The sequence below is a fragment of the Labrus bergylta genome, chromosome 15 (genome assembly GCF_963930695.1).
Source record: "Labrus bergylta chromosome 15, fLabBer1.1, whole genome shotgun sequence".
Classification (NCBI taxonomy): domain Eukaryota; kingdom Metazoa; phylum Chordata; class Actinopteri; order Labriformes; family Labridae; genus Labrus; species Labrus bergylta.
The window spans coordinates 8,948,230-9,092,408 of record NC_089209.1 but is presented as its reverse complement, the minus strand read 5'-3'; the positions used below and the strand labels follow the sequence as shown (position 1 = coordinate 9,092,408).

At 40.5% G+C, this 144,179-nt stretch overlaps 2 protein-coding genes across 3 annotated transcripts; one reads left to right on the top strand and one right to left on the bottom strand.

Annotated features, from left to right (window-relative positions):
• Positions 1-43,455: 43,455 nt before the first annotated feature.
• tmem121ab (transmembrane protein 121Ab) lies at positions 43,456-91,398 on the top strand. The gene is made up of 2 exons (XM_020628369.3): positions 43,456-43,866; positions 85,943-91,398. The coding sequence occupies exon 2, from the start codon at positions 86,740-86,742 to the stop codon at positions 87,682-87,684; it is 945 nt and encodes a 314-aa protein (XP_020484025.1). The 5' UTR covers positions 43,456-43,866; positions 85,943-86,739; the 3' UTR covers positions 87,685-91,398.
• Positions 91,399-100,907: 9,509 nt separating this feature from the next.
• slc24a4b (solute carrier family 24 member 4b) lies at positions 100,908-143,385 on the bottom strand. Of its 2 annotated transcripts, none has more exons than XM_065963703.1 (17): positions 142,515-143,385; positions 134,442-134,549; positions 121,967-122,043; positions 118,003-118,077; positions 117,835-117,919; positions 117,646-117,749; positions 117,079-117,153; positions 116,943-116,968; positions 116,621-116,674; positions 112,608-112,702; positions 108,761-108,930; positions 108,393-108,528; positions 107,661-107,827; positions 106,624-106,738; positions 105,894-106,006; positions 105,673-105,738; positions 100,908-104,348 (listed from the first exon to the last, which is right to left on the bottom strand). In XM_065963703.1, exons 1-17 carry the CDS (start codon positions 142,675-142,677, stop codon positions 104,199-104,201), a joined length of 1,779 nt encoding a protein of 592 aa, XP_065819775.1. In that variant the 5' UTR covers positions 142,678-143,385; the 3' UTR covers positions 100,908-104,198. The 2 variants fall into 2 exon arrangements, with proteins under 2 accessions (XP_065819775.1, XP_020483863.2); XM_020628207.3 differs by having other exon boundaries at positions 108,393-108,534; positions 142,515-143,382.
• Positions 143,386-144,179: the final 794 nt, after the last annotated feature.

Below are 144,179 nucleotides of genomic sequence, written 5' to 3'. Positions count from 1 at the left end.
GGACTGGCTTGGATGACAAGGATTCATTCTTTGATAAGTTGAGTTAAAGGTAGCATTCTTTCATCCATTTGGAGAGATCAGCAAGGCATGAGGAAATCCTGAACGAGACTGGCGGGAATGACAGGAAGAGCAACGGTATGAGAAACCATGGAAACAGATGATTGCACGAAGTGAGGTGGTTTCTTTTGCACTGACCCTTGAGGACCCTTGTGGATGAGTGGTGCACTTTGGGCACTTCTCTCTTTCATGATACTCTAACATATCTCCATTAAAGGTAGGACATGAACCAGTGGAGGGCAGATCCTGAGATACCAAGCTAAGAGAGGATGGAGAGGAAGATTAGGTGATTCACTGTGTCAAATGCAGCTGACCAATTAAGGAGCAATAGAACTGAGGCCTGACCAGTAACTCAAGCCAAACACAGTGATTCTGGCACGACAGCAGTCTCAGTAGAGTGGCCCTGCTTAATGCCAGACTGCTTCTGGGTCAAAAGGATTGTTCTTGGACTGGAATTCAGACACTTGATTAAAGACTGTGTACTCAAGTATTTTTTTGACAGACTGGGTAGATTTTAAACTGGTCTATAGTTTTCAACCAGGGTTTGGTTGAGGGTGGGTTTTTTTGAGCAGCAGGATAACTGGCGCTTTTGTGAATGCAGTGGGAAACATACCCATTGACAGCAACGGGTTGCATGGATTAGGTGTAGGCAATAGGGGTCTAGGAGGTTTGATCTCTTGGGTCCAGGGTAAATAGCAGGTCTAGAGGCAAGCAGAAGCCTAGAGACCTTGTTCTAAGTCTAGAGGGGAAAATCAGGTGAGTAAGGACCTATTAGTTGTTGTCTAGGCTGAGTTGGTCGGGCTCAGAAACAAAGTTACTGATGGGTGAAACCTTATCAGTAATGCACGACACAAACACATTAATATTTGGTAAATTCTCTGTCTTGATATTTATTGCAACTTAAGGACTATTTAAATTCAAGTTCAATTATAATGTATTATTGCTATGCCCCTTGCTCAACAGAAGGCGAAATGTTCTTTATAACATTTAGACTCTTAAGCACACCATGTAAGTTGAAAACTTGCGACCTAGCATCAGCAGCTCTCAGATGCAAGCGAAGAGCTTTATGTTGTCAGTCCATGAAACCTACAGAGTAGTAAAAATTCGACCTCTGCTTGAAACAATTTGTTTGAGCTGCTGTCTCTTTAAGGGCCCCCTCCCCATGTGTCCACTTTCCTCTATATGGCCAGCTCTTCCAGGAAGGCAGAAGGCTGCAGGGTTGCGAGGAGAGGGCTGCACATGTGCTGGTAAAACAGCCGATGAAAACGGCTCCACATATGTAGAGTCTTGAAGCTATCTGGTGAAAGTCTCCTGGGACTCTTAACAAGCCGTTAACGCACTCTGCAGACCGTGGATAACGCCAACATGATCTGAGGGTTTGCTCATTTAATATGGCCATCCAGCATTGTAACACTATTGGTGAGTTTTAAAACGGGAATCAGCATAATAAGTCAACTTTAAAGTGAACGTTTTTTTCTGAAGTGAAGAAAGTTTAACTCTCAGTCCAACTTTAATGGGTGAACACTGATTTCCTGTTGTTGAAGCTGCAGTAGGCGGTGTTAAAATGGATCCATGCTGTGTCTGAATCACACTGTTCAAACAAAATTGTGTACTTGTACTAAAATGACCTTATATATAGAAAAAAAGATACAACTGTCTTTGTGTAATTCTTTCAGTTCTTTCATGATTCATAAGATATGCATTTACTTGAATTTTAAAATTCACACCTTAGTGACACCTTAGAAAGAAACTCATAAGGATGCGGGGTCCAGGAAGGCATCGTAGAGAACGTACTCCCTTCAAACACAAAATGAGTTTATTGGCAGGTTGCTGTCATTCAGCAGGAGGGAGAGCAGTTTTAACACACTGCTGGAGGGTTACTGCAGTGTCAGAGTCACTCACAATCTGATTCATGAGTCCTGCTACAGCATCCAATTGGGAATCCCTTATGAAGTGTCTGCTGATAACAAGCGAGGCTTTAGCTTCTATCAGGAGCAGACGGATTCAAGCTTGTAGCTGCAGTCCTATTGAAAACACTTCACTTAGAAGGAAGGACTGAGGCCAAGCTACTAGCAGTGTAGAGTATAAGAGTTTCCTTACGTTTGTGTGAGACAGAAAGGGGAAACACAGGAAATCATTTAAAGGGGAAAGAGATTGACAATAAGAAAAACATGTCTAGAACCAGGAGAACATCATTATGTGCCCAAGGCACGTTCTGATACAAATAGAGAACAATCTGTAAAAATGTTAAGGTATAGAAATTGAGGGAATTTTGAGTCCATAAATTGAGGTATTTTGCAGCACAGATATACAACAGTAAAGTCAGAAAACAATTCAATGTCTTTGCATCCTTTCCTTTGAAAGAAAATACATCAAAATAAAGAGACTGGATTTTTCTTATCGTGACAAAGTGTTTTGACCCTGGCTCAGGGGAAGCAGCATAAGGGAGTCTCAAACAATCTATCAGCAAAACACTCTTTTTTTAGCATAACAATGTAAAACAAATTCTCAAAGGAAAGAAAGACGTGCATGAAGCCACACTTCTGATCCTGGTTGCAGTTTGAGATAGAAGGGTGAGGCGCTTGACTCTGGCCTTTTTAGTCAGCCCACAGGTGCAGAGGATCAGAGGTTGATGGGAGTATAGAGGTCAGGTAGTGCCTCAATAAAAAAAATGTTTCCACATAGCAAAACAAGGTCTTGAACCAGGACAAAATCTTTATGAGCCCAAGGCGCATTCCGAAACAAATTGAGAAAAATCTGCAAAAATGTAGAGTTAAGAAATTGAGGGAATTTTCTGTCCAAAAATGACACTGTCAAATGTTTGCACCACTGATATACAACAGCAAAGTCATAATCCAATAGAATGTCTTCTTTTCCTTTCCTTTCAAAGAAAATACAAGCAAAAGGAAGTTACAGTATGTAACTGTATGCTGTAGATCTGGTCTATAAACAACATTATATGAATCCCAGAAATAAGTTATTTTATGTCATCTATTCTCTGTGCAAAGTTAAACCTCAAAGGAAACCTTAAACACAACACAGAATGGGATACGATGGTGTTTATAGACTGGTGAATGGAAACAGATGTCAACAGAATTTGACAGTGACGAGGCAGAAAACCTAATTAGATGTCCTTCATGGTTAGATAAGATCCCTCCACTTAGCTTCAGGATCCTGCATCACCCCGTCGAGTTTATTCCATTGTAAAAACCCACTAACTGAACATAATCCTTTACACAACATTTCTTCTTAAGGTTACACAACATCTAATTGAAAGCATCACTCCATGTTGCTACAGTACAACAGGTGACTCAATTGGAGGTCTTATTGAGAAGAAAAACAAGGCGACCATTTTTTTGGTAACCAAGATTACGCTGAATTTATATTGTTAGGTCTCAGCATATTGGTTTACATACTGCTAAGTTTTAAATATTGAAGGGGAATGAAAAGTCTCCCAAACAAACATGCTAATTTACAAGATAATTTTGCTGATAAATCTTTAAGAAAAAGGCCAATAACTACTTGTATTTGTCAACAGCAGTCACCTCAGGGGCTGAGAAATTAAGCCAATGCAGAGGGACCAAAAAACTGCAGTTCCACAAATGGCCACCTGGGACTGTTTCCAAAGTATGTCATTTCTCCATTTCTGAATTCTTGCACAACTTATTGAATTACATTTTAACCAAAGCTTAAAGTTATGCATAATTTAGAGCCTCATTGCATTATGGGACAAGTTATTGACTTCAACTGTTTGGGGTTAAAATTGGTGTTTTTATTGGTCTGTCCATAGCCTACTGTTCACTCACAGCCCATCCCCCTGGAATAGGGTAGTAAGAGAGACAATATGCCCAGACTTGTTCACCTCTACTGTGGGTTGCAGCAGTTTCCTTCGGAATTGTGCGTCCATGAGAAACATAAGTTGATAACTCTTGGATGTGTGTATTTTTGTATTGCTAATGTCGGCTTTGCCAGTTCATTTCGGTGTTTGAAATAGTTTTCACTCTGAAAACGTATGTGAGCTGAGGTAATTGCTATCTTATTAACAGTATCATAGTCTCTTTTAGTTAGAATACTGCATGTTTTAGTGTTACCTCAAATTAAGACGGCAATGGACATCAGCCAAATTACAAGTCAACAAAACAAAAAGTAACAGAAACAAAAAACAAAACAAAAAAAACCCACTTAATGTTGGTTGGAAATGGAGAGTGGACCAGTTTTCCATTATATGTTTAATTAAATAAACATTAAATGTTTAATGAGCCAGTCACACTGACCTTATTTCTGTTTTACATGTTCTTGTTCATTGTGGACATACAGCAGGTTGTTTTAGGCAACCTAAAGAAACAACTGACGTGGGTCTTCTTGGAAGGACTGTCTCCAGTAACCACAAGCACACAGATTATGGTTGCCCACCTCTTACTGCTGTTTTGCCTGAAACACAGTCATTGTGCATGTAGAAATCTTTCATGTTTGAAGGAATTGAATCAAATCTCATTTGCTGGAAAGGTGAAGGTGTTTTATTTCATGTTGTTTGTGGGAAGATGAATAATCCTGGCTCGTAATAAAAACAATCTTTGCTTGGGAAAATACAGATAAACTGTGTTTTTTGTGAAAACAAAATCTTTCATTTTGCCGTTTTTTTTTTTTTTGCTTGTTTCCTTTTTTTACTTCAGAGAATGTGTGATTTGAGGACAAATGCCACTTCAAAATCTGACTATTACATCAAAAATGATGCCTCTGAGACTCCTCAAATGTATATCATTACTTGCTTTTCTAATCCTCTGCAATGTATAGACATATTTTAAGATATTACATATTGATATTGATTTAACTGCATTGGTTTTAAGAATGTTTTTCCATAAAGACTCCAAAAAAAGTCCAAAAAATATCTCCAGTTTATGTGTCAAGCACTCCAAGTAAGGACTACCCTCAGGTCTATCATAAAAATGCCATCATACATCCATTCTCTACTCATTCAAAGATGCCATCATAGATATGTTTGATGGTCACATGTCTGCCTGAGCTGAATTTACCATGTAGGAGCCGTGGGAGATACAAGACAAAGAATGGCAAATAAACCGATGGATGGGAGACAGAGAGCGATGGGGAGATGTGACTGAATTGTTGATCCAAGCACATCACATAGAGAGAGAGAGAGATGTAAAGAAGGGAGAAAGGAGGAGGGTGGCGATGCAAGAAGAAATGCCAGTCTTGGAAAGTCTTGCATCACAGCTGGAATTCCATCAGAGCAAAATAGATGAGGCATTTTTTTGAAACGATCCCAAGGGAGTCAGCGGAGGGAGTGAGCCAAGATGAGTTGTAAGATGAGGTGAGGTCAAGGGGATGAGCATGACAGGAATGCACAACGAAGAAAAGTTGTGTTTGGCATCTTGCAGAGTTGTTTAGTCAGCTCTTACTGAGACGTTTATCTGAAAACTGTCATTCCAGGAGAAGAACGGCACTCAAAGAGAACTCTCTAAACACCAAAAAACACTCCTCTCCAAAGGGAATACGCAGTGAGAGAGCTACAGATTCAGTCCTTTGCCTCTTTGCTCAAACACTCAAATGTGAGTTCACACCATACAGAAACAGCGTGCACAATTTTCCAAAGCAAAAAACAAGTAGTCCTGCAGTCCGGATACAACTGAACACCACTTATCCTGACTTAACGGCACGCTGAGTCTTGTCAAGCACCTCTAGTCCTCGTCTGAGTGTCTCCGGGGCCGAGATTGGAGTGTCAGGCCGAAGCACAGCACAGCGTAAGTGGCTATCTGGTGCTTCACTTGGGAACACTTAAGAGTCTCCCTGCGCTAATTACGTAGCTCTAATTAGCTTACGGGTAGTATCCAGTGAATGCCTAATTGTCTATTGACATTATGCAATGAGCTGCAACAAAACCCTCTATCTCAGTTAGCGTATCGCCACGACAGCAAAAAATACAAGCCGCTGAAAAAGGGTCTGTCGCAGGGTAGTGCAGCGGCGAACACAAGCACACAGTGGAGAGAGAGAGAGAGAGAGAGAATGAGAATATTCATATTCCAATCATGACTTTTCAAAGTCAGAGGAAGATGTGAAAGACTCCAAGTCTGACAGAGTTTGGTGGAATTGTCTCCGTCTCCTTTTTACTGGCTCCCTCTGGCTCTGTTTCTCTCTTTGTTCCTTTATCAAATCCAAATTAAATGAGCTGTAATCAGGTTAAATACTTGTGTCTGGGCAGCAGAAGCAACAATATGTTGCTAATGAACAATACTTAATTGTCACAAGAGGAAGGCACAACAAGACATACAAATGATCAGTGATAACACTCGCTCACACAGCTTCTTGAGTACCAGCAGATCCCATGAGCATCCAGGAACCTCAAAAAATATTTTCTGCACAGACAAAGTTTGATGTGAAGATGTAAGCATCTTTCACAATCTGCTTTTCTAGCTCTGGGACCAAATGCACATTGAGTAACTACGTGTGTATACTTGAAAACTCAAGGCTTTGGATATAATAAGAATTAGCACACCAACAGCATTAATTGAGGCGTGTTATTTATGCTTTTAATCCAGTGCCTTTGCTTTGCAGGTGGAACATTTGAAGCATCAGCAGCAGCTCAGGTCAGCTTTCAAAGTAACACTCGCAGGTAATCTTCATTTTTGTTCTGTTTTGATGCTAAAAAACAATCCAAGGACAAAGCAAAATGTATCAAGGTGGATTGATCTTGCACTTGAGGCTTTAAGTGTGCTTATGAAAAGAAAAACGCCACATTTGAGAGTTTTTGCATAATTTCTTATTTCTGAATATGACTGAAAATTATTTTCAGGAGTTATTCCTACTGAACCAGTGAATAAATGCTTTTCAGATAGGTTCCTTCAAGGTCCTTTTAATCAGGCTGAGATAAAAAAAAAAAAAAGATGAGACTAATCTAGTGAGGTAATTAAACAAATCATACAAATTGTCTATATTAAATATGTCTTTATGTTCTCATTGGAGGAACCTTTGGCGACACCTGGTAATTGCAGGTTTTGTTTTGTGTCTATGCCATCGGCTTTAAATGCGCTCACAACAGTAGGGAATGGAAAAAATTGTAGTGCTTCAGCACTTCTTACATAATAACTTTAATAGGCTTCATAATAACTTTATTTATAGAGCACCTTTCAAGAATAGAGAGTCACAAAGTGCTTTACAAAAGGATGAGAAAAAAATGAAAAAACAATATATAAAAAACATATTAATCAAAAGCAAGTCTCAACATATAGGTCTTAAGTTGATTTTTATAAGAGTCCACAGTGCCCACAAATGTTAGACCCAGAGGCAGAGCACTCCAAAGTGTCGGCACTACGACCTCAAAAGCACAATCTCCCTTGGTCTTCAGTCTGGAGTGAGGGACTACCAGCAAACCCTGATCAGAAGACCTAAGAGATCTGCTGGGACTGTAAGGCCGTAAAAGTTCTGTGATATATGCCGGAGCCTGTCCATGCAGGGCTTTAAAAGTAATAACAAGAATCTTAAATTGTATTCTAAAATTGATGGGAAGCCAGTGAAAATAAAAGAAAACAGAATTGGAGTGATATGTAAGGTTTTTGGAGGACCTGATTTATAGTCTGGTTGCAGTATTTTGTTCTTATTGTAAACGATAAAGAGATGTTTTGTTAAGAAAGGTACAAAGTGAGTTACAGTAATCCAAAAGGGAAGAGATTAAGACATGTGTAATCATCTCCATCTGAGCTGTGGGAACTACGGGCTAAAGTTTGACAATATTTCTCAGCTGATAAGAACAAGAGGGAACTATAGACTAGAATTCATATGATGGTCAGGGCACAGTGACTGACAAAGAGAAATGCCTAGATTGCACAGAACAGGCTTACATGATTGGGTTGAAGAGCAAAACGGCTGCGTTAGCACCATTTAGCCTCTGGCCTCTGCTGGCTGATGAAAAACATTTCAGTTACTTCAATGTTTGAAATTTGGAAGAGTCAAGTTGACTTGACACATGGTGTTAGTTATTTAGGTCACTGTATTAACTCACTAAGCGATAAATTATGACTTGACTGACATTCATCAACTAGAAATATTGGACATTATTTCATGCATTTATGTGTTTACTTTCACACAGAGAGCTAGGGAGGGACTTATCATATTGATTTGAAAAATTCAAACACAGAAACTGGTGACATGTGACGTAACTGCTAGCGAGCACTTAGCGTCTGTGCTTTATGGGGGGAGGAAAGGGGATACCATTTTTATAAAATGTCTCAATGAACAGCCTTCAGATGGTGGGTGAGTCATCCACATTGTTCTCTGTTATCCAGATGGAATAGAAACATCTGAAATATAGGACTACAAAACAACTGTTGGGCATTGCTGAGTAAGACTAGCATAAAGGTGAGACTCAGCGCATGACATACTTGTGCTTCATTTACGCTATGCGCCTCTAAAAGTGATGGTGAAATGTTGCTTAAATATTGAAGAACATGTCCCGGTTATGTGTCAATGATTATTGCTTATACTGTATGCTGTGGAAAAATGTGGTTAATACTGCAGTCTCAGTTGTGGTCTTGGCAGCTGTTGTCTCAGAAAATCCTTCCTGCTCTCAAGTTGACGTTTATTTCATAGTAACAGAAACAGTTTCTGAATCAAATTCAAGAAGAGAAGAAGAGGAGCAGATTCAGGCAATAACATGCTGAGTCGACTGTTGGCTGACTGGTGCTAACTTTAGCTCATAAACCTGTATTTTCACACGTACTTTCTGTCAGACTGGCTGCAGTATGGTTACAACCCTCCCACAAGCGTTCTGTCGTGTGGGACCAAACTGGCAGATTCTGACAAAACTACAGAAAAGCAACATACCTTACAAAACTATTCAGCTGAAAACTCCTGATGCTGCTGTCATATGATTGCAGTTGCCTATTTTAAGCTTAAACAAAGAATGTTTATATTTAAGTCCGTCGCTGGGAATATTACCCTTTACCAATTTTAATTGACAACCTCAGCTTTACTCATAATAATTACCAAAAGAGTACGCTAACATGCCAAGAAAATACACAAGTGTGTTAACTGTCCACATACCACATATGCCAATACTCAAAATTACTTTCTGCACTTGTACAATGGAACATTTTATTATAAATTTGAAAGTTATGATGACATTTTAAAAGACAATAGGCCTACCTATTGATAAAAAGTGAATTGAATAAAAATGTCAAAAAATAAATGATGTATTGATTAGAATTTCCATGGGTTTAATAACAAAATGATTCAATTTACCTTGGATAATTTATAAAACTGTAGGTTAAAACGAAATGTTCAAAGTGAAATTTGATATCCCAGCACGCCTCGCATATTCAACAGTAAAGCCTTTAGAACATGTAATACTAATGAACTCACCACGCACAACACAGTTGCTTAAAAAAATGATAAAAAGCAAGCTACAGTAAATACATTAACTTTGTAAATAATAATATAATAATATTACTTAATATAATTATAAAGATCTTTTGTATAGTATAGTCATAGTCTGTGAAAAAAAATACTAAAAGAAGGACAATACAGACCTGCTCTGCCTGAAAAGTGCCATGAGATCATTTCTGTTGAGTTCTCAAAATTCTCTTTTGACTTAGCTAACACGGACATTTTAAGTACCGGTAGTTCTTTTCCCCTGTGAAACATTTATTTTTCACTAGGAAATCATTTCACTTATCATTATTTATTCAATCAGACACAAATAATGCAGAAGGCTCATACCTGTCTCAAAGGAAGTGTCAGCATGCAGCTTTGATTGTAGATCCTGTAGTTCCTGAAAAATTAAAGTACAGAAAGTTTTGCTTCACGACTCTAATGATTTGAAATAACTTTTTCTCTCTAAAGAATTTCAAGTCAAGCTACCCTGATAAATCTTTAACATTCTTTTCAAAGCCGATCATCCGCTGACTTTCAAAAGTTCCCTTCTCCCATCACATCTCTGTGAGCTTTAGCATGACATCCACGTCTTAAACTATGGGTATTAAATTTAGTTAGACATTCCTTCATAGATGTGACACCTGCCACTGATCTGAGATGGCTTTACATAAGATTTAAAAGTGTAGCTGTTTTTATTCTCACCCATTCAAAAGAATGCCAAGCTGTTATGTCAGACACTGGTGTTTGGCCTTTCCAAAACTGTTCCCATTTGGATGTGGCCAGTTGACTTGAACAGCACTAACAGCATTCTGGGTTAAAAATAGTTCAACCTTTGGAACAGAGCAGCGTTCTTCAATGTCATTTCTCCCTCACCGACCAATCAAAATCAAGAAGGGGCGGGGATTTTAATATTAACTTTGTCAACTACAATGGCGGAGGAGAAACTAATCTGACACGTCTTCTCTAAGGAAGAATGTCAAGGTCTAGAGCGGCTGCTAATGTCAGGACATGATTCCTTTACATTGTTTTTATATTTTCTTGGCGATATATCATTGAATAAAAGCTTATATTAAGCATATAGACATCTGGCAAAAAGCGCTGCCAATGGACACAAGTACCAAGTCCCAGCCCCATTATCCCTACAACACCACATCTTACTGGCACTTTGGGTTTTAGCAAGTAACACTCTTCTGGCAAATAGACGGTAAAAAGGAATGTGACTTAGCAATTGTAAAGTCATTTATTGGTTTTTGGACCTCCCTTTTTCAAAGGTAGTCACACTCTAAAGTCGTGAATCCCAATAGGCTGCCAGCAAAAAGCCAATTATCTGACCCCCCGACAAACACTGGTCATAGCATTAAATACACACCTCAACATGTGACACAAAGGGAGCAGTGGAGATAATATACCATATGCGTTTGGCCCTTTACTTGATATTCTAGACATACTTTGGCTCGCAGGAAAAACGAATCAAGAACATTTCTCTTAAACATCCCCTGCTTTACTGCCAATTTTAATCCAAATATGACCCTAAATTACAAAATGGACATCATGCTGTATTGAAGACAACTTAAAACTAGCAACTAAGACCATAAACTGATTAGGAAAATGTTCAATGTCGTCAATGAAAAACAATAATGAAGAAGTCGACGCATTTTCTTATTTGCTTTAATGAATGAAACCAAAAGCCCACCTACACCTCTTATCTATGTTCTGGCAACCTCATTGTCAACCATGTTGCTAGAGGGGTTAAACATGATCCATGGTCATTATCCCAAAGAACAGGTTCCCAAAGCCCCAGAGTTCAGTTGTGGCATACTTTATATAACTAGGTGTACATTATAATGGTAAAGCTAATCAAAGGAAGCTCAGCTAAAAAAAGAAGTTATATTAAGTCTCATTACTTAGTTGTAAGTGGAAACTGGTATTTGCTAGAGGCGGTGTGTAAATGATAACGTGTCTGAATGTGTGAAATTATTGTTCCCCATGTCTAAATCATTCAAACAATATTTTTGCTGGACAGTCTTCTGAAGGGTGGGCAGATTTGACTTTTGAATTTTGTTTGTTTTTCAGTATAAAGGAAAGAATGAACACAAACGAACCGTGACTGTTGCAAAAATGCTTAATTAAAGAAGAATTTAAACTTTAACTTTCTGGGGCATAATTCACTGCCAAAGAAACAGCTCTTGCCTTATGGGTACTTTCTCATTTCCATTCATCATAAAACTGGTAGGTGATAAACTAAAGTCAAGTTCACATACCAGTTTTTACTTGTAAAATTACTGAAGTCTGACATGAGTTCTTGGAAACGACTATTTTATCCACTCTTCCATCTGTCGTTCCCTCCTGCATGTGCCATCAAAGGTTATTTAAATGAGAAGATGTAAATCTGGGAGATGAGAAGCTCTAAAACAGAGGCACTAATTAGCGCTAATTATCCTACATACGTTTATAAGACAAAGGATTAGATGCTGGTAAACACACAGCTACTCTTACAGCCCTATTTTACATTTCACTCCTGTTATGCCCCTGAGGGGAATCAAGCGTTTTCATGCTGTACACATGGTAAGTACAAAAGAAAATTGGTTTTTCTTTCCCCCTCAAACCCTATTCCAATTCATTTCGTGTTGCATTCAGTGTCCTCCCTGGACTCAGATTATTCACTGTGGCAACACACTTAAAGAAGACTTTTGTCTGGAATTATTGACATTTCAATTCAACTTGTCTGGTTCGCCTAAGGGGAAAGAAAGATAAAAGAAAGTGCAACTTTACTCATTGCTCTGCATGAATAACTATGCCTCAATCCCTGTGTGAAGAGACCGATAGGAAGGTAGATAAGCATGTGAATGGAGAGTTTCTATTGGCAAGACTATTATAAATGAATCGGCGTGTATATGAATCTTATTGCAGGTTTTTTTTTTAAAGCTCAAAATCCTTCAGTGTTTAAGTACTTTTGAATGTCCATGTATGGGTTTGGCCTTGTGCGTGTGTGTGTGTGTGTGTGTGTGTGTGTGTGTGTGTGTGTGTGTGTGTGTGTGTGTGTATGTGTGTGTGTGTGTGTGTGTGTGTGTGTGTGCATGTGTATGTTCTGGCTTGCTGGTATCTCTTGGGGCCAAAAAACAACACCTCTACTAAAATACAAACACAGCAGCTCAGAACCCAGAGGAGAATGACATCGCTGCAGGTTATTTTTAAGGCGTTGACACCCTGCTGAGTGCTCTTAAATCTGTGTGCATGTATGTGTGTGTGTTTGTCTACATGCACCTATTTGTGGGCATGTTTATGCAGGTGAAAGCTGTCCCGTGTGTTTTTATATATTTTTGCATTTTACATCTATCTGTATCACTGCAAACTTAGCAATGATGATCATTTTTCCTACAGTGCATGTGTGTGTTTGTCTTTAAAGTCGCAGGTGTTTTGTCACCCGTTATCAACCTGTACAGATGTCACCAACCCTCGGGCAGAACCAAATGGTCATCTGAAAAACTGACACAGTGTCTTTGACATCAAATATCAACTCCTTAGCACTGAGAACCAAAACACTGGGGATTTTTGCGGGGTGTTTTTGGTTCAGAAATCTGCCCCGAGGCCTTTCCTTCTCTTTGAAGGATGCACACCATGAAACACTCACAAAAAAAACACACACCTGCATACACCATGCAGGGCCCCTCAGTTTAAAGTATGGTAATAAGTCAAAGTAATTACCAGATAGAGGTGTCGGAAAACTCCCTTTAAAGCAGCCTTTTCTGCCAAACACCAGCTTACAGACATAATTACTGCAGGCACTCAAGATGCATTAATAGTGGCAGGCTGAAAAGATTCACACACTCATGCAGACTATGAATACGTATTCAATAAACATGCTTTTTTTGGTTTTGGATGTGACTGTATCTTTTTAAAGACACAAAGTAAATGCGTGTGTAAAGCTCCAATATTGGCAGCAGGTATGGCAGCTGCATGTCAAAAGGGTTGCCATGGTGACTGGGCACAGTCAGCTCAGCCCCCTCCCTCCGTCTCTGTGAGACTGTCTCCCACTTTATCGCTTTCATTTAGTTGTTTCACTCCTCTTTGTTTTGTCTTATTCAAGTGGAAAGCTTTATATTACCTCAGTGGCAAAAGAAAAAAAAACACTGTTAGACCTAAACAAAGTGCCATCATCAACATATAGTGACACAAAATGCCTGTCCATTTCCCAGGGAGAGGAAAGCGTTGCTGGCTCTGGCAACACGCCTTCCTGTCTTGATGGATTTTTCTTTCAGAGCACCATAATTTGAGGGGAAAGAAGACCAGAACGAGCCCAGAGCAGATAATCACATCCTGACAGGAGAAATTATCACGTTCGACAGCAGAGCAGGGCAGTTGCGCGTCTCAGACACAAATGTCACACTGCTTTTCTGCTCTTGTGCCTTACATTCAGCTCAGGTCATCAAGTGCCTCTGTGTTAATTGCTTTGCCACAGACTTTGTGACTCTGACATGGTAGCAGCAGCCCTTTAAAACCCCATGAGATCATGGTCGGCAGAGCTCTATATCCTCAGAGAGTTTACAAAGCCCCCAGGTTTCCTGGTTTCACCCGCTACCTAAATATGAGCTAGCCTTAACCAGCTACACATATGCAACCTTCCTTTTCCTTCACTGTATTCACATGCCTGTCATTAATGCCTTTTAGCATGGTCTTTAACCGACTTGTTAACACAGTTGATTAGCGCAGAGGAGCTAGGACATGCTAAGACGGTGGCAGAGCATAATGGCTAAATGTCAGCCATATTCTGTCTGCAGTGTGAGAGTGTAATGAGAGCGAGGGTGCTCTGGAAATAGGAGCTATTGCTTGTAATGAGAGTCTCACGCAATGACTCAATGGGTTCTTTGTCTTGCTGAGCTCTCATACAGGAGCACAGTGACACACATGCACACACAGGGCGACTAACATTTAGATAGATGGACACATGGGGGCACACACAAAGCTTTCATTTCCATTCTCGCTCAACCCTATCGCTGGGATGCACATCGAAAACAGAAATGACACACACAGGGGCATAATGCATATACTTTCAGTGTATGAATCATATTAAGCACAGATTCCTTGCAACTTCAAATGAAGCCAGCTCACATAATCTGTTTTTCTTCTTCGAAAAGAAGGGCACAGCGTGCTAAGGGAGGTCTTTCTTCTTTCACAAATGAGTCTGTGGCTTACATAGGACAGCAGGAAGGAAGAGAAAGGTACAGAGAACCACTATAGAGAGTATTTTGGAACACTTTCTGGTACAGCCAGCCAGAATTTGCCATCACTCCCATGTTGCAGGTGTCTTCAGACAGCAGGGTGAGTTCCAAAACAGTCCTCAGAGCTTGGGGATGTAATTTGCGCCTTGAGGGCCCAATACATAAAATGTTTGGGAATGTGATGTGATGCTTCCAGGCTTCAACAAAATCAAAATCAGCCCCTTTGAGAAGCAGCCCAGAGGATAAACGTCAGATCTAGCAGACTATGGCCTCGTGGTGGGCGGCTATCTACCAACATCCTGCAGTATTTTTAGCATCATTGGCCGACCACCCTCTATCCCAACTAGACCACTGATAAATAGCATGTGGCACATTTTCCCCATGACTGCTTTTAAAGGTTTTCATTATCTCCGGCTACAAGCATTTCCTCGTCTTCAGACTGACTGAGAGAAATGTTTAAGAAGAGGGTTGAATATCCTTTTCAATTACTTTTGTGTTTGGATGTCTAAAATGTGTTTTTGAAAAACAGGACAATGAGGTGAACTCATTTGTGTGAAACAAGTATTTACAACCAATCTGTGATGCCAACATTCCAGCACAACTAAGTTCCCTTGCTAGAGGGCTGAAGCAGAGGAACATGTCCAGGTTTTAAACATCAACACAGCCAACACAAAACTTGGAAAATACTGCCTCGATCAACACAGAATCAGAATCGGCTTTATTGGCCAGTGGGTTTACCCATTCTGTTCAAGGAATTTGACATGTAAGTACACAATAAATATGAAACAATAAACTGATACATACAAGCCTACATTAGACACTGCTGCAGTGATGAGGAGGAGAAAGGATGCTGTGATAGTTGATTAGAATGACAGCCGTAGGGAGGAAACTGTTCCTGTGTTAGGTTGTTTTGGTTTGCAGCTATTGAGGATTGGGGGTTGGTTTGCAGCTATTGAGGATTGGGGGTTGGTTTGCAGCTATTGAGGATTGGGGGTTGGTTTGCAGCTATTGAGGATTGGGGGTTGGTTTGCAGCGCTCTGTATCGCCTAAAGGAGGGAAAGAGTTTTAATATATTGTGTCTGGGGTGTGTGGGGTCTGCATTGATGTTACCAGCCACTTTCCTTAACCCTGGATCAGTATAAGTCCTGGATTGAGGGCAAGTCAGCATCGATGCTTTTTCCAGCGGTCCTGATTGTCTGTTGCAGGCTGTAAAATCAAAGAGTAATAGGAAACATTATCGAGTGATGTGGCTTCTCCTGAAGTTTCTGAACCATTCCACCATCTAGACTTATGGTGCAGTAATCTAGGCGCCAGCTTGCTTCTCTTGATCAAGTCTGTGAAAGTTGGGCGTATGGCCAACAGGCATAATCATGACTTGTTTGTTATTTGTGAGACAAGAACATTTGGAGATGCCATTCTGTTTCTGTGTCCAATTTTTTGTATTCCAAATATTGGCCCATGCCTTCCAATAAAGTTGATCTCTGAACACATGCTGGATGCCAACAAAGTTTGCAGGCTTGTGTGTTTTTGAGCTCATTGCAAATCCACATTAGAATCCTTCTTTGGCTGAGACCTTCCCACACAGTATGAATGCCTCTGAGAGCTTCTGACCAAATGGCTTAAACTTTGACAGGAGTAATCCCTCAGGGTTTTGGACTGAATATTTCTGCATTGTTTCACAGGTTTTATGGCCTTCATTGTTTTATTCGTGTGACTTGCTCTTAGTAAGGGCAGCAGGAGGCAAATGAAACTAACTAGTTGGGCAGCTGCTGGAGACTTATCTTTTCTGCATTAGATGGTGGAATGATAGATTTGATGCCATTGGTGCAAGTTATTGTTTGGATAGAAATAAAGTTGGCTCGCTACAGTTGCCTCAAGTCCAGACAGCCTATTCTCACCATCCAGTTGTCAAATACAGCAGCTTGATCGGTTGCCAATCCTGAAAAGATATACTGTAAGCCTTTAAGGGTCACATGAGTCATTTCTGGATGCTGATTTACAAATTCATGAAAGGCACCAAAGTTTGCATGGGGTAGTTGTCCCGGGCAATGGGCGGATCACATCCTGCCGCCTTTCATCCGGGAGACTTTCATAAAAAATGTCAGAGTTAACTTCTTTTAAGAGGTAGACTTCTATATAGTTAGGATTTAACCTTTTCTATGAAACTTCATTTCATTAGTTATATCAAATACAGCTGTTGAGTTAAATGTTGAGATAAATGCATAACTTTTATATTTACTGGACTTATATAGCAATTAATTTACCCATAACATGTGTTTCATATCTCACTGCACCCCTGTGATAGAGTACACCCATTACCTAAAAGGATTAATGCAGGTACAATATATACATATTTTACAGATGACAGAATTTTTCGCTGGTCATTTAACACCACCGCTGCTGCTAGCCCATGGATGGAGCATAACTTCCTCCTTCCCTAGAACCATGTGGAACATTTCCAGCTCAAAATGCTTGTCCATGGGAAGCATCCACACAGGAGGAGGAATTTGCCAAATTCATTGTTCAGCTGTGGGAAGCCATGACAGGTAAGGAGGACAACCGGGAGTCGGAAGAAAAACGAGAAGGAGTTGCAGCAAAAGGATAAATTTGCAAGGAAATAATCCAGAATAATAACCAGGTTTCTTGGCCACAACCCCTGGTTCATCCCTCTTTATGCTCAGAGGGACATATTTTCAAAGATCAGCCAGCCCACCTGCTCGGACAGATGCTATGCTGGGAGAACATGAGGCAGCAACTTCCTCTCTCCTTGGGGCCTCGACATCAGTCTACCTCCCATGCAGGAATGGGTTGTTTTGCTTTATATCTGAGCCATTTAGCCATGACACACTTGACACCGGATCCCTGAAGGTGCTCTCACATTATTTACAGTGTGTGCAAATGGGGGGAAGACAGCATTATTGAGCAGCAAGGGTTAAAAACCATGCATTATACATTAAACGATACATATTTCCTTCTGACTTCTGCTACTATTTCCTGTGCCAGGCTGTGTGCTGCAACTTTAAGCAGGCTTTGATTGTCAGATGGGTTGATAACACTTCCGCCACCCTCCCCAGCAGCTGTCAATCACAATGGAGCCTGTGCGCCACAAGGAGTATAAGAAGCCACACAGCCAGAAGGGAAGTGGCACACAGAAAGAGAATTTAAGACAGAAACACACACACACACACACACACACACACACACACACACACACACACACACACACACACACACACACACACACACACACATTCTGAGACACAGAAGTACAAACCTACTTTGGAGCCATTAGAGGTCCAGCAGGCAAAGCATTGGCTGAACTAAATCGAAGTCTGTTTCAGCATTTCTGATCATTAAACTAATGCCCAGAGTTAAGGATGGAACTCTGTCCCCCCTGTTGTCTACATTAATCTATTAGTATTTATTGGCTGGTCTAGTTTCCTGCTTCGAGATAATCATGTTTCCCTCTTGACTCTTCCTTCCTTTCCTGATTTGACAGAGTTGCTAGTTGCTGAAAAAGGCTAACATGCACAAACTGTCACACACTGTGTGTTCATGCTCTACTGGGGCTAGGGCTGTGCCCTCCACACGTTGCAGTCCTAATACCATTGATGAGCATGTGTACTGAGGCCTGTCTGAGCTGCTTAGCAAAAACGATTAAACAAGTACAGCGAGTTATAATAGAGAGGGGTGAAAAGGTTATCAAATTGTGTGAAAACAAAGCACAAATGTTTCATTTCTTTTGTATTTCTTCTTCTTAACCCTTCTGTAATACGAAAGTGGCTCTACCAAGACGCAAAAATATCCCCCAGCCTGCACTTCCATCAGCTTTATTTAGCCTTTAGCCCCTTTTTAGCATTGATTTGTTTGTTGGTGCTCTCCCTGCTCTCATCAATTAAGTTTTTTTTAATTAACAAGGGAGCTAAGAAATAGTATGTATCATAGAAAGATGCACATTCTCTATCAAACAGCAAATAAACAGGATTGTGTAATGGGCAGTTAGCTGTATGGAAAGCTATTCTTGAACTATATTGTTGATATTTGAAGTCAGCAACAGCAAAGTATAAACCGCTCCCGTCAGTGCTCCCTCAGAAACTTCAGGGGAATAACTCTACCAACTCACTTCCGTCTGGCGGAATTCACGACATCTGCTGCCTGAGAGTAAACACGTGAGCCTCTGAGTGGGAAAACAAATTTCATTGCTTTCAATTTGTAGCTTGGTGGATGAGGACATAGAAGACAAAAAGTGGCTGGTAGAAGAAGATGCTGAAGGGAAATCATGGACCGTATAAGACATGAACATAGTCTTAGTGATGTCACTGATTGGTTCTGAAGTGGAGTTTTGAAGTCCAACGATGGCAGTCCCCATGTTGGAAATGCTGTCTCAAACTAACTTTCCATCAGCCTAGAAACCGGCGAAAAGGTGGATATTCACAGTCGAACAGCTAAAACTCTTAGCCTTAATAAACCAAATCCCGTGAATTATAAAAATTCACCCCCTACAGTAGGAAATTAGCTATTCAGACAAAACCCGCTTTAGAAAGATAACATGTATTTCCTACTGTTAAATGGCCATTTTAACATGGGTGATAATGAGACTTGTGGGGCATTGGAACTGGTATCAATTGGACACTGGAGGAACTGCAATTTTAGCAATTCAGCGTTGAAACCGAAGGTTGCTGCTTGAGTAAGATGTGCGCTACTTGATGCTAACGGTTAGTAATGTGTGGTTTGAGCCCCTTTATGTTTCTTACAAATGGAAACAGGGTTTGGTAAAAGCACAATATGGTTGGGTACCAGTTTGTATTACAATTTTACACACAATCAGATTTTTTTAAGGAATAAATGAGATTTAAAAAGCAAACTAAACCTTGAATAGAATCAGTGGATTTGCTTACAGGGTAACTGGAAACTGTATCTGGACACTCGACAGCGTTGTAACCTTTTAGGCAACGGAGCTAAGTGGACGATCCAGAATGGAGGAAGTGGTCATATCAGCTCCCACCATCAGGTTTTATGTAACCCTCCTCTGCAGAGTAAAAGGTAATGCCAGTAGAGTATCCCTGTTCCTATCCATTTGAATACCTTTGAAACAGGCAGTGAAAGCAAGCCACTACCTTGTTGTATCATCACAGTGCTGTGCGTTTTTCTGTTTTAACTAATAAAGTAAATTTGCACAGATTTAAACTACTTTTTTAAGGCTAAGATTCAACAATCAAGAGACTATTTTCCTCTTTTTATTTTATTAATATTTATCAAAGGAACTGGGGGTTGGAATCTGTTTATTGTAATAAATATGCAGCTTTCTTGTCAAGAGATTAATGAAACATTTTAAAAGCAATGCTACCTGCCAACACAAATTCTGAACAGGATGCTTTTTCCTGCAGCAGCAGTGGGTGATTTCAGCAAATTAATGGTTGCACGCTGACTTCATGCCGCCTGCCCCCTTTATCAAAATCTAATGGCAGGACTGTGAAAAACCCAGACAGGATTATACACACAAAGAGTGGAGGTGTGATGAGATGTCAGAGCAGAAAGAAATAATTGTCAGCATGTGTCAAGGCGACCACCCGTAATTATGTATGCGTCTAAATATGTATGGAAAATTAAATCCATGCATATAATGCATGCCTTTGCTTTAATTGATGTATACGTCTCTTTTGGAGAGCATTTGAGGGCATCAGTGCATGTGGGGGAACGCGTACGCCTCTGAGCGTGTATGTGTGCGTCTGACAGTAATAAATGTGGCGAGAGGAAGGCGGCAGCGGAGAGTGATGGATCGTCCATGTGCTGCAGGCTGAGTCTCGGGGGAGGGACAATGCTACATCCTACCAGGGAGGCACAACTTAGAGTAATTGGGTCACTGGTACTGGGATGAGAGTTTCCACCCAGCCATGCTTTTAAGTAAGAGAGTGGCACCGGAGGTATGGAGACAGGAAGAAGAGGGTGAGGACAAGCAGGGAGGTGGGAAGAGTGATAAATTACGAGAACGTGGTCCATGTGAAAGAGGCAAAGCTGAGGCAGGAAAATAGAAATGGGAGCAATAAAACCAGGTAGAAGAAGCACAGTTGGCAAGAAATAAGCTGCTATTTTGTTTTTTTTTATACCTCATAGAAAAGCTGCTGTGATTACAGGCCACCATTGATTTTTCTCCTCATTTCCCTCTTGCAGACTAGCTTTTGCATGGATTTCAGCTTGCATAGAGTCCTATCAGGAAGTCCACAATCCGCAAAATTACCAGCTAAGCTTACTCTTACATGCATCCAGCCCTTCAGTCCGTCTTCCAGTGGGTTTCAGTGGTTAAATCAGATCAAACTCCTCTTTAATGAACACAAAGTGGTGCAACACGCCGCTTATAGCTTCTGAAAGGGAGACTAATAAGGGCGAGAAGAGAGATGAAGAGATAGAGGGAAGAGATGTGAAGAGAGAGAGAGAGAGAGAGAAATGTGGGCGTACTCTGCTGCTTTGGCAAGACTGAAAGGTCAGAGATTGAGTATTGTGTAAATCTATCACTACAACGCCGGAAGGCTGATACACTGAAGCTGGCTGCCACCCTGATGTTTCTGGCCTCGTCTCCTGTACAGTACTTCAGCCTGACCAGGTCAACTGTCTCTTCTTGAAGTCTTATGGAGATTTACTGTACATGTTAATCTCTAATTCTTCTTGAATTAGCATCTTTGTGAACGGATGCACATGTTTCATCTTCAGCTGCATCTGTCTCTATCACAGTATTAAACAGGCTGGCTCAATTTGTTTCTCCTGTTTGAGAGATGTCTGGTCGATTCTGGAGTCCAGGGAATTCCGGGACAGGCTACAGCCCACTATTTCCCATATTAAGGATTCTCAATGCCAAAAGATGTGCTCTGATTTTTGGTATCAGCCAGTTCTTACTTGCCAGATATATGTGGCAGGTTGGTAAGTAGCCCAAAGCTTCAAAATATGAAGCTGTGGGAAACCTTACATTGTCACTTCTGGAAGCTTGTAGATGACATGATGGAGAATGGAAACGTTTTGCTTTGGGGTTGTGGTAATGAGTGATGATTGGGTCAAAAAGGCATTGGCACGGAGCGTTCTGAGAGAGCTGGTTTATACAGGGTCACAAACCTTCTCTGGTGCTTGATTCATGTTATATTTTGACCAAAGCACAGCACAGTTGTTTTCATTTAACTCTTACTGCACATCAACTACTCAAAGCATGGTAAACTATTGTCAGCTAGCTTCATTTTTACAGTTGGTCTGGATTTCACTTTGTTATCGTCATTTACTTGACTGCTTTATTTTGAGAAATCTAACTAGATATTAAATTTTTGTTGCAATGAAAATGACAGAGGAGCCCTGCAGATGCAAAAACCAACACTAGAGTGGAGCCTAGACTTTCATACTTGAAGCTTAGGGTCCAATAGGTCCTCATCAATATTGTGTACGCACAGATCTGTGTAATGAATCTATGCGTACTGTAAGAACATACCCACGCGGAGTGTGGAATTTGTCTTGTACTGATATTTAGGACTGAGTGTAAATACAAGCACAGCTCTGACCATGCGTACACATGAAATCTAGTGGTAGAATAGTGATAGAAAGTGTCATAGCATGCATTAAGCGATTTCAACATCAACGTATACACTCAGGGTTTCCTTGAATATAAAAATGTAATTGGTTGTCTAATTGACGTCAAAACTGACAAAAGACGGCTGTGACACGTTTGAGATGTAGCGCCATGGCTCCAACTTACTTCAGATTCAGTCTCTCAGGTGTCAGCGTCCTCACGTCTCCCTCGTGGCGTTTCTTCCATTCAAAACCAATTTCCGCCGGCTACTCCGCAGGTGCTGCTAATGAAGATTACAGAGACAGAGCCACCACACCCCCCTCAGGTGTGTCATCAGTACTGACCCTGCTTCTCCTCCTACCAACCACGCCTACCGCTAAAGACACTGAAGTGAATGCTCCTAACGCATTATCACAACAACAAGTAAATGTTGACCCTGGTAGGTCTATTTGTGATAGTTATATTTAAATTGTTAAAATAGCTCAACATACATGAGCATCATTTTATATTGAAGAACAGAGAATTCTGAATGTAACATTCTGAGAGTGCATTAATAAATGATGCATTAGCATTATAATCTTCAGATTGTGTCCTTGAGAAATAATTTTTATTATTGGTGTATACATTGTCCAAAACAGCCCATCATAATTTAATCAAACCAGGGGCCAGGTCATCTTTACCTTTGTTTTTGCATATTCAGGTCCATGCCCTATATCCAAGAAAGCAGCACTTCTGTGAGTTGGGTTAGTTGGGAAGCTGGAAAAGTTGGCATTTGTGTTTGAAAAATGACTATTATTTAAATAGACTCCAACAACTTAGCCAACAATTTGATCATAAAAGTTGTTAAATCGTTACCCCGTTTAGGAGAGTGAGTTCTTCTCCACACATTCATGTTTTCTCTGGGTGCTGACAGTAATAACCACCTTGGAATAACAGACAGTCAAAACAGCCCTTCAATTTAACCAATAACAAAAGGCCTGACAGCAGACACAGTAACATGTAATATCTGGGAATCAGAGTAAAACTACCACTGCAGCAAAGACAATAACAGTCATTAAAGTATAATCAGAGATTTTCTGCATCACCACTTTAACAACTGTCACACATGGAGGATATGTCACTTTGCACAATAAATGTTGACTTTGATTTTTACATTTTAGGCATTATTGCACGAGTTACCCCGGCAACTCTGTGTGAGAAATGCGGAAGTGAGAGGAGACGTGACATAAAGGTCAAAATCCTGTTTCAGACCAGTGATGAAGCAAATATGACATACAAAAACCTCTTCACGCTTTCACTTTCACATCACTGTGTCTGTAGCTCCCATTTTCTCATTTTTGTACCTTATCTCTCTTCCCTGTCCTTCACCTCTTCTTCTGTTTTCTTTATCTTTCCCTCACATCTCTGCTCCTCTTCTCTCTCTCCTCTAATTATTTCACCTGCACTCCTTTACCTCCTGAAAAACCATCCATCATCGCTTTAATCCATCCTCAGACCTTTTGCACATTTTTTTATCGCCAACATTTATTGTTAAGAGCTTGTGTTTTTCTAAATCTGATCCAGTTATTATATTTGCATAATGAGTAAAAGAAACACATATTGCTCTGACTAGAGGTTGGAATTCAAACACGCCATTAAATCTGCTTAAAACCGCAAATTAGATTGGGCACAAGGATTCATAATTGGGCTGAGAGCCAGAATTTCTTAACATTTAATTATTTGAAACTTACAGAAGAAAAAAAAACAAGGGTCTTCTGCGGGAAAATGCCCGTATAAATTGGCTGCTAACACTTAAAGCTGCATAAACAACAAACACAAAGTGGCATTTGGCTTCTTTTGCTGCTATAAAACTGAATGATTGATCTGAGCTCAAATCATTAACCCGTGACGTGGAGACATGAATCGACTTTGTGTCTAGAATTAAAACAGGCTGTCAAATTTAAAAAGGCTTCTGCGTCTGGAAAATTCACAAATGAAGGGAGAAATCCGATAAAAAAAAAATACATTCATTAGCTTGTTGTTCTTCAACAGAAGGCAGTCAGTCTCTGATGACTTGTCATTTTTTTAAATTCATCGATCTACATGATTGCAATACTCTGAAGCATCACAAGAAGCCATCTGAAGTTTAATCTCCCACTGAAGGTATTTATAAATAAGGAACAAACTGGGATGCTTGTCTTTGTATTACTTAAAGACAGGAATTATTAATAATAATCCCTCCCTTTTATCAAAAGAGTTCAGGGACAAAATGGGGCGACAGAAATTAGCTGACCAGTCGCCTGAGAATCAAGAGCTGTAAAGGAAAAATAATTTCCTGTGATTCACCCCCCTGCAGAATTAGTGTTAATAGTATCATTTGAGAAAGATGGGTGCACTGTGGGTTTAAAAGTTCATTATTTATCTCTTTCCTCTGCTATATTTCACTCTCTGATAATAACCGAGTTAGTCAGCAGCAGACAGAGCGCTCTTTTTAGAGACTCCTCTCATGCAACTCTCAAGCTGTTTGGGGAAATTTGATGGCTCTTTATGTTGTTTTGAAAATGATGCTTACTGTCATTTAAACTGCTGAAGAGCAGCCGGAGATGAGGCTGAGACACCGTGCATATGGTTTTTAGCCACTCAAGTGGCATCACAGCAGGAATAGCAATGACAGCCAGTCAGACAGTGCACCAACTTCAGTCCTGACAGGAATATCTCATCAACAGTTCGGTGGATTGCGTTGAAAGTTTGCTCTCGTGTTCGTGTTCCCTAGACGATAAAACTCAGCATTTTTGTTGATCCTCTGACTTTTCCTGTAGTCTATGACCACAAAGTTACAGAGTGGATTTTATTATAATATCTAGATAACTATCAGATAAATTAGTGACTTTTTGTGCACAAACAGTCCCCAGAGGATGAAGCCTGCAGACTTTCTGGTGATACCCTCCCTTGTCTTGTAACACAACATATGGAAGTTTACATATCAGTTTCATTCCAATATGGCAATAACAGGCAGCTAGGTTATTTTTAATTTTTTTGCAGACATTCATGAATGGTCCCCAATGGAAAAGGCCTACTCATTTTGTGGGGATTCACACACGTCTTGTAGAACCAACATGAGGTTTACGAAACGTGGTTTAATTTGAATAGATAAATAAATCAGTTCTGGCCTATCAGGAAGAACACAATCCGATTTTGTGTAACTTCAGACTTGGCGTCAACACATTCATGTTCCCCCTAGGATAACTTATAATCATTTGAATGTGGTGAGTCTTTCCATGCACTTACAGTCTTATGTAGACATTTTAACTTGGTCAGTACTTTTTTTTTTAGACCTCAGACCTATGCAATAAGGACCTTCCTATCATCCTCTGCTATACTTTGTGTTTATATAACCTAGCATGCTAACACAAAATGTTGATTATTAACATTTTAAATGCTATACATCGGCATGCTAGCTTGGTAATTGGGAGCATTTTGGCATAGAAGAGTTAAGCACAACAGCTTTCACTTGAATCCTAATAGCTAAACTGCTGGCATGGCTGTAGAGTCTTGGTTAAACTTTCTTCTTTCATGTTTTGTACCCAAAACAGTAAAACAAAGGGTTTACTGATGGTTTCCACATAAATGCCCACCGGCAGCAGAAATGTGTCATTCCTCTTGAGTCTCTGAAGCAACCTGTTGTAAACCTTAAACAACTTGGGGTTTAGTGCTGTGCTGGAGAGTCCCTCAGCAGTCATAACGGAGAACACACTAATTACATCCAGACACAAGCTATTAATCAGCCTCTCTACCTCCAGGCAACTCTGCAATCTGAGAGTGTCAATCTAAAGAAGCAGCATCAATCCAACTGAGATGAAAGCCTGCTGGAAAAGCTAATTAGTATTAGTAATGGTGGGAGAACAGTGTGTTTGAGCAGCGTTGCAGCGGATTTCGTCACTGCACAGATATCATGGTCTATTCCAAAAGGGACAATCATATCAGGTCTCATGCCCGCCTTCTGCTCAGGCTGGTCTTAGCTGGCTGCACCTTCACACCGCTGGAGGCTGATCAAACAGGTGGTCTGAGACTGTGTGTGGAGCGCCAGAGAATATGAAGTAAAGGAATCCTATTAAAGAGATGGAGACAAAAAACCTCCAGACAGTTCTCAGAAGGCAGTGTGAATTAATGGGTTGTTTTTTTTCTGCTGTGAAAATCACTTTAATCCTAAGTAAAGAAAACATTAAATCACACCGATGTTCGCAGTTATGAATAATGTAAAATCTTTTCGATAAGATGTTTTCATCTGCTGGCCTTGCCTGAATATAAAGCAACATACAGGGTGATTCTGTTCTCATAGCAGTCAAGGCCAAGTTTTCGTAGGCCAAGTGTACGTAGGCTATATGTTGAAAAGTCTTCATACTGGTGCACAATATAATGTGTTTTCATGAAGGTCTTTCTGCAAAAATTCTCATGAACATATTGTCATTCACTTTTTCACCTTTTCAGATTACAAAAACCGAGGTCTTTACTGCTCTTTAAAAATGTGTAAATGTAATCATTATTGACAGATTCTGTATAAGAATACGCAAGATTACATTCTCTTTGTAGAAAGTTTTAATGTTAGAGCGACCCTGAGCAGTGAGCAGGAAAAACAGTCCCCATGAAGAGCAGAAGAGGTGAAACGCTTCTGCTGTGATCTGATACCAAAACCCATCAGCAGCCATCTAGCAAGGACTTAGCTTTCACTTATCCTTACGAACAGATATCTGTATCAAAGTTCAGTAAAAAAATCGAGTCCTACATGTGGCCTCTCATCTCCAAATCCATTCTCTCTTAGTTCAAATCGCTTAGCCAGCACACAGAAAAGGAAGTCATGATCAGAAGCCCTTTATAGCTTGTTATACTTAATTCTGTCCTGACGAAGACTCTGTTGAGTCGAAATGAGTACACACATCCCTGTTTAACAAAGGATTTTTATACTACATCAGAGTGCCTCAGACTTTCAGTTGAGACTGCCTTTCCACACTACGAACTTTGCTTGTTATCAGGACAGTCAACTCTTAGCTATTTGACTCCTCTGTTCTTGAAGAGCACCTGATTCCTTTACATTTTTGATGACTCAGAGCGACACTCGCTTCAATCTTGTTTTCTAATATTTTCAAATATTTTTTTATACGGAGATTCAACAGGTTTCAATGTTGTTGCTCCTGTAAGTGACCAACTGGTTATGTAGTAGGCAATATGTGAGAAGAATATGTGCAAATACATCAGGGCAGTACTTCCAGTCAGACATGTCCTAATTTGCTTAAAATTACACAGGTTGAATTGATGATGTTTAACACCTTTTTAATGTGGCTCTTGAAAGAAAATGAATCATCAAGGATGACCCCCAGATACTTAAACTCAATGACAAGCAGAAGTCTTTCCCTCCCAATAATACATGTGAGTGTAAGGTATTTTGTGGACATTTTTAGAACACCATGTTCACTGTTTTTTTGTTATCATTTAGTAGGAGAACAGATTTGGTAAGCCAGTCCTGGACATGAGTAAGAGCTGATGTAATAATTTGGGCAGTGTCTTTGATATTATTTGCGGGTGTATAAATGACTGAATCATCAGCATTCATTTGAACATTGACATTTGGACATATATTGGGAAGATCATTTATATATAAAGAGAATATAATTGGTCCAAGTGAGGAGCCTTGTGGGACCCCTACTAAATTGACACGGAATGACCCTGATCTAAAAAGGCTTCAAATAAGCAGTAAGTATGTTATTCTTCTCTTCTTTAGTACTTTACCAAAACAGCTTTAATACGCAAGGGGAAGAGCCGGCCCTCCCAGCCACTTAAAAGTGATGTAAACAACAACTCAGCCAGCGGGACTAGACAGTCATGACTCAGAGAGACATTTACATAGGATGTGAATGTCATATCACTTGATAAGTGAAAGCGTCACAAAATATTAGAAAATGTGCATACTTCATTCATAACAGTTGATACTAAGTGTTTAAAAGATACACTGAAAGCTCCTGTGAGAATCTTTTAACTTGTGTGCTTGTGTGTGATTGTGTGCCCCCTGCTGAGAAAAGGGAAACACTTATCTTTGTGCTGATTTTTTTCCTGTCAATGGGGTATGTCATGTCTTTTTTATAACCAAACAATCTCATCCTACTTTCTTTTAACAGTTAAGTGAATAACTCATTGAGTTCTTAGTCGGGAAAAATGTGGAACAAAAGATTGTCTTGGCAGCATGCAGCGTAACACTTAATCTGACAAGAATTAAAAAATAACTATGTAGAGATAATTAGCCTTTATTTCTGACACTCTTGTTTACTTTTGTAGCTCATGAGAGACATCGGTATTCATTACAGTTTGTTTCATTACCGGCAAAAAACTCGACAAACAGAAGCTTGAATGTTTTGATAACAGCACCAACATTTTATGTGTACGTATCAATTAAGAGAACTTAATGAATATAACTTGAATGTGTTGAAGTAAGATTTACTTAATATCTTAATGAATGGGGTGCCGATAACCTAGCGTTTATGTCATGCGCCCCATGTACAGACGCTATAGTCCTTATTGCAGCGTCCATAGGTTCAAGTCCCACCCCGGCCCCTTCCTTCATGTCATCCCCCCACTCGCTCCACCTATCAGTTCCTTTCCCTCTAGTTGCACGCTCTATCTAATAAAGGCAAAAAGAGCCAAAAATGAACTTTAAAGCAATATCTTCATGAATGTTAAGTGTAGTGTTTCATATTTGAACTCGTTAGTGATCAGTATGTAGTACTTGATATTAGAGCAGTAATATGTGTTTAAAAGTCCTCGTAAATTTGTTAAAAGATGAATATTTTAAATTCTGCAGGGCTTTTTTTCCCAGTGTACACATAAACAAGATCGAGAGAATGTTGTTTAAACAAGATTTAGTTTTTGTCAATGGTATCAAATTAAGATAAATAATATAAGACAGAATGCTATTAACCCTGAGGATATTCTAGCTCAAAATGTGCAGTCTAGAGTATGAGTAATACAAAATATCATCAAAAATATGTAATATGTAAATCATAGAGTGTTTATGAAAGTAGGAAGTTTATGAGGGTTTCAAAGAAAGAGTGCCAGCAATAAGAGAACGGTAAGTAAAGTTAACAGATAAAAGTAATGGCATGTGAATAGTTTTGGCTTGCAATCCAGGTAACTGCAGCGTTTTGATTTAAAAAGGAGAATTTAGCTATTCGATGGCTTTTTAAAGCCAAACACGAACAGTGGTCACAGAGTCAAACTAACCTGCAGGGATAAGATAAAATAAACACAACATGCTGTATGCGGTCGACACTGTTAATTGGCATGCAGCAAAACCTTTGTAGCAGTGTGTGCAAAAGTGATTGTGTTTCTCAAAGATTAAAGGATAAGTGTATTATAACAGACTGAAAAAACAACATATTTCCTAATAACAAGCCTCATGTGCAGTCAAACCCTGATCTGAAAGCAATGTTTTCCTCTTTGGCATCGAGTTCTATGGTCTGAAAACTATTCAACAATCGACAGTGAGCCAAAACTGCCACATGTCCCTTCTCTACAATAAACACATGTACTCAGGTTTATTTTCAGTCAAACCCTCCAACATCGCCCTGGTGCAGGAAATGCTCAGAGGCCATTATGTCAGAAGCTGAAAATAGTTCACGACAAGTGCGCTATTGACTCCCTGAGTTATGTTTAAAAACATGAAAATGTCTAAAAGCAACAGTGGCCAGCCCCTCTTTAAAAAATTAAAGAATACACTCACAATCCATTTTTAAAATCCCCCCCCCCCTCCCCTCCAGCCACAAATGTATTTTTCTTGTTGTTACTTTAACTGGATGATTGAGCTTCTCTGTGCACAATGATGCTCAGAGTCTGACACTTAAGGGATGTTTTCACGTTCATCTGCTGGACTATTCCTATTCCTCTCAAATACTGGTCTTAGACTTGAAATATCACATTTTGTGACACTTAACCTTGGTTGATGTTTGCAGATGCCCTAAGCAGAAATATTGGCTCCAATTTTCCTGCGATGACGAGTAATAGATCTGGTTGTTTTTACAAGATCTGGGCATATTTATTGCGTATCCCAACATGGTCAAGCATGGTATTGTTTCGTTAATTAAATGGAGTCAATGAAATGTACAGATGCATGTTGGCTTAAGGTATTCCATTGGTAAATCTATTCTTTGTTTGTATTTTTTGTTCCTTTGTTGGAATGTAAGACAAGTGAACCATTATGTCACTGACAAAGAGCCATAAATCACTGATTGTACTGTTGGTGAAGTTTCTAGTGGTGAAAGAAAAAAGGTGGTTGTACTTCTTTGTATGTATGTATTTGTACGTTTATCTTACTAAAGATCTGGGAGACGATGTAACTGGGACAGAAATGAAAATAATGAGGCTAAGCATCTTTGTTTAATGTGTGTGGTTAAACAGGGATGTACTGTTTCAACATTCAGTATCTGGTACATTTGTTTTTTGTCTTCCAATCTCAATTATGTCATTGTCAATATTTTCAGTCTTTGTGTTGTTGTAGCTTAATGGGTGTGGTTTGGTTTAGTTCTTTATATTTAGAAAAGTTATTGAAAACCTTCAGGTCGAAATTGGAAGACAATATTGGTCCAGTATGAATTTAAAAATGTGTGTTCATTCTTTTTGTATTCATGTAGCTTCTTTTCTTATTGAGATAAAAGTTGCAGATGTCTTTAAACAACTGTTTCAAGTCTTTTATGGGAAAATCACACCAGATACAAATAAGTAGTCCAAGTGAGTACTTTCCTACTTAATGTCCAGAGGGGATCTTTGAAGATTAAACACTTCAGATGGAAAAGGGGAGCTTAAGTCTGAGTGTCACAGAGAGGGCAGGGAAGTCAGAAAGTATCTTAAAGCTCCTGTGAGGAACTTTGGTTTGTGACCATTTTGGTGCACCCTGTAGGTAAAGCACTTACTCTTATATCTTTGCTAATCTCCTCCTGTACATGCATATGAAGAGTTTCTGACAAAATAAATCCCAGCTTTCTTTCAACTGTCCATTCACTGACTGTGATCCTTGCCATGGAAAATGTAAACAAAGTCTGTTTTTGCATTGTGCCGTTAATCGCCGTATACACCACCTTTGCAAGACAAACACAGAAAATAACTTAAATAGAAATATTTAATCTATTCGCTGATGCCCTTGTTTTTGCTTTGGAGCTCATGTAGTATTCATTTTAGTCTGTTTCATCACCAAGTAAATATTCCTCATGGGAGCTTTAAGTATGTAAAAAAAGATACAGAAAATACCGATATCTCTTATCTTTGAATCCTCCTTTAAACATAAAAAAAATCTTAAATATAAAAAGATGCAATGCTTAGTTCACCCCCTGTATACGATGCTATAAAAAATAGCATAATAACTTTGTTTAGTTGGTTTACATTCTTTAAAACTTCATCCAAGGTGACAAAAATCCAATAAAGGGTTTGTGAGATCATTCTCTTTTTAACAAAAAGTCAAATCAGCGTCTGCTTTCAGTCTGAAAAGATACTCTACTCCTCCATCTTTTTTTTTATCCACCCTCCTCATACTCCCCCACTTAATCCCGCTCCGTCCCCCTTCCATCAACACTCATCAAGCATCCCGTCCAATCAACAGCCGCTGCCCACTCTCCTCAGCAGCTTGTTTCTCGGACATGCTGATCTAGGACCAGGTAATGAGGCGCAAACTGACAACAGGTCACCACGGTGATGGAGCCTGCGGGAGGTGAAAAAGCCTCCTGGAGTTTCTAACAATGTTTCACCCATATTGACCTGTGGCCCTGTGTGTTATAATCTCTGAAAGCTTGTGCTCACCTCACAGCTCACCTGGTGGAGCAATACTCTCTCTCTCTCTCTCTCTTTCACCCTGCCCTCTACTAATCCTTCTCCTCTCCTCCCCTCTAATCTCACTCCCTCCTTTTTTCCCTCACTCTCATCCTACACAGCCGTTCATTTCATCCTCGCAATTCAATTTCATTTGCTATAGAAGTACAGGACAGGAAATGCTTATCTTGCCACAACATGTATATGAGAAATAAATGGGAAAACATAAAACAACAAGGCGTAAATATGAGACAGGATTAAAGTTGGTAAGCCATCAAATTTGTTCCCAGCCAATAAGTACGGTTTGCAACAAAGGATTCATATTCATATGTGCCACGAGAGCTCAATATGAGTCCCTCGACTCAAGTAAACAATGTTACTTTTTACATTCAGCTTTATCAGACGCACAATCAAGATGCAAATGACTCTTTTAAAGGAGCTAATTCTGCCAAAAAAGCTCAACATGCTGATCTAAGTCTAGTTTTATCTTGGAGCAGGTCTCCCCGTCTCTCCACAGAGAGTGCCAGGCAGCCTTTTTTAATGCACTTCACCGCCTACACTCTCTCTCACACACACACACACACACACACACACACACACACACACACACACACACACACACACACAATATGCTTCAAAGGACCCCAGAGTCAGCTTCCAAATGCCAAATGGCTTCTTAATAAATACAAACACAAATGCATTAACACACAAATAATTACATGCAGCCCGCTTCTTTGAATATTTTTGTTGGAGTCCTCCCACGTTTACGCATTCATTGACTCTAAACAAGCAAAGGATACATGTGTCAGACTGCACACTCCATCAAATCAGCCTCATTGTTAACCTGCCATGCTGTGTGGAGAACAATCCTTTATACTCCTCACTCTGGCTGCCTCTCTGCTGCTTTTTCTGTCTCTTTATCGTCCTTCAAATCCATCTGCTACTATGTCCAATGGAAGTGAACACACTGCAACGGCCAAAACACATTCCCTTATGTTGGGTTCATGATTGATTGATTGATTATATTTCATTTACATGTCATGCCCAACCCTCACTCATTAACACGGTAACAGAAATACAGTTGCAGTGGTCTTAACACTTCATTACAAGTCACTATAAAGTTACATGTTTTTTTTTTTTTTACAGCCCAATCTTAAACGTTGTATTCTCCAGATTCTCTTGCAGATAAAACCTGCTCTGAAAATGGTTCTTCTTCTTAAGCACAGCTCAGGGTTTTCATGATGATCTAACCAGAAGAGATCAGCTTTTATGGAAGACAATTTAGCAAAAAGGTACATGCCTGATGTCATTCTAGGTGGGCGGCTGTGACTCAGACCAGAAGGTCAGGGGGTCGATCCCTGAGCTCTACCAGCTGACTGAGTCATCACACTCACATTCTTCTGATGTTTGTCTAACATGGGAGTTAGTTTGTCTAACATCAAAACAAGATATCTATAGGGGTCAGAATATGATTGCACTTTACCGTTAAAAACAACTGAACTTCTCACCAATGATCTTTGTCTTAAATTTACTATCTGTGCTTTGCCTTGATTTACCACTTGCCTTCATTTCCAGCACCATTCTGAAACAATGTTCAGCACAATCCAAATACAGTAATTACCCTACAATCTGTTAGACTCTGGCTTTATTTTGAAGAGCTAAATCATGAATATAAACGGAAAACGAGATAGAAGACAAAACATCTGCTTGCTTCACACCAAACCGTTTGGAAAACCATCCAGTTGTGTTGTCATGAATCTGAACACAAGGCAGCAGGTGCTTGATAACGAGTCTTAAAGAGGTAATACAAAAAAAGAAAAGTAAAGCCAACTTGTTGCTAAAGTTGAACTTTTTGAACAAAATGAAATTTAATTGATTTGTTTTTTTCGCTACAATTGTGCATTACCTGTTGCAAATTCCAATCTTCCCTTGATGTTAATTTGCAATTTTAAAAAAAAGGAACTTTTGCTTTTTTGGTGTAAACACATCAGTGAAAACAGAGTGAAAGTCAGAAATCACTCAAATTGAAAAGTGTGTGCCAAAGTAAAATAAAAATAAAAGCCAGGAATGCGCTGCAAATGAAAAATGAAGTTGCAAAATACAAAAAAAGAAGTAATTTACTCATACACAGATACACTGCTTTTACAAAAACAATGGTAAGAAAGAAACACACAAACCCAGAAGTACAAAGCAGACAGCATCACCTCACATCACAGCAGTAGTGCTCCATGCCTGTAGGGGCCCCCTAACTTGAGTTCTGTGTTTTTGAATTGTTGAATTGTTTCAGAATTTTCAGCATGTTTATTTTTACTAAACGCATTCAGGTAGTTGCAGCGCTTTTGCCATGTCAGTCATCACAATTCTCCCCTAGCCAATCCCCACCACCTCTAATCTATGTTCCGGTGCCGCTGTTTCTTGCGGATGTGTCGCCCAGCCCTCATCCCTCACAGTGCCCAAGGCCTGGCCTGCGTCTGATGAGGATGGTAGGCCAGAAAGAGTGAGCATTACTCTACAGGTACTCGCTTTGAAATGGAAAGAAGCTCTGTTTATAGTGCAGAACAGATGAAAGAGAGCCGCAAGGAGATGCATAAGGCTGAGGGGGAGGAAGGAGGACATGAGCGTGGAAAGGGGGGGATTGGAGGATAATGCGGGGGAGCGAACTTGTTTTTGGCTGCCTATACACCTCACCTTCACTTCTGCCACTGTTACCTGAAAAGATTTACTCCCTTTATCTCTCTGCCTCCTTCCTCTTATCTTTTGTTCCTGATCGCTGCTTTGATAGAGGATAAAACATACGAAAGAGGTTCATGTAGAGGTGAAAATCAAAGGAGGAAAATGCCTGGACATCCGAGCAAGAATCTGTACAATGGCATGGATCTAAAATCGGCACATTTTTGACTCTTATTATGCAGGTTTTTATATGCATTATGGATGTTAGAATAAAGAAGCCGAGCCTTCTTCTTAACCAACGCTGCATTGCTACATTTTGTTACTCTGCACTGCCCAATCTCCCCATGGGGATGATTAACGTTTAATTTTGCTGTGCCTTATTAGGTATCCACAATCACATTACTCTGTAATGATGTTTGGTTTTTAAAGAGACAAAAAGTAGGGCTTATTATATTCAATGTTTCCTTGTCACGTCTCTATTTGGTTAAGAATCAGAGAGGATTTAAGTTGTGTGTGTATGTCAAGTCATTGCAATGGAGAGTATTTAAGTTCAAGTGATTTAAAGTACTTTAAACTGTTATTAAGAATCTTAGAATAAATCCCAGCTCACCTGGTTGAGACAGCTGGGCCGGGCTGCGGCGTTACATCAAAGCGATGCTCACAGCCGTCACAGAAGGGAAGCTGTGGGGGAAAATAAAAGCTTAACATGAGGAGGGGGGAGAGAAAAAAAAAGCCTAAAAGCGAGAAGAAGCAAGTTGTGTGCGGAGAAAACATGAATAATGGATCGCAAGTACAAAAACCATGCAGATGAGCAGACACCCCAATAAGAGCTGCATTACAACAGACAGTACGACATACAGAAAAACAAAGGAGAAATTTGTGGATGCTTGGGCACGTGCACACGCGTTAGTGCACACCAAAAGTGAGGAAGTGTCTCCTGATGTGTCTGACAGTAATGAGGCAGAGTGCTGGATTGGAGATGCTGCAACGCCTGCGAGCAACAGACAGGCAAGCAGAGCATGTCAAATCAGCCTTATGTGGGACAAAATCATTATGTCACCACACACTAATCTGGCAGTCACAAACCACACTTGGTCTTTTGGCAAAACGCTGGTTAGTGGCAGATGGGTGAAGGCTGGATCTGTGGGAGAAGCTGCTGGCCACACAAACTAAGTATCTGAAGCGCTAACCTCATTTAAAACCGGTTTCTGTTCGGCTCCCGAGGGCACAACCCGAGTTCTGAGCCTGAGTAAATCCAGGCCAGGCCAGAGGAGACCAAGGCTTCTGCAACGGTGGTCACTTGGGGGGGTGTTTGCAGATGTCGCAGCATGCGTGTCAAGCGTTAAAAATGCACATTTTCTGCAGAACTCAAGAATTTCCAAAGAATGTAAGTGCACAACAAAATAAAAGCACAGCCTGCAGGACTCAGGCAGCTCTTTGGTGCAGTGACTGAAACGGAGGCAAAGAAAACAACCTGAAGGCTAAATCCTGCGCTATAAGGAGCCTCGCTCTCATTCTCTGCGTCTATACTCAACTTGTCATAATCTTTTTAAAATATTTCGCCCAGTGAACTTTGCAATTCTTCAAGCACTTAAATACTTTCCTCACTTCTTTCTGTGGTATAACTTTGGCTGAAGAAAAAGAAAACATTCGCCACTGAGCCGTGATGAGTCACAACAAATCTTACACTTCAGAACAAGACAACTGTTCGGTAAAAACAGACTTTAAGGAGCAACTTGTCTTCTCAATTTTGTGGAGTGTGATGAAGTGCAGCTGAAGTGGCTTTAGTTTAAAGAAAAACGCACGTCTGCTGCTGAAATTCTGAACCACAAGTTAACATACCAATTTATTTCACACCTGGTTTAAGTTAATGTTAAATACCTTTCAGTGCTACATAGATCCAATAAAGGATTAATGCAGCAAATAAATAGAAAACTGAAATCAATGAATGTGCTACAATTTGGATCTGCTCGGCTGGGCTCCATTTTTACTCCTTAAGAATAAGAAGGGCAAATTGATATTGGGGTTGTTAAATACATTTGAGTTTTTAAGTCTTTGAGTTTAAATTATCAACATGAGGACACATAGGACTTGAAAAGTTTTTTATGTTCCAGACTTCAAGGTAGGGGAACAAAAACACCAAAATCAACAACCCAACTCGTGACTCTTTTACTAAACTTGCCAAGGACGACCTCATGAAAAACAAAGTTTCTTTATTTCCATTCACTCCAACACTGTGCTGCTTTGTATTAATGAATGATGATGATTATGCTTAAAGGTCACATATTATTCAGAGTACACTTCACCATGTTTTTCTAACACTAATATGTGTCCTTAGTCTGTCTAAAAAAAAAAAACCAATTATGAGAAAAAGTCCATCCTTGCCATCTTTTGCTTGCTCCACTTTTTAGAAAATGTGTGCTCAAACAGGCCGTTTGGAGATTTGTGACATCACAAAGGGCAGTAACCCCTCCCCCAGTTGGGTGACACTCCCACAGCTAGGTGTTTGTTCTGCCCTCTAAGCCTGAATTCTCACCGTAAACAATAGGGCATGGAGCAACAAAGTCTGAGCCAGCCAAGCCCCTCAGAGGGGCGTGGTCAGACACAGCTCATTTACATATTTAAAGGTACAGACACAGAAACAGCCTGTTCTGAGCAGGGCTGAAATAGAGGGGTTTATAGACATAATCAAATACAGGATCAGAGTGGATTCATAACATGAAACTTCAAAGACATGTTTGGGGGAGCTCTGAGACTTATTTAAACTGGTTTAAAAGGAGGACAATATGTAACTTTTAAAATTGTGTTTTACATCTCAGAAGCAATTATTTAGCTTTTTTTTTTTTACATTTATTTGAATGTTGAAGTCACAAGTTCCTTTCCAAATTAATTTTTTTTTAAGAGTTTAAATTACATGTCTAATATCGGATTTGAATTAGATCATTTTAGTTGAAAGGATTAAATTACCCACCTTAGTGAGCTACAACAGAGTAATGCAGGTATCTGTAAAGCCTGAACAGGTACTGTATGAGAAGTACTTTAAACTTCAATTTAGCTACAAGCACATTTTTTGACCATCAGGGAAAAGCTTAAGCAAGATTGGAATCATAAACAATCAGTATCAACATATTTTCAACTAAATAGGCAAACGTGTTTGAAAGCTGTTACCTATTCACACATCAAGCCATTATGGTGCATTTTTCTTTGTTTGAGTATCCTGCTTCTTTACACCATATTTAATATGATGCAATATTACACAGCTGTGTTCATTTCCCATTGGTCAGTTTGCATTCAGGAATCTGCTTTCTCTTTTTAAGCAGAACATTGCTGTAAAGACACTTCTTTTCTCCCTGTTGCCATTGAAAGCTAAATGTGTATCTGTTGTGTCTTGATGCCTGCTGCAGATCTAATTTCCTTTGGGATAATAATAAAGTTAAGTTTGCTGGGGACGCAGCTGTAATCACAGACTCGGGAGGATTAACTGTAATCACATCAATGCGCAGAAAGTAGACAGGTAAATTTGATGGTGGTGCTGCTTTCTGTGTTTGAAACAAGAAAAGAGAAACATGCAAAAGCTGTAGGCTACGACAGAGACATTTTCAAAATCAAAGATGGCAGATGAAACGACGCTAACTGGAACACAGTATGGGACATGGCAGTGTTTAAAGACTGGTGAGAGGTAATGAAAATGTCATCAGACTTGTCACAAGCAGAAAAAACTCCATCATGTGCAGGGATGATTTGTGTGGTCCAGTTCACAGCTGTCACTTAGTTTAATGATTTAATGAGTAGTAACAGCCAGGTGAGCTCATTTTGAGAAGGCTACAGAGTTTAACCATTACCCCGATGAATATCAACACAACCATTATCAACCATAATCTAAAACAATGGCAATCATTTTGGTCTCAGCCAATACCACTCGAGCAGCTGTATACTCCAAAAGATTCCCTAGCTTGTCTCCAGCCCATGTCTCTGTGGTTTGGTGATGCGCAGCGTTCAGATGCTGACAAAAAAGTACACCAGAGAGCAGACTAGGTGAACTTTGACAGAGGGCTAAAAGACAGGAACTTTCCACTTGTGATTCATATAAAGCTCTTTATCAAGCTGTTTGTCACCAGCTTCACAGTTTAACATTGTTTTCATATCATCATCATCAAGTGTAGAATCAGTCCATCTTTATTTGTATAGCGCTGAGTCATAACAAATGTTATCTCAAGACATTGCTACGAGAAGAGAAGGGAGAAGACCTTGCTCTTTGTTATGTTACAAAGACCCAGCGTTAATCCATTATGAGCACATCACCAAGCAATGTGGCAAAGTGAGGATGGCAAGACAAAAACTTCCTTTTAAGAAGCAGAAATCTTGATGGACTTTGCTAGGTTTTTAAAAATGGGATAGAGGGAGAAGCAGGAAGAAGGATAGGGATCGAAAAATAACGTTTCAAAATGCTAAATGAACAAGATGTAAAGTGAAAAGCTACAAGTCTCTCATATCTAAAGACGGATGAGAGACTTAGTTGGAGGATGTTGTGAAGTAGTGTGGGATCATTGGAGTCGTAGTCTGCTGCCCTGGAGATATACATGATGTTCCTCAGGCAAAAATAAATCTTCTTTGTGGGTTGGGGAATGTTCCAAGCTTTATTCACGTTTGTGTGGCACTGGCGTCCAAGACAAAATTCCCTCAGGGGACAATAAAGTTTATCCTCATCCAGACATTAGCATGTTAGCTAATTTGGGCAAAAAGTTCCTTTCTAACTGCCCCTAATTAGCATTAAACCATTTAATTGATCAAATGGATCAAAAAGTAAGATACATGTAAGTAAAATATTAATCAAACTTTAGTACTTCTAATTGTTATTGAGTGGTTTGGCAAATGGATATAATGATTACGAGAAACCTGTTCTGTTGTTATGCTTGTAAAAATGCAACAAAGATGTAATCTGACGGCCAATAGCTCTTTGAAAAGAGTCACAAAATAATCCACTATATTCTTATAAAATGCAGAGGAATAAAAACTTGAATTACCTAAGACTTTACACCTGTAAACATGCTTTTTTGGGCCCCGAGTTTGGCATTAGATGTTGTAATCTTAATCCTGTTCTTATCTTATTTGAAATAAATATCTCATGTTACGTTATTTGTCAATTTTCTTCTTTTATGTAAAACATCACAAATGATTTGTTTTATACTGACAGAAGTCTGTCTCCAGGAGTCCTAAAGTAAAACTCTGCCTCACTCATGTTGAGTTATGTAGAAAACAAATAAAAGGTTTCTGATAGGATCTTCCACCCTGTGATGTCGAAAATTAATTTGTATCATAGAACAGAAAGATGGATTTTCAAAGAAAAATGTGCAATACAATTACTGCTTTCTTTTATTGAATTTTGGGAATGGGGGGGGGGGGGGGGGGGGCAGCATGATTTGAATCAAGACACTTTAAATTCTGATCCAGTCCCACAGGTAGCCAGCTACCATAGACTGTTGTGCCTCCCCTGCTGTTGTGCCTCCCCTAGCCAGGAAGACAATCTTTCCCACACCCCGAAAACATTCAGAAAAACGTTACATAACCGAGAAGCTCGAGATCGAAACAGGGGAGTGAGGAGGGGGGAGGGACCTCAATATTTAACACCTCTCATCTTACATTCAGTTTGACTCAGACCGATGTATAACCTTCTGATCTCACCCATGAAAGCTCCATCAGAGAGTCACCTCACATCTACCTTCATCACCCGAATCAAATCGCCACTGATTGGCTTATGAAAACCCTAATCATTGAGGATTGCTTTTAACGTGATGACGGTATGTGTGGCTTCTGAATAACTTGAAAAAAATGATGAGCGGGGGCAGGAGGGGTTCTTCTGTGCCTACTTGATTTGAAGGAGCTGAGCGCAGTCACTTCATATAGACGTGGTTTTGAAAGCTAATGAGAGTGAGCAGACTGCTCTCCTCTACGGGGAAGGGGACAGCCAAATCCCCATTGAAAATCACTTCAATATTCCCATTATAACCCTATAGGGACATAGCAAGCCTATAGACTGTGCATGGGGCTTCAGCTGTGATTGTGCAGAGTGCTTGAATGTATTTGACTTCTTCTGTGCTATCATGTAATATGGCGCAGTCCCACACTGACCTATACAGTGTCTTAGTGACCTTTTTTTCTTATTCTGTGTCATCTAATATTCCGATTCTATTGCTCTTTGATAATCACTTATAATCCATCCGTGCAATCAACCTTGACTTTAGGACCTTTTGCTAACATGATGGCATTTTAATGTTTTCTAATAGCAGGTAAAAGAGATCAAAGTATCGACATCCTGTGCTCTTTGTCGGCTAGTTAATGGTGACAGAAGGTAGTTCATCGTCACATTTTTAGTCGCCCTCCTGACATGGCTTTTAGGACGATGAGTCTGTCAGTTTGATGGTTTTTGAGATATCTCAAGATATATTACGTTGATTTCTGTGAACATTTGGAGAGACATGCATGCTCCCCAGAGGATGAATCCCGAGGACTTTACTGATCTCAGCTCATTTCATGCCAACATGGAGGGATTTTGATTAAAATGATTCCTTTCGTTCTGGATGGATTTCTATGTGAATTTGATATAGACTGTCATGGTTACCAGAGGATCATTCTTATTGACTGTTATGATTATTGGGCTCCACATGAAGGTCAAAGTTTCACATAGACAGACTTACATTCATAGCTTATATAAGGATAAATCCTTATGACTTTGGTGATCCCCTGGCTTTTCCTCTGGTATCGTAACTGTTGGGGGTTTGAGAGGAAATCAGCAGCACACATTGGATCTTAAGTGTTGAACAGAGGCGCTGTTTGTCAACAGGTAAGGCAGGCAACTGCTTGGGGCTCCTGGCCAGTAGGGGGCACCTAAAGGCTGATAAACGACAGCTGTGGCTCGAAGTATGCAAAGTTTGCAATGACAGGAAACCTTCCTAAGGGGGCCCCATTTGACAGCACTCACGCATATAACAGTGAACGACTGAACGATGCTTGTCTAGCCCTGAATATGTGAGGGAGACACTTTAATAACAAAAGTGTTCTTGTTGGTGTCAGATATAACATAATGGGGATGAACGCTGTTTAGAGTGTGGATTTCTGCTTTGGGCGCCAGCTGACTCAAGAATCGCCACTGGTGATGAACTAAGATAACTTCTGTAGCCCTTTGACTTTACATCTATAACAATCATAAGGTCAACACTTCAATCCGTCCAATACTTTCATAACCAAAACAAGAGCAGTAAACTAACGACAATCCCATCAGCCTCAGCAATATTTTGCATTTACTGCTTTTAGAATTGCACTTTTAGCAGCTTGAAAAATACATAATATGAGAAGTGTAATATGAATTGTAATTAAGTCATACGTTCATGAACTGCTATTAAATGTTAAGTAGGGGCAGTTAAAGGAACGTAATGCCCAAATTAGCTAACATGCAAATGTCAGGATAACGATAAACTTTATTGTCCCCTGGGGGAATTTTGTCTTGTGCCACACAAAGCTGCAATCATAACTGGTAATGTGGAAAGCTAAGATGATGAACATGGTTAAAGGGGCACTTTTTAGATTTGGTAGGGAAATTTGAAAGTTGGAGAAGTGAAACAATTCTATGCTATAATTTCTTGAACTAAATACACAAACTTTATTAAAAGAAAAAAATGGGTCCCTGTAACACTGTTCAGAGCTTAAAAGCATAACATTTTATCTTCAAACAGCGTTCCAGGGACAAAATGTTCCTCTGAGGACACTTTGTGTATGGCGGTATGAACATATAACACAGAATCTGTATTTTTCTCCAACTATCACATTTCTCTACCAAAACTCCACAGAGCACCTTTAACATTGACCTGCAAAATTTAAGCATGTTAGCATACATCTTTCTGTAATATTGCATCCACGGTACTCATTTTTTAAAACCTTTTGTCCTTCGTCCATGGCAGCTTTTTAAGTTGTTGGATATTTCTTATGTCAGTAAGATAGATAATACTAATACTGTCTTTTTCCTAGTCCTTGACAGTGTTTTTTTTTTTTGCAACTTTATCACACTTAATATTCAATAGAATACCTTGAATTTCTGAGGGTGAGAATAACAATGCATTTATTTAAACTCTCCTTTATAGCGAAGAGGCTTTGCTGCTGTACGTTGGTGAGTTTATAAAGATCTGACCCCTCCATTAAAGGGCTTTTTCTCCCATAATGCCACTCAATTTATTTTAATTAAGCACCTTTCAAAAATAATAAATCATTTAGTTTCATAAAGTCACAAAATACTCAGTGTGAAAGTTTTGCTCTGTTAAAACAAAACTCAGTCAGATAAAAAATAAAGGGGCAGTAGGTGGCTGTTCATAGTAAATCGAACATAAATGCAATCTTTTCCCCTGTGTGTGTGTGTGTGTGTGTGTGTGTGTGTGTGTGTGTGTGTGTGTGTGTGTGTGTGTGTGTGTGTGTGTGTGTGTGTGTGTGAGTGAGTGCTAGAGAAAGAGAAAATGTTTTTCTTTGTTCATAACCTTCACTTTGGACTAAGTCAAATTGAATTCTCTGAATCACATCACAGCCAATAAAAGCTAATGCCACATGATTTCTGTTTAAATAGGGCACTCATTAGCTCATGTCTATTGTAGCTTATAGGACACCAGAGGCGATTGGTGCCCCTCCTGTCACTCCAACATATTTGAATTGAATAGTGATTGATAGAACGAGGAGGATGGGAGAGGGAGAGGGGGGGAGAGAGAGAGAGAGAGAGAGAGAGCGATGGTTGAGCTTATCCGGAGGAAGAAGCAACTAGCAAAGAAGCCTCAGCAGTTGCCCAAGCGGCTTCACTTCAAACAGCCAGCAGGCTACACTCCTAAAGATTTACATTTGACATCATCGTTTTTGAAACACATTATTAGAGCCTTGTGACGCGGCTGGGATTTTCTTGAATGTAACTTAACGGCACCATCAGTTGTTGGACCGGCGTTTTTTCTTTTTTTTTTTTTTTTTCCTGCGCCTCCTTGCAGCGGATTTACAAAAGCGTCTTCGGAGCCTGCGATGATATTCAGCACTCTGGACAGAGACTAAGCGTTTCAGGACCCTGGACAGAGACAATTTCAGCACCTTGGACAGCGGGAAAGCGTCTCAACACCGTGGACAGAGCCTGAACGTGCACTGGAGGTAAGCCAGCGGAGTTTAACAGCAGCTTATTTTTTGCTTATGTTAAATGAAATGATCACTCTCTCCTGCAATTTGTTGAACGTACGACTTGTATCCAAGAGACAGGGCGAATATAAGAACAAGACACTGGAAACAACAATTCGGGGTGAATTTCGATTAGTTTTCGGAGGAGTTATTTGCGTTCAGGTGGATTCATTACCTTCAATGCTTCTACTTTCCCCGATCAAGTTCGCGACCGGGTTTTGGTTCTTTGCAGCCTACAGTTCATTCTTTAAGTCAAATTTAGCAAAGGAGGCTTAAGTAATGGACAAACGATGTAATTGGTTGTTTTAATAGCCCAAATGTTTGTTTGTGATGTGCTTTCGTGGTCTGTCAGTTTAATTTAAGGCAGCTGTTTATTTTTGAAGAGTCAGCGCGTGTCCGGGCAGCAGCGGCTCGTGCCTCCGGTCCGCGCGGAAAATCAGCCCATCCGTGATATGAGGCCCCACCACCATCACCACTATCCAATACACACACACACTAACACACACACACACACACACACACTGACGCCCACACCACCCCCATGGCATGCAGCCAGCAGTCACTAAAATAAAATATAACCCTCGCGACCCCCGCGTGCTTCCCACAGCACCATTTTTACGGACTGACTATCTGATAATGAGCACGAGACGGCCGCTCCTCCCAATGTAACCTATAGGCCTACAGTTACGTTATGTAACCTAACAGTTTTTTTGCTATTAGAAACGAGATTTACTATGAGTAGGCAAGACGGGGCCTCAGTTTTTTATTGCTCAATGGCACTTAAACAGAAAACATGGCTGCTCCCTGAACCCTCTTAATGGGTTTTTGTGGCACGTGCCACATGTGTTTGACCAAAGTTGAGTGAGCCTTGTAGTTAAAACCATAATGTGTGACAGTGTTGGTTTGATGCATATCTACAGGTGTTTGTTAAGATACTTTATCGACCAAATATGAATATCTTAGCATCCATCTCTCTTTATTTCCAGCTCATCAGTTGTGTCTGTTTTCTGCTTAAATCGCTGACTGGGACTGAAGAGTTACATGTATTTAGAATTTTTGAAAAGATATCTTGTATTTTGCCACTATTTTCCAATGCTAACAGATTAATCAAGAAACTAATCAGCATGCTAATTGCTAATGGGAATAATCATTGAGTGGAGCCAAAGTCATAACCCTAATGTCTCAAGTGTTGGTAAATACTGTCACATTTCAAGGACTCATTTATTTTTACATCCTTGTAATCCGGGCTGAACATTCGCTGGTGCTGGGATTAAACGTGTGACCTTTTGGCTAGCAGAGGGGGGGAAACTTGAAATTGATGTGGCCACCCAGCCTCTGTGTTCCCGCTCGCTCAGCCCCATGAATCACTTGATCTGTCTGCTGAGGCTCTTTTGCACGGAGGAATTAACTCTCAGAATGTAAAGGAAGAAAAATGCTCGTGTCAGACTTGCTATGAATAAGAGGTGACCCTCGTGCTTATTTGCCTCTGGCGCTCTAACAAACTCTAATATCCCTGAACACACAGATTCACACACACATCCTGACTGTGCAAATTCTCAGTGATTCAGGATTTTTCCATTTTTCTTAAAAGGTGTTCATTAGGATTTTGATTACAATGAATGTGTGATAACTCTCGCCTCTGTGTTAAGTGTGTCTGATATGTCGGCTCCTGACTGAGAGTGACAAGAATTAATCAAGGAGGAAGCCAGAAATGTGAATCACAGCAGTGGGACTAGCACAGGGCTTCACTCCAGTGTCCTTAAAAGAAAGGGAACACATTTTCATAAGCCTTTTTACCTCTGGGTTATTAGGCTCTGGACACTACAGTAAAGAAATTGTGGCTCTATATCATGGGGATGATGAAATAAATGCAAATTAATCTTTCATGGTCAATTTATTATCCAATAAACACACTGAGGATTTGAATCTGAATAGTAGCCCTGCAGAGGGCAGGCCACACAATTGCCAGTTACCTCTCTCTCTCTAAACGGCCTTTGTCTTGTTAGAAATGAAATCCCAGGGTGTGGAGAGGCTGCAAGACACTGAATTCAGTGCTTTTATTTTGAGGAAGCACTCGTACCACAAAAGCAAAGCCGGTTTAACAGTGGCTTTCCTCCCTTGGGGGTTATGGCTTAACTGGTCCCTCTGTCTCAAACTGAGCCTCATTGAGAAACACGGCACAGCATCGCGTACAACCTTGGGGTCAGCAGTTACAAGCCCTCATTGGCATCCAGGACAAAGCAGCTAGATGGACTCTGCTGTGGAATTTTTTTTGCATCAAACTGACTGCAAACTGGGCTTTTTTTTTTCCACGAGTGTGCACTTCACATGCTCACTGCATCAGTAGCTTGTGTGTCTGCGTGCCCGGAATTCCATTTATGGGTCTCTTAAAATTCAGAAACCCCTGCTAGAAATGCAATTAGATTCAATATTGCTCTAACAATATGACGGTCCGGTTTGAATGCCAGAAAGAACGCCCACTTGCCCTCCACGCTCAACCACCCCCCCCCTTTCCTTTTTCCAAATCAGCTTCTGAAAGCCCCGTCCCTTCCCCCCAGCCGCAGAGTGAATTGTGGTCAATTTGAATGATCAACTGAAGACAATCTGGGAGCCAATGGATGTCACAGGGAATATCAGGCTGTAATGAGCTGCACCAATAAAACATCGACTATATGTGCGGGATAGTCGATTTGATTTTCACTTCTGTTTGCTTCTATCGTTCCCTGTGGCACCCAGAAACCAGAGAAATTAAAGTGTTCTGTCTTTGCTTTGCTAGGCTCCACTCTGGGAAAGGTTGTACCCTGCTACGCTAAGCTAAACGCTTCTGTTCAGCTCCGTGCTGTGCTTGGCTCTGTGTCATTAGCTGCTGTTGCATCCGATGCAGTATAAGCACTGAGCTCATCTCATCGGTTCTCAGCCACTGGTTTTCCACTTCAGAATGCTTCCGAAGGGGCTATAATCTCGCTGACATAATGGCATCCACTCGGATCAATAGCCAAATGGCAGAGCAGATCAATAGCTACCATACTGTAAAATAACGTGGCCTGAGAGAGGCAGGAGTGGAGAGATTGCAGCAATTGCATGTGTGACTCTGGAAACTCTTTGAAAATATACTCCTTAATTATGGATCAAAAATGCCAACCTTGTTAACGGGCTATGTATTATAGATTGCTGCATGATCTATGCTAATGTAAGCACAGCAGTGGGAAAGAAAAAAACTGGCAACACTTTGCCTGCTGGCTTGCTTGCGCTCTATAATCTCTGCACATAGAAATGCACACTCACACAGGGTAGATGCAGAGTAAAAGTATTGATGATAAAAGGTGTAAAAGTTCATTTAAAGCTCCTGTGAGGAACTTCTGCTTTGAATTGATTATTGCTGCCCCCTGCGAACATCGACGTATGTCTCATCATGTCCTTGCTAATCTCGTTCAATTCATGCATAGGTAATGTTGTTTGAGGAAAAAATGTCACCCTGCTTCTTTGCAACGGTTAATTGTATCACTCACTGAGAATATTTGCTGTTGAAACTGTAAAAACTCAGTTTCTAAAGAATGCTGTCCACAGCCTTATCATGACAACTCCCCAGCTGAAGCAGTTACAGGAATTGAAAATAACTGATAAGAAATTATCAATCTTGTCGCTGATGGTCTGGTTTTGCTTCTGTAGGTCATCAAGAGGCATCCAAATTAATATCAGTCTGTTTTAAAACCAGCCAAACACTTTTCACAGGAGCTTTAAATATAGAAAAACGTAATTTGTCAAAGAAAGTTTTCACTCTTTGAACGTGAGAATGACATTTGCAAACATTTTAAAGCCTAAAATCCTTGTCGCCTTCTCCTTGATACATAAACCAGAGTTGTTGTTTTGTTTTTTTTCACAATGTAAGGAAGAAAGAACATCCACATACCACATCTAACCTATTTAATAACCAGTCTGTTTGCTTCCCCTTAGGAGCTAGAAAATTCATTAGTCAACCTTTTATCCAGGCCGAGCCAAGAGAAGTCTGAGATAAAACGTTCATTCTCAATTTAGGAAGGCAGCAAAGGAAACTTTTCTGCAGTGTTATCGGGTAGAAAACAGCCAGAGTTTTTCACTTTCTACATTAAAGGCCCCTGAAATTATCCACCTATTTGAAATGTTTTTCTCTGCAGCTTCCTCAGAGATGATATTATGCACCGAAAAACAGCATCATGGTTTTGGCAGAAGAAAAAAAAACAAATTGAAGAGGTAACTAGGTAAGGGTCACAGCTAGAGCTCGGTGACTGCTGCTATTTCCAACAGAGAAGCAAATTACCCAGAATGGAAAATAAGAAGTTTATCTTTCTGTCGGTACAACACGGAGAGAGCCGATGCGTGATTAGATCCAGCTTTAATAGAATCACTGCCACCCTCAATGGCAGTTTCCCTGTCGGAGGGCAATTTGGCAAACTGCTCAGCATCTCATAAAGCAGAGATGCAATAGCATCACTGGACATTGATAAATCAAAGGCTTCAAAAGCAAGAGAGTTGCTGGAGGAGAAAACAAAATTGCAGATGAGAATTCTGACCAATCACTGCCGGCGCTGATTAAGACGAGTAGGTGTTACGGTGTCGTAAAATTCTTCTGCGCGGCGGTTCAAGATTTTCCCTTATCATTGTTTTGACCGAAGCTATTTTTTAGCCCTTGGCTTTGCTAATTTGCATCTATGGAGGACTGTTGACAAGAAAGAAAAGAAAGAAGGGTTGTAGCAGGAGCAGAATGCAAAGATTCTCCCGTGCACCTGTGAAATGTTTGGTATGTTATTACTGCGCATGTCACCATAGGTCTCTCAAAATACAAACGAGAACACCCAAAGCTTTACAAACAGTCACCTACACAGTTACAGCAACCCACACACACACACACACACACACACACACACACACACACACACACACACACACACACACACACACACTTCCACACAATGAAGACCTTGCTTTAAAAAGCGCGTGGCTGTGCGAGTATATGGCGGTGAAATATTGGAGTCATTGCAGGCCTGCAGGCATGCAGTTATCAGGGATACAGAACTGATGGGAAATCAATCAGCTCAAGTGGAGTGGCCTGGCCTGTGGTAAGGAGACGAGCCTTGTCTTCTCCAGCCGCTCGCCTTGAACTCAGCAGCTTCCTGTTCTAAGCACTGAACTGAAACATACACCCATTTACTGCACGCATGTATGAACATGTGTACCTTATATCTATCTATCTGTCCTTCCATCTATCCATCCATCAACCTGGTGTGCTTGATTTCAAGACTCTTCATCTGAAATATGTCCCTGCACATTGCCTAGTGTGACCTGTGTGTGTTTTCTTGACATGCTGCAGTCATGTTAGGAGTGATGATCTTGTCATGTGGGGGCATGTTAAGGGTCGGACAAGTTATTGCAGTTATAAACCACGGCCATGACCTTTCTTCAACTCTAACACAGTATTAACTGTAGACACAGAGCTACACAGACCCTACATCTCCCAGCGATCAAAGAAAGAACCAAAAATGTGTTGTTTGCACATTATCAACTGTATTTAACTGTAAACAACACATTTGTACTTATTTGTACATATGTCCAAAAAATATGTCGAAAATCTAAGAAAATATTCATACTTTGCTTTAACATTTCTAAAATATTTCCTTAAATTCAGTAAGTACTTTTCCCAAGAGCCTGCTGCAGTATCTAGAGACACGTATTTCTCTTGCCAATGTAACTTAATTAATGATTGTTGTTTATTTTTACATCACTGTGCAATTTTTACAATCAAACACTTCTATGTCCTGCTTTCTAACAGTTGCTTTTTACATCAAAAGAGTGTAAAGTGGTATTAATGGAAGTTGTAAGGGGGGTTCATACGATAATGATGACTTGTGGATCTATCCATCTACAGTATGTACATTCATCTCTGTTCTATCCAAACATCTATCTACTTGCCAACCTTTGTCTGTGTACATTTAGTTTTGTGTTTGCTCAGCTCGGTGTAAAGTGGGCGATGCAGTGAGAACACAAACAGCAAACAGATCTGTTACATCTTTGTGTCAGCCTCATATCTAATTCATGCACTTATGGTCGCTCACCAGCTGTGTATATGCGCTATGAGTGCTATGAGGTGCAGTGGTAGCAGCTTGGCCCAAGCTGAATCACACACAACAAAAAACACAAACAGGGTAAAGGTAATGCAGTGTAGCTAGAGGCTGTGGAGGATTAAAGTGTCCATAAACATTACTGTGCCACATTATACTACAGAGACCGTTTCCTTTATAATGATTCTAAGTAGGAATGTAAACCCATTTTCATGCAGAGCGCTCAATGACTTCATCCTAACGGGAGGCAGATACATGAGGTGTGTGTGTGTGTGCGTGTGTGTGTGTGTGTGTACAATCCATTTACATTTTCACATTTTACAGAAGCTGTTACAGGAAACAGCTTATACAACAAGTGTAACTTCACCAGCTTAAGCAAGCGGGCTGTTGCCGTACAAGCAGCCACATTAATCTATCAGAATGTGTGTGTGTGTTTGGATGTGTGGTTGTGAATTCGTTTGTGCGTACATGCTATCATGCATAGCAGGGGTGTCAAAGTAGTGCTCCTGTTCCTGCTATGAGATACTGCTACATTCGATGAGAAATCAACCGTTCTGCTTGTTTTGTGCTCCTGTTTGCATGTGTTTCCCTCACATATCCATTTTCTCTCATCATAACTGCAGGTGTGTGCACCTGTCCAGATGGTAACTGTATGTATTGTTGCTTGTGTGAGTGCATCATGTATGCATGTATACGACCTTTGAGCGTTTTCTTCTTCTTGTCTGGGAGAATACGGTATTTGTGCATTTGTGTAGGAATCTGTGATTTGTATGTGTGTGTGTGTGTGTGTGTGTGTGTGTGTGTGTGTGTGTGTGTGTGTGTGTGTGTGTGTGTGTTTATCAGACATGCTCTTTTAAGCTGGAAAGTGTTTGTGCATTTCTGAGTGGGTAGGAAGCACCCTTCTCCTGACAGCTGTGCAGTAAATAACTTCTAAAAGGAGAAGAAAATCATCAGATCATTTCAGAGTAAATTTTTTTACTATATTTGTTTTTAACCTCTCTGAAGTTCTATGAGTCAGCCGTAGTGAAAGCTGCAGATGTTGGTGACATATTAAAGGAAAAGTCAATAAGGAAACATAACAAACACAGATGCTTCTGTGCAGCACATGAGGTCACTGCAAAACATTTGAGCATGAAAATAATGTGGAAAAAGCCTTTGTAATGATGCATTTCTCATAATGAAACTGCCTATGAAATGGTTTGTTTAGACTTTAGAACATCTCTTCCACCCACTTAGTCCTACAGTTCTGAAAATGTCAAAATCACTAAAATTGGAGCTGCATTAAGTAAAACCAGCGAGCGAGAGAAGGCAGCCGGCACGAATCTGTCGCTTCACTTACATGGCTCACTCTGCTCGCTGAGGAATATATCCAAATGTAACCGTTCAACCATGACGCTGAACTTAAGCTGACAGAGCTCTGCCAAACTGCTCACCTGAAAGTTACGATGTCACTCGTTGCCACTGCTGCTGTCACTACTGCTGTCACTACTTCTGCTCAGATATTCTTTACAAAATGCCTCCACACAGCCGAGCATCCACCTGTGGAGTCTCGAACTATTTCAGCGTAGAGGAGGGGCACGGTCGGTCTAATAATAGTCACCCCTATCCTGGCGGTGCTGTACAGAGTGACAAGTTTGAAGCCTAGTTGCCAAACATATTCATGGGAAAGATTCCATATAAATTAATCATCAGTGTTAGGGAGGTTATTTTAAATGAACTGCTTTGAAAACTTCCATTTCCAGAACTACAGCAGAGCTACCAGGAGGAGAAAAGTTCAGTAATCTAAAGCAAATGAGCAGCAGAAGTTCAAACTCAAACTCTGCAAGAAATCAACGATGCACATGTGGTACAAAAGTATAACTTTGGTGTAATGCAGAAAAACAGTTCAGTTCATGTGAAAGTGTGAGGAATGTCAAGCCCTTCTATTCTATGAAGTTTTCGTCGATAGGTCAACTGGGTGTCCATTCAGCAGTAGTTCTGAGTAAGACAGGTTCATTCCAATTATGACATTTAACAGCTTCTCTGGACATTTTGTTAATGAATGAAAAAAAGGTTTGCCAAACTGTTTCCTGGAACATACCCGAGACGCTTACCAGATCTAAATCAAGAATGAACATCTTGGCTTTTGACCTGACTGGTCCACATGTAAAATGTGATGACAGTTTACAGCTTTTGAGCTTGCAAACCAGAGGATGTGGAACATCAAAATTTGATAAATGACAGGAGCTATGACATTTTCTATTCTGCCTTTTCCCGTCACTGCTCTGTCAGATTGTAAGTGACAGCTAGGTTTAAATCAGGATCCCCGGTGACAGGAGGTTCTTGGCCTTCAGGTGGCCCTGCCTTAAAACTGCAGGCTGGCTTTAAAGCAAGGCCAATGGGGGAAACAAGCCGGTGTGTAAATCATCCCGACATATCTGGATGCAAAGTGTTCAGCCTGTTTTGTGTGTGTGTGTGTGTGTGTGTAAATGCAATCATTTCTCACCATATGTCCGTCTAAGCAGCTGCATGCTGCTCAGACTGATTATGGCATGGTCCAGTAAATAGAATAACAATATATATGTGTGCACATATGTGAGAAATTCAGCCCAGCTGGAGGACATAAAAATATGATCATAATTTCTAGAACATATTGTGCTGACCGTAACCCCCCGTACTGTTTATCTATTTACTAATGGACAAAAAGTAGCCACAGTGAAGGTTATATGAGCTAAAGCACTGTCCAGGCTGAATGCATTCAGTAGATAATAAGGGGACGTCATTGAGCTCGTCCTCTAAACATGCCTATTAATGCAGATTAAGGGTGTTTCTTTAGAAAATATATTGTTTAGACAACCTTTGGGGAAAGTGCTTGCAGTGCTGTGCAGGTATAGCTGTGTGTAATTACAGTATATGTGTTCCCTTGTAATTAAGTAAGGCCCACAGAGGCAGCACCCGAGCTTGTCTAGGCTACATGTGCGGTGCTCAAAAGCACAGGCTCTCATGATTTAATTACCGTACAAGCACATCCACACAAACACACAGAACAGTGAGCCAATAGAGCATGTCTCACACTCTCTTGTGTCGCTCTCTGTATTCCCCTCTCGTTTGTCACTTTCCGGCCTTTGCCAGCCCTCCGCAGATTCACTGGCTTTGTGAGGTGCAGAAGAAGGTGGCCACCGTGGCAGAGAATTAACCTTGCTGTATAGGGCCATCTGACCCATCTGTAGGACATTATTGCCTGTGTGTTGTACGTTTCAGCCCAGTGAGCCCAGTAACTATTGCATCAGCATCGATACAGATCAAGCTTGACATGGGGGGAGGGGTCAGACTCCCTCGGCCAGGACTGGTGGACTGGTAGTTGTTGCTTCAGTGAGTTAGCATTGGTTTGTGCGGCTGAAACTCTGGCTGTGATAGGCAGAAGCAGATGCTGCTGTGTCACTGCCCTGTAGCTGTGGAGGAAGGGGGGGGGGGGGTCTGCAGAGGATACAGCTCCATCCACCTCGTCCCTTTTTTTGTTTTTTGTTTTTTTACCAGTACTATTCCCATTGAGATACAAATCATATATACATTTCTTTCCAATGAGAGTCCAAGCCAAGACAGCAATAACAACAGCTTCACATGAAAGAACAGAAAACTTAACTTCATAAAGAAACATTTATTAAATATTAAATAAGCAGCCTTCAGCAACGAGAACAGTGCATTCACTGGTCAAAAAAATATGATTGGATCTGATACCAGCACCAGAAATGCCTCAGAGGTGTCAGTGAGAACTCCAGTCCACGCACTGATCTGATCCTTAACCGCATACGCCGGAAATAATATGAATTATTTTCGACGGGAATTATTTATTTTTAGTTGCTTCAAAACAAGAAGCCTACACAACAAGCTGCGCTGTGCTTCCAGTATTGATGTTTAATGGCTGACACGGATAATCTGACTTTTCAGAGCAGCAAAGAAAAACTGATTATTAGTCATTCATCACGTAATGTTAAAGAACAATCGTGCAGGGCAAGCAGAAAGTGTCACTTAAAGAAATGGAGAGTTTCACCTACCCTTTGTCGGACGCAGCAGATCTAGGGAGGCCGGCAGCCAAGCTGTCGTTATCATTATCTCAGCATGGTTTTAGCTGCTCTGTAGCGTTGGCTCAGAATTAAGTATTTCTAAGGTTTAACATGAGCTAATTATCAGAATGTTTCTCTTCTTTTGAATAAAGCAGTCCTCAGGTTAAAAGTGTACTCAACACTCTTAAGCAGACTCAAGTTGAAGAGATGTGTCAAACAAAAGAAATCTTCCGCAGACTATTTATGTATTTATCCACGTTTTAAAACACCAAATAAAACTTTCTTTTGGTCTGTACTTTCTCTTTGCCAGGCAATTCAAAACCCGAAGCAAAAAATCATCAATCATCAATGTTACCCTTGTATGGATGTGATATGATTAAGTCTCGTCTTGGTTTCAGATTTGTATTTGATGTTGAATGATTTGTTAATTCAAGTTTGCAGAATTCCTTTACGTAAGGAGGGAAATGGTATAGGTCCTTCTACGCATGATCTCCCATCCTAAAAAAAGTAATCTAGTTTAAGGTGACTCAGAGCAGGATGATGAGGGAGTATGACGTTCAAGGTAATTTTCAAAGACGGCAGTTTCAAAGAAAAATATACATGAAGTGTCCACGTGAGTGAAGGTTGCAGCTCCTGAAAGTTTTACGAGTTAAAAGGGAACAAAAAGAACGAGGAAGTCCATGTAGTCTGGTCTCAAAAGGAAAGATGTTCCTTTCTTTCATTCCTAACATTGTCAGCCCTGCCTCTCTCGTGTCTCTCTTTTTTTCTTCCTTTCTTTCTGGGAAGCACTCAAACACAAGCACCAACAGGCAGAAGATAATGCAAGGACACACACTCACCCAGCAGTGATGTACTCTCACATGTTTCGCTCCATTTTTTCTGTGTGTGGGCTTGAATACAAAAGGCTTGTCCTTCTTATCTTTGCCTGTTGTCTTTTTACCTTGTGTGTGTGTGTGTGTGTGTGTGTGTGTGTGTGTGTGTGCGTGCGTGCGTGCGTGCGTGCGTGCGTGTGCGCGCGTGGAGAATCAAGTAGAAAGAATTCTCCTACTTTCAGATGTGTGTGTAAACGCTTTGGGTTTTTCTTGTTTTCAGTGAGGAGCCATTCTTTTTTTCTCCACCGGCCTGTCTCTCAACACAGCACGGCTCTAATAGGCATTCTGCAAAGCCGGTCTTCTCTGCAATTAGCCGAAAACCGCAGCAAAAACATTGATAAACAAAGATGAAACAATTCACACTTTGCCCCGCGCGAAGCCCTCAGTTAAAGTCAAACGCTATTATCATCCCCTCGATGCATTCAGGCAGGTGGAGGCCCGGTCTGCCAAACAGACACTATTATGCCCTTGAAACACATGAAACAAAAGCAGATGCAAGTGCTTGTTTGTTCAAACACTTATTAAAAGCCCATACAGGCCGTTTATGTGGGTGTTGTTTCTGGAACTAAAGCTAAAAGTGGTGGTGGGTGCTTCATCCTCGTCCACACAGCGCTCTGGCAGTGTCAGCCCGGGGCTGCTGCCCATAGTTTCATGTCAGAGCCAGAGAAAGGGACTGCAGCCACATCCACCAACCAGGGCTGAAGAGCTCCATCTTCCAGCAAACACACTCATCTATCCTGAGCTGGCTGCAGAGTAAAAGAGATGGCTCCAGGAATTAGAAAGAAAAAAAACGCACAAATTGTTCCCTCTGTCTTTCTGTTCCCCTCTCATCGTCCTCTCATTTCAAGCTTCTTTTTTATGAAAAATGTTTACGCCTAATGAAAGCCGACTAGCACACTCCCAGAAGTGTGACGCCTTTGAATGTTATTCTTAGCCTCAGCAGATCAATATCACTACAGTCCTGTCCGTCTGTTTGCAACTCCCAAAACTTTGTAGTAATGATTTTTTTTTTTTATCTCAATAACTCTGCAGTCGTCTGATGAAACCAGCAGAATCTGGGTCCTCTGGTGGGTTTTCTCGTCTGAATGTTGTCAGCCACAATAATACTCCTTGTATCTCAAATCTGGCTTGTAATCTCTTGACGATAATTGAAGTGGAACAATAAGGAAATGCTCAAAATCTAATCACAGCAGTCAATCGGGGGATGCAGTTTGATGGAAAATGTGTAACGTGAGTTTCATCCATGCACTATATAGATCATGGACGTTTTACCAATCCATTCTTGACTGGCTAATGAAGCCAAGTTCAGCATAGTAGCTTCTGCCATGTTGAATTTCATATGCCAGAATTGACTATAATTGGATGAGCTGGTATTGTTAGAGAGCAAGAGGGAATGGCAAATGCCAAATTATCATATCTAAAATGTCAACACCTGTGGCTAATTCATTAGCTGGTAAATGAGCTAGCTAGTCAGAGTTTTTCAAAGCAAGTATACATCTGTGGTAAGAGCTGACTGGCGTTGTTTATTCTTTTACCTAAAGTAACTAAAGGTGCTCGTTGAATGAATTGAATTTGAGCTTACTAGCCCAAATCCTGCATTCATTTTACAAAGTGCTAAAATATAAATGAAAAAACACTAGATTAGAACTTATGGTAAACGTTTGTGTGCAGACTTCTTGATCTGCCAGTGAGACCACTAAACCCCAAAGAGAGAAATGTCATATTTCAGATTTTTGACATAAAATAATCGGCAAAAGCTACCATGGCAGAGGGGTTAAGTTCAGTAACTGAATTAGTAATATGCACCTCAAACATTCCCTTATCATACACAAACTTTTAAGACACAATAGGTACTTAAAAAAAAAACAAAAAAAAACTTACAAAGTTGTCATGAATAGAACAATAAGCTATAGAGATCTAAACTGTTGTTTGTAACAGGGTTTAAACATGTTGAATTCTGCTGTAAAGTTTGGCATTTTAAAATGGGCCCTAATGGGGATTAGCTAACTTTTGGAGCCAGCCTCAAGTGGCCACTCGGGGAACTGCAGTCTTTGGCACACAAGGATTGGCTCAGTTTTTTTTTTTAGTCCCAGAGGTTGCCGTTTGGTTGCATCACAGCAGCTGTCAGGCGGCATGTTTTTCTGGTCAAACAAGCGCTCTGCTGGCTCTCTGTTTACAGGAGAGCCGGTCAACAGGAGTCAAGGAGGTGAATCGGAGGTTGACTGGCGCCTTGCTTCACTGGACAGACTCAGTTTAACAAGGTCTCTGTCAATAGCCATGACAAGCTACAAGCGACGTTTCTGCACTCATGACTGCACCGGGGAAGCCGTATACTGAAGCTCATTGGCCAGGGCATAACACTTACAATTCCCACTGGGCCTACACAGGAGGTTACAGTATGTCATAAAATACAGACGTAAAAAATAAGAGGAATGAGGTGAAGGTAAGAGAGGAAATGCATCAATAATGATGGATAAGGGTAAGACAGAGTCAAACAGCTTGACACGCCTCTGAAATAAACAAACTAGCAGCCTTTATGCACTCTGAAAATGATAAAAGCATGCATCAAACAGGATTTCAGTCATTTCAACTGAAGCCCACACAACACGATTCATCACTGTCACATACTGGAGAAAAACAGCAGTAAGCTATTCCCTTCAAATGTGCCCATCCCTGTTGTGAGTGCTTACTGTGTCAAGATTGATGTGAGAAAATTGAATTTAAAAGAATCAATATGCATTTTGGAGCAGAAACAATTAGTCAGTTAGACCATTAGAGAGTCAACAGGAGGAATAATTGGCAGATATTTTGATTATTAATTAATCTTAAATTCATTTTACGAGCCAAATGTCATACATCCCCTGGTTATAGCTTCACAGTTGTTTTCTGTGTCTTATTTAAAACATAATGGAATACTTCGAGTGAAATAAAACGGTGATTTTTCAATCGCTCAATTATAATAATGCAGTTTAAATAATTATATTGAGCTCTTAAACTTAGTGAATAAATGTTTTGCCTAGAGGGACTGCCATTGATTTAATGTATCCGAGTTTTCCTTTGTGCAGATATGGGAGTCTGTAATTGAAACTACACCTGTCATACTTGTCTGGACAATGTGGCATATATATGAGACTCAAGAGGTGGATAAATGTTGTTTGGTGTAAAATTCACGTTGACCTTTATGAAGCATGAGTCTTTCTTTTGGCTTTCATTGGTTTCATTTTTTATTTGTAGAATAAATAGGCACAAGACACCAGTGGGTACATTTTGAACGCCTTCAAATATAAAACAGTTCGCCATGATAGAGATTCTTCCCTAACTGTGACATTGGTTTGCATTCTCTGTGTCTGGAACAAAAGCCAGTTTGCACGGATAACGATCCCATTCTTCATCTTAAAGCAGACTTATGATTCAGAAATATTGCCTGACAACAGCCTGCATTATGGTCCCTCCCTCCCTCTAGCAACGTCTCTTCAGCTGTGGTTTCTGTCTGATCAATGTGTGATCTTAGCGACTCCATCTCTTTCTAATTAAGATATTTTACTGTGTTCTCCTCATGGATTTTTACAGAAAGGTCACGCTGACTGTTTTCCCATTTAGGGGAACCCCGAGGCATTCAAACAGAGCTTGTTAGTCAAGACGGTGACTATCCGCCCAGTGTCTCTCTATTACATAAAATGTCAACGACTGATGACATCAGGGGTTTGGAGATTTGGAGATTTTGGCGTTGGCCGCACTCAACCCTGCTCCAACTCCATCAGACTCACTTACCAGCTTAATCACCTCATGTTTCATCAGAGCTTTCAGACGGGACAAATGGTCGCCATAAAACACAGGGAAACAAATTAACCACTGGTGTCAAGATTTTAATGGTTCCAATTAGTCAACACTTTGGGGACTGTGCATTATTAAGAGCGATCGCGTCCCGCTTCCAATCGCTAAATTCCACCTAGTTTGAAGTTGTTGAAACAAATGTGTCAGACAGTTTTTACACCTGTCCTCCAGGTTTAGCTTCACTGTAACCAGTGTTGATGAAGTACACGATACATGATCTCAGAGTAGGGTACTCAATCAGACAAACATTGCAACCCAAGGAACACACACCTCCATTGCCAAGAAAACCACAGAGGCTTATCCTGTTTACATGTCGAAAAAGGATGCCAGCTAAATTTCCCAAAAAATATGTATTTTAGGCAAACATGTTTTCTTCCTTGTGGTTCTCTCCTCTTATGTGTTGCCTGTTTGTAAACAAACTTACAGAAGCTGAGCCAACTGGATAGCAATACTCCAAACTTAAACTTTTTAGAGCTTTTGGTTTCTTCCAACTTGCTATCAGTATGGAGGGTTGTGTTTTGAATACACATCCTCAGCAGCTCCTGACTGATTTGTTCCCAGATTACATCCTCTTGGAACGTTATTCTTTTGGCACGGTTTCTCTTTCCTGCAGTGGTCGGGTTCCAGACGGAGACAGTAACCAATCAGCCTCCCTTTGCAGGTTTCCACAGAGAGTGAAGCCAGCCAGAACCATCGTGTGTTTCACTGAAATGTAATTGTAACATCACTTTTTAACATGGGTTTTACAGCCACCCTTGCATTTTAATGGATTAATGGGTCATGGTAAGGACTGTTAGTTGTATAAAGCAAAGGAATATAGAAACTGGTAATAAGATCTTATTATGGCACCAGATCAGGGGCAGAGGACCACCAAAGTCCAGAAGAATCATGAAACTCTCCACATAATTCTATTCACATCCTAAGAGGAGCTCAAACCTCAGTAGCATCTAACCTCTGGGAGCCAGGAATGTGGTAAACAAACATTTATCCCAATCCATCTATCAGAAGAGATACTGTTCTGGAAACATGAAAAATTACTAATGCTGGTTAAGAAACACTTCAAGGCCTCATCAAAGTCAGATTCATCCTTTTGGGACCATGAATGATGAAGAAAACTTGTTATTAAAATCCATCCATCTTCAATATAATTCACAGTTTTCAACCTTATTGTGAAGCTGGAGGAAGAGTCAGGGCAGCTTGAATGTCAGAACAAATCAAATAGCTTCGTAGATATTTCAATCTGGACCAAATTGATGGACTGTTTAATCCCAACAATTTGCCTTCTCTACAGCATCTAGCTGCAGGCGAGGCTATTAATATCAAAGTAGTAAGCTGTAAAAAAAAGGATGGAAGCAGTTTGTTTCTGTTCGTAAATTTGAAGAAAACACTAACATAATGCCTTTATGCCTTATGTAAATTATGATATTTATAAAGAAAAGGAAAAGAAAAGAACAGAACAACTTCAAATTATAACCTTGAAGCATTTATAACAAGAAGAATAAGAAAAAAACAATCTAATACAGTTTATCAGGTAAAGAAACTAAATGCATTCACTTCAATGAGCAAATGTTTAGCATAAATAATAGCCACTACTCAATTGCCATCTTATGTAACAACTGATTAAGACCTGTACTGTATTTTTTTGCAGTACATTCTCATACATCGCTAAGATATCATTGACACGTGTCAGCAGAACACAAAGAACTAAAGCTGCACGTGCACCACACCAAAAGCAATTTAGCAAAATGGTGCTGTAGTAACACAAGAACTGTTCTTTAAATGGCTAAAAAGGCAAGCATCTGACTAAGCCTTCCTTCAGATTGTCAGAAGAGATGTTCACTCACATGTTGTCTTAAGGCTAAATTTAGGCGAAGAGCAACACCTTGCACCTCCATCTGCTCCCCATTCTTTTTCACCTCTGAACACACCATGGCTCATGGAGCTCTACACTGCACGCAAGAGGGGTCAGCTGAGGACCTTTCCTTCCCCTTCTTTCCCCTTCGTTTTTCTATAAGCTGAGGCTTGCCAACTTCCTGTGTCACGTAGAGGGTGAGGTGCTTCTCTACATTCCAAAACCGACCCCCCCCATCCTATAAGCCCAGTCCAACAACCTTTCTTATTTAAAACTCTCTGCCAAAATGTCAAGAAAATGGGGAATAGACGAAGGGCAGAGGAGACAGTGAGCAAAAGTGTGTGAGCATCCATGCATATTCGCTGTCTGAGCATACGCATATGAAGATTTGTATTTGTGTCTCAGAGTGCTGGCATGTTAGTGTGCCAGCAGGAGACATGGTAAGTCAGATTTAAGTAACACCGCAGAGAGACAGAAGCTGAGGAAGAGACTTAAAAGCACCGCAGACGCCACTGCTGCTGCTGCTGCTGCTGCTGCTGCTGAAGGTGTTCATCTGTGTGTGAATGATAGAACGCTTGTGTCGCTCATCGTCTTTCTGCTCACGGCCGCGGTTAATTATTCACTGGGGTTGTGCTGCAGAGATGAACTGAGGGGCTCTGGGATAAAGGCACTGGAGGAGGAAGATGAAATTATAAAATCCTAATGACGGAACTCTGGCTGAATGGTAATTTCTTAAATTGATTTTGAAGAGGTGCCCAGACAGAAGTGGCATAGAGAGACATTTAGATGGGGCGAGAGAAAGGACTCCTCTTTCTCTCTCTGGACATGTTCCAAACCTTTTCACCTCTGGCCTGATCTTTCCTGTTTGTCCCATACTTAAGCTTCACGGCCACACGTCTGTCCTTTTGTTTCAATCTCTTCTACTTAACCTCAACTTCATATCTTCTCGTTCTACCTTTTCTCTTCATTTACCTTCATGATGTGATTATCCTTTGAAAGATGATCTCATTTCCTTCTGTAATAATATATGTAAAAGGTTTTAAAGGTGACCAGCAAAATGGTTTCTTTAAAATGAGACTATAATGTGAACCAGTAAAGTGAAAAGAGCATAAACGTTTAAGGAAAAGGAAATAGAGTTTGACATCTGATGGGCAACGGATTAAAACCAAGGACAAATGTGCAGCAAATGAAAAGTTGTGCAGCTAGAAATGGTAAATCCCATTATGTTTATTCTAATAAGTATTGTGTCATGTTCGGGCGGCTGTGGCTCAGTTTGTAGAGTCGTCGTCTCTCAACTGGAAGGTTGGGGGTTCGATCTGCAGCCACATGTCCGATTTATCCTTGGGCAAGACACATAACCCTGAATTGCTCACGTTGCTTCATCGGCGGTGTATGCCTGTATATGAATGGGATTACTTACTTCTGATGGTCACTTTACATAGCAGCCTCTAGATTAGTGCTGTACATAGTGCTAGAAAAGCACTATACAAGCTCAAGTCCATTAACCATTTAACATGATTTCTTAGATTACTGAAAGCATGTATCCTTTCCTACTTATTCTTAACGTCATAAGAATTAACTGCTTAAATAATTACATATATATACTTTTTAAAGTTATTTTCTGGCCTTTATAGGATATGACAGCTGAAGAGAGACAGGAAATGTTGGGAGAAGAGAATGAAGGATGACATGCAGCAAAGGTCGGAGGTCAGATTGGAACCCACAGCCGATAGGGCGCGCAGCATAACATAGGCTAACAACATATAGGACCCATAGATATGAATTAATAAAGAGAGATGTCAGAGTATTGGGGCTGCACAGAGCAGCACCCTGAACAGCTGGGCACTCGGTACACTGCTCAGGGGCACCTCAGCAGTGCCCAGTAAGAACTGGCAACTCTCCAGCAACCATTCCTAATTCCATACGTCCCTACCCAAGTCCCTGAGCTTCTGCTACCAAGAGATGTAAATGTGCTTCCTCTTTAAGTTCTCTCCCAGCAAATTCAAAGGAACCTTAAAAATTCTGTTTGTTCACAAACTATTTATACGATATGTGAGAAGTGTTGCTGGGTTTGGAAGAACATGTGCTAACAGAACCACATCCAAACACCAACATGTACGGACAAAAGTTTGGTGTAAATCTTCTTGTCATAGTCCTGGAAATAAGGCAAACCAATCAAAGAACTTTTCTTTTACTAAACAAATGAACTAGAAATATGAAAACTAATGAGGTTGTTTTTTCTATTAAAGAAATTCTCTCTTTGCTTTCACAAAATATTGAACAGAATATGCGTTTTCAATTTTCAGCTAGTTTCTTCAATGGTTTATCCTCTTTGTCACATGAATCAAATAAATATTGCATCACCTTTGTATGCTGCAGTATAACGGCATAGCTAAACCAGCTCATATTCTGTGGTTGGTTACACTTGTGGATTCAAATGTTGCATTAAACATGTCTTAGTTCAGACGCCTCTCTGAAACGCTTGTGTGCATCCCTGCATACAAATGCTCTCCGCTTTCTTTCCGTTTCATACCCTATACATACCACTTTTTATCATTTCAGTTTGAGCACTGCAGTAGCCTCAAGGGTATATGCGCAGTCTAACCATCAATAGAATCGGCGAGAAAAAATGTTGAAAGGAGGTTTCAATGCAAAGTATTCTCCTCTGACTCAAAAGCTACAGTTCTATTGCCATTGAGCAAAGTATTTAACCTTCAGCTGCTCCAGAGGAGCTCTGTGGATCTGTTCTGATGGATCAGAGGAAGCTGAGTTTACTTGAATTAATCTATTCCACTTCCTCTCTTGTTTACGCCACCTATGCAGGTAAAGAACATTCACAAAAATTATGAAACATAAAACAAATTCTATTTGATCCTCTCTCTACTCCTTCAAGCCCCTTTTTTAGTGTTTCATACACTCCTCATGCTCTGCCTCTTTTCTCGTCCTCTGTGGACACCACGCCATCATGGTCTGACCTGTTACCCGGTTATCCAAAAGAGAGTGAAAGGCTCAGTGATTGACAGAGATAAGGCCTCTAATTAGAAGCAGTGATTGGGGGCTCTGGAGGGGGCTTAACTTCCTGGCAGGCAGAGACAGAGACGTATCCAGGGCGCGCAACCCCGCTACAATTAGATACACACATCTGCTATCAGCGATCAGCTCAGTGTCCCTGGAACGGGGGGGGGGAAGAGAAGTTCTTGCAGCATGTTGCCTGTCAATGTCATTCATTGTCCCTTTATTTCCTCCCTGGTACAACCCGCCGCCGCCCAAACCCCCGATGGAGTGTGACGATACAGAGAGTGCCACGCTGGCACAGTGCAAAAACAAAAGTGTGAGACTGGTCTGGCTATGTGCAGTAACAAACAGACAGACATAGACAGATACACACACACACACACACACACACACACACACAGCCTGATGAATATTCATTCAGAGTCTCAAGCAGGAATGAAGGAAGACAGAGAAAGGCACAAACACAGCCATGCATATTGCTTATCGTGCACATACATGTGCAGTCATGACTGGATACACAGAGGGCTGCACTGTGTTACTTTTTAAAGCTTGAAAAGAATAAAAACAGGAATATGTCATTGTTTGGATACGTGGTTATACGCTCACATTTCACATACCATTAGCATGCAACAACTTGACTCAGTGTTCTTGCTGCAGGAAGTATTTACAGTGCGGAGGTGCGATCAGGCTGCAGAGGTTTTACAGCCTGGGCAAAATGTCACATCATCTCAGCACTAAGTTTTATGACCCTAATCTGGACGACTGACACAGACGCATTACCCACTAGCATGTTCAAAGTGGAATAATAGTACATTATGACACATGAGCGCATACATCACCGGGGTTCTTTGCAGCTGGAGTGTGTTGTCGGATAGAGCCAATTTATGAGCCGATATGTCTGCAGACTAATTCCAAATATGAGGGCGCCGTCATTTGAATAATCTACACTGAGGGAGCGGAGGGCTAAGGGATATTTAACTTGATGAATAAGCTGGAGCTGTACAACTTGTGCTATCTGCTGAGGTCTTAAATCTAGAGTGCTATCCAGAGGTAAAGGGGTGAGACTGTGGATGGAAGGAGTCCATGTTGGTGCGAGGCTTTTAGAAAGAGAGAAGGGACAAAAGGTCAGACAGTTAAAGTGAGGAAGAAGTTCAGGAGGGAGGCACAGGGGGCCAGTTATGCATAGACTCCAGCTAAAGAGATGTCTCCACAGAGATGTGCAGTGAAAAGACAAATTAGTCCAAGAACAGGCATAATCCGTGTCTGTGAAACTGGCCACAAGTGTTTTCTCTCCAGGGAGCCAGGTCTTCATTACAGCCCTGTTCTTCAATATCACACCTTAGTCTCTGCCAGGAAACTGGTCGCCTCAGCAACAGAGGAATTTGGTTTTGAAATGCTGTTTAAAAAAACAAGTCCTCTGCTCTTTCAGCCTCCTCTGTGCATCCCTATTTTAAGCCATTACAAAACTAGAAATATTGCCCTGCTGGTATTCGCTTCTAGTTCAGATCCACGTCTGTCTGGACTCATTATGTACATGCAGGGAAGAATTTTGAAGGAACTTCATAAAAGATAAGGTGTTGGGTTTTTTTTTTTATAAGCAAACTGCAAAGTGTGAATCCAGGGGGAAACCTGCAGCAGTTGCTGAAAGACTTTGTTCTTCTGTCTTGCCGATTGTAATGAAAAAGTATGGACAGAGGAGGTGTTTTTTTTGTATAGATTAACAGATTGTGACTAATCTTTCATTCATGATGCAGGGCCATTCAAATGAAAATCGATTTGACTTATTTTGGTGAGCTTTTTTGTTCCTTCATATATCTCAGGGTGTCATAGGTGAATTAGGGCAAGTAAGGCTGCTGAGGGAGAAAGAAAAACCATTGTTCTATGAAAATGTTGAACTTAGGTTTTAGTTGACTATTCTTTAAATAAGTATAAAAGTGTTTCAGAGTGAGGGTGACAAGGAGAAAGAGAGTGAGAGAGTGAGAGAGCGAGATAGCTTTTTGAATGAGAAAGAGTGAGAGAGTGTGCCATTACTTTCTTTATAATTATAATAATAAGTATTCCTATAGAACTTTTCAATACTGGTAAGTGCTTCATGGTGTGCAATAAAAGCAAACAGACGTATAGAATTTAAAAATAGAACTAAAGTTACATCAGGAAATAAAATCACAGAGCAAAATCTTTGTGGTAAAAGATTGTCTTGAATAAAGAAATAAAACGAGGGACTGATTGTGCTGAAGTCTGATCTCCTCTGGCAGAAGTGGAAGAACAAGGAACAAGAAGTTCATCTGATGATCTGTCTTAATGTAACTCCCAGTGAAGTGTGTGCTCAACATTGCAGACTGCAGTCTCTGCTAACAGACTAATGCTGTCTAATAGAAACAGCTCCTACATGCATATTCTCCTGTGACCCTGTATAGAAAGAATGTATCCTCACTGTTCATTATTTATAAGCTGCTCATATGTCTGAGTGAACGTTCAGTGTGAAGTTAGCTATCGGTTGAATTATACAATAATCTCAAAGTGGTATGAGCTGATGTTAATAATTTCAGTCGGCCTTTTAATAATCCTAAATAATGAAATGAATTGATTAAATATGAATTTGCAATTTGTGCAGCAGAGCATGATGTAAATACAAGTGTTGTAGTTCTCGAAATCATTCTTGGTCTGAAGACCGATTTGAGACCACTTTTTGAAGGTCTCAGTCTCGTCTCTGGTTGTTTTTAAACGCAAACTGAAGACCTGCCTTTTTAATCTGGCTTTAAATTAGGAGTTATTTTACTGCTTTTATTTTTTCCTTCATCATTGTTTTTACATTTAAATTTTGATATAAATACTGATTTAAAGTCAGTACTAAAATGTCAATTCTTTGTATTTGACATTCTTCTTCTTTTGTGAAGCACTTCGGGCTGTATGTTTTTATATATAAAAGGTGCTATATAAATAAAGCTGAGTTGAGTTGAGTCTCGAAATCAAAAACATTTTGACTAGGGCTTGTCTGGGCCTCAGACTGCGGGCGGACTCTGGATTTTAAATAAAGACCAGTCATGACCACCAGTGATTGGCTATTTATCCACATCATTACTGCAATTAGAAGGAAAACACACATTTCTAAAAGAATTAATAACTTCAATTCATATGAAGTTTGATGTTTGTCCCCCGTTTAACACCTTCCCGGTGTTACGGTCTGAGTAAGTTAAACGCCCGCTGCACACAAAATGATTCTATTTCTGTGATATTTATAGCCTTGGTCTGTCTTGCCTTGGACTTGGTCTCAAACCCTAAATGTGATGGTCTCGTCGAGCACTCTGATCTCCTGTACGTCTTGGTCTCGGTTAGTACACTAGTACATAATGACCTCTCTCCACACCCCAAACTACGACTGACTTTCAGCACCCCTGCAAGGTGTGCAAGTTTATTAGAGTCAAAGTGAGTCAAAGTTGACCTTTAGCATTCGATGTGAAATATTGTCCTTTTTATCCTATTGAATATGAATGTGGAATTCTTACATGCAAGAGCGTATATATTCTTGTCTTGTGGCCAAAACATTGGTTTTTTGAAGTTCACCGTGTCCTTTAGCCATAGAGTTGTAATAAGCTCACACTTGAGGATGTTTGTAGCAAAATTAAAGACATTTCCTGAAGGCGTACCTGAGACATCACACTGACGAAAATGTGTGGCACAAGCACAGCAAAAAAAAAAACAACAAGGCACAGAAAAATGTCCATGTTGAGAAGTTTAAATTGTGAATCAAAGCACTTGGCCTTCATCTCTTGCTGTGTAAATATTAACAGTGTGAGCGTGGCCTTGAATAAATGACCTTGAGCGCGGTGCACACTGTGAGAATAATGGGGAGCAGAAGAAGAAGACTGTAGCTCTATGTGTGGGGTGAGGAGGGCAGAGTCATATCCCCTCAGTGCAGGTCAGACAAGCTCAGTGAAATAAGGAAGAAATCAGGACAGCGGCAGAGACGTGGAGGCAGAGAGCGAGACAGGAGAGGAGGAGAGGAATCTGTGTGCTCAGTCAAGAAGAGAAATGAAAAAATTGGAGCATTTCCCCCTCGTGGATACTCAGCATTTATGACCAGATGGAGACGAGACATATAGAAGAAAACAGACAGTTTGGGCTCTCTTTATGCCTGTGTTTGTATTTGTCACTCTCCCTGTCTGCTGCACTCAGCAGCTTTAGAGTTAGGCTCCTCTCTTTAGCATTTTAGGCTAAATCCCTTCCTCTGCTGCTTTCCAGCTCACACGAGTCATCTGAGTCCAAGTGAGGGAGCACTGAGGGACAGTAAATAAAAAAACAACAGCACACATCCAGACCGCTGATCGGGGAACATAAAACTAGCTCCCAATTAATGGTAAAACTTTTATTTTGCCTGAATAGTTATAGAGAGACAAAGTCACATCGATTTTGAAAGGCTTGGTGCAGTTTGCTATTGCAAGAAAATATAACTTTGTATATTTGAAAATTTTAAACATCACACAATAATGTTGTTATTTGTCCTCAGGGTCAATATTTCCAACTAATGTTGCCAAAAATTAACGTTAAAACTGAACGAAACGTGGTGTACAACAATGGATTACAATAAGTTCCAACCATAGACTGATGGACAACATGACAGATGCGTATAAGTGAGGCCAAAACATGTGAAGCTCCCCCTACTGACTTGATACAGTATAGGTCATAAAGCCCGCCTACTCTATGTTAACAAATGTGACATGGTTCAAACTATAGAACAAAAAAACACTTCAAATACATTATTCTCAAACGCTTCTGTCTTTAAAGTCAGTTCTTGTCATTAGGATTTATGTCCAAATTTGTCTTTTTTTTTTAAGGTTAGTTTTAAGTGATTATTATTTGATGCTGTAGAAAAAGGTTTAACGCTGTTGACAAAAGCAGGTGGAGCGGTATGAGGAAGCGTAACAAACACCAACACAAGAGTCATTCAACTGATCAATTGATAAATTTAAATGTGTCTGCTTTAAACCGACAGAAGAATCTGTTCCACTGCAGACTGTACTGTGTGACCCTAACCGTAAGTTAAATGTGTGTTTTTAGTTTTTAGACAAAACCATGGCAGAGTCTTCTGTGCAACTCTGGCTCCAAATGATGTCACCAGTCTAATACTGTATGTCAGCAACCTTCATGGCAGCATTTAGGCTTCCCTTTGTCTTACAACGGGGTGAGGTGGAGACATGTCGTCCATCTTTATATACAGTTCTAAAAGGGACAGTACCTCTGGATGGGCACTAAACTTCAGCATTTGGTGAAAATCAGGAGGTGCAAAGTGCCTTTTCTTTGGGATTGTATCTGTAAAAGCCAGTAAAAAATTTGAGCAGCTCGTGTTTTGACAAATAAAAAATAACATTATACTTGTTAGAAACCAGAAATAGAAGTAATTTTTCACAGATTTTTAAGCACAAAATAAAGTCAAACCTCACGGGAATGGTAGTTGTTGAATTCAAACATTTTTAAGGCATTTTACTTATACTGCTGAGATTCCTCATGGGGCCTGTTTTCAGGTGTGCCCAAAGAGGAAATGAGGCTTCGATTATTTTGAGGCATTTGTTTTTATCATGTGTACGAGTTATAATTAAATACGAACTTTGCATTTCCGAAATTAACGACATAGAAAGTCTCAAATCTGTGCCCTCTGTGCACGTTAAAGTCTTCTTTTCTGCCTCCTCATTGGCTCATCCTCTCCGTGTCTCTCTGCCCGTCTGTGTTGACCTCATTAACTCCAAGACAGAGACAGATCTGCACAGCATCACACATGTACAGCCGACGACAGTTTAATAAAAGTTTCAGCACTTGCAGTATTTCGGATCTAAAATTACCCTTCTGCAAAGTGAATAAAGCAGCTCTGTGAAGGTCTCATTATTATAATTGGGGAGCTCTAGCACGATCTGAATTAGGAGAGTTACTTCTGTGATGCTTTTTTTTTTTTTTTTTTTTTATAGGCTTTCTACTCTTCTTCTCTTGTCAAGACTCATTTTATATCTCCAACTTTTCGGCTATTGTGATAATTTAAAGCGTTGCATGAGATATGCCGAGGCGCTGGAGTCTCATAGAATCTACAACTGGGAGGAAGAGAGAAGGCGGAGTATTTATGAATGGTCTCTCACAGCGGGGGAGAGATGAACTGTTGGATTTTCCCTGCTCTCATTTCTTCGCCTCCTCTCCGTCTTCTCTGTCTCTCAGCCCCCACCCTGAGTCAGTGTGAGGCATCCTGCTGTACGTGACATTCAGCCTCAGTGTGAAAATCAGCAGATGGGTAATTTTTGTTTGTATGCTTAGCGCGGCTGTGCATGTTTCTGCCTGTGTATGAAAGAGAGAGAGAGTGGGTGAGAGGGAGCTGAGGACCAGAGAATAATTCATGACCGCTGTACCCTATAATTAGCAAAAACTAAATTGCATGTCAATGTAGGAGGCAGTTAAATCGAGCTCTGCGCCTGTCAGAGGACATTAAAAACCTCAGAAAGAACTACAGTAGCATGGCGAGAGTGTATTTCCTCTGACTCTCACTCCCTCTCAAAAAGGATCGCTAAAATAGGAGCCTTTGGCCTGAAAGATTTTAGAGACAGTTTTGCCGGGACCAAAAAGCGGCAATAACTCGCTGATGAATTGTTAATTCTCAATTACTTTTTGGCTTTTAATCTGTTAATAAAGGTGACAGCACAGCCCCAAAGGCAGAATCACATTTAGAAACACAGCACTTTCTGAAAAAAGACAGCAGATTGCGGTTTTTAATTCTTCCTCTATTCACTTTGCTGCCTATGAAGGTCCAGGCTACCCCGAGGTCTGTGTGCATGTGTGTGTGTGTGTGTGTGTGTGTGTGTGTGTGTGTGTGTGTACATCAGTGCAACACTTCCACAGATGGATGCTGTTCTCATTTGCAAAGCCTGACAGCGGTTGGCTGATTGATCAGATTGACTTTTTAGCTGACAACAACCCCCCGGAGCTAAATCTCAGTCTATGAGTAAGGATGGGAGAGATTTTTTTTCCCTCCACTGTTCAAATCAATTTTATGATGCAGCGTCCACGATACGACTCAAGCACCATTAGATACAATAAAATGAAACTATGCACAACAACAAAAGAGTCAGATTGCTCATCAATTTAGGCACAACAATGAATGATTCTATTGTTGTGCCTAAATTGATGAGCAATCTTTGACTGTTGTTCTCTTTATAAAGACGGGCTTCGTTTTGTACAGCTGGACTGAAGAACATATAAAGTCTTTATATTAAGGGATTGATCAATGACAGAGAGTAATCCAACAGATCATAAAATGTACTGAGGCTGAATTGAAAGGTTTTAATTTTGTACATAAATACTTAAAAAATATAGATATTTAGTTACATTCAAATCTCACAGGAATACTAAGTCACTCCAAGCTACCTCCACGAAACTTGATCCATCATTGTTTGTTGTAAATGCAACTTTGATTTAGCCTGCATCCAGGCCGAAAAATAAACAATCCAATGAGCACTATTGGGGGGGGGGGGGGGGGCGTAACGATTCACCAATAAGCACCACAAGTGGGACTAATAACATTGACAAGTTCTTCGAATACGTTATCAAGATTGCTGCTTGGACATCCAAGGTCTGATTAAAAAATTGATTGATTGATTTTATGTGAATTTACTTTTTTAAAAGATGTATTTTTAATCTTTTTATGCCTTTATTTTAGAGATAGGACAGTGGATAGAGTCAGAAACCAGGGAGAGAGAGAGAGAGAGAGAAGGGGAATGACATGCTGGAAAAGAGCCACAGGTTGGATTTGAACCTGGTGTCAGAACTTCAGCCTCTGAACATTTGACGCGTGCGCTAACCACTACCGGTGACCAAGCATTTGACAGATATCTAAACAGACAGCACACTGTGATTTACATTTTTAACCACACTAAAGAAAGAGTAGGTCATCATAGGGTAAACTGAATCCCCCTTCCCTAACAAAATCAGTTAAAGTTGAAGCAATATCTAACTTCAAGCTTTTGTGAGGAGTTCTTTTAAAGATGGTTATGAAATTAATACTAATGCCTATTAATGACCTGCAAGAGCAATCCAGACTATCAGTGAGAAGATTGTTAATTTCTATACAGTTATCTTAAATGTCTGAAAGTGCTGCCGCGGGGTAGGTGTCAGAAGAAATACTTAACTGCGTCAAAGCAGTCTATCTTTTTAATACATTTTTAATGCAGACTTTCTGAATAAGTGATCCATTTAAGTGTTGAAAGAAAGCTGGAGATTTGTTGTTAAAATCACTACTTGTACCTGCATCGACAACTTTGTCCAGAAATCAACACAAACTGTTTGGAAAGCTCTGAACATTAGCGCTGAACTGGCAACAATGTCACAGATTTACATTATTTTTTTGCGAGCAGGGAAACTTAAATTTGGATTTTATGTTTAAAACACTTTCTGATTAGCATGTCACAGTTTATCCCGCTAACTTATAATGGCTGAAAGAGTCCAAAAATGTCATGATTTATGTGGGAGATGAGGTAAGCTAATTTTTTTTGTGATTATTCAATTATACACATACACACAGAATAAGTGTGTAAAAGTGTTTTTAAGCCCTTTGGTGCAAATAATCACATTTTCATAATTCAACATGTTAAGGCATGAAGCCAGATCAACACATTTAGACGCTCACCTTGTCTTAAACTCGTTGCATCTTAAGCTTGGGGACAAAAAGGTGACCTTGGCTTGGTCTCCTTCCTGACTGAACATACATTTAATACTCATTTTACAAACGGTCTTTTTAAAATGTTAGGGTTCGTTGTTTTTGTTTAAAATACATCTCCTCTCTGTATTTTTGTCTCTAACTGTTCCCTGTCACATAATTAAAACCTCAGATGTGAATCGTCTATCCTAATGGCTTCTCAGCATTGTGGATTATTTGTAAATCAATGCGTAGCCTTGTTTGAAGAGCATGACACAACAGAAGTTTATTAGCGTGCCCCATCTGCTCAGGGGGGGCCTCCGAAGGGCTGTTTGCATCACACATCCTGATGTTCATGTCAAGCACTGACGCGGGGCTTCAAATCTTTCTAATTGATGGGAGGCTGCCTGCATGAAAAGTGGCAGAATATGCTATTAGCTTTAAGTGGATGTCAGTGGTTTATCATGAGTTTATCAAAGACCATTGTGTAAGGTCTTAATGGAGGACTAGTTCTTGGACTGTACAGAATGTTAAATGAATCAATGCAACATTAATATTAATGAATGGTGCAAGTGAGCCATTTAATGACTCAATAAAGGGACATTTACCATGATAATTCATTTTCACTAACATGGTTATTTTCTTTTATTGGACATAAGGAAAAACCAGACTGCTACTGTAATTGTCACTAAATGTCTGTTATGGATGGATAACTTGACACTCTGGCTCTAAGAACACCCAACACAGATCACACACACTATCATGCACAGCTATCTTATAGCGTTGGTGCAGAAAACCTAAGGTGTCTCCAAATTTCTGATGTTGGTGCTTCAGTTTGAAGAACTGTACCAAATAGAAGAAATCAATTTATTACTCCATCTTTCACTTCATAGTTGACTTTACTGAGCAGTTAAGCACATGCCTCGATAATTGCTCTTTCAATTGCGGGAGGTGTTGAGATTGGATGTGGTGCATAAATTATACAGTAAGAATATAGACATTTAAATGAAGTAGCAGATATTACATTTGAAGCGCTGTATAATAGGGGCTGGTTTCTGACTTTACATTTTCAAATGACCTGTTCTGTACATGATAAAAGTCTGAGTTGTCTTTCAAAAGATGCAACAAAAATTTAAAAAAAAAAGATGTCAGCAAAGATGTCAATTTGAGTCTATCACTTGGGGCACAGGTCAAGGGTCTGTTAACTTGGTGCAGAAGCTTGGGGTGAAGAGGGAATGCAAAAATCTTCCAAAGCAGAAGGAATATATCTTCCAACATAACCACGGCTGTATTATTTCCATGTTCTTTGCTGTCTTTCTAGCCACTGGTTAACCTAGTTTCAGAAAACACCTGGGTTTTGTTTGTGGGGAGGGGGGGGGGGGGGGGGTGAATCGCCCACGTCTTCACTGTGAACACTGAAGTTCAAGAGTTCTGCTTGGAGTCACAGAGGCCACACTGGCTGTTTACGGTCAGTAAAAAGCTTCCATAATGTGAGCTTGCTGCTTTTTGAACATAATTATTTGCTCTTTATTTCTACACTTTGAATTCTTGACATGCAAAAGGATGATAATTAGCAGTCTCAGAAACAAAAAGTTGCTCATTAATTGTTGAGCGATGCGTTAAAAGAGAGTGTATTATTTACATATTGTGTCTGTTTGGCTGCTGGTTAGTCACTGGAACGCCTACAGTCAGAAATCAGCACGCAATTGTTTGGAGTTTGTGAGAACCCTGCACCTTCACAGTAACAACAGGATATTTAAATATATCAGTGCAGTCACTTAAGTAATAGGATAAATAAGTAATTAGTCTGAGGTCGCTTATTGTGTTTGGAGTAAGTCTTGCTCCTGGAGGTGGAGTTCAAGTATCTTGGGATCCTGTCTGCAGGTGAGAAAATATCTAGTGTGTGATTAAATTGGGATTGGTGCAGTGTCAGCTGGAATGAAGGTGTTTGCTATTTGCAGAAGATGGAGCTAAGCAGGAAGTAAAGGCTCTCAATTTACCAGACAATCCTCCATCAACTGTTAAAGGGATTGTTACCAGAAGAAAAATCTCACTGGTGCAAGCAGTCGAGAGTTAGGGCAAGGATTTTAGAAATCAAGATGAAGCTTGGAGAGGACATGCTTTCCTTCGCGTCAAAAGTAGCCTGCTAAGATGGTTCAGGTATCGGATTAGGATGCCTCCTATAGGTGCCCCCTCTGTGGTTGTTACATGGTCATGTCTAAACAGCAGGAAACCCCTGGGAAGACCTTGTTTGCTTTAGGGATCATAAATCTGAACTGGTCAGTGAAGACCTCAGGGAACCCCAGAGAGGAAGCAGGAACATGCTGCTAGGGAAACAAACACAGACAGACGGGAGGAGGAAATTACAAACAGGCTGATCAATGAACACAAGAATGATTGAATTAATGGATAGAGACATGAATGGATGGATGGATGAACGGATGGATGGATGGATGGATGGATAGAATGGATGGATGGATGGATTGATGGATGGAATGGATGGATGGATGGATGGATAGAATGGATGGATGGATGGATGGATGGATGGATTGATGGATGGAATGGATGGATGGATGGATGGATAGAATGGATGGATGGATGGATAGAATGGATGGACAGATGGATGGATAGATAGAATGGATGGGTGGATAGAATGGATGGATGGAAGGATGGATGGATAGAATGGGTGGATGGATTGATTGATGGATGGATGAAATGGATGGATGGATAGATAGAATGGGTGGATGGATGAAATGATGGATGGAGAGATAGAATGTATGGACAGATGGATTTACAGATGGATAGATGTAGTAGTAATACATGGAATATTTTTCCAGTTACATGCTCATCACTGCTGTGGTTGAATGTGTACCTCTAAGAGCTGGACAGCTACTGCCACACAATTACAACACAGACAAACGATTCCATCAACATCCTTCAGCGTTCAAAACTGCACACTGCAGAGCAGCTTAACTACAAGATGCTAAAAGCTCCCACAGTCTGTTCACAATGACACAGCCAATTACTGCCAGTTAAACCTTAGGAGACAATAATTAGGACAAGGCCTAAAGGTCTAACGGAGTATACACATTCTGTTGATGACAACAAACAACCAAGAAGAAAATCATCACAGTCAGATAATTATTCTGGTTTTGGGGGAGTTCCAGTGAGTAAATACAAATTTCATGAATCCTTCTTGAGATTCAAAGCACTTCTAAACTTCAGAGTTACACCCAGCCAAACCTCCACAGAAGCGTTTGCCAAGAAAATTAGACACTCCTCAGCGAGTTGAACAGCAAACAATTGTCTAATCCTGAGCGAAATATTGTTTTCCATTTCATTATCATACAAAGCAGGTGTCGCCGTAAGAAAACACCTTGCCCGAGAAACGCATTGAAATTTTTGTGACGTTTTTCTCAAATACCCCGGTTTTATTTCAAAGACGGCGCATGAACAGAATCTGACAAAGACCCTCATTCGCTGGCAAACATCTCCACTTAAATAAATGATCTGATACTTTATTTTTTAAAACCCATCATCTTTCAAACGAGGAACATTTCTCACACCATCAAAGCACTCGCTTTATGGAAAATAACTTTAACACTGGCTGTAAGATGAAATGACTTGTTGAAAGGGACGTTTTTCCCTCAATCCATCTGTTTTTTTACTCTCATCATAAATCCCTGTCTGGTAATACTTCAATCTGTTTCCTCTGCAAAGCTTTCCGTTTTTAACTCCCAGCTCATTAGCGACACTTCAAATCCTCACAGCATCGCATCTCTTTTGCCTTTTATTCAATCACGTGGAACAGCAACCCTTGCTCTCCTGCATCAATCCCTCTCCGTCTTATCGCCTTTCTCTTTTTCTCAAGATGCTTTTCTCTATGGGGGACCGTGCATGAAGGTGACTGGTGTTGCCCCTTTACCTGCCAGTGCACATCTGTTTTATGCAAATTTGGAACAGTTGGGCGCGTGGGTTTTTAATGACAATATGAAACTAAGTTAATCTTGCTGGATAAACGTTACCTGGAAGGACCGGGAGCATTCTTTCTGCCTATTAGTTCATCCCACACCCAGGAAATAATATTGCAGAAATTATGAATACTGAGTAGGATCTATGAGGTTTTGATGTCTCTGGGAAAATCATTTTACCCTAAAATGGGATGGAAAGTCAACAGAAAGGAGCCGTGACTAGAATGAGGTATTGATGCCACCTCCCATCCTTTAGGGGGGATAGATTAGAAATGGCTGCAGCGAGCGATGCAGGGGGAAGTGCAGTGCAGGGCGACAGAGAGAGTTTAGGAAAGAGGATGAGAGGGGGAGAAGGGCTGGTTATTGACAAAAAGATTAAATGGATCTCCCTGTAAAACCAGTGGTGGAAAATCTAACAACTCTAACACCGGTGCATGAGTGAAGGGCGAGTTTTCATGACACAGCTGTAAAGATTTGGGGTAATGGTAATCACTTTAGCACTTTAAGCTCTTTTGTGGCCTTCAATTTAAAAAATTAAAGGGGCGTCCAACAATCACCCGGAGGGACATTCCAATTATCAGTGTGAGTTATACTATGTGCTTTTTTTTCAACAGAGAGGATTAAAAGAAAGCTTCACTTAACAAGTCAGGACTTTCAAACTGTTGTAACGTGTTTAGGTCACTCAAGTAAAAAGCTGTGGACAAAGAAGCTTAGAGTTTTATTTGGGGCATGTCTCACTAACTCATCCGGGAATTTTGATGAAAGTGAAAAATAAGGAGAGGGTTTTTTCCAGGTTATGTTTAGTTTATCTCAGCTGTTGTTTCCTTTTACAGGAGCAGGTTAACACAGATGGCAGCAATGGCAGTGTTCCCTCTTTTTTTTCCTCTCAAAACATATTAAAAAGGAATCTTCATAGCACACCACGAAAGCATGAATCATCTAAACCCTCATATGGAATTGGCAGAACATCATATCTTGAACTTCAAAGCTGCATTAATCTATATTCGTACAAGGAAAATGGCTCCATAAACCCAATGTACACTTCTTGTCCTACACCGAAGAGCAGACACAGTTAGCGTCTAGCTGGTGAATTTAGTGGAGCATTAAGCAGCTAAAGAGCCAAAACATTTCCCTCAGGAGTTGGTGGAAAAGGAAAAAAAAGTGTTAAAAGGATAGTGAAGTTCTTCATGTGGGAAGAATCATTATTAAAAAATTAAGTCTAATGGTGCTAGAGGTCCGTTGAATGTGGAAAAAGGCAACTAAACTTTTTTTTTACATGTCTTATTTAAGACTATGTCTGTTTGTTTACAGCTTTCTCCACCCACACATGGCTTAAAATATCTCCTGATGCCACCTTAAAGCCTTCAGAAAGTAATTACAGCTTTCACTTCCTTCCTTCTTTTTTTTTTTTTTTGCCCTTTTTATGCCCGTTTATTAAAACTGCCTGTGCTACACAGACAGCAATAGAAATGAAAAAATAAAAACTTTCATTTTTTTGGTCCCAAAAACATCGACTCTCATTCAAAGTCACAATGACATTTGAATAACACAAATTAGGAAAGAAATAAAAACAGTCCTGGAACGTGACCTTGATCTCTGGAGTATGCCATACACTTTCATTTGTCTAGAAAGTGAAAGATATTTGAAAAGAATATTTAATATTATTGTTGTTTTGAGCAGCTTTTCACAAATAACTTTCCCAGAAGCCCACTGTCCATCGAGTTTAAAGCCACAAGAATATGGCAGAATATGGTCCAATTGGTGGCGGCCTTTGAAGGTGCACCAACAACCAAAGGAAGAGCAGAAAAGAAAACAAGTGGAACTCACTGAAAACGTGTGTGAACTACGTTTCTAAGAAACAAAAATAAATCATTTTTCAACCTTGATGAAATCATAAAGGGTTAAAAATTCAATTGTGTGTGCTGTGGCAGATACTCATTGATTCTTCAGAATACGGATGGTGAAACTCAGGATTCACTTTTCCACAGAGGTGAGAGATGAAAAGAACCTCTCATCGAGCGATTGCACTGAATTACAGAAGCTAATGGAACAGTTGCGAGATGCTCTCGGTGATGTCAGGAGTCAGGAGTCGATGCATTGACTTTATACTTTGATTTCAGCCTTTTTTCAAGCATTGCGAGAAACTTTGAAGTGAAATGTAAACTTTTCCATTGCCGCTCGGTGAGGAAGATGTTTGGAAAACGGCGCTTTAAGGGTGAGTGGTCTCATCATGTGTATTTATTTTGCAACTAGTCGTCTTCGCCCCCTGTGTCACTGACTAACTGCCGGGTTGGGATGTCAGAGGACTGCTCTTCACTTTGATGATGACTCACTGTGGCACGCTGCCTTTGATCCACTCCCCGGCTTTGTGAATAAAGAATACTCTTTGATTGACGGCACGCACATTATGGCCGTTTGAGAGTTGGCAGGGGAGAAAAAGACACGTCTGTCATGTTGAAAAAGGGGGAGGCGCCCCGGTCTCTGCTGCTGAGGGCCAACTTGGAGGCGAAGCACTCTGTAAGCTCCTTTCAACATCTAACCCTATACGAGGGCCTATTATCCCACCTCCTGCATAGCATCTATGTAGCCCTTGTCGTGTGCTGTGCCGTTTTGTTTGATTTCAGCAGCGTTTGATCAACACCCACGGCTATTTAAAAAGCACAGACTGAGCTGAATGCAGATTGGCGATGGGACAGAGCGCCGATCTGCCTTAATCAAGCACAATGGGTGATAAAATGCGTTTAAACCTCCTGCTACAAAACACGGCCCGCTTCTTAGTCTCACATTCTCCTCCGTACTCCAACCCAGTGCAACCCTAAAGGCGGCAGCCAGTATATTATGCAGGATAACAAGAACAAAGGAATTAAAAAAAAAACATAAAGAAACCTGCGTACTTTGCGTAAGAGAAGTGTGTACCTTTGAATCGCAATAAATATGTGAAAGGGACTAAGCCTGTCAGAATGAATGACAAAAAGATGCAAAATAGGCGTGTTTAGAATTCCAACAAGCAGCGCACTGATCCTTTAGATACAGTAGATATGCACTGTGAATAATGCACCGCAGACAAGGCTAAGCCCTACGGGGGTAGCTGAGTCTGGTAGTTTTAATACGTGAAAGGAAAATGTGCTGAGCGCCTCGGCAATGTCACACACATTCACCAGTGCGACGAGGGGGAATCAAGCTGACATCTCTGGATACGGGCAGATTTGTTATGTGAGGGATGTGTGTTAACATGTATTCAGGGGTTTAGGAGAATAATGCAGTGCAATGTTATGATCAGTGCAGGTGGTGTGGAATCAGGAAGTGAAAGACGGGACACAAACGTGACCTGTAGATCCCGTCAGCAGAGTTTCAGGGGAGGAATGAGCTCGTGCCTTTGTGTGTGTGTGTGTGTGTGTGTGTGTGTGAGCTTCTCCAACATGCACATGTGATTTTCCATATGTGAGCGTACAAGTGTTTGTTCGCCTGAGCTGTGCTGAGCTTTACTCCGTGTGCTGAGAGAATTCAAAGCAATCTGCCACCTCTCCTGAAACTAGCCAAGCGCCGACTGTAACACAAAGGGCCGCACGGAACACCTGCCGAGATGATGGAGATGGCGGAGAGCCAAGGCGACATATGGCTTTCATTCTGGCCCTAATGAAGACAACCTGACGTAAACATCGGACAAAACGGACCGCTCCAGAGACCGGCGCCGTCCCACCGCAGCGTCGCTGACATTGACTGAAACATTTGATCAAAGCTGGAGGCAGGAGAAATGAGAAGGAAAAAAAAAAAAAAAAAGGTGTGAAAGGAAAGCAGAGTTGGGGCTGTATGGGATACATTTAATGCATAACAATATGGCTTTCCGAAAGCAACAACATTCCAGCGTTCTTTGAAGCTTTTCGCGGTAACAGAAAGCATTCACAGTTGCCGGATGAAATGATTCCGTTGGTGTAAACAAGTGCGAGCTCAAAGTGTATGAAGTGTCAGAACATCTTAGTGTAAAAGAGAAAGGCTTTCTTGAAGCTGAGGAAGACGTAACTCTCCTTAAGCTCTGAGACGGTGTCAAAAAGACAAACATCAGACGCAGGAACAGGAGTAATTAAGATAAGCCCGTGCTTTAAAGGGAACTGTTTTTGTACATATTCTAAAGCTACACCTGGGAACAGCAGTCATTTTACACTTGACTGGAGTTTGGTTGTGGTAGAACGTAGTGCCAGAATACTTCTCTTACAGTGTTTTTCACTTTCTTATTCATTGGTCTGAATTATTTCTGAAAGAAGAATCTGCAAAACAAACAAACAAACTTGCAGAAATGCAACTCAGAGCCCTGTGGCCACTGAGAGAGCCAAACTGTTAAAACAACTGTCCGACAAGGAAGCTGTGGCTGTTTAGAGGGATAATAACTTGGACCGCAGACGCAGTAATAGCCTCTCTCTGAGAAGAAATCTTGCACTGCCAGTTCACAACCCTCCATGTTGTCTATTTATAGCGCAACACAATTAATATGCTGTAATTGTTGCCAATAAGAAAAATGTACAGAGGCAATCCAGCGAGGTTCAGTGCTCCTACAGAAACACACGCACAAAGAGAAAAAGTCAAGCAAAGATGTAAAACGATAGTCGACACGGCTGTCACATCACATATCGGCGGACACTTCTTTCCCTTTCTTTTCTCTTTTTTTTCTGGGGTGACACCGAGGGCTAATCTCCAGCCGGGGGGGGTGATACATTATAAATGCTGAGCAGAATATGCAAAAACAGAGCCGTGCATTTCTGTCATGATTTCACACTGACAAAGGCACTTTTCTACTCTACATGACAGAGAGGATTAATAATCATCCATTACTGTCAGAGTTCATCAGCTTTCCGTTTGGTACGGCGGCCGAATCGCACGGCAGATCCGCGTTTCGTTAGCTGATGTCGTATTACTCCTGGGAGGTTCAAACCATCCAATTTAGCCGCTCTCGTATTATCACGCCGGCTGTAATCCGTTCATTAGGGAAACAATCTGAAAGTCTTTTTTGATAATTAATGGCATTTAAATAATGATGTGATGTACTGTATATGTGGGAGCAGCCTCCCTTATAGCATGTTAATGATCCACAGCATTCCGCTAATCAGTCAATTAATCACCATCTTATGAATTTAATCTCTTACTTAGGCTCTGTTCTACATAATGGGGTTTAAACATTCAAATCCATGCTTGGATTACAAATGAGGTTCATTCTGATGCAATGCTCTTCTCCCTATTGACAGGCTTTGATTTGAGATGTTATTAGAGATGTTTCATTTCTTCTTCAAACACACGAGGATGTGTCGGCATGACTTCGGGAAATGCTTCCATTGAACTTTTGAAGAGTTGTTGTTTTTGTATATCCTTAAGGATGCAAAAAGAGATCATATTCTTCAGGGTGGTATTTTCTGATGAAAAAACACAAACTCTCCACAATCTCTGGATCTCCTTCAAAAAAAGCTCTGAAGCCCATTTTTTTTCCTTTGATGAATTCACACAGCGCATTTGAAAACAAACTAATGTTTATTTATCACATACTTAAATCTCTCATATCAAGAGTTCACTTAGTCTGAAGGGGAGTGAAAAGAAGATTTTGGTTGGGAAGAATAAAGAGCGGTGGGTTGGTTTTTGGAAATATTCTAATCAATATCACTCAGGGTGAGTCGTTTATTTGTTAAAAGGATCAGTAAATTGCACAAGCGAATTCAAACCATAGGCATTTAGATTTAGAAAAGGACACTGCTGGGGACAATTTTACAGCTGCAATATTTATTTTTTTGTTGTTTGATCTGAAAATGCCTTTTTTTACAAAGTCCCCCCCTTTTAAGAGCAAAAAGTTTTGCTAACTGCAGAAATAATCTTTTTTTTTTCAGTGACCAATATGCTAAAACTTACTTTTAATGGTTGGACATTGTTGGAAAATTACTCTGTTAATATATATAGATTATAGCTGACATAATATATAATAGCTGACCTTGCACTGCAGGGACCACAACATCTACACCCCCACATGTTTCTAATTATCTCTTTTAATTAATTTGCTCTGCACTGAAATCAAGTTCTGAACTGTTAAGAGTGAAAATGAACCAGACCAGATCTGGTTGGCTCCAGTTACTTCCTAAAGAGCTTGCTATAGTTGCCCAGCAACAGGTTGCTGCCATTAAACTGTTCAGCACAAAACGTCTAATTTAATGGATATGCAGCCATCTCTTAACAATGTGCAGCATCCTCAAACATTTACAGTAATGTTTACAATGTTCCTGTTTGTCACACAGCTGTCATTTGCACTGTTCAGAACAAAGCGACTATAGAGGAAACTCATCAGGGTAGACACCTCATTCTAAAAATCCACACCAGCTACTTGTTTCCCTTTTTTCTAAACATTTATCAGTTCATACATTCATTTATTGGGCACTTGTGCAAAGAACAAATCGCTGTAGCCAATTAGCGCACACACACATTTCAATTTATCTTTCTTTTTTAAATAGAACAACTATAGAAATGAAGTTAATTCAACGTTAAACATTAGTTACATCAACGTTAGTTGGGAAGAAATTTATTGAAGTATTATAAACCATTTTAGCTTCATGAGGAACGTGAGGTAAAAGTTGGTGAGCTTGAATGTAGTCTGCAACATAGTCACTTTGACAGATGTCCCTTTGAGCTCATCAGCCGCAATAAAGCCGAAGTCATCTGGAGAAGCTGAACTAGCACATACCGTGGATATTTGCTTCAGATTAGAGAAATGTCAGCGTTATGTGGGCTTGGAAAAAAGTCACTGATGTGGATATCTGCAATGTCAGATTGCTCCCAGATATCATCAGATACTAGCTGGCTGCTGCCTTCTGTCGTACCACAAATGCTAGAAACTAGCTGCACAGTCTCATAGCCAGCGTCACGCTCAGCATGAGCTTCACTGCAAAGTTTTTTATTTCCTAAAGCCTTCAAAATGTTCAATTGTTTGAATTTCCCCTTTACTATGCTACTTAAATTATTCCCAACACACACAAAGAACATAGCTAACTTCACAGTGGTGTCAGAAATGTTTTTCTACAATAACCCTTAACCTTTTCTAACACCAATCATTTGCCTTCAGATGGATTTGTATCATGACGTTGGTGAGTGGAAGGGACCATAGACCGCAACTCGAGAACAGAACAGAGGAAAGAAAGCAAAAGAATAAAACACAGGATCTGTCAATAGCATAGTTTTGTTTTCATATAAAGTTATACCACAGTGCATCGAGTATTTATGTCAAAAACCTTTCTTGTTTCAGCTGCTCAGTGACTGTACTGAGCTAAAACTCAAAAATATTTGCGCTTCTGTTATCTTATCACATGAACTGAGCAGTTTCATTTGTTAGCTAATTTGTACTGAATGCTAACATTAGCTTAATTAATCTGTTAATTATTTATTCTCAATAAAAGTGAAATTAAAGACCAGGATTTAATTCTGCATAATTATCAAATAGGATATAAACAAAGTACAATTTGAATACTCTGAGAAACCCAGAGTTTCTTCTCATAAATGGCTAATTACAGTGATGTTTATTATAACTAAAAGATTTATTAAGTGACTCTAGATTGCCTGTAGGCGTGCATGTGGATATGAGTGTGACTGGTTGTTTGTCTCTATATGTCAGTCCTGTGAGTGGCCGCCTCTTACCCAATGACCGCTGGGATCCGCTCCGGCCCCCTGCAACCCGAACGGGAAAAGCGGTCTAGATAATGGATGGATTTCTTTAGCAGTGATAAAGCACTAGATTTCAGTTTTTAGTGATTCAGCTACATTATCAGAAGGCGGTATTATTTTCTTGTCATTATAACAAAAAGTGAAAGTTATTGTCAAGGAGAGCACTATTCAGCCCACAAATGATGATGAATTAAGAGCTCTGAAGGGAGCTCTCCGATGTGTGGGGGGGGGGAAAAAAACATGACATTGTCACTGTCATTTTGTTCTTTTATGAGATAGAGATTTTCAAGAGATGACAGGAAATGAGAGGGAGAGAGATAAGACTCGACGTGTATCAAAAGGTCCATTCATGCTCCGTGTATGTTGCTTTGATTTTGTCCCTCTTTTTATTTCTCCGTGCAGCATCTTAATGAAAAAAGGTATGATAAGTCACGGGGGTTCCTCTTTAAGAAGGATTTTTGATTTTTATACATACTGAAGGCTTTTAACTTGTCAGGTTTTTTTTTTTTTTTTTAGATATTTTCAGACATACTCAAATAATCCTTGGCAAACCAGACATAACCGTTCTCAGCTTTGTGGGGAGCTAGACTAAACATTATTAATTCCTGTCTGGATCTGTGCGTCAGCTTAGATTACCCTCATTGTTGGAGTGGTAGAATATTTTTGGGATGGCTACATACCTTCGAGGCAGACGTTTCATGGTCACTTGCTTCAGTCTGGTTATTAAAAAAAAAAAAAAAACACTGCAGTGCTCTCTGAATGCTACTCATATCTGGAATTGAAACGTAGCTCAGCTGACAGAAACACTAATGTGATTTATTTGCGTTCTGCTTGGAGGGCTCAGTGACAGGAGGAGCAGACGGAAACGCACTGAACATCACAGAGTGACGGATAAATTGTAGTTTCTGCAAAAGCTCACTGTAACCACACTAAAGGAGCAGCTTTTCCCCCCAATTAACACATGTCCCTTCCTGTTGCCCAGCCTTGATTTCTCTATAAGTTAACATTTTGACATGCTGAGTTATTTATTGATGAGGCCGGTGCACAAGGTGGTGGGGCTCCTGCTGGCGAGTCAAGCGCTCAGCATCTGTACAGTTTTTTTTTTTTTTATCTTTAATATTTAAGTAAGTGCTGTAAAAGTCCCACCAGACTGTTGATGAGATGAACTTTCTGACCCAACCCGTCACACGCTTCAAAACACACATCAGCAGGAACGCTTGAACAGGTCGAAGCAGAAACACCTTGAGACATTGGACGGAAATAGACTGCAGCTGGAGACTGCGGATTTAGCTTAAACAGCAAAAAAACAGGCAGGTCGTGATTTTAATCAAAATGCAGTTTAACAAGTTTTGAATACTGTTAACACCTGAGGGAGACTCAGGTTTTTAACACTTAATTAAAAAGAGCTGCCCTATATTCCTCCTGTAAACATACTGCGTTAATACAGTAATCATAACTTCATTGTTTCAGATTAGAAAGTGCCATATCGAACCAGTAAATGTTCAAGAAGAGAACTATTACCCATTCCAATTTACACTCGCCTGAGAAGAGAAAAGTAGTGCCAAGCAATGCAGAAAAAGGAAAAGGTGCAAGGCAGTTAGCTGCTTTATGACACTTTAAAATTGGATTCTACAATTTCTGGTAATAAATCCTGTATTAATTTAACTCCCTAAATTAAACTACGGGGTGTTATGGCTCCAAATATGCAGAATATAATAACGTTACCATTGGAGCATATTAAGTCGTGAATCCAGATATCTTGTGACACATCTCAGACAACAGAGAGGTAATGACATCCTGAAGCAGTCTTACTCTAACATGTGCAATATGTTCTGCCCTATCAATAGTGCACGAGGCTTTTATTTGAGCCAAGCTGACACATTACTTGGCTCCTCATATGTGAAGGGCCGTTGGCAATGAAAACTGTGTTATATGGCCCAGTAGTGCTGACAGGTTTCTTTCTCCCTCTCATCTGCCCTCCCCCTCCTCTCCCCTCTTTATTTCTCCCTCTTCTAGGCTGTGGAGAGGCCGGCACGTGGCAGGAGGCGAAAGGGGGGGAAGGATGGATCTTCAGCTCGGTGTGAGAGCCTCCCCCCAGGGAAGCCGACGTCGGACGCAAGGCCTCATGGGCCGTTGACCTGCTGTCTCCGTGATTTATGGCGGCTGGGGGCCTCTGGCCACTGCAGACTGCTCTCCTCTCTCTCCTCCGTTTCCCGTCATACACACCGCAGGAGTGCAAGGAGCCACACACACTGCGCCACTGTCTACAGGACGATCCGAAGAGGGATTCCTCGCACATGCTGAGCTGCAGCACCGCCGCGGCTTTGGACACCGCCTCGTACAAAAATAAACACCCTCATAAACATTTCTACACTGCAACAGCGTGTCCTGTAATCCCATCACATGTACATTAGACCAGAGCGAGTGTTCTCCAATCTGACTGTGTGTGGATTACTATCAGTTATGGTGTGTCAGCTGTTGAGCCCTCGGTGTGGCTGCTGCTCATGAGCAGAGGCGGATCAATGGAAGTGCGCTGAGTAACGACGTGATGTTCCTGTTTCCACGTGGTCTGAGAGCAATCAGCAGCTGACTCTACACACTGCTCTGCTTCTACAGAATAACCGGGACTCTCATCGCCTTGACTTTTTGTACTGTTTCTTTATCTGCTGGACAAAGTTTCTCGTGGACTGCACAGCTGGCAGCCCGAAAAGTTTTTTTTTTTGCCTGAGCGAGTTGCTTTACACACCTTCTGGACTAGTGTTTCTTTTTAAAAGCTGGGGACTGTTGAGTGAGAGCCAGACGGTGCCCTCACCATGGTGTTACCGCCCCCAGACAAACGCCACGTGTGCCTGACCACCATCGTCATCATGACCAGCATGGCCTTCATGGATGCCTACCTGGTGGAGCAGAACCAGGGTCCCAGAAAGATCGGGGTTTGTATCATAGTGCTGGTGGGGGATGTCTGCTTCCTCATAGTCTTGCGGTATGTTGCCGTGTGGGTCGGCGCCGAGGTGCGTACGGCCCGAAGAGGATACGCCATGATCCTTTGGTTTCTGTACATCTTCGTCCTGGAGATCAAGCTCTACTTCGTCTTCCAGAATTGCAAGGCAGACAGGAAGAGTTTGGAGACGGTAGCCCGGAAGGCATTGACGTTGTTATTATCTGTGTGTGTACCGGGCTTGTACTTGGTTCTAGTCGCTCTGGATAGTATGGAATATGTGAGAACTTTTCGAAAGAAGGAGGACATGAGAAGTCGTCTCTTCTGGGTGGCACTGGACCTGCTGGATCTGCTGGATATCCAGGCCAACCTGTGGGAGCCCCAGCGGACAGGCCTGCCCATCTGGGCCGAGGGTCTAATGTTCTTCTACTGCTACATCCTGCTGCTTATCCTGCCCTGCGTGTCACTCAGCGAGATCAGCATGCAGGGAGAACACATGACACCCCAAAAGATGATGCTGTACCCAGTCCTGAGCCTGGTCACCATAAACGTGGTCACCATTCTTATACGAGGCGTAAACATGATTCTGTTTCAGGACAGCCGGGTTTCAACTATATTTGTTGGTAAAAACGTGGTCGCCATTGCTACCAAGGCGTCCACCTTCCTGGAGTACCGCAGACAGGTGAAGGAGTTCCCCCACCCGCAGAACGCGATGGCGCTCGAGCTGCAGCAGAACTCCGTGAGCCACACGCAGCCGCTGCCAAATGCCACCAGTTTGCCACATGAACCCTCGCCGGCTCAGGACGTCATCGACACATGACCGCCAGCACTGGACTGAACCCCATTAGAAAAGTGACTGCTTTTTATGTCAGCTTCAGGAGTGGAGGTAGATAGAGAAATCAGCTGCATGACAGGATGATATTCTGCTCTTGTCATGCCCACATGAACTGCTGTGAAACCATAAAAGAGATTTTCAGCATCACCTGCCTGTCAGAACACACTGTAAACCTACACTTCACTCTCGAGTGCAGCGTGCAGACTGTAGAAATTCAAGTCAAAAGGTTTTTAGTGTGCTGTTGTGTTTTTAATTGTTTCCAACGTTTTAAAAGTTCAAAATTTTAGTAAGAGACAATCTCCGCACTGCGCAGACTGCTGACATTCTGTTTGTGTGAAATGGACAGTTGGTTCCCCCTTGGTGAGTATCTTGTAATTTTTTTAAAGGTCACATTTTTAACAGTGCATCTGTGGCATTTCCTTTGAATTCCAGCACCAAAGGACAGAGCACTCAGCATGAAGCACTGACGGAGACAAGGAGCAGAGAGTGACACGGGTCAGTCATGGGGGGCCTGACTGTGCCGGGCTAGAGCAGGGGTGGTGTCAGAAGAATGCTTATCTGTCTGTGTTTGGGTTCTGCTGAGAAACGAGCTCAGTGGAAGCTGCTGCCTCGGTCATCGTGACGCTTTACGACCAAAGGTCTGATTAAAGCACCAGAGCTCAGCACTATACCATCTACTGCAGGCATCCAAGCGTATGTTTTACCGTCTGTGTGTGTGTGTGTGTGTGTGTGTGTGTGTGTGTGTGTGTGTGTGTGTGTGTGTGTGTGTGTGTGTGTCTCTACGAGCACCCACACTAGTCTTGAGAGTATGAATGCCTACAAAGCGTAGGGGTTCACCACAGGAGGTTTAGGCTATTTCACACTGTTTTGGAGCAAGCAGGAGTGGTTGATGTGTGTAGTGACTTGCAAATGACAAAAATATATGTTGAAAAAAAAAAACAATATGATGGAGGTAAGATACTTTTTGTTTCCTGTACTGTACATTCCTCTAAAAATAGCTCAAAACCTCGAAGTCAGAGAATGCAGAGATCAGAGTCCAGAGAGCGCCTCGCTGAAGAATTGACACAAAAATAAACACATAAAGACAAAAATATAGAAACAGAAAATAATTTTTCTGATTATATTCAGTTTATTATTATCATTATTATAATTCTGTATATTCTTTACTTGTTGGAGGCAAATGATGTTTTAATAAAAGTATTATTACAAGAACAACAGAGAGTGGGGGTTCTTTGTTTGTTTGTTTACATTGGTCATTATGGTTGAGTAAATGTCATTTTTAGCTGATTTAAAAAGCATCTAATGCTATTTTTGCAACAACAGCTGCAACATGACAGAAAAGCAGCTTCTGTGATGTTTTGCATAGAAGGTTTCACACAGCACATAAATATTCAGGCTGAGCAGCCTCCTTCTGGACTCTGGCGTTAGTTTTTTTTTTTTTTTTTTCCCCCTTAGGCTACCGCTTTTGGGGAAAGCAAGCAGAGAATTTATGTTTAAAATATGATGAAATGTATGAATCTCTTCTCAGACTGTTTCTCCATTTTTCCTCCCAATTCTTTTTTTTTTATCATCACCACATTTTTTTCTGTGTCACTGCTTATCTTCTCTGCACTTTTCTGTTATCAGTTACCAACTCCAAACACAGCCGCTCATTTTTTTATTTTTTATTTTACCCCTAGAGAATTCTATGTACCCGTTCAAAGTGATGTGCCGGGGTCAGCCATATGGTAGAAGTCACTTTATTGTCCTCAGGTTAACGAATGTCAACTGCTGATCTCAGCTCACAGACAAGCACCCTCAGACCCTGAACAGCCCGACTCCATTAACAATAACTGTCAGCCACAGAGTGATGAACAGGCTCAGGATTACAAGCAAGAGACGTTTCCTTTTTTTTTTGCTTTACGTTAGCAGTTTACAAAGATCATCGTGATGTCATTCATGGTTCTCAAAATATGGCAACGCCAATTCTACTTTAAAAACAGCAGCTTCTTCAAACTGAGCGGACTATAAAAAGACTAGGACAAACCAGAGTGCTCATCTCATTTACATAAAAAGGTAAATATGAGGTCATTCAATCATTTTCTTAAAGCTGTGATTAATGTAAGTTATTCTCATTTGCAGCGGCCAAACTTCTTCTTGCATTGTGCTGCAGTATCCTGACAGCCATGTATGGTGTTGTTATTTTCTTTTTATGTAGCTTTGGGTAAAATTGTGCTTGGTTGGCAAATTTTTTCAGTTTCTTTGCAAAATGTGCAAAATAAAACGAGAAATACACAAATACTGAGTCAACAAATGAAACTACACATACACATCGAGTTACTGATTTCAGTTCAGTTCCTACACTTTCTCTGGAGTTGCTTCAAGCTCATCAAACAACCGATCGTTTAACTGGGCGGGATGGGATCAGTTCAGGGCCTCCAGTATCTGTACAAATCCTTCTCTTGGAATCTCTTCTGTTGAAACATATTGATTGTTCTTGCCAGTGGAGCATTAAATATTTCTGAGGAGGATCTCCCCGGGCACATCCAGTTCATTCTGGTTGGCAGTTTCCAGTTCAGCTCCTGTCTTACAGTAATAGTCCACTATAGACCTAATTATAGAGTTGTGCGATAGAAAAATATTGAGTAACTTTGACAGTGTAGTTTCTGTGCGGTTTGCAGGACATTTCCTGCAGCAGAATTATTTTCTGTACTGATAACTATGAGGAACTTCATGACTGTAGAAAGTTGTTATATATGGATTTTTTCATCCAACTACATTTATTTATGTGTTACCTTTACTGTAAACAGTTGAGCGTATGAGAACATCATTAAAGAGGCGAACAGACAGCATTGATTTTAAATCGTTATTTAAGGATGATCCTGGTTGAAGGTTATGATTCTTATTAAAAAGTAATGACAATGTACTCACCACATGAATTTCTCTTTAAATAGCAGGATCACTGAAAAAGGTAGGAGGAAAGAGGATGGTCACAACATACACATTTCAGAGAAAACATCACATTGTACTAACAGAGTTTGGTTTGTCTGTGCCTGACTTTTGGTTTCTTTCATTTCATTTAAAACAGAAAAATGTATTCAGGAATTCTTCCTTTTGGCTTGTTTACAGCCAGCCTGGTCATCTGAATGTTTTTCTCCGGGCAGAAACAGGAATATATTTACATATGATCAGATCTCTGCTTTTAATCTGGTGAGTTTTTCTCATTAAAAATAATAAGAACAAAACTACAGAAATAAAACCAAAGTGACGATAATTTGGTGTAATGAATCGTAAACCAATGACAAGATGATTGTCGTATAAATATATACAGTATCATGCTTTGATCCCTGGGCTGCAGGGGCGTTTTCAGAGAGTGTCCAGGGGTGACATGGGCCCCCCTAGAAATATGATTGGCCACCCAAGGTGCCACCCCAAAAATCATGAACTGTGATTGGCAATTTGCCCTGTCAGAGGCGGGACTTATGTTAAAATCAACTAGTAGGTAACTTTTTGCAAAGGCTGCTAGTAGGTTTCTTTATATAACAGTGTAGCATTTTTTCTTTTGCTTGTACTTAAAATAAAATAAAAATAATGTGCACATCTATTTCATTAGACAAGTTTATAGGAAAGTAATGCACTCTGTCTTACCTGCAATGAAATAACTGGCTATGTGTCGTGCCCAAAACATTGCAAGTCAGACCGTGCAAGAGTTTTTTTAGCACTTTAAATTGTGAATTGAACATACATCTTCTTTTTGGGTCATTAAAAATTAAGCTAATGTTGCTGTTATCTTTTTTTTTTTAGATATAAGTAGATATAATTGGTGAAGTTAAAAAGGATAAATAATTGTATTTGTGTGTGTTTGTGCACACATCACACTTCAGGGCACCCCTTCAAGTCAGTTCCCCAGTTGGGCCACCCCAGTCAAAAGAAGGTTTGACACGCCCCTGCTGGACTGCAATAGAATGCTGTTCATAAAGCATTACTCTGCCTAAATCTGCATTAATTTCAAAAAAAGAAAAAGAATACATCGTCTTGCTGTCAACCACATGTCACACCCTCAGGAAAGGCAAATAAGTATCTCTCCATAAATCACCCCTCAACATTTTGTCACCTTGCTGACTCCCCTGTCACATCCAGGTCTCTATATTTAGAGCCTCCTTGTTAGGCGGGGACGGCAGTTAATCTAGATTCCACTCAACGCAACATAAACAGTAGATTAGAAAAAAATCTAATTACACACCTCATGCACCGCAAAAAACGATTTGTTAAATGTAAATAGGCAATAACTCGTAAATGTTGAAATGACACTTGGCGTTATGTTTTGACTCTAACAGAAACATGGAGGCAGCATTGTGATGTGACACAGAGCGAGTATTTGGAGCCTGTGTTGACAGCTAATGGCCTGGTTGGCTCTCTGCAACATCTCACGTTATTAAATCTCTCTTATGCTGCCCAAACAGGGCACTCAGCAGATTTTTCTTTTCAAAGAATAGAAATAGAGATCCAACATTTAATGAAAAAAAGCCCCCACCCCCTGTATGAATAAGAGCCACAGAACCAGTCCTTGGTATTCTTTTAAAATGTTTTTGGCTAAGAAAGGGATGAAATCCTCGTTGTAGTCTGAATCACAGCTCATTGTTAGGCTTACAGCATTAGCCACTATGCTGTGAATAAATCTTTTCAGCCCAAGTGGTTGAAAAGGGGGGGGGGGGGGGGGGGGGGGACTAAATGGCTAACTTGGGAACAGAATAAATGACCTGTGGCTGCCTGTGCAACAGATCACCTTTCTGAGACACTGCGAGCGAGGGATTCATCCATAAATCAGCAGAAATGTGAATCTGGACTGTAATTGGGCTCCCTCTATATGTAATAAGTCAGTAAAAGTTATTTTCCCCTTACTGCCCCAGAGTTACTGTGTATCCATGACTTCCAGGAGCACTTATTGTGAGCATAATTAATTAGAAACAATCAAATGAAGGTGGTGTTTACACTATTACAGACTCCCTTTGCCCACATTTGGATTTGCTGACTTGTAGGAGTTTGTCCACTCAGTTACTGCCTCTGCTTCACACTTGTTAGTAAATGTCTCTGTTCCCCCGCTGTAATCACACTGTTGGCTACACACCATTTCAACTGTACTACCATGGACCGCACACAGTAATCTATATGGAAATCGCTCTTTGACGGAGCTTCTATCACAAAACCGCAACACATTTGTTCAGCGGATGGTTTAGAAACAGTATCCTTCCGTCAGAAAAAGTTATATTTCTGCAGCCAAATGTTTCCACTTTCACGCGTCTACGTGACAATTACTTTAGAGCAGAGGTTCAGAGAGAACCAGACATCAAACAAGAAATGTAGTGTTGCAAGAGTGAGTGAGTTAGCTTGCTCCAGCTCAAGCCCTGTTATCTTTAACCTACATTAGTTCACAATGCTGCATTCAAAGTATTCAACTGAAACATAAAAAGAACGCTGAAGTACCCAACTGCAGTTTCTCATTGCTAAGTTACCATAGCTGTACAGATCACTGAATAACTGACACTGAAGAGAATTTTAAAATATGTAGATTTTTAGGCAAGGTCGAGTCCCAAGAAGGTTTTTTTTAAGTGTCTTTAAACAGAATGATAAACATTTAATATTAAAACTAGGCGAGGTTGTTCTCACATAAAGTTAAGCATTTTGAGATGTTACAAAATCACAAAATCTTAAATATGAAGAAATATGTCACGCAAAAGCAGAGGAAGAACAAATAATTCAGCTGATGCATTCATCTGACTTCAGTAAATGATTCCTTTTATTGTTTGGTTTTTTGCTCTCTCTCTCATCCTGAGCAGAGGTCATCAACGAGACTTATTGAAAACACCTGTGTGTGTATGTGCTGGGCCTTGCTCCACCAGAAATGGCTTAAAGCAGCTGTCAGACAAAGTTAGCTACTATCTCGCTAACAGAATGGAGCACTAGACGATAAAGGGTTTGATATTCCCCCTTAGAGTTAAGAGGAAATCCCAGCAAAGCTAAAAGAAAAGTGAATACTGGACTTACATTTGTCAGACGGACAGAAACATGGCTCCACATGAATGCTAATTTTACTTCCTGGTTGCTTCATCTGTACCTAGCATATCAGGTGATAATGAATCCACTGTGAATTTCCTGACAGTCACTGCACCCTGGTGACTTAAAAAAATTATGACTGAAGCTTTAAACATCCTTGCAAGTAGTATCAGGTACAAAGACAACAAATCGCCTAGTGGTGTAGAGATGTGTCATATTAAGAGAATATATATAGGCCTACATCAACTTAGAAACATAAAATAATACAATGGAAGAAAAAAAGATTATAAAAAGTATGTATACTGTCTTTAAACAGCAGTGATTCAATGTTGAATCAATTAACAAGTTTTACTAAATGCGCTTAACTTACAAAGTACGATGTATGCCATTTTAATTATGAATAAAAGTGCACTGAATTATGCTCATGACACGGAGAGGAAACCAAGCAATGTGTCTGAGTCAGCTTTACTGTTTTAATTTAAGATTAGATCTGATTCCTAGTGCAAATCTATATTTCAGGCTATACAATAAATGCAAACCTTGGATTCTTTCCAACACTAATGTGTTCTTCCTTGTAATGATGAATGTCTGTGGAATGGCCCAACAAAAGTCAACACTACGCTCAATGATCTATGGCACACTGCACATCCTCTCTTTAGCCTTGATTAAAGGGCTCCATGCATGAGTCAGTTATCAGAACTATCTGTCTCCATTGCACACTGTTAGCTTCACCAGGACTGACTGCTTATTATTCATACATACAGAAGATAAGAAGGTATTGTGTTACCTTCATGAACCGGACAGAGTGTGCAGAATGGATTAATCACTGAGCCACAAAGCACAGGGGAGCTGAGTGTCATAAACTTGTATAGGCATAAATGAAAGCTGAGCGTGCATCGTGCTGAAAAGTCCCCCTGTTAGTTGTGAAAGCAGCTGACTGTCCTCTTGAGTTTCAGACTTCTTTTCTAGGCTGTTTTTAAAGAGGCTTCATTATAGCCTAAGGTGCTTAAAAAATACCTCTAAACCGCCTGTGACCGCAGGTACCAGCTCTGATAATGTCATGGTCTTCATCATTATTCAGTTTATTTTAATATAATCTAGTTGTAAAAAAATTCCAGAGGTTTTAAATACCAAGAAAAGGTCACAGAGCACTACTTAAAGATTGTGGACTGTTCAGTACGAAACCTTGAATAGACTCAGCCGGTGGATTTGATGGTGTCTTGACTGCAAAAAAAAAAACACAGGTGAATGACAGATTTGAAATGATCTGCTTAGAAAAGAAAAAAGAAATTGAGAAAGATCAAAGGTTAAAGGTCCCATATTATGCTTGGCCCACCTGGGGTCTAACAGTGTGGGCTCAACAGAGTGTAGCTGACGGACTCAGAGCATAGAGGGAGCAAGGAGGAGCAGTACATGAAAACAGAAACTTTTTTAGAACTTTAGCTATTGTGAACGTACAAAAGTAGGTACATAGATTAAATATACGAACCCCAAAAAGGGCATAATATGGGCTCTTTAAGTTTAGAATCTTGCAAATAAAGATATCCACATTTCACTTAGCTCTCGCTTTGTTTTTTTCTTCTTCAGAGGAACTGCCTTATTCAAAATCCCATATACATCCATAGTTATTTAATTAGCTTCAAATCCAACCCCACAATATACTGTTTATGATTTAAAACTTTCATTTAAATCACTTATAATGTCTTGAAAAAATATGGGCAATACTTTTAAAGAAGTTAAGTTTGTCTCTTTAGACAAAATGTTAGCAGAAATCTCTCTCTGGTTGAACTGACCATCGCACAGTGACTTTTGCAATCTGTGCTACATGAGGGTTGGAAGATATTGCTTCACACAAGCCAAAACTGTTTGGAAATACTAATTTCACAAAAACTTTTACTCACAAGTCCAAGACCTTTGAGGGAAGCATGTCATCGCCTAGACAGACTTTGGCCAACCAAGCATAAAGTTGACTTCAACATGATGTTGACTGCACCAAAGAAAAACATAGAACAGACTGCAGAATAACTTAGGTAGTAGAAAGTTGTCTCATCAGTTGATTACTGAAAGAGCCTTAGACTAAAGCCTCTGCTAAAAGGAACTGTTGACATTTATTGTCAAGACTTAGGTGTCACATAATATGCAAGGTACACTTAACCATGTTTTTCTAACCCTAATATATTTCCCTAGCCTGTCTACAAACCCACCAATCCCGGTCTTTTGCCTGCACCACTTATCAGAAAATGTGTGCTCAAAGAGGTCGTTTTGAGATTTCCCTTCATGACATCACAAAGGGCAGTAACCCCTCCCCCAGGTAGTTGACACTCCCCCAGCTAGGTGATATCCTGCCCTCTGAGTCTGCCTTCTCAATGTAAATAATCAGGCATGGGGTGAGAGAGCCATGCCAGAGAGGGGCGTGGTCAGACTCAGCTCATTTACATTTAAAGCTACAGACACAGAAGCAGCCTGTTTTGAGCAGGGCTGAAATAGAGGGGTTTATGGGTATTATAAAATAAAGGGTCTGAGTGGGGTTTTGGCAAGAAACTTCTCAGAATCTCTGAAACTTATTTAAACTTGTTGAAAAGGAGGATAATATGTGACCTTTAATAAAGCTACACTTAGACACACAAAAACAGGATGGCAAAGATGTAGAAACAAGAACAAAGATAAACAATTTTCAGAAAGACTTTAAAGGAGACACATACATCTTCATAACAACTTCAAAGTGGCACATGTGACCATACAAAAGAGACATATAACAACTTCAAAAGGCACATATGATCATAGAAAAGAGACACTCAACTTCAAAGTGGCACATTTGACCATACAAAAGAGACACATAACAACTTCAAAGAGGCAGAAGAAAACATGATGAAACACAACAAATTCAAAGAAATATAAGACAACCATAACTGTATAACAAAAAACAAGGCTTAGTATCAATAACAAACAACTACAAAGAGACATATATGACTACAAAGACACACAACACTACAACATATAGATACAAAACAACTACAAAGGTAAACAAATCAACAATAATGGGACCCAAAATGGCTGCAGATGATCTGAAGGTCATAAGGGCCTTTTACAATGTGCTCAAAGTGCAATCATCTCCTCTCATTAACCATCCATAAGTTGGTCTTTGGACAGTATTATCCTGGTTTGCCAGGACACAGTTTCAGGGAGGATATTTTGCTGTTGACTTTTTTTTATTTGTTTGATTTGTCCAAAACATATTTGTCATTGCTGTGAGGATTATAATCATTTTCCATTCATTTCCCCAGAACTTGGTGAGGCAGAAATCTCAGAGAAATATATCTCAAACACAGTCAGAGTTCACAAGATAATGCCAGACTGCTACAGACGAAGCTAATCCAGACCAGTGGTTAAAGACACAGGGTCAATACACACCTTGTGTTCAGCAGAACAGGATGCCCTTATGAGGCAGGTACAGCAAGAAGCAACAACCCAGTTCCCACACCATCCATCACTGCAGTGTAGCAATTTACACGTACAGCAGACTTACAAAAAAATACTGCAAAGGCACAAACTAGGAAAGAAAATGTCCCCAAACTGCATCTGTGGGGGCGGTAGGGCGAACAGATAAACAACTTTTCAAAGCAGGATTACGGTGCTGTGTTTGCCGAGGCCAGGATGCGTGGGCCTTGTCTCTATATGTGGCACAACAAACAGTGGAGGAGAATAAGCCGGCGTTCACGAGAGACCCGCAGTAGCGGCCCAAACGGGCTTGTTAGGGGGGCAGAGAAAGAACTCATCAATGAACAAGATCCGGGCTGACAGAGGCGCTTGTTAACTGGTGCACGGCAGCCAAGACGGTGGCTCATTAGGGAGAAGAACCAGTAGCCTGCATGGGCCATGCTGGTCTCACCAGATGGCTTCCTGTCTGCTGTCTGATGAAGGATGTGGACGTCCATCATTAACAAATCATGTGCAGTGTGTTGTTTTTTTTGTGTGGAAAATCTTATAGGAAGCATTTAATCCTGTCCTGGTTTGACTCTGTCACAGTTTGATGTTTGAAACTTTAAATCATACACTGCCCCAGTGTTATTCACATGGGCAAAAGAGCTCCATTTTCATTCCATCCTGAGCTTTAGCAAAGTTTCTCTCTGACACTGGGATATGAATCCTGTTGCAACATTGCCCCCTACTGGTGTTAGTAGCTATATATAAAAAAAAAAAAAAATCCACATGGATGGAGGCTAGATGAAATCACAACATGCATTCTCCAAACACTTCCCCATCAGTGGACTCTTCACATGTTGCCAGCCGTCACTATAAATAACAAATTGTTTGCAATCACTGTGTCTGGATAAGAAGCCTGCAGCGCTCTCCAGCTTGATTATCACACGAGGCAAGTTTCCACGAAGGACCAATAAATCATTATTCATCATTCTCTGAGGGGGAAGCACACACCATTGCCGCAGAATCATAAGTGGTACTCGTTCATTTTAGATATTCTTTTCAGGGGTGCTTCAAACAAACAGCAGATGATTTATTTACCATCTAATTTCGCCCATACCTCCAAAATGGAAAGTATTGTTGCATGGTGTATCTCAGTGAGCATTGACTGAGATTGAAATGCATGATGCAGTAACTTTAATTAAAAGTCATTACATTTTTTAATGAAGGAAAACAAGGCTAGCAGAATAAAAAAAAAGAAAAGGAAGGATGCTATAAAGTAAGTATGATATGGCCAGAAATTAAAGAGTTTTTAGAGAGGAGATAAAATACTTTTCTTAGGATGCTTTATTCACAGCTGATGCAACAGGGAAGCCTTGAGGAGTACATCAAACTCATTAACTTAACCTTAAGGGTCATTTCACCAAGAACGATTAATTACATATCTTAAACTGCTCATATCAAAACTGTTAAAGCAGCACTGTGTCATTTGGCTCCTGCTTAAAGGGAAGAAACACTTTGAGTCAGCAAGACTGAATTTGTCCTCCAGTGTTTCACTTTGTTAATTAATTCTGACAGTAATGAATTTGAATAAATTACAGATAAGACCATTTTTAGTACATCCTATTTGTGGCGGGTAATTAAAAGCTGTTGATTTGTTCTTTATATAGAAGTTGAAATAACTCCTAACTACTGACACTACTCTTAACTCTTAACCATAACCTTAATCCCTTCCCCTAACTGTGACTCAAACTCAACCCTAACTCCAGCCCTAAACCTCATTGTCACTCTAAATGGTAAGTCCAACCCTAACACCATAACCCCAACCCCACTTATCCTACCCCTGAACCATTAAAAACAGGGCGAGGAGCTCACACATCAGGAGGGAGCTCGGAGTGGAGCCGCTGCTTCACAATGAAAAGGACCAGTTGAGGTGATTCTTTCATCTGATTATGATTCCTCCTTGGAGCTCCCTTGAGAGCTTTTATTTGACCCAGAACTCACTGGAGGGATTTTATATTTAATCTTACCTGGGAACGCCTCGGAATTCCCCAGGAGGGGCCAGAATACGTTGCTGGAGAGAGGGACATCTGGGTCAACTTGCTTAGCCTGCTGCCAAGGGATATACTGGAGAGAAGGGAATAGATAGGATAAACCCAACACAACACTATCCAGAGTCCATTACCCCCGGCCCTAACCCCCCTTTAACCCCGACCCTAAGCCATTATCCCTAACTGTCAAACCTCACCCAGATCACAAGCCCTGAAAGCTACAACCCACAAATTATACCATCTCCTATCCACAAACCTTTGCCCGAACTCCCCTGCATCTTCAATGTGATGTTGGCCTGTTTATTCAGTAATAAATCTGTTAATGGAAAACCTCTCTGTGACTATGAATCTTTTTCTCTCATCTTAGTTAATTGAGAAGATGGATGCTTGACATCACCCTATTAATAAGACTTCAATCACTCGACACACAAATCGTGTGTGCTCTTATGTGACTTAGATCATCTTTGATGTGTGTGTGTGTCATGCAAGTGTCAAAAACACAAACACCATGTAATCTGATTTTATTCATTCAGACCTGGACCGCTTTCATAGATGGTCCGTAATCAGGTACTAGTCTGACTTTAGCTGAACGACCTCAGCTTGAATAATCGTATTGGAATATGTTCAACTTTTCCATCAATACAGTTCAATATTTGGCGCAACTATGTACCAAAATACGCTGTAAAAGGTTTGCCTTGACTTTACAAAAATGTGTTTGGGTTACAACATTTTAATTATGCACACACACACCTAAGTACACGAGCAGCAGCAGCCATTGCTATTCACAAGCTATGGTTAAAAAATGGGAAAGGAATGTGAACAGCAGGTTGTCATTTTGACATTGTCAAAATTAGATTTGCACATCCTTAATAAAACCATGTTCAAGCATGACTGGGAAATGTATACAAAGGTCTTTTAACAAGTGTGTAGGCATATTCTGATAGGATTTTACAATGAAATGTATGTTCATTTTTAAAAGCAATTAATCACTTTTTTCTTATGGGTCCTGGGAGGGCTCACATTTCTTATACAAGTAGTGGGGGGGGGGGCCTCCAAGGAAAATGATGGGAGGTTGGGAACCACTGGCCTAGAGGTTTGGTCGTGTCCTGTGTGTGAAGGTTGTGGTCCAACCTGTGGCTTATTTCCGCTCCATATTGTTCCTTATTATCTCTCCCGTTTCTTACTTTATCCACCATCCTATCACATCAAGGCCAAAAGCTCAAAATTAAAATCTTAAAATGGGTCGAATACGAGCTGAACAAGAAATCAGATACGGGTCACTGTTGGGGAGTCTAGATGTCGCCCAAGAATCAGGATCTCCTGTCCTCTGCCGCTCCAATTTTGACCACTTTTTGAAAATCTTTCTCAGGCCACACTAAAATAACGAAACGAAGATGTCAGCAGAATGGTCTGCCTACTTAGTAGCCTACTTGTCCTGCAAAAAAAAGTCTTAATCTTAAAAATTAATCCTACTTTTAATACATTTAGGGGTGTAAAACTGACATTTTTCTGCTTCTGATAATCTAGTACCACTGGGTACCCTACTGTTAAACTTAAATACGGAGCCAAATGACCCTCATAATCCCTTTCAAACATCAGTAGATGCTGTGAAAAACAAGACGGCACGAGCAACAGATACATGTACAAATGGCTTGATTTAATTGATGTATTTCACAAACAATCCAAGAACTTATGAGACAAGTGTACAGGAATTATTTTGCCATTTTATTTTTTTTCTTCACATTATTGCTTTACAGTAAAATGCATTGGTTGGATATGTCCAGTATAGCAAGACAATACATTCATATACGTTATACAGATGTCCTCAGTAATGTTTTTATAGTAACTAACTTTACATTAAATATATTTTTTAATCATTTATTATTCTTGACAAACAACTCCCACGTCACATTGAGCTCACAGTGCATCAGGTCGCATTCAATCAAGAAATACACACCAGTCTTCTCGTGTTCAATTGCCATTTCTAACTTGTGTTTTCTAAGGTGTGTGCGCTTATTTTCTACACAGGATTTTCCATACAATCTGAATTAATGCAGAGCTACGACAAGTATGGCATCTTTTTTTTTTTCCTCTTTCAAAAAGAAGTGTCTTGGTTACAAAGATGTGAGTCAGACAACCGTTGAGAATGTAGTCAAGATGAGGACAAGAAAAAAGAGGAGCGGTTGTTTTGTTTCCCCCTGCTGCGGTGTTCCCTGTCAAACCTGGCAATCGGGACATGACCACACAGAGCAACAACAGAAGTACACACCGAAATAAATTTAAAACCGTAACACCGCACATTCTGAATCAACTCAAGAGCAGTACAGCCTTCCTCCTTTGACAAAAAAAATAAATAAATCAGCATCCAAATGTAGTTTCTGTCCGCACAGAAAGCCCACTGAACAGATTCAAAGGGAGGAATGGTGATGTACAAGGATGTCCCTGTGTGGTCACCTCCATCCAGTAAACACAGCCCTGATAGAGTAGCAGCTTAAGGGGGTCCATCTTTTTTTTTTTTTTTTTTTTTTAATTCCTTGAAGTCTGCTCTCACCCAGGTCTTTTGAAAAAAGTAACAACGTCCCGAGGGCGGTGTATGAAAACCGTCCCTCCATCCGTGTGTTCCCTGCTGCCCCTCTGCGCCATCAGCTCGGGTTGGTGGAGAGTTAATGCCCTTGTGCAAGAGGGGACAAGAGTCGAGAAAGAGGAGAAAAAAGGGAGTGTGTGTGCAGGAGGAGAAATCAGACTTCCCTCAAAGTCACTGTTCCAGAAAAAAAAAAGTCTGTGCTTTGGGCTCAGTTCCTCAGCTGTCCCAAACACACACACCTGTGAGCTCACACATCAAGTACTACTAGACAAACCGACGTCACATCTCCGCGGGATCCCCCGTCTTTTTATGGCGACCTTGCAGGGGGACCTTCTTTCACATAGAATTCTTTAAATCGAGATTGCATATACAAGTGCCTGCTGCCGACAGCGCGGCAGAGGAATATTTTAAACACGTAAAACACTCCCCACGCAACAAAAAAATGTCAGTTCGTAGTCTCTGCACCTCAGTTGTTGACTCCTCGCAGGCATTTTTGCATGATGTCAAATGTCTGGATTGCAGTGTAGCTCGTAGCTGCCGATTTTTGTAAAAGTGGGCCAGGCGCTTTTTTCGTGGAGACGCCCTGAAGCCCTCAGCCTTTATTTTTTTTAAAATTTTATTTTCTTCCCGCTGTGCTGTGGAGGGAGCTGCGTTTAAAAGTCCCAGCATGCACTGCAGACAGAGGCGGGGTGTGCTCATGGTGTTAACGAGGTTCCAGTCTGTTCAAAAAGCCCGGAGTGAGAAATACGAAGCGAGGGGCCCATTCCACACACACACACACACACACACACACACACACACAGTTCTCACTCTGTCCCTCACACACACACACACACACACACACACACACACACACACTCACACAGTCGCACGGACACATATACACTGAAAATACACACGCACAGAAGGAAGCACTAGTTGATTCAGAATGAGAGGACGGCTGTTAAAGTGCAATATCTACATGTAACTCAAAATCAAGAGACCATCACCATCGACACCTCCTGGAGTTGTCCATCTCCGAGTTTCCCTGATAACCGACGGCTGTGGTTGGCACCCCTGGCCTGGGTAGAAAGGCTGCAGTGCCCCCTACCGGCCAGAGAGTGTTGTAGCAGACAGTGTTGAGAACCGTCCGGTTTCTTTGCATTTTGTTTGTCAAACAACTTCCTCCGTTCTGTGAGCTGTCTCAAGACGAGAACAGACCACCTGATGATGACCGAAAAAAATAAAAATCGGATGCGTCCAATAGATCTGGAGCCAGTTTGTTTCTCTTTCTTCTTCTGAAGTTGTGCGAAGGGAAAAGTGGACTGACCCATCACTGAAAAGAAATGCTGGAGCGTAAGTCACCACAACCAGCCAGACACCTCTCTGAGTGGTCAAATCTCTTTACAGCACAAAGCAAGAAAAAGCATTTCCATGTGCAATTTGTTTCAGTGAAAAAAAAAAAAAAAAACAGGCAATGTCCTATATTTGCAACAAGCTCTCCTCCGTATTTCATACTAGACAAAACCTTGTTTTGAAAAAATAAATACAAAAAAAACAAAATAAGGTGTTCACATTGTGCCTTGCTGCATATGCATAACACCCTCACAGTCGACTGATCCGGACTGTGATACGTCAGACACAAAGTGTCACAAAATGTCTTTTTTTTTTTTTTTTTAAGAAAACAAAGCAGATTTAATCAAGCAGATGAGGGTTGAGAAAGAGGGGGGAGGGGAGGGGGAGTTAAGAGAAGCGCTAACAGTTTCTGCTCCCTGATGCCAAAGGCCATGCAAGGGGGCGTTGGGTCCAGGCTGGAGAAGGGGAGCTGCCAAGGACAAAACCCTCCTCCAAAATAAACATCAGTATGTTCTTTTTCTTTGGGTGCTGGGGAACTTTTAGGAATGATTTCAAGGAGAGTTCTCTCTACGTGGAAGTTTTGGTTGGAGTCATAAGATTTCTTTTTCTTCTTCAAAAGACTCTGGTTTGGTTTGTGGAAAAAAAGCTTTGGAAAAAAATGGCAGATGGTAATCTACAATGTGAAAACAGTGAAAACACACACCTACACTCAACAGGGGCACTTATGATTCTGGAGGTCCCCGACATCTAAAGGCATGCTAGATGGGTAGAAAGTTAACAGGCCCACAGAGGAAATAAAGACTTTACTGCAATAACAGGCAATGCCCCAAATAGTGGGCATTAAGGACTGGCACTGTGTGACAAGAGGACAAATCAGAGATGTAGAACGGAGTCCACTCTTACAGCCTATACTCCCTCTTGAGAAAATGAGTCATACTCGAGACAAAAAAAAGGAATTACAGGAGAGAGAGAGAGCGCAAGGGGGGAGAAAAAGAGTCTCCCGATAGGTCCGGTCTTATTGAAAAAAAATAATGGGGGGAGTTGAGGTTTTGGTATCCGAGGCATGCTGCTGTGCTCTAATCTTCCATGCACATGGGCAGGTTGACAAAGGTGAAGACGTTGTACTCGATCATGACAGAGAAGCAGAGGAAGACTGCGTACAGGGTGAGGACGTACACACCCAGCTTACAGTCCAGCCGCCATTTGTTCAGGTGGATTCCCAAAACCTGAAAAAAATATAAATATATTAGAATGACTTGTGTAGAGTCTACAATATTTCATATATCAACTTTATGAGCACTGGCTTGAGTTAAAAGAAGAGAGCGGTACACAAACAAGGAAGAATTGAAGGCTGCACCCAATGATTTAAATCACTTGTTTTACTTTTCTGAATCGGCTGAATTGCAAAGAACTTTTTTTTACTTCTTTACATCCAAAATGCAAATGCTGCTTTACAAAAGAGGCTATTTCATCCCTTCCTTTGACGACACCGATATCGATATTGAGGGGAGAAAAAAATCCTATGCCGATATATTAGCCGATATCTTTCTAAGATCTATGTTCAACCTATAGAGGTAAATATAGACATAGATATACACATTTATTGCGTTGATTGCTCAGATGTGGATAAAACACTTGTGGAAAAGATATATAATAAGAAGACGAGACGGACACTCAACTAGAAAGTAACTGCACATTTACGTGCATCTCTGGAGAGTGATAATGCTACATATAGCACCCTCTGCTGGTGAAATAATTGCCAGTGTAATACAACAATGCCAAAAATGAAATGCTATTTGACTTGTGAATAAATCGAGTGATTTTGGCGCTTATCCACGATCAAATTAGCCGATAGCTGCTAATATCGGCCGATGTCATCAGCTGGCTGATTAATCGGTTGGGCTCTGGTGAATACACAACAGCATTGTGTTCACCTTTTTATGATGCACTTTCTTTCACTGATCTGTGTGGTTGGTCAAAAAAAAAAAAAAGACAAAAAATGGGCTCCAGGCCCTTAACTGCATGTTGCCAACAAAAAGAAATGCCTTCAACTGGAGTAAAAAAAAAAACTAAAGATGATAGCAGCCGATATCGATGTTGAACCGATGCGTTGGTGCACGCCTGAAAAAAAAAGTTCCAACTAGTCTCACTTTTACCATCTGCATGGAAACTTGTGTACTCAATGGAGTTGCTCCACTTTGACTCCAATAAAAATGTAATTGTCTTTATCTGCTCACATTTTCATCAATTATTAAAAGCAGTAAGGCAAACCAACTCTTGTTCTGTTTATTCTGTAATTAAAAATGTATCACTTCAGAGGAAATTTCGTGCTGAGACTCCCGCTGTTTACAAAACCGAATTTCAACATTTTGATGAACCAATTATATAACTCAGTTCAGTCAGTGTTGCGTAACGGTGCAGCAATCAGTGGCGAGAGCTGACAAACTGAGATGTAAGTACTGCTGGTTTCACTTTCAAGATGTATGGGTACACTTGTAGCAGTGTTATCTTTCCAGTGAAGCGTAAACATATCATGGACTTTTTCCTCACCGTGAGGGCCACAGAGCCCAGCAGCAGCACCACAGAGTACACCAAACCCCGACTGTTGATCATCACCTGCAACAGACAACACATACGGATCAACAATTCCACCTGCAGCTCCACAAACCTTATCGTTCAGGCCCAGAGAAAATCAAAAAAAAAAAAGAGGAGGAACTGGATGTTTCCAACGTGACAAAATCTGATCTCTTGTATAAAAAAAAGCTCCCTACCTCAGATCCATAGCTGACGCACATGGTCTGTATCGCCCAGGGAACCCCCAGTCCCACCAGAATATCGAACACATTACTGCCAATAGTGTTGGACACCGCCATGTCTCCCAAACCTGCAAAGAAACACAAGTAGTTATTAGAAATGCAACTGTTCCAGAAGAGAGATTAACTTTTTTTTATAGTTTGTACTTTATGATATCCAAAATGGCATTCACCTTATTCAGCGGGGAAAGCAGAGACACAGGACTACATTGTGTATAAACAGCTCTGTATATCTTGTCTGTGCTCAGTGGGACATCTCTACAACATGTTAAACTCTTTGCACTTGGGAGATAACATATTTCTACACTGGACTTGTGCAACTTTATGAAGTGCACCTTTGTTTATATGAATGTGTTCAGGTTTTAGCAATTGTAGCAAAAATGTAGACGATTAAGTGCACATGGCTTACAATGCAACTTTACATATAGACAACATAAATGCATCATCGTATGAAAATCTGTACACCCACTCAAAATATCTCGGAGACTAATTTTACCACAAACATCCAAACACTGCATCAGTGCTTATAGTGTTGGTTCGATCCATTAATACAACTGAAGGTGTTCTAGTGTAACAGTGGTATAAACTGTGTAACCCCTTAAGCTCTACATTCACAGCAGATTCTCTGATGTGTCATTGATCCAGACAATTGAATCTAAATCCCAAAATATTTCAGCGCAAAGGTTACCTTGCCGAGCCACGATGAGACTGGCTATGCAGTCTGGGACGCTGGTGCCTGCTGCCAGGAAAGTGATGCCCATGATGACGTCAGGGATCCCCAGAGTGTAGCCGATTATAGTCACCTAGGGGAAATGTCACAGATCAAAAATAGCCTACTCCGTGAGAGAGAGAGAGCATTTAAAAGTCACATTTGTACCAAATGGAAGAGTAAATGATCAACCAAGATCACAAAATGATGTTGTTTATTTCATGCATTGCATTACCTGCTCACTTACAGGATAGTTAGCGTTAGTTTCTTTTAGACACAGTAGTTTTTATTTGGCGTCGATGTCGCTGTTGCCTACAGGCAGTGTTTTCTTAACAAAACCCTTAAGTGGTCAACATATATTTTAAACCATCTTACCATCATGCTACTCCTAGTTTGGAAACAAAAGAAAATCATAAAAAGGAGGCAAGAAGGCCACAAGAGGAATAGGTAATGTTGGTGAAAAATTTGAATACAACTTGTCGATTGCCTAGTGGTTAGTTTGTGCCCCCCCCCCCCCCCCGCCCCATGTTCAGCAGCTACAGTCCTCAAAAATCTGACCTGTGGCTCCTTTGCGCATGTCCTCCCCCCCTCTCTGATTTTGTGACTATCCATTGTCCTATCTCTCAGAGGTATAAACAAAAAACCAAGTGAATCTTTAAAAATGCATAAATTAATAGCATAATTGTTTTTAAAAAATCATAATTAATTCCCAATTATTATCCCCTACATGGATCTACAAGAGGAAGGTCACATTCAGGGACATTGATAGTATTTCGCTTGTGAGCATACAGACTCTGTATGAACAGCCATGAGGAATCTCTAAGATACTAAGATTTCTAAAACATTTGTAATACGGCTTTAATTGAATTTTTTCAGACACTCTGACTTTCAGGTGTTCCCTTGGCCAGTCCGTTCAGCACTCTCTCACTCACATAAATACTAAGAGGTGTTCTGGTAAATGCTTTCCCTGACAATCTAATAAAGGATTGCTTTCTGCACACATATATAACACTCACCATCCAGACCATTAGGTAGGAGAAGACAGCGATCCAGACGGTGGACAGGAGGAAGGAGAACATGAAGTATTTCTCCCAGCGCGGCTTGGCGCAGTTTGGGACGGTAAAGAACAGCAACAGGAGCAGAGGCCACGAGAGGAGCCACTTCAGCTTACTGCCGATCCCCCCTGAGACACAAACACATGTTAGCACCGACTAGCTTAGCCTCTTCAGTTCTTCTTTTCATGAACATATATCTTTTATTGCACATTTCCAACACACAGTATGCTTGATCTCTAAACAATAATTGGAGAATGTGGACTACTGTGATGACACATTTTAAATCTAATTTTTGTAGGCTTTTGAACACAACACTGAACCATTGTTTCTGGTCTTTAATCATTATTGTCAGCATATTTTTTCATGACAAACATTCTCTAGTATTTTAAGCAACTGGATTGCTTTTGTTATTCTCAAGCAGAGGTATTGTTCTTTGTGTATAGTAAGAGCCCACTACTTATACATTCATATTTTATGAAGCCATTAAATTATATGATCAAGGACTTCAATAACTACAAAGGCTGTAGGTAACAACAGTATACAGAGGGATGTTGGATGCATTTGTATGTTTATCTGTAAGTTGCGTGATGTTCCAAAATTAAATATTTTATTGGTTGAGTGTTTTTGCCCTGTATCTATCACTGTGTGCAAAATGACATACAGTCGCCACCAAGTGTCACATGAATCGCGTACTTGGAATATGAAAAGGTGAGATGGTGTCGTTCTCCTCCGGCTCGGTGGGTTTGTCCTCTGGCACGTTTCCGTTCTCGATTTCCACCTTCCCATCAACCACTTGTGTCTCCACTCCGTTGGCGGCTTGGACCAACTTCTGGCGCTTTCAGAAAAAATAAACTTAGTCAAAGGGCACATGACCAGACGCGTTTTCTACTGTAACTGCTGCAGTGTTTTCTTTTAGAATACTTCTTGCTCGTGCAGTCACAAATGGAAAAACACAAACATGTATGCTGTGTAGCGGAGATAAGGAGACTCTTAAGGGCTCATAAGAACCTCTTGACATACAGCAGTAGCAGTCAAACCCTCAAACTGGAGAAACAACGTACCTCTGTAATGATGAGGCGACTGGCCATGCGCAGACGGGTCTTGGGTCCAAAATGGCTGGTGACCATGACGCGGAGGCCGGCTTCTGGGAACCTGAACTTGGAGGGGCTGGCGTTCATGATCTCGTCCACCATCACGACCGATCCGCGGCTGTAAGCTTTGCTGGGCTTGACTGAAGGGTGGAGGGAGATTATACAAATACAAAACATGTCGAGAATAAATGGACTGTGGATCCACCTTCATGATCACTAGACAAAAAAGTAGAACTACATTTTTATTCATTTCTGTAAATGTCATGCATTTAATAAAAGTGCACACCCTCTTAACAGTGTTGTAATTTGTTATCAAGTTGTGCACCCTGGAGACCCCTTACAGTGCAAAAATAAACTAACCAGGACTAAACAAAGACCATTTTAAAAGATGTGTGTAGGCATCAATAGCTCCTCCTTACTCTACAATAAATGTCTCCAGTGTTATTCTGTCTTCCCTAGTGCTACACTTTCAAGGTCCAAGCTCCTTAAGAATACTAATGGATGCTGAACTAGAGCAATTTGTCACCATGTCAGAGTTAAAGCTGCACCAGGCAATACCTTACGACAACACACACAATTCCCATTACCTCCCCCCACCATCACCACGAGGCCTCAGTGTGGTCCGTTCAATGACTTCAAAAAGTGAGCAAAAGCATCTCCTGAATGTTTCTTCATAACAAAGTCAGAATGCGTTTTTCCATAGCTCCAGATTTGTACACCTTTTGTGTCTTTAAACTCCATGTGACCTGAAAGTTCATGTTGGTTGTTGTGACAGAGATCATCATACAAGTTTAGACCATTTTAACTCCAGTATCTTATAAGATAGTGTCTGGATGTGTCGAGCAAAGATGCTGTCTAGGCCCTGAAAAGGGAAGGGGGGGGGAAAAAAAAAAAAAAAAAAAAGGACCCGAAACTTCAAACTTTAATGAGTCAATTATTTCGACTCTACAATTTTTACTTTTGCAGTGAGTTTTCACATTAATGGAAGCTCTTTTTTTTTGGGAGGTTGAGAAACTTTTCTTCGTATCAAATTATCTGAAGCATTCAAAAGATAATCACATCTGCAGTTTGTTTTCACTGTACAGGTTTTATGTTTCACTTCTGAGCACATTTTACATACACCTGCATGTATTAGCAGAATTCAGACATGTTCATATTTAAATATCATTTTGAGACAGTCATGGATCTGCTTTAGTAAAAAAAAAAAAAAAAAAAAAAAACTCTCGACTGAAACTCTCTTCGGGGTGAGCAAGTTCAGTCGTTTCTGGAGCTCAATCAAAAACAATCAGATCATCAAATCATTCATTCTGTTACATCATTTTATCCTCATGTTATGGAAGAAAAGAGGAGTGGAAAATCTTTCTCCGCTGCTGAAATGTTCCCCGTTCTCATCTCTTTGGGGTAAAAACATCACACACCTGCTTTGTTAGATCGAGTGTGTTGAGTGCAGTTACCTACAGGATTTCTGGGTGCTGAACTTCAAAAAGCTTCCTCACATTGCCTGGTGCAGCTTTGAAGTTCTCCTTGTAGTTGTGAATATGTATGAGTGGACGAGGATTTGATTTTCAAAACTTGTGACATGGAGGATATAACACCTTTGGCATCTTTCAACTGACAACTCGGCTGGCTTACATGTTAAACAAACAGTCTCTACAGATGAAAAAAAGTTTGCTCTAACAGTAAGTTATATCTTAAAGTCTTTTATTGAGAACCTTTAATCCTCGTTTCCCTGTGCTTACAATTAGCTATAAGATGCAGTGTATGGGGAATTACAAAAAAAATTCTACTTATTAGTTTAACTCTGAATTAATTTCACTTATTATGCATGCAAGAATGCACATAAATTAACAGCGTAAACAGAGCAGGCATAAACATTTCCTCTTGTGAAATTCATTACCACTTCAGGAGTGAGTGGGTCTGCGCCCCAGAGACCGGCAGAGGGAGAAAAAAGTAGTTTGCAAGCAGAAAGAATAGGCACACAGCAGCACAAACACTGTAGACAATAAGCAAGAGTAAGTTTAGTAAGGCTAAACAGACAGGCATGTTAACACTAAGGCAGCCAAAGTAGGAAAGGTTTAATATCTCGGAGGGGTTAAAGTTCAAAAAAAGGTAGGAAAGCAAGAAGTGGAGAACTATGGCTATGCAGAAAATCTCCCCCCAAACATGGCATTAAAGAGGTTATTTAGAAAAGGGTTTTTAATAAGTTTGAAACCAAAGACAACAAAGTCCCCTGACATTAAACTGCATTACCGAAAGGAAGATTAAAGAAGATCTTCATTATGCCGTTCCCATTTTGAACAAGAACTTTTCATTTCGTGCCCCCTGCATGCCTCGATAAGCTCCAGTTTCTTATCACCCCGACAAAGACTTAGCGGGTTGACAAAATGAATGGAGGGACATAGCTGAAAAAACTTTTTACAATTATCACAAGAAAAAAGGAACAAAGTGGGGGAGGAATTTGACGCACCATCTTTCTTCAGGTAGTGCAGTTCACTGGAGGTCAAAGAAACTAAAGTCGTCTTGAGCTTTTTATGGCTCTGCAGTTATATTTAATGGAACTGTTTGACAATTTGGAGGAAAAAGTATCTGCTTTCTTGTCGAGAGTTTAGAAGGTCGATACCTCTCAGGTCTGTACGCTAAATATAAATTTGCAGCCAGCAGCTTGTAAGCTAAACAACCTGAAAAGAAACAGACGAGTAACACAGCTCAGGACAAATATAACAAAATCTTCTAGCAAGCACCACTAAAGCTTGCTAATGAATATAATATTGCTTCTTTCATAAAGTCATACAAAACTATACAGCATGCAGCTTGTTAGCTTAATCTCTTGCATAACAAAAATAAGAGGACACAACTAGCCTTGCATAGTACAAAAAGGGGACAAAATCTTCCACCAAGCAACGCTAAAGAACATAATATTGCTTCTTTCATAAATTTATACAAAAATAAGTTCTGTACGCTGAATAGAAAGCCACACTGCACGCAGCTCGTTAGCTTAAAAAATCTGTAGCATAACAACAAAAACTTGCCTAGAACGGTACAAAAGGTGACTAAACAACCAATTTAGCTGGCTAATAAATGATTTTTATATATAGTTATATTTAGATGATATAAATAATTTTCTCTGTTAAATTCACACGGAAACTGAAACCACTGAATATGAAGCGTTGCGCCTTCTGCACGTTAGCTTAGCAAAAAGAAAAAGAAGAGGTAAACAGACGAGTTTACAATTACGATGCTAGCTAGCGGCACCAGGGGTAAATTTCATATTTCCTATCTTTGAAATTAATTTAAAAGCTATGGTGTAAAAAGATAATTTAGCTGTTTAGCTGCTGTTATTAACCCAAACTGGCTGATCATTTCAGATGAACAAGCTGTTCTGTGTAAATACGCTATATGCTAAATTTGTTGCTAACCAGTTACTGGCTAGCTTTTTTTTTTAGCGGCAAGATATTAGAGCGGTATCAATCTTCTTGTGTAACCGTCAGCAAGGCAGAAAATTAGCATACTTTCTAAAATGACAATTTTGACTAAGTAAATGTCAGAATAATCGTAAGTTTCTTAAATTGAGCAGAAAGAAACAAAGGTAAGAGCCACAGACCCTCTAACAGAAGGAAACAATCATGTTCCATCAATCAAGTCAATTTGTGAATTCAATATAGGCAACACATCAGAACCAAAATCTTTTTCTAAGAAACAAAATGTGTGATTTATTTTTCGGTAGTCTTGTGTATCCAGCCTGTCTGATTAACCTTACCTTTTGCGAGTAATGGCGATGACGGGTCATCATCAGAAACATAGTCATAACTAGTATTACCGTCCTCCATCTCGCTGCTGGCCGCAGCGTTACCATTGGCCACATTCTTCTTGGACTTGGACCCCATGAAAAATCTCTGCATGCTGGAGTTGAATCTGAGAAAGAGGTGGAACATGAACCCTCAATTAGATATACTGAAAACATATAACCTACAGTCCTAAAGGGAAAAACAAACACACAAGCTAGTTTCAAAATTAATGTTTCAGCACAAGCCCCAGATGAAAGGCTTCAAGTACTGATAACAAGCCACAATATTTTACTCTCCATACACTTCTATAGAATTCATTTACATTTAAGGTGGCCTACTTTAAAAAGATGGTGTCAGCATTATGCTATATACAGAATGGCTGAAAAAAAAAAAAAAATAAACACAAGCTAAAAGAAATGTATCTGGAAGCAAATCACAGGGCTTTTAATCATCATCAGTAAAGACATTTGAATAATTATAATAAATACTGATCACACTGCTGCTGCATTTGAACAAAGTGCAGAGGAAAACTCTGGAAACATCACAAGAGTTACTTTTCCTTCAGAAGCTGATGCTCAGACTAAAATGTCTTGTAAATCAGTAAATAATTCAACTAAATCTTTTATTTGAATGAGGATTTTTTTTATTATCCGAGTGAAATAAAGGTTATTATATTTACAGAGATTTACGTTTTGGTATAAAATATTTAACAAAATCAGTACAAAAAGCTGCACAAGAAGACAATTATCAGTCCATCATCAGTTTAAATAATCAATAAACAAGAACTCCAAGGACTGAGAACCTACACAGACAAACAAACAAAACGTTTGTGTAGTAATTAAAACAGAATAAAATCAATCACAAAGCTTTAATTTTGCCTTCAACCCCCAGAAGGAAGTGGAAACTGAAGTAGCAGAAAGCTAGCCAGCAAGGACAGACTATCAAGCCTGAGACAAACACCTGCTCTGTCTCGTTTTCAGCTCGACATAGTTTCATTTTCTATTCAGAGTGTGTTAATAAGTTCACAGACTGATCATTACAGTAAAGTGCAGAGTATTAAGTACTATAATTCTATAATGGTTTCAAACACTGGACACTTCTTACAAACAATAGTGGCTACTCTACACCAGTTGTGATATTTTTCTCTTTACTGTACATTAAGATTGACATATCTTCAGATCTTGGGAAAACTGCCTTTAACACAAAAGAAATCACCAATAATCTGGTTTCGGACCTCACATTTTGTCACTTTTTAACCCAAACACGCTTGACTTTTGCTGACCAAAAAAAAACGAATGACTTTTTTTTTTTTTACAGTTTCTGTTTTGAATTCCTAAATTTTTACTCTATTCTGTTTGTTTTACAACTGGCAGCACATATGCTATTTTAGGAGTGAGTCACAGCGGAGGTCACCTCAGAGAGTCTTGATCGCTCTATATAAAACCCCACTCTACTGCATTTTGACTGGAACAGGCCTAAAATTGTCAGCGGATATTTTGGGAGAGGAGAGACATATGACAGCATATCCTACAGTAAGCACTTCTTTCCTCCAAATGAGAAAGGAGAGGAGTGATCTGGTTAAGCCGGTGCTCTTAGCCGCTGCAGAGGGAGAAAGATTAAACTCTTATGGCAGGGAGAGAGCAGGCTGCTGCTGAGTGTTATACAGATTACCAGCTGGACATAGACATAGAGGCAGAGGAGCAGGACCATGTGGGTGGTATTACGCAGTTTAGGATATAAAGACACAAATATGGCATGATTGAGTCCCTTTTTTTGTATGCATGATGCAGTAAAACATGTTTCAGGATGGACTGTAAAATGAAATTTGTTTAGTCTTATACATAACATAGACAAATGTATAACAAAAATATCCCATGTAGATCCAATATTCATCACTCAAATTCAAAGACAGAAGTTTTTTCATGGAGCCAAACTTTTGTAAAACGAATCACATCTGGAATATTATTTTATCAATCAATCAATCAATTTTTATTTGTATAGTGTCATCTCATAAGAAGTGTTATCTCAAGACACTTTGCAAAAAGCAGGTAAAAGACCTTACTCTTCGTCTTTTAACATTACAAAAAGCAGGTAAAAGACCTTATTCATTGCTATATTACAAAGACCCAGCCTATCCATCATGAGCACTTAAGCAAAGCAGCAAAAGTTACAGTGGTAAGAAAAAACTGCTTTATTAAAAAGGCAGAAATCTTCGGCTGGATCCCCGGGCTCATTATGAAACAGCCTTCACAGGCCTAGACTGCGCCGGGCTTGGAAGGGGATAGGGGGAGAGATGGGATAAAATGCAGGAAGAGGGACAGGGAGCAATGGAGTGGGGTGTTGTTCAGGCAAGCCGTCCATTTTAGAGTTTTTTTTATGTGTTCAAATCAAACCAGTTTAAACCAAAAATTTAAAACTTATATCTATCAGTGAAGGAATCATGTTAACTTCAATGTCAAGTGAAATAGTCTAGGATACAGTATATACATTGAAAACTCTAAAATGATGCTCTAACTGTTGTGGAAAAGCATCATTCATTAGAGGAATTCATTAGAGTGGCCATATTTGCAGCAGAAGGCTCCTGGGTTGAATCTTCAACTAACATCTGGTGAGGGGACATGACTGAGACCCTCCCCTCCAGCTGGAAACCCGCTGCTCTCCTGTGAAGCTACTGAGCACACAGTTGGTCATATTAATCAGCCCACAGGTACCAGGTGTGGTAGAGTTTAAGCATCTCTTCCCAGACACACATATACAAACACAAACACACACATACACACACACTCACAATGCTGCAGTGGGAATCTCTTGTCAGCAACAGTGGAATGTGATACATGTATGCAAATACTGTATACATTATATTTCAATATATGCAACCTATACTCCTAGTGGATGAGATGTACAGTATAAGGGAATTATTGGTCCTTTTAAATTGTTGCATTTGTCTGACAACTAAATATACATGTGAGAACAAATTAATTTGAAAGTGTGCAGCAGAGCTTTTTTTTTTTCTCTTTCTTAGCCAAAAAAATCTTCTTGTGACCCATAAGATGTAGGGCCCGATTGATATGGGATTTTTGGGGCCTATACAGATTTATCGATATAAGGAAGATTAAAAATCTTTCTTACATTTCTACGATCTTTGGAGACAGATCAACACAAACACATTTTCTGTGTTGATCCCTTTAATGCAGTTATCAAACACTTGTGGAAAGATGTATAATAAAGACAAGATGGTCACTTAACAGGAAACTAACTGCGCATGTATGTGCATCACCACTCTGGAGAGTGATAATGCTTGTTGTAATCCATAAAGCGACCTCTGCTGGTGAAACCCAGAAAGATAAATGCTAGTGTAATACAATGACATTCAAATGAAATGCTGTTTGACTGGTGAATAAATCTAGTCACACGGCGCAAATCAGAGACTAAATTAGCCGATACCAATATTCCCTTGATAGGCTAATATCCGCCAGTATTATCGGCCGGCCGATTAATCAGTCGAGCTCTTCTAAGATGTCTCGTGTTGCATTTTGAGCAGTTGGACTACTACATTGGGAATCATTTGACTGAACTAGCCAACTCTCAATGACACAGTTAAACCATCACAACCATAATAAGTCTATTTTTAATTGCACAGTTTAATAAAAGTCTATTTTTAAATTGCACAGTTTAAGTTTGAGTCATCTAGGGGTATTCTATAAATCTTTTTTTCGGGTTAATATGTATGTATGGCGGGGGGGGGGGGGGGGGCGTCGGTTTTGTGGTTAATTTGTAACAAATGTTTCATCTGTCATCTGTCCCTCGCAGCAACGACAGTAAAAGGCTGCTTTTCTTCATTCAAAAACTATCATTGCCATGTATAATAATGAAAGCTAAAAAAGGCAATTTCCAGTGTAACAGTACATTTATATGCTTGTCTTTCTGTCCTTTTACGATGTTGGATTTCAAATTCAGGACACCTTTCAGGAAAGAATACCTTTTACATTATATAAATCAATTATTCCAATACTTTTTTCTTCTTGATTAAATATGCAGAACTTACTTCATAACGAGGATGTAGCCAGCATACATGACCACCAGCACCAAACTCTCCCACCTGATGAAGAAAACAAAACAAGATAAGAGAGAGCATGGCAACAAATGGATGTTCCCAAACACTGTAAGAAGTCTGCTAACAAAAACTTACACACCAGACCATGTCGAGCTAAATCAATCAAATCTTTAAGCTTTGAGAATTTGATAACACACATTTGTGTGTGTTATCAAATGTTTATTGACTTAGTTTATCAATGATAACCTGAATGTAAAGTTTTGTTTCATCTTTCATATTCAGACTCATTTCAAGATTAGGATGAGTAACTTACCAAACTATCTTCCCGTCGTAGATGAACTGAAAAACAAAGGAAACGTTTCTTTAGATTGGAGTGAGTAGCATTGAAAGAAGAAAGTCATGACAGGGGTTCATTTGTAAAGTATGTGATAAACCTTTGACAAACTTACTGCAATCAAAGCCAAAACAGACAGGGTGTAGTAGAAAGAATCCCTGAAGACCGCCCACCAGGTTAAAATCACCACCTGAGATTTCACACGTTAGAAGTGCTCAGTTGCATTTGACATATTTTCTTTAAACGGCTTAAAGCAGCAGAGACTTTTTGTGTTATCAAAAGCACTCAAGATGTACATTTTCTGTAAAGACAGATATATTTGAAAGGAGAAACAGATTAATGATCCATTTAAGCCCCGAGAGTTCAGCTCCTGTATTTCCCACTAAAACCAGTTGTGAGAAAAACTAACTGAAGCTTTGTTTTCCCTCGGCACAAACACTTCTGCCACACATGTGCGTCTCTCTTTAGTACATGAATAAACAGAATGATGCCGCTGCAGCAGGAAATCACTTTCTCTACACACACACACACACACACACACACAGTGGGCCCACTAGAGAATAAACCTTCATAGAGGCAAATAAGGTGGTGAACAAACACATCTGGAATGACCTACACAAACGACAATGGACATCATGTTCCTCACATTCTCACACACACACACACACACACACACACACACCTGTCCAGCGAAGATCCCGCAGACACCGATGATGCAGAGGATGTTAAAGACGGCTGAGCCAACGATGGTCCCCACCCCCACATCGCCGTGGGTGATGAAGACACCTGCACACAGGGAGGGAGGCAGCCAATCAGGATCAACGTGACACCAACCATCTGTGTGTGTACGTGTGTGTGTGTATTTGTCTACCAATCACAGAAGCAAAAAGCTCTGGTGCAGAGCTGCCAGCTGCCATGAAGGTGGCTCCTGCAACGTCTTCACTCAGGTCTAATTTCTGCAGAAAGGAAGCCAAGAAAGTTTGTTGAGTATTCTGTAACTGAATTACTGAGAGACTTAAAAACTACAACTCCCATATACCTCACAGATCTTTTCCAGCGATGTCACAAAGTATTCGTCGCATGTAATTGCGAGGGCCAGAAACATGTAGAGTGCCTGGAAACAGAAAGAGAAGAGTTAATTTTTCCCTGTAGAGATACATCCTTAATCAGCAGAAATTAGCTAGGTTAATATTCTCCTGGCAGAGGGCGGGTGAAAGGGAATCTCAAAGCACAGCACCCAATTAAAACATGACCTGCTTAAAATTCAAATGTCAATTCAGCGACGACCCCTTCTCTTTCATAATTTGAAAAATCTACAGCAGCCTTCTTCAGCAGCTGAGGCCAGATCTATAAATTATAGATCAGGTGTGACATCAGCTCCAGCAGCCCTGCTCTATGCTATCCACAGGGGGCAGTGCAGGACTGCAGTATGAGTAAAGCAGAGCTCCCTCCAACACACACCGACACATTTTATCCTCCTCTCAGCAGTGAGGCCAAGATAGTTTTGACCATATATGATGCAAAATTTAAAATCCCTGCAGTTAAGATTTATAAGTTTTACTTTTGAATATGTCCTACATGTATGATCTTACAAGTAAAACCAAAGTTGGGAAGAACACAAAACCAAGCCGTGATTTTGATGAGGTTGATATGTATTCTGACACATTTAAGGACATTCATGAAAGTACCCTAAGAACCCATTCCTGAAAATAGAGCTCCCTTTAGTCATTTACAACTATTGATGTGAAAGATTTAGTTTCTAGTCCCTGCACATAATAATAGTTGGCATAAACTCAAACACAATGACTTAAATATCTCTCAGAATGAACAAAACTACTCAGCAGTACAGCTTAAATCCATAATGGATTTAGAAATATGCAGAAAATTCAAATGCTAGTTGATTTTTGAAGGGTTGTGAGTCAATTTTAATGCAAATATGCCAAACTGTCAATGGTTCCAGTTTCACAAATGAGGTGGTTCCTCACTCTTCTTTTCATTTTTAATATGTAACTGTTTGTAAAAGTTGATTGGACAACCAAAACTTCCAAACGTGTCAATGTGGGTGAATATTGCAGGACGTTCTCAGGTGGGTTCTCATTTTCTTTTTCATCCAATCATTTCAAGATAAAAAACATTCATTAGATTAATCATTACTTTAAATGCTCATCAGTTACAGTTAGTAGTTACGTAATGATATTAGATATAAGGTAACAGAGGACGTTTCTCTAAGCCAGCATTTTCTAATTCTATTTATTTATTTTTTTTAAACCATTAAAGATTTTAAATGAAGTTTTCTTACATTTTGGTATAACTCCTACAACAAGAATCTTAATCTCTCTTTTTTTTTTAAATTACGTAATGACAACAGATCATGACAGGAGATCTGCAAACATGTGTAGTCAAATTAAATACACATCTTTGTTAAACCATGGTGTACACACACACACACACACACACACACACACACACACACACACACACACACACACACACACACACACACACACACACACACACACACACACACACACACACACACACACACACACACACACACACACACACACACACACACACACACACACACACACACACACACACACACACACACACACACACACACACAATGTAACAAAAACACTGAAGGGCGAGAAATTAAATGAATTAATAACTAGATTTAAAAAACAAGGTTGATGAGTAACTGCAATCTGAATAATTCCTCCACCTGTGAAAATGTTTTTGCACCTTTAATGTTTGCACTGACTGTTTAAAGTTTGCAGCTGATCCTGCTATAGATCAGAATGAGCTCATTAACTGTTCAGTGTTTCTTCTTCATGGTCTCTTGAATTTTTAACTCATGTATGAAACTGTCCACATTTTAAAAGAACAAGTTTGCATTTTTTTTCATGTCTGTCTCCAAACAATAAGTTGGCTTTAGATTAACATGAAAAAACAGGCAACAAAGACCTCTCTATAGTTCAAAAAGTAAGAGCCCTCGCTCTATTCCTAATTGTATCCAAAGCCAATATGTGCAGCAGTCTGAGTGAGACAAATCAAGGGTGTATGTCCCAAAGTTGAAGTGTCTGTGTTATGAAATTCCCTCTGTGCTCCGCTTGCTTAAAGCAGCAGTGGAGCCAAAAGGGACAAAAAGTGTGAATTTTTTAATTTAAAAAAAAAGGATGAAAACTTGTAGAAAGACTTGGAAAAAAAAAGAAATGGTGAACCTATCCTTGAACCCAACAAAAAAAAAAAATCTATGATTGAAAGTATCTCTGTTGCAGAATTAAATCCTGAGTTTGGGGAAAGTTTTCTACTGGGAAATATTACACCAGGGTTTGTGTTATTTCCAGTGTCATGGTCAAAGTTTCCAGAGCAGGATGGAGGAGTGTGTGTGTGTGTCAGAGGGGCAGATGCTGACCTCAGTTCATTTTTATTTCTAAAATCCTGGTTAGAGCCATGGATTAGATTAAACATTGTGAAAGCCAGTTAAATCCAGCATGAAGAGCACTACTGCAACAATACTGAATAACTCCATAGGTGGCTGGTGTCTTTGTATCAAGTCAGTGAGGATTAGCATGACTGAATGTGGGCAATGTGGGATTTTCATGTTGGAGAATGAGCTCATACAGTAGAAATAATGGACTGTTCTTGTTTCCATATGGAGGAGGGGGGGGAGGGGGGTCTTTCAGCATTGTTTACATGAATCATACTTAAATTTAAACTGTGCCTGAAGATACCGACAACCTAAGAGTAGCACTTCCATATTTATGAAGCTTTCTAAACACTTGCACTGCTGAGTTAAAGCTGCCCTTCGAGAGACATTATCGCTCCACGCCACTCCGGACGTACACTTAACACACATGGCGTCTGGTGGATGCTCAGCTGATGTCATGTTCAAAAGCCTGAAATTCTGATTTATGAACAATTTCACACATGACAGTTCAACTTAATGAAGGATTTCCGATGGTTTTACTAATAACTATGTTTGTCTATATTAAGCCTCTGGGAATAGTACATAGTAAAATAGTAAAACTCATTTGTATCATCGACTTAAAATCTGAATTAAAAGAGTTCATCAGTGGAATTAAAACCAGTTCAGATGACTCGTTTTATGGTGTAGAATTTTTAAAAGCTTGAGGCGTGATGCTGTTTCTGATTTTCTTAGTTGCTTCAGAAAAAAAGCAGTTAAGTCCCCTGAGTCAGAGGAGAAAAAGTCCTGTCATCTAAAATGATTCATATCTCCTGGTCACTAAGTGTTTTTTTTTTTTACAAAAGGTTTTGCTTTATGTCAGAGTTATCTGTTAGCATACTCGTTCAACGTAGCATGCTCGTTCAGTGCACCTTTAAAAGCCAGATTAAACTCAACACTTAGACGCTCATATTTACTCAAGAGTGACACTCGTGCTTGTTTTTATGAAGCTAAATAGATGCTGTGTGACTGTTCTTCCTGGAACTGTTGTATTAAAATATCAGACCCCAGTACAAACACAAAATCAGGACGGTTAACATAAACTTACTTACACAGCGATATTTGAAAATATTTCAAATGCTTGTCTCTATATGACATGGGTAGACACCTACATGTATTGTAATTATAGGTTGTTGCTGGTGACCATTAATTCTTTGACCTCAAGTGCTACTTCTATATTAGTATAACTAAACTATCCCCTCTATACACAGATCCTTCTGAATAAACATGTGTAGATATGTGTGAATCTGTATCAAAGTATAACTATTTTTGTATAAAAATGAGAGTATGTGGATATTTAATCAGCAATAAAAGTCTTAATGTGGCATGTTCAACATCTGGAAAGAAAATAAAACAGCCACTATAACCTCTTCTCTTTTCTTTTTATAACCTGGAGGTAGGTAAGGCCGCTTTGTGAAAAGCTTCTAAATCCACCTACAACCAGCTGATACTGCGAGCTGAGAACTGATGTGAACAGAGATGTATGTACAGCAGTTTGAAATAAAGAAGTAAAAAAAAAAAAAAGTCCCCTTACTGCCATGATGTGCAAAAGAACGGCACCACTCTTTCGTTCCGGGTTGGTGAAAAGGTCATGGGGGAACTCGTGTATTGCTGAGGAGAGAGAAAATGTCACAGTTACCACACATCAGCAACATGACAGCGAAGGTTTGTGTCCCTTCATCCTCCTACACGAAGAGGACCACATGACTCAGATAAGTGTCGATCTCAGAGAGAAGTCTGGGGTGTCCTCTTTGTTCTTACACTGAACTCCTTTGTTTGTTGTACCTGTGTAGGTGCCGTTTCTTCTCATCTTGTTTCATCTCTTTTCACTCCAGTATCTACAAGAAAATTGTCTTGTTTACCTGAAATGCAGCAACCCCAACCAGAACAGATCAAATGCAAATCTAATAGCAGCCTGTGATCATCATCATCCAAAAAAAAAAAAAAAAAAGCTGAAGACGCACTCAACATCAAGAGCTTTTGAGTTCCAAAGAACCCAAATGGCTCCAGACACTTTTTGAAAACATCGTCAGCCTGCTGTTTGTCACGCTACTCGGCCACCAGTGACTTCATAACTATTCGAGGAAAAATAAAAACCAAGAATAGTCGAGCATCACGTCGCCTCAAAACTGATGCAAAAAGCTCGGGCTATATTAAGAGTGTGAAGTCATAGAGCATTAAGGCATGCAGGCGGAAAAAAAAACCTCCCCATGCTGAGGACTCATCATACATCATCCAGAGCTCCAGCTGGAGCACAGTGTGATCATGGTACCACCATACGGTTCTCATCTCTGGGAGCACAAACGCCTACGAGTGCACCCGGCTGCGCACACAAGCTGGATGTCTTTCTAACGGGACCTCTGTCGAGAGCGGCCTCTGTCCTACCTTCTCCTGTTAGGACCAAGCTGCAAGCTCGCTCTCCTCTCTCCTGGCACTAAGCCTAAAAACATTACAAGCAGATTCCCTAAAGCGCTAATACAAGCCTGTAGTATATGGAGAATTAGTGACAAAGAGTCCACATGCTCGCAGATCTGTAATGCTGGATGTTAGCATGTGATGCTCATGAAACATGCTAACAGATTTAAGCTGTGAAATAGTTTTTTTCTTTAAAGTTACAGTTTTGCTGTACTAACATTTTCACATGATTTTTTGGCTCAGTTTTGTTACTGTGATGTTTTTCTTTTCTATGTTCCGTGTTCGTCATCACTGATCGGTCCATTTTCAAACGGCAATAAACAAGATGTGTAGCTGATGCTAACACTTATGATGGGGCTGGGTTAATTATCACAGCATCACTGGAATTATTCAAAATTTGAATCTAATGTGAAGCGTACCAAAACCAGTCAAACTTAAATACTGTAAGGGCTTTTTCATGTCACAAATATGTGTTTCTATGACACTCTTTAGTAGGCGAAAGGAGAGGCTGCAACTAACGTTCGCCTAGTTTGTTTTTAAGTTGAGGATTCCTTTAGGAAGCAGAAAAAAGCAATGACAGCCATCATATCACAATCACTCAGGTTTCTTAATATAGCAGACAGCATTTATAAATACGGTCTGTTTATTATGTTTAAACACACTTTTGTTGGAGTTCTTAGTATTGGCCAACACTCAAGTCAAGGTAACACAATTTTAATCTTGAAGAAAGAAATTATTAATGAATTTCTCTACGTCATTGGAGTTGAAGCGAAACATCGCTACAAAAAAGACAATCAAATAAATGTGACAGCTTTGCTTTGGTGCCACTTGTACATACACTGAAGAAAAGAAAAATCAAATCCACACAGGCTGCGAGAGGAAAACGCTGCAGTCTAAGCCAGAAGAACAATGCTGTTAACAACAGAAAAAAAAAAAAAAAAAAAAAAGGATTTGGGCCCTTGTCACATATGGACTCATGAAGTGGAACAGTGCTCACCTGAGACTTCTCTCTGCATCTGTCCCGACCTCACCGCTGCCTGTTTTTATGATATTCGATGTTGTGCACACATGACTGACTCCGAGCAGCATTTGGAACACTGCACAGGCAAATCAAATATTCACACAGTATGTAGACAGAGTCCGCTTAATCAACTGCATGCCTCCTGGATTACATTCAGTTACATCACATATATGGAAATGTAGTCGTGCATTTTGTATCTCCGCATGTCATCAAACACATTATCTTTGTAGCAGAACAAAGAGCCTCCACATAAAAGAAACTAGCTACCGGCTAACGAGACCATTACTGGCTTCAGGACACAAATTATCTCCTGTAGCTTTATGCTACCACACTGCTTCTTGACTCAGTTACACAACATACTAATAATGACTTGCTGACTGTATGAGTAGTGTAGATTATGACCTTAAAATGTAATGAGAAACCATAGAACACCTGGATGACATTGGACGCTCACAACAACATTAAACTGCGGCAGGCGGCTTTAGCTCATTTAATTTCTGACAGCTTTATGTGCTGAATGAAACGTGTCGGAAAGCCGGCGGCCACAAAGAAAGGCGCAATCTGTTGAAGGATTTGTCAGCCCTGCCCTCAGAGGTGACTGAAAACAAACAGATGCCAATACAGGGAGGCTAAAGTCCAACTAATACCTCATGGTCAAACAGCCAAGCAACCATACATTAAGCTATCTGCTGAAGGTCGCCCGTTAGCTTCTGAAAAATATAAAACCACAGGGAAAGTATCCTGCTGTCAGAGCAGCTTTTTCAACTCCTGTTGTCATGTTAGCAAACGTGAGATTAATCAATAATTAAACCATCCATGTTCTTTAGTTACCCGTCCAGCCCCTTGGCACTGTGTACATTTATACCTGTTGAAAGAGGCAGATACAAAAAAAGGTGTTTAAAAGGACGCGGCACTGAGATGGAGAAATGAGAGGCAGGAAGGGGGTCACCTCCTGTCGCTGAAAAACATAACCAGGCAGCCTCTATCGACGGGGTTCATGGGCGTCTCCTCCCTGTAGAGGTCACAGCGGACACAGACATGCTTCCACGGCTGATTCCCACACAAGGACAGGACAGGATGTACATGCGAGAGATAGACCAACACACCGATTAGCTCAAGTGATGAATATTAAATTAGGGCCCATAAATAGAACCATACATAATGGTGTGGTTCTGTTAAATTGTGTCATATTTGCAGATAGGCCTACTGAAAAAAAAACATTGTTAACAGCAAATAATGTGAAGCATTGTGGATTTTTTCATTGCAGAAATAATAACTTGGGAAAAAGTATTTAATGACAATAAATCATCAAAAAAAGGCAAGAAAATAGTATTTATAGATTTCTAGTTGATGAAGACTTTGGGAAAGCAACAAGAGAATAATCACTGTAGTCATTAGTTTGCAGATGAAACTAATGATCATTTGTTTGGATAAAAATTCTTAGATCACTTTTTTTTACCTACATAAACCCAAAGTCACTCCCATTTTAGTGTTTTTTTTTATAACTGACAACTAATCAAAAACGCAGCGGTATTCCACTAACTACTAAATATGAAAATCAAAGTAGCATGCTTGTATCGACACACACTCACAGGAGCGCTAATAAAGCAAAGCAAGCTCAAATCTGTGAACAAATCTTTTAACTTTTATTCATCCTGTAGTTCCATGTTTGCTGCATTTTAGCATTTTAGGAGGAAAAGATGGCGGGCGAGTGTTAACAGGGGACGTCTGTTCTGGTGTGACAGGCAGAAGGGGGGGGGGGGGGGGGAGGTCTTCTTCAGATGCTAGGCTACAAATCTATAAATAAACTCTGGATTCTCTGTTGGACACCTGACTGTGGCACTTACGATGCCTGAAATTATTGGCAACACTCTGGTTCATCTGTCTCCCAGACCCTCTCCTCCTCCTCCTCCTCTTATCATCCTCAGACGTAATTACAAGTCTTCATACAGTCCTCATAAGAACTGTTGTGTGGAGGATTTTATGAGAAGCAGCACTGCTGTGGGAGACTACATTTTGGTCAGTTAGGGACTGCATGAAAATGACTAGCCTTGCAGAAAGGGTCCGAAGAGAGTAGTCAAGACTTTATGAGCGATGAGGAGAGCTAACCTCCTTTCTTTTGTTGGCCTGCATTTGTTTTATTTCTGCCTTCCCAACCAAGATCTAATATATATACACACACACACACATATATATACACACACACTGCATATATGTGCACAAATGCCTATAAAAAGTACTGTAAAGTTATATTTACATGCGTCGCAAAAACTCAAGCCTATAAAATAATTCAAGTTCACCTTGACATGTTGGTCTCCGTTCTTTCTGTAGGTTGTGTTTATAACAATTTGTTCCACATCAGCTCTCAACTATGACAGATTGACAATGTTCACCATGTTCTATTTGCCCCAAATTTGGTAAAGTATGAAGTAATTTATTTTATTTATTTAGGTAAAATATTCTTTAAAAAAAAGTGGGTTGATTATTTTAATGACATGCATATTTCAATTATAGTGATACAAATTTAACCAATTAAATACATTTTTATTGTGTTGAGATATTCATGGGAGTGTTTTAAGATTTTTTTTTTTAAGACATTAAAAAAGGGTTTAACAAACATTACTTCAGGGTGGGCCTCTTTATCTCAAAAGGGAAACACAATTTCCGCCCCCTCCCTGTAATTTGTACACAGTCCCTTAGAGCCAGTTTCACCAGATTCCTGCTGTTCAATTTAGTATAAAGGAGGCCTTTTTGGATATGTTGTTGGACTGCTGCATGACTAGTTTTTTTAATTTCCGTGATGTAATAAAAATAATAAATTTAAAAACTGAAGTCTCACATTATCTCTACACATGTCTCCACAGCCGTCTCGTGCTACATACAAAAAATCCTCCCGGATAACCTTAATTTATTGACGTATTAAAGCTGAAGCATGTCAGCTATTCTTTACATTTGTGCAAATATAATTCCATAATCTGGTAATATTCCAGATATTATGGTGCCGTTACATAACGGAGCTCAGTATTGGGTGCCGTCTGTTATCCCAGCGATAGGAGGAGTGACGGAACAGTGAGGAAAAACAAAGCTGCTTCTCGTGGTCAGAGCAAAAAAAAAAAATACAGATAAAATGATGATTTATTACATATACTGGCTGAGATGGAGCAAAGGAAGCACTTCGACATTCCTGTGGCAACTAAATCTTAAAATAGAGCCTTCTGACACCAAGCCGTGATGCATTAAACCGCCAAATAAAAACATGATGTGAACAAGATGTTTAGGCCGAGTGCCTGGCACTACCTTCTGTCACAGCCTGCACACCGAGCACAGACCTGCCAGGTCATTAACAGAGTAACGTTTGACACTCAGGTACAGTCAGTCGAGAGACTCTTCACAAGACAACCATTCCTCCAGGTCATTATTAGTCCATTAGATAATTAGCTTGCTCCAGCACGCATCAGTGAGTGCAGCATGACTCGACTGCGACTCAGCCATTCTCGCAAACATGACAACAATATCACGAGTCGCCTTGTGGAAAAATCTCTACAATGAACGCATTTTTTTAAAAAATATATTTTTTAAAAGCAGCAAGAGGCTGGTCGAAACAAAACACATTATCCTCTTGAGTCTTGATGGGTCAATACATTCACATGTTCAAACATCATATGTACAAGCGCTCACATGTTCATGTAAGCACTTATACACACATGCAATTTCACCTGCATGAGCACACCCACATACCTATACACTTCTACTTTTAGCATTAATTCCCCTCAGCTTTTATGCTGCGAGAGTGTTTTTCGAGGTTGGAGCGGTGAGGCTGCTGAAAGAGGCCAAAGCAGGTGGACCAGAAGAGGCTTGGTTCAATAACCTAAAGGGGACACCACTGTGAAAGTATATGCATTCAGCTGTGTACGGGAATAGGTAAACAAGTCCCTCGGGTGGGGGGGGGAAACAGATCTGCAACAACAGAGAGCAGAGCTACCTGGCTAATGTGAGGGTTTAAAACTGGTGTAATGTCCTTTAAGGGATCAGATATCTTTAAAAAAAATAAAAAATAAAATACACCAAGCAGAATTAAAGTTTGTGACAAAAATGCAGCAAATAGAATATAATGTATGTGATATATTTGCACATTGCACAGCAGGATGTCTATACATGCTGAAATCAACCACACACACAGAGATAAGCAGAAGTACTACTTAAAAAACAGACGCATGAGAAGGAGTAAGAAGAGTCGACACACATTACCATCTTTCCCCAAACTGTGGTGATCACAGTTGACTGGAATTTTAGAAAAGCAGGACTAGAAAAATGCGTCACAGATAAAAAAAAAGAACAGAATGTGAATAAATATACATAAAGAGGTCATGTTTGTTAGAGCTGCACTGCGCAGAACCAGAGTATCCTATGCAGGTGCTTTAGCCTGCTCTCGCCTCTCTCTCTCTCTCTCTCTCTCTCTCTCTCTCTCTCTCTCTCTCTCTGCTGCATTGTTTCAGGCACTGGCATGCAAGCAGGAAGCAAACCGAGGTCAGTTTCCATTATGCACAGCAGCCTAATCCCTGCTTGTGTAATTCCCTTTAAAATAGGCTCCTTCTGGTGTTTCCCTGGAGTTGAACAAGCCTGCATTCCCATTTGGGACTGGTCGCTTCATGCTGGCAGATTTACACCTCATTCTGCAGCCAAAGTTCCCCCCCAAAAAAAAGAACACCTAAAAGAATTAATCCCCTTCTTTGCCTCAAATCCTGGCCTTTCCCTGAACTTGCTAATAAACATTTACACAGAAAATAAAACACTGCAGCATGTGTAGGATTACCTTCAATTCCTTAACACCTATATTATGACTCATGCCCAACATGCAGCATGTTCAGCTTCTTGCCTTTGTGCAGGTTAGAGCCGTATCTAAAACTTCTAGAATCAAATCCTGTCAGATTAACACATTGTAGAAACTGTGCTAAAACCTCTTTTGTTGTTAACGTCTGCTTTCCGCACCGTTGTCTGCATGCACCCAGGCCAATTAGGTGGGAGGTTTCAATCTATGGCATTAGCCGCATCTTTATTAAAAGCGAATGATTCCTCCTACAGGACATTAGCCACGCCGCGCTGCCCCCTCTCCAATATTCTGTGCTGCATAGTTGGCATCAGTTTGTCCCACATGGGGAGGGGTAACATATGAGGGAGCATAATCTAATATTCTGTGTCCCCGAGTAAACCTCAAGTCTTTTCCTCAGCAGACACGCATCTCCTCGCACAGCCTGGCGGAGCTCGCAGTAAAACATGGGAACACGAATAGAAAACACTGTTGTTCCGGAGGTTTTGTAACTTGTCAGATTTAGGTGCTAAATTAGAGCACATGTGTCATCCGTCATGGGACCGGGGAAAGCGTCTCAGGGGTGGTATGACTCAAAGTCTGCATGTGACTGTTGAGTAAGGAATAATCAGAGGTTATATGGGACTCTTGTGCTGCACTCTTTTGTAAATTACAGGCACGTATTATAGTCGAGCAGGAGCATAAAAAAACAGTTTGGACAGCACCTTGTGCTTCCCTGAGAGTTACGGCCAATAAAAGAGGCACTCGTGATGAATGGTGCCCTCGCAGCACAAGTCTCAGGACAAGCAGCACAACATTAGCACCCAGTGAAGCCCCATGAAGGGCTCCCTTGCTGATCACAGAAATAATGATGAGGGGAAGGCAGGGAGACAAATGCATGCCGAGTCTAATCTATGCAGCCCACAAACAGCGGCTTAATTAAACAGCGCTTCAGATGTTGCACACACTCAGCATAAAACCAAAAGCCTCCCAATAATAATTCTCATCCAATCAAGGCCGGGTCCATCAACGGCAAGAGATTCCCCCCTGAAGGAGCTGCACACCGCCAGTGCCATCACTGCTGCATCTTCAGCTCTGGACAAACAACTGCTCAGAGAATCGGGAAGAACACACAAATGAGAAACTGGGAGACTTCCACGTCCATCAACATGGGAACTTGGGAAATGTGGAGTTTGTCCTTCCACTTTCAAAGTCGACCAGCTGAAAGTCTTACTCATATTCTCTCTTGAAAAACAAAAACATTTTACTAATGCTCACATCTTACATAAAGTGTGATTTTGTTCTGTCTGGATTAGGAATGCTGGCAATCTCCGGTCCCAAAATAAGCAAAGACTATGAACTGATTTTCTCCATTAGATTAAAAAAAAAAAAAAAAAAAAGACATTAAAAATATGTCTGTTCCTTTTAATTTTGTTAAGAAGCACATTTGCGTACTGATGCAAGGATTGAAGTTTAGCTGTTGAGCCCAAGTGACAGCAGTCTGTAAATATGTGTGTCCCACATTGGGACAGCTTTATGTAATATGTGTTCTTTGGTAATGCGCCTCATGTACAGAAGCGGACGGCCCAGGTTCAAATTCAGCCTGTGGCTCATTTCCCGCATATCATTCCCCTCTCTCTCTCTCTCTCTCTCTATTTGATTTCCGTCCCATCTCTAAAATAAAAAGGCAAAAAATACATCTTTAAAAAAAAAAGACAGCCGGGCTTTGCTCTGGCCTCCTGCGAGGTGTTTTTCTGCCCTTACTTTTAACGTTGGAAAGAGCGGTCAGAGGGAAGGTGTCGGACAAAGTGTTTAGATACATGCTGCCGAAACAGCTTTATTTATATTTTCCAAAGAAAAGATTCTTGACAAGTGATACATTCGATGGTTAAAAGAGAGCAGGATGAGAGGTTTTGTTTGAAAACACAACTTTCATGTGTACAGGGCAAAAAAATCAGTTAAGAGATTAAAAAAAAGATACAGTTTTTGAAAAGGAGGCGGCTAAATCGACACAATCAGAAGTCCCTCTTGGGAGCTTTAAATAAGCCTTGTTACTGCGGAAGACGAAACCAAGTCTGGCAACAAGCTGGGTCCCAAAATATTCACTGACTTTCTGGGGTTCTGTTTTGCGTATGAGGTAGAGCCCGACCGAATAATCGGCCAGCGATATTATCAGCTGATATTAGCTTATCCAGTGTCAGTATCGGCTAATTTATCAGATATGCGCTGATATTACTCGATTTATTCACCAGTCAAAGAGCATTTGAGTTTCATTGTATTAATCCATCAGTTCTCTGTCACCAGCAGAGTATGTTAAATGGATTACAAGTTCCAGAGTGACCATCTTGTCTTCCTTATACTGAGTATCTTTTCTACAAGTGTTTGATAACTGCATCTGAAAGATCAACGCAATAAATGTATATCTATCTCTACAAATCGGACATGGATCTAAAAAATATGTCGGCCGATATATCGGTATCAGATTTTGTTCTCTCCCCATTATCGATATAGGCCCCTAAAAAAATCCCATGTCGGTCTGGCCCTTTTTTTCAGAATATTCTGATAAGCATGAGAAAACACTGAGTGCATGTTAGCTGTTGAACAGATAAAATAGATCCCTATGACATCAGCAACAACTAATCTAGGTTGACAGTTCCGGTTTTTACACACAGTACGGTCAAATAATATTTTTTTTTTTTCCTCTTTGCAAAGCTTTACACAGCATTTCTTAAATCTCAACATCCAGAGTCTGTGAGTGCAAAGCCATAGTCCAGAAATTCTCAAAACAAAAAAGCCTAAACTAAATTTCAGTTTTCTTTAAATCAAATCCACGAGTCATGTGACGGATAAAGCTCCTTGTGTGATTTTAACTGACCAAAAAAAATAATCAGCTTATTATGAAACGTTGCATGAATTGAGTCCAAATGTGTTAATGCTTATTGAGTGATTTCTCATATGACCCACATAAAAACTCCTAGAACACGATCAACCCTCCCGAGAACAAGTACATGTGTCGTACACATGGGGAGAACAGGTGCAAATAAAAAAAAGAGAATATGTTTTCAGGTTTAAATTATTTGTTGAAGTATTTTATTAATGTAAATGCAAATAGTAAAAAAAAAAATCCTTTGCCTCTTCATAACAGTCTTTAATAACGGCCAGTGTCAGCTGACATGTCTGAAGTCTTAAACTACAACAGGATTATTCACGAGACCCAAGAACTAAAGAGTCATATGACCAGCTCCCACTGACCAGCAGCACAGAGGGGGTGATACAAAGGAGGACCAGAGCCGGTGAGGAATGTGTTGAAGGTGAAGTACAGCCTGGAGCCTTCACTGACAAAGACATTTGAATGAAAAAAAAAAAAAAAAAGAAAAAAGAACGTAATCCTGGAGGATAAGAGGGAAAACTTTCAGCACATAATCTTGTCATTTGGCGCTCATTTTCAAAAAAAAGGGACTGGGACTCCGGAGAAGTTTGCATTTGAAATGGCCACAATGCTGAATTACTCATAGTAGCTCAACAATCATTCATGTGTCCCCTCTTTTTCTTTAAATGACAAAGCAGTTGACAGCAGCAGTGAGTCAGTGGACCCTGAGGGAATCTGTCACTTGTGTTGCTGCTAAAAAAAATGTTTTTAAAAATGTACATGTTCAAATCACTTCCTAAATGATCTGCCCCCCTGGTGTCGTCCTCCGTGTGCTAGTCAACACAAACACTAATACATGTCCCAATGTTGAGCTGCATCACACTTAACCAAATGATTACTCAACCCAGTAAGGAAAGAAAATAGACATTTAAGTCCTGATAAATTTCCACTTTATGACTTCGGATTTGGAGGTTGTTGTTTGTTTGTTTTTTTTTAATTCAAAACAATTTTTCCCTAAAAGTCAAAAGTACAATCAAGGAGTAAAGCCACAATTAAAACAGGAGTAATACACCTTGTGAATCTGGAAAAATGACCACTTGCTGAACAGTGGGATGAAGAAAACCATACAAAACATATAATACCTCTCATGTTATCTTCATTATTTGAATACCTCAGATAAGAGATCATGATTATTTTATTCTGTTACTGAGTCTTTTTTAAATCAACTTAAATTTGTCTGTAGCGGTGCCGGATAGCCTAGCGGTTATGTCTAGCGCCCCATGTGCAGAGAGGCTATGTCGCAGCAGCCATAGGTTCAAATCAGACCTCGGCCCTTTGCTGGACATCATCCCCCCCCCCCCCCACCCCACCCCCAAAGTTAAAAAAAATGGCAAAAATGGCCCAAAAAATATGTTTACAACTTGTATTTGACTGCTATATTGCTCTTCGCCCAGATTCTTGTGAGTTTATGTTTTCCTTTCATGATTACCGTTTCTGCGTGATATATTTACTTCAATGTACTTCACAGCAGCAGACAGTATCCTGAAATGGCCTCATGGGACTAAACCCCTGACCCCGGCAGCTCTTGCTTCTTCCCCACAGGGTCACGCCGCAGGAACACTCAGAGCTGAAGTCAAGTCGGAGGAAATTCAAATGACATGCAAATGTAAAACAAAGGCACACAAATGCTTTGTCCATGTGCTTGTGCACCTTTTCAAATCAGTTCTCTCCCGAGAAAGTCAGCTTTGATGTTTCTGGCAGGAGGTGCGGATGTCAGCAGTGTGAGTGGATCCGTCAGCATACAGTCCAGAATAACTAATTATAGAGAACGCTGCTTTCCTTTCGAGCTGCTGTAACATAATCAATACTGCAGCCTTTTAATAGCTCTCTCAGTGCTTATTACAGAGAAGTGATCCAAACTGAGTCAGAACAATAGTGGCCCGACCAGGAGGTGAATTAAAGCAGCATCAATCCAAAAAGCTTCACAACTAATGGCTGTTACTTTGACTTTTTCCATGCATTTTAATTAAAGTTCTGTTGTTGTTGTTGTTTCTTCGTCAGAGTTGACCCAAAGTCATCTATTGATCTTCAGACTGTTATCGCCGTGCCGTGTGCATTAATTGGCAGATTCTGAGCTTTGTGCGCAAAGATCAAGATAAACAAATCTTTTAAGAATCTAAATTGTATTTGAAAAGATTTTCCTGTCTTAAAAGGTCTTAGTAAAGACTTCATTTGTCTTTGTCTCCTTTTATTTGCACACGATCTGGACTGCATAGCATTAGTGTCAAATTACTTATTTGATGGAGAGTTAATTGGTTTCATTGTCACCTCATTGTGTTGTTGTGGCTAATGTGTTAGCTAACAGTAGCTGGTTTTCATCTCCAGCAGACATCAAACAACATGAGAATTTAATTGTGTCCTCTTCAGAGAGTTATGTTGGACATTAACTCCGCCTTTAAATTGTTTTTGTTCCCTAAACAGAACTTTTCAAAGGAATTATCTGGACTTTTTGCATCAAATGCTGTGCTTCAAATTACCAGCTGCCGTTGCGTGACAGGGTTGGCATGCAGTAGCATTTTAGGACTTTTTTGCTTGGATAAAAACACTGTAGTCACCTTTCTGTGTGGCAATTCAACTGGTGAGAGCAATGACGGTGAAAACATTTGAAAAAAACAAGTTGCATAAGGGAACCAAAACAACACACCAAAAGATACTAAAGCACTTTTTGGAACAGAAGTGAGCTGCAGAATCCGTTGAAAACTCTTGTGTTGGTTCATCACTATGAGCAAAGCTTTTCAAACGACAGTCATTTAATGCATTGTAGTTAAAAAAAAGAAAAAAGAAAAAAGAAAAAAGAAAAAAGGGTGAATGGAGAAACAGCAATCTCATTAGCATACCTGGCGATGAACAGTTCTTAGGCTCCGTTTCATTCTCTAGTGCCGAGGCCATTAGCCGTCTTCCCCAGTGCTCAGTATCCGGATATCCCTCCACTATCATGCCATGGCCTGCAAAAGAACACAAAAACACACAATCATCAAATAAAAATATCTTTGAGCTATGGAGAAATTTTACAGCATACATAATTCCTGAGGTTAATGCTGAAGATCAGCTGCAGCAAATCTAAAAGCTTTTTTTTTTTTTTTTTGCTGCAGGGAAACCTGGAAACTCAGTTTTCAACGATTATCGTCGCTCTTGTACCCAAAATAAAATAATGATCACAGTCATTCCTGTAGATTAGTTTCCCTCTCTGTGATCCTGTAGAGAGGAACTTTTTTAAGTTTAAGACATCAAACATACATCAACATACAGCTGCTGATGTGCAATTATGGTTTTTTTTGAGAAGCAAACAAGTTGAAATTTTCATTAAACTGCTCTTAAGCCGCCGTAATGAGGACATGCAGTCCCAAATCTCTTACATAAAATCAGTCAAAACAAGCTGTGGACCACTTTTTAAAAAAAGCATCTCAATATCGACTCGTGTCTGAATTCAGAGGCTGTCTTATTGTTCATCGGCAGACAAACTGTCTGCCTTTTCATTCTTGCGTAACAGGGGTGGAAGACATTCATGCAGCAGTTGACTCACATGATCTCAGCGCTGGTTCATGTCACCCTCACCATGTGAGTGAGTGTCTCCCTATGAGCACTCCTGATTTCCATTCTGGTGACAACTTTGAGGAAGTGATGGTTAACAACAAAGGAGGTCAACACAGCAATTTAAGAGTTACAAATTGAACCATATCTTTCTCTTAACAGTGCAAAGACATTAAGGGACATTCCCGGGCATAAAACATCTATATATATCGAATATATAAGACCTTGAGTAAGGAATACACCAATATTATTTTACTTAAACTGGTATGTTGCAATGCAGACGTGCTCACCCCTCATATTTAGTTTAGAAACTTCTTTGATCTGAAGTTGTCGGTTAGAGTCTAAAAGAAAATGACAGGAAGTACTTTTAAATGCCCTACAATTTGTGAATTAAGGCCATAGGAGGCTTGCTTTGGTGTTATGTGGAAGTCCAAAAGAACTGCAGATCCTCGAGTGTCCAATTGAGACAGGCTCTAAAAGCCCCCAAAGTCCCATTCACAGCGAAGGCAAGACGTTGTGCATAATTAGTCGTGTGACTGTACATTGTAGCCGTTTGCCATGAGGATCAAGCCTTCCCTCCACTCTACCTCTTTCCCCGTTACTATGGCCAAAAGTGAAAATTGTGACAGCCTTTTCAATGTGGCGACCGCCATCGTTCAATTTCAACAACCTGTTTCAGAAACCAAAAGGGTGACATCACCGAGACTAGTTCCATGTGTTATGCAGTCTATGGTTTCATACAACCAATCGTCAGAATAATATCAGAGTCACCAAAGACAACCAGAAAAGGCCCACATGTTCACATTCACTAATTGTAATGATTAAAAGACTCCTCAAGAATTGACAGAATATTTCATTCATTTACTGATTATTATGTTATAATTTACTGACTTAATTTCAGACAAGTTACATGTTCCTTTGGCTGTAATTTCAAGCAGTCATTTCTCATTTCTTTGATTGCCTGAGGAAAGCAAACACACGGTATCACATTATCAGCCTGAGCGTTGTTTTGATGGATCAGTTACCAAGCAGCAGGCTGTTTACACAAACAGCCGACACGCACCATCCAACAAACTGAAGCAGACCATTCACTTTGCTTTTAGCTGTGTTTAAATGTCAGCCTGTTAATCTGCTAAAACCCTCCACAGCTGTACTTGTTGCCTTCTTTTTTCTTTTTTTTTTGTCTCAGGCTGTATTGTGTGACTGGGAACAATGATGTTGAGAGAAATGGGACTAATTGAGGTATTTAAATGATGGGAAATTAAATTGTGCTGAATGACACTTAAATGATCTCTACAGCCAACAGGAGATGTAAAGTCTGTTGTGGGTTACATACTTCAAGAAGCAATATTTAAGATATCTACTCAATTTAATCATAAAATTACCTTATTATATCATCTGACATTGAGGAAATGTGCTCAGTTAAGCTAAGCTTCTCTGACAGCAATGCAGCAGCCAGTATGTCCTCCTACGTTTTGATTCCGGTCCGTAATGGTTTGATTTGATTTTGTTTTGACCAGAAAAGTAGACGATTTTAAGGCACTTCAACACGGCCGTTTGAACACCTCTCGGTTGCCAGTTAATCGGCAAACCAACAAGTGTTGCAGTGATGTAGGCTGGCAAGCGAACTGGTTCACATTACTGATTGTACCCGACCTATAAAAGCCTCTAAATTTTCTTAAAGGCTCCACGAGCAGAAACATGGTAAAACTAGGATCTATATTGGAGATGCTTTAGCAAAATTGAGGGAGGTTAGAATGCAGATAGGTTGCAGATCTGATGCAGAGCTAAACACTGAAGCTTCTTTGTCTGCAACATGGCAACCTGCGTGCACACCAACTCCAAGGAGGTGGGGGAGCCGGGGGAGACAGCTCTCTCCAATGTTTTTAATTTAAACTGCAATACCCATTTTAAACCTGTGATGGGCAATAAAAAAAACATAACACAGGAGATACGGGTGCCAGAGAAACCAAAGGTCAAGGTCAACTTACAGTCCCAAGGTCACTTTGTGTTGTGTACGTGATATAACTCACTTACGTAACTTTACTGATGTAACAAGCAAGCCGATTTTACCCCTAACAACAATTATATTCTAAATCCTTTTGGTGCCTTCACCTGAACAAACTGATAATTTCACAACATCACCCACATGTTTGTCTGGTATTATGCATGTGTCAGTTCAAAGATTTATTGCCTGCTATCGGTAGGTGTTAATTTTGGACACATGTGGGCAGTACATGGTAACCCTAAATCGATGCATGTGGTTTAATGGTTTGTGGGACTTTTTTTGGGCGGGGGGGGGGGGGTCCTATGATTTTATTTGGCACTGCACATACTCTCCCATGTTCCTGTTTGCCATTTCCTGGAGACATCTACCTGTACCTGATGGTAGTTTTGATGCTCATGACACAGAAAGGTCTTCATTAAATGCCTTTCAATCCTGTACGGTCGGACAGCCTGGCGATCAGCAGGCGCTGGACCAACAGACTGTTCATGAGGCAACTGCAGCTGCTTCCCACAGCTCTCCAATCCACGACACAGAGGCCTGCAGTCATCGCTCCAACCTGTTTATCCTCACTAACCAGCTATCTTTCACTCCTCTGCTGACTCTGGTCTCCAATTTTCTGTGTGTCATTTAGTGACACAATAAAACACTGTCCAATCTAATCGCAGGGGAAAGACACTGATGCCAATTTTTTTTTTTTTTTTTTTTTTTAAACACAAACATGTGGACGCTTTGCCAGGAGATGATCACTGTGGTCACACTGTGCAATAAAAAGAGTCATGCGTTGGGCACAGGGGCTCATATTTCACATTAACACAACAAACTGGTTGGACAGAGCGGGTTATTGCGATGTTTTGGAAAACAGTCCCTGACTTCATAAAAGATCTAAATCAAAGAGCTACACCGAGGCCTAATTGAAATTTCTTCAACTAGTTATGTGTGGAATCTTTTGACCACAGCAATGAAATTCTGTGTTTTTCAAACAGGATCTTTTTTGTTTCCTGGACAATCAAATAAACCAGGACGAGTGTGTTTGTCTTCATGCATATAACTGGGCTGTTTGTTGTACTGCGCCCCCCCCCCCCCCCCGCCGGCTGCCAAGCATGTGAAAGGGGGAAAAAAAAAAATGAGGACATGATTGTGTCAGTGGACTTCTAGGCAGGCTGGAGGTAAAATAAGGGCTGCAGTCATCTGTGGGCATGACTCACTTTGATTAAGCATCTTATTCCCCATGTTTAATGACCGCAGTGTTTCGAGTTCACAAAGAATTTGGTGGTTTTTAAATAACCCTATAGTTCACCTCAGGTTGTTTATCAGTAAGAAATCTGCTATGTGGATGAATATCAGAGGAGTTTTGCGGATTTAAACCTGCCAAGGATCCCGTGATTTAACTTTGTGTTGATTTGGATTTTTTTCGATTTCAAGGGTGATTAATTTCTAGAGCCACAGCAATATGGGAATTTTTTGAGATCGATACTGATTTAAGAGGGCTAAAACTCACATTATGGAAACTGTGGCCAATGAGGAGGAGTTTCTGATCTGGAATGAAAGTAAGACTTTCTCTGAAGATTGCGCACCAACTAGACATTTCAAAGATACAGCTAAAGGAAAACCAAAAATATTCAAAGGCTACTTCCTTGAATAAGCTCAAGATAATATCATTGTGATTCTTTTGTTTTTTAATATGCCAAAGCCAGATTTACAAGAATTAAGTCATAATTATTACCACAATTTCCCAGTTTGGGATCAATAAAGTAATTCTATTCTTTAAATTAACAAACTTAATGTTGTTATTTTAGTCTATAGTTTTCCTGTTCGAAAATGACAAACATGGAGCATCTTGTGAAGTTATACTTTACTAAAGGTTCCACTAATAAGGAAATAAACTAATTCATTGTGTAGTCTGTAAAAAACAGTTTGACAGAAATATCTGATTAGTTGTGTTGGGGCTTTCAACCTCTCATAATAATAATTTACATAACCTACTTCAAATTGATTTACAAATTTAATCTTGTAAATTTACAAGTTTGAGCTTGAAATTTTGATTTTTTTTTTTTCTTTAAGATGGTCCGAGATCTCTGTCGTAAATCCCCATTTCATATGTTAATGAATGTAAAACTTCAGGCTGGGAAGCTCGTAATATATTAACAATTGGGGTCACTTAAAGGTTTGACAACTTGTATAGCATGATATTTGTTTGAACAGTTTGAGTGACACTATGTTTATTTCATAGCAAATAAGCTTTTGAGGCCAGGTTCTTCTTCCTATGTTTGCTGTAAGTCACAAAATCAGTGCAACTCGAGAGAACACTTGTTATGAATTGGCGTTATACAAATAATGATTTTTTTGCATGATCGCTGAAAGTGGCTCGCACAACAATCGCAACATTTAGTTTGTTAATCGTTGTTTTGATCAAGAAATAATCAGTTGTCAACTACTCTTCCATGTTCAGATTTTAAAACTTTGACAACAAACATCTGAAGTAAAAAGGATATGTTGTATTTTCTGATGTTTTGTGGGCCAAGTTGTGAATCAAAAAAAGGAAAACGGGCAGATTTAAGTTAGGAAAAATCATTCATCATAAGCTACAGCCAATATAAAAAGAGAACATTCAACATCAGTGTTTTAGCCGTAGTTGAAGATCACATGTGTGCCTCAAGCTTTCTTACATCTGACAGTGTTTACATTGTTTGATACACACGTGGCATAAAGCCAACATGAAAACATATTCCATAACTGAAGTGCAAAGAAATGCAACATTATAGGCACTACATGGCCTGTAAACAAATAAATGACTAATGGGATAAAAAGGTTGTGAGTAGATCTCTATACTGAGCGGCAGAGGGAGGGAGGAATGTGTGAGCAACAACAGCACAGTGGTAATGCCATCCTCCTGGTCTGCTCAGCAGGAGGATGGACCAAGGACAAGCATTCATCAATCCTCCTGTGCGGTGAGCATGGCTCTCCTTAGAATAGTATTCACCTTTCTGCTGCCAAAAACATCTCCAGCCCCCCCCTCCTCCTCCTCCTCCTCCTCCTCCTCCTCCTCCCTGTTTCGTCAGCCTGCTGCAGCTACCTGTCAGAGCCGAGCCCTGCCCTGCTTCTCAAAGACACCTGTTCTTCTCCCTCATGCAAAGCACCATCACACACACACACACACACAAACTTAGCCCGATCAGCATGCATGACAGCATGTCATGCCCCACCCCTCTTTATGGAGATGTAACCCAGGAGTAGTACATCAAATCCCATCCATCTGGGCTGTTCAGCACATCAACACACCCACACACTGCTATCAATCAAATCGGTTATGCACACAGGGCGCAGGTTGTTTTTTTTTTGTTTTTTTTACACTGACATGACAAATGCTTGTTCCTGTAGTGATGGCTGAATGATGAGAAGGCCACGGATATTCAATTAGGTAGATCTGATTATGGTTGAGAGCTTTTGGTTCTTATGGATACGCACAGATTTTTTTTCCCCTCCCTCTCATGTGTGTCACCTTGAACTCCCACTATAAACACCACAACAACAACCACCACCACCGCTGCTGCTCCAGCTCCCCGCACATGGTCAGAGAGGCTGAAGCTCACGAGAAACAGCTTCTGTAAAATTCCCTCACATGACAATCACTGCGTGAGTCAGGCAAACTTGATTAAATGTGGAAAAAAAAAAAAAGAAAAAGGCAAGCCATTAGTAACCAGTGGTGGGTGGGTGTGAGTTGGAGGGGATGTGGGTTACTTTGGCTCCCAGTGGGTGCTTTTGGAGATAACAGATTTGCACTGGCATGTATGATATCACTCCAGGATAATCTTTTAAGCCTCTTGTTGTTTTTAATGTAATTAATAAAAGTCCTGATACATGTGTTGGCATGCTGACAGTCCCCAGAGCTAAATAATTCAACGCAGCTATACTAAGTGTTTGCAGATGGATGGATCCCAGGTCAGGGTCCGGGTCTTGGGTTCAGGGTTAGAGGCATTGAGAAGGGGGGGGGGGGGGGGGGGGATAACAGAGCCCCTCTTCTGCAGCCAAAAATGGTTTGTATACGCATGCAGCAAAATGTTTCCAAAATCCATGTTGACACTGTCTTATTGTTCCCTTCACATGAACTCCCCTGAGGCAGTGTTTCGTCTAGTTAACCTCTGATCCCGCTGCTGTGTCAGATATCATTCTTCACCAGCAAAATGTCAAGGTTGGTCGTTAGATTACATAACTGTGTGTGAGGCTGTGTGGGATGCTCTGCGTGTGTTGGCACGGGCCCGAGGTAAGAGTTTGGACGTGCCTGTGTGTGTGTGCATGCGCGTGGAAGGGTATGTTGTCTGGAGTGCGAGTGTGCGCGCGTGCCAGCATGCGGGCATCACGCATGATCAGCCATCTGAGTCGTTTGCTCAGCGCACACCTCGGGCATCAGCTATGAATATTGCAAGATTCAGCAAAGCATCCCCCAATGTTTACCCCACCACCTCCTCCACCCCAATTTAAATGATCATCAGTTGCCTCTGCGTAAAAACATCAACATCCCTCGATGACCATGCGGAACCTGGAAGCGTGATGCTGCTGCTGCTCGGGTGTGATTAAGGTGATCCAGTGTGCGCGATGTTGTGTGTGCGTGTGTGTGTGTGTGAAGCCCTGGGCCAGCAGCAGCGATCATGCCAGCATTAAAAAGCACGAGTCTGAGCTCCAGTGTGCTCTTACTGACGATGCGTCTGCTCCAAAAGCTAAAATAATGGGACAGATTTTGGAGGAGGGGGGGGGGGAAGCCAGACAAACCATGAACAGAATTGCATTCGTCTGGGGTTGGCTGGCTGGTTGGTGTGTGTGCATGTGGAGCATGAAGTGTGCGTGCGCCGTGATTATGAGCCTGCCTCTCAAATTAAAAACGTGCCGCTGCCACGGCGCGCACACTGCGGCATACACTGACAAACAGACGCATGTGTGCTCCAATATTTAGATCAAGATCAAAAACAAAACAAAAAAAAAAAAAAAAACGACCTGACCTTAACATGTGCATGTGAATTTACGACATCTCACACAGAGTTATTTGCTACATTTGGATGCAAACTGCACACTTCCATCTGAATGAGCTGGGCACCCCAGTCGGAGGCATCGCATGCATTTCGGACAGGACGATGGACCCTGTTTCTGCATGAACATAGACACGAATAAAACGGGTTGCTGCGATGCCCTTGACATTAAAGCGCATTTCCGCTACCAGTGCAAGCTACAGCTCTATACATTCTGAATCATATTGGCGGTGGTGCATGATTTGACTGCAGATTTCTTCCCCGTCTTCAGCTCCCCGTGCCCCGGTGCATCTCTCTCTCTCCCTCCCTCCCTCCCTCCCTCCCCTCCACACACACACACACACACTCACCTGTCTTGGTCAACAGCGCAGACATGCTCCACGCCACGAAGAGGACACTGCAGATGAAGCACACCTGCACGAAAAGCATCTCCCTCCTCTTGCGAACTTTAAATATCTTCGCGATTATTGTCTTTTTGGACGCGCTCACGGTGTCGGTGTCGTCCCGCTCCATGTTCGCAGCTCGGCCCGGCGGCCACTTTTGTTTTTTTGCGCCCTTGAGAGTCGAAAGAAAAGAAAAGAAAGAAAAATTAAAAAAAAAAAAAAAAAAAAGAACTGCCGCCCCGCTTCTGCCTCTTCTTCACACGGAGCACAGCCGGGATGTGGTCCTCATTTCAAGCCGTCCAGGGCGCCTATATGAAGAGTAGTGAAGCGGACAGTTTCTCCCCCTCCTTCTTGTCTCCGCCGCTAAGAAGACAAACTGGTACGCTGGGCAATGACACGGCGGTCAAATTCCGATATACGTCTCCAAATCAATTCAGTGCTCCTGAATTCGAAAGGTGAGTAGCTGACAGGCTCCCATTGCAATGTGCGCCCCGTCCCGTGAGGAAGGAAAAATAATAATCAGCTGCAATATCCTCAATCCGTGTAGTTTCTGTGTTTGGCATCAAATGCGTCAGTGTCCGGTCGTAAACATGGGATGGCTCAGCTGCGCCGTATCGCCGAATCCTCCACGCACCTGCGCCTGATAAGTGAAACCAATCTGTGTTCATCAAGGTTAATTGTTGGGATTCGGGCAGCAGTCGTGCCGCTCGCTTGGCTCGGGCGCCTCCCCCCTTCACGTGAATGCCTCCTCTGTGCAGAAGAAGAAGAAGAAAAAAAAAAAAAAAAAGAGAGAGCCGAGCTGGTTGGTGAGAGATCAGCTCCCTCTTTGCATCCAGCTGCTCTCTTACTATGCGTCCAATGAGACCGGGCCCCTTTAACTTTCCCGAGGAGCAAACAGCCAGTAGAAAAACATGCCTTTTTTTTTTTTTTTGTCTTCTTCTTTGGTTTCTCTGCTGTCCACTGTGAAACCCCCAGGACACCTGAAAATCTTCAGCCTTATTTATGCGTGGGATCAAATGTGAAAAGGTTGGAGTTATACTCTCAGAACACTCGAGTCCCACCACCACCACCACAGCTGCTATGTGTTATGAAGCCAAATCCAATATCTCTCTTGGTCCCTTTAATAACTCACCTGCTTTCCTCATACCATGCTCAATAATTGAGGTTATAGATCTTCAGGCTTGCGGGCAACAATCTGCGATGATGAAATGATTTCTGAGTGTCTAGAAGGTTTCTTTGAGTTTTTTGAAATGGCTTTTCATGAAAAACAGCTTCACACAAACACCGCTGTTTGACCATACTGCATAATGAGAGGGGACCTTTATGTGAGTGTGCCAGTAGTGAAATAAATGTGGGTAAAATATGCCCTGCAGAGAGTGTGACTATACTGGGCCAAACAATTACCATAATGAGGAAAAAAAAAAAATCAATTGTGCTGTAAATCAAGAAATGCATTTAACCTCACTTCTTAAGTGCTATGAATTTCCTACGACTGTACATGTCAGATTAAAATGCTGAGTGAGTTGGATTTAGCCCCAGCTACACTCGTAATTGTTGTTTGATAGTTGGCAGCCATAAAAATGTGTCAACTCTGCAGGCCAACTAAGGACTCTTGATATTTGGTGTTAGCTA

Coding starts and splice junctions, on each gene's coding strand:
- tmem121ab (XM_020628369.3), top strand. CDS start 86,740: ATGGTGTTACCGCCCCCAGACAAACGCCACGTGTGCCTGACCACCATC.
- slc24a4b (XM_020628207.3), bottom strand. CDS start 142,677: ATGGAGCGGGACGACACCGACACCGTGAGCGCGTCCAAAAAGACAATA. Junction 134,550..142,514: donor TGCGCTGTTGACCAAGACAG/GTGAGTGTGTGT, acceptor GTTCTTTTGCAG/GCCATGGCATGATAGTGGAG. Junction 117,154..117,645: donor GCGGGATCTTCGCTGGACAG/GTGTGTGTGTGT, acceptor GTGAAATCTCAG/GTGGTGATTTTAACCTGGTG.